Source organism: Cygnus olor, chromosome 13, assembly GCF_009769625.2.
Source record: "Cygnus olor isolate bCygOlo1 chromosome 13, bCygOlo1.pri.v2, whole genome shotgun sequence".
In the NCBI taxonomy this organism is placed as follows: Eukaryota; Metazoa; Chordata; class Aves; order Anseriformes; family Anatidae; genus Cygnus; species Cygnus olor.
In genome coordinates, this window is record NC_049181.1 from 11,833,318 (window position 1) to 11,955,213 (window position 121,896).

The 121,896-nt window shown below is 36.1% G+C and overlaps 1 long non-coding RNA gene across 2 annotated transcripts; it reads left to right on the forward strand.

Moving 5' to 3' along the window:
* Positions 1-49,573: 49,573 nt before the first annotated feature.
* LOC121077503 lies at positions 49,574-121,381 on the forward strand. 2 transcript variants are annotated; one of them, XR_005824094.1, is made up of 4 exons: positions 49,574-49,710; positions 60,688-60,863; positions 118,909-118,972; positions 120,681-121,381. It is a non-coding gene; the product is annotated as an uncharacterized LOC121077503 (long non-coding RNA). The 2 variants fall into 2 exon arrangements; XR_005824093.1 differs by lacking the exons at positions 118,909-118,972; positions 120,681-121,381 and adding an exon at positions 63,363-64,472.
* The last annotated feature ends 515 nt before the right edge of the window (positions 121,382-121,896 follow it).

Here is a 121,896-nt window from a genome sequence, read left to right on the forward strand (position 1 = left end):
AGCTCATGGCCAAATTCCCGAAACGAAGTGTTTTAGCTCCATCTTCAAAAGTGTTAAGTGCCAGAAAAGATTGTGTAGAATATTTATTGCAGGTTCCTGCAAGGTTGGTGCAGGTCTACATTGGTGAAAACAGGATGTTTTACAGCTTCAGCTAGAATAAGGCAACTGAAAGTGGCGTAAAAGCAACACTTAGGGCCATCTAAGACTGTACTTACATATTTTAAGTTCTAAGGCATTTGTTTTGATTTTATTTCAAAAGTAAATAGGAAGTAAAGCAGATGCGCAGTCATGATTGAAGACACAAGTAAGTTGGGGGCGTGGTATAGGAAGAGATCAGAGAATAAAAGGGAAAATAAAACGGAAGAAATCGTAGAAGTCACTTCTCTGCTAAAATTCAAGTGAGATTTCTGTGGAGAGTATGGATGAGGGTAGTGATTTTTTGCAGCTGAAGACTCCTGATGGAGCAAACGAAGAAGAAAAGTTGGTAAGGAGGAGTGGGGTAGGGCAGACAAAAAAAAGGGAAGGAGAATTATAACAATACAAATAACTGTGTGGAGAACCAGAACAGTTTATACAGTTTACAACACAATTCCTGCCCAGAGCTTCTTCCAGCCAGAGATGAAAACCTGTTATTTGAAGGATATGGAATAGGAGAAAGCTGCTCCAGAAATTGTACTGAACTCAAGATTTGGACAGCAATACCTTATGAGATGCAGCAAATTCCCCTCTCCATTCATATCATTATCTTCTAGTAATAGCTTGAAGCTGATTTATTTTCTTTGCATCATATTATCATGCTACACAAAGTTCAATGAGCTATAGATAGCTATAGCATATTATATTAATATGACAAAGTAATCTCATCATCTCTATAGAAAAGAAGAAAATTTTCTGTTGACAGGAAAATATTACACTAAACTGAAGCAGCAGACAGTGTCCTTTCAAGCAGAACAGGTCTGGGGGAAACAGTTTAATAAGCAGTTTATATGTCCTGATGCGTGCTGTGCATAGCGCACACCAAAGATGATTTATAGTTAAGCAAGAAGAGAATGAAGGCTGAAAGCAACAGTGAAAGCCAGCAGGTCTGCTGGTCATCATCATGACAAAACGTTGTGGGTTTATTACAAGAAAGAGATGGAGATTTACATGTAGAAGCACTTGCCATCCTGTCATACTGTTCAGCCTGACCAAGCTTCCTCGAGAAAGCAAGTACAGTGCAGATCAAATAAACTCAGTAAAGAAAAACTATTAGTTTGTGTGACCTTTCTGGAACAAGGAGCTGAAATAATTCATTTTACTGCAGCACTTTTAGCAAAAGGCTGACAAGGGAGTACATAGCTTTCTATTCCAAAGTGACATTACCTATGTGCCTGCATAAACAGAGGTGAGTCAGCCTAGGATAAGTAAGTTAATATTTAACAGGTTGCAAAAAAGGCAGTTCAGCATCACTACGCATGAGAACTCTCATGGGGAGGGGATCTTAGTTCAGTGTTGTAAAGGCATTATTAACAAACTGTGCAGCCAGATCTGTTCTCTCTGATTTACAGATCATTGTGTCGCCTGTTTGTCCAGCAGTCTTCAAAGGCTCAGGTTTAGAAGCATCCTTGCTTCCTTGCTTTTCAGGGATGGATATGAGCACTGAGTGGCAGTGCTGTGTGTATGAACACCTCTGGAAAACAGCCAGTCTGGCAAACACACCTGGAGCCTTCCTAGTTGGGCTTCACTACTAGTAGGTTCCCCTACTCTTCAAGGATGAGGACAGCACACACTTAAGTTACAGTACTTTTTAACCCCTCAATACATATTTGTGTCTGTATTCCCCCCTCCCCCCCCATCTTTTAGCCTTTTAAGGCTTCATCACTCTTTGAGGGAATGTCTGAATACAAGCACATTTATATTGTATATCAGCTCTTTGCCCAGGGCCAAATTCCAGCTCACCGTTTATGCAGGGTCTGCTGGGAACACACTTTAAATACTGCTGTTCAGATATTAATACATCACATAATGGAGTATATGCAAATGTAGCCATGAACATGCATCAAAAATATAAAAAAACAAGATATTGAAATGTGTGTCATGCACAAAGAAAAGCAGATACATTATGTACTCCAGAGACTATTCACTGATGCAAGCCATAGGAAAATTTCTCTGCTGTTAAATTGCAAGTCTTCAGAAATATACTCTTATACTTAATACATCACACTTAAAGTAATCTGTAAGCACTGCCTTCAAAACCAGAGTAGGGCCTCTGCTCAGTCCTTAAGCAGAAAGCTACTTTAAGTTCAGTCTTGAAATAATTGAGCACTGATACAAGTGCTAGAAGTGGGACTCCAGCTTGCTAAACTGGAAACATCCCTATACTATACCATAGTATAAAAGTAAAAAGCAGTTTTACACATGATAAAGTATGTTTCTGTGTGTACATGTTTTTATTAGTAAAATCTGAAGTACATCACCTAAAATATTAGATAACAATTTAACTTCAGAGAGATTTAAAGAAAAAATTAACACTGCACTTCCTTGAAGAACTGTGACCATTGTTTTGCATTACACAGTGCCTTACTTCGTAGCTTAAGTTTCATGAAAGAAGAAAGACTGCTGTAATCTCTTCACTGAAGTTAAATTAGTTCATTTAGTTCATTACAGGTTCTAGGCTATTTACTTCATTACTATACCTCAGCTGCAACGTGGCAGCCCATTCTTCTATATAGACTCTTCAGATCAGGTCTTGGCACATACAAACATAGCTCCTCCCCATCCAAAAGCCAGTCACATCCACAGTCCCAGTTCACAGTTCAGTTTGGGAAACAACTTATGACTGAGCTGCCCTAAGGGTTCAACAGCCAGGACTAGGATGGAGCAGAATAGCTGGATTCCCCTATAGAAATGAGTTCAAGTCCATGTTTAAGAATAAGTTTATTAAATTTTGCATTTTACTTTCCTGAAGAATAACTTTGAGACCAACCTTGTGGGAACAGAGAACCTCTTTCCTCACAAGTACTCACCTCCCATATATGCATCCTCACAGCACTGCCACAACTAATGATAGAAATCATTAGCTTGTAGATGAGATCTCATCCTGAGATCCTTTCTACAAGGGGTTCCAGCCACAGATGGGATTTGCAGCATCCCAAAGTTAAAGTAAGTTTAAGGTTGCCACAAGGGTAACGCAGATAACTTAGGATAATCTCAGGATCTCTTACCTTTTAGTCCCATACAAGGATGCTTTCAACCAATTTTAGCTTTAAATCTTTCCAAAATCAATACAGCTGATAATGAGGCCAACAGTATCACTGTAATCTGTATACACAGGTATACTTCAACATCGTTTCTTTGTTTTAACTTCTGCCAAATCTTACCGTATTTCCAGAGCACACACAACACTAGGCATCCCCAAATAACTACACTTAATTTCCCCACCCCTCAACTCTGAGCTCTCACCAGATAATGTTTTTCCACCTTAAAAACCAGAAGCATTGCTATTCAGTAGAGAACTCAGACACAGTTCAGGTCTGTTTACTATCTCTGCTATAACTCCTTGGATCTACAAGTGTTTAGACTGAAGAGAAATACTGCACCCATTTGTCTTTTCCCAGAAGCACATGCATTTGCTGAAAGGCAACATCCCAGGAGTTTCACACTAAATCTGACTCTGCCTCTCCTCTGCCATTCATTCTAGCTGTAAGCCTCCACTTTGCCCACTAATATGCACTGTGAATAACTATGTCAGCCTAAAAAAGCAACATTACTTTAAAAATAGGCCAAATTATTTCCCATTTAATTGCATAAAGATCACTGGGCTTAAAACACAAACAGGATCCTGAAGTGTTTTGCTAGGCTAGTCTACACAATCCTAAAATATTGCAGAGGGGAAAATAACAGTATAATTGGACATAGGGAGCCATCGTGTTTAGATACTTGATATATGCACCACAAGCAAATCTCATTCTTGTGTTAAGCAAGATAATTTTGTTATCATGTTATTTCTTCCCTCTGTTTACAACAGTAGCTTCCCTCCCCCCCCCCCTTCTTCTTGAAAATTGATCTGGTGCATCCATATCAATGAAAGGAGAAAGGTGTCTTCAGCAGGTACATTAAATAAAGTCTATAGACAGCAATTCAGGGAAGAAGAATAGAACAGAATCAAGTGATCTGATTGCTGTGAGGGAAACAACAGACTGATACTTCAGCTGAGGAAATGTTCCTCTGCTAAGAGAAATGGAAAGCATTTTTAACAAGTGGATGGGTACGATTCAAAAAAGAGGTTGAAGAAAGAAAATCAGCAGTCCTTCAAAACAAGTGATAAAGCTACATTTGCTAAGTTCCTTGGGATGGGCCTTTGTTGCTGAGGTATCAATAACATTTGAAGCAATATTCAAAGCAGTAATATTTCCATTTTCAGTGATAACTTATTCAGGAAAGGCTTTTTTTTTTCCCCCCACACCTAAGATAAAGCAGCTGGCCATTGATCCTAATGTTGTGTTTCCATAGTTTCTGGTCACAATCAAGAGTCAAAGCTAAGCAACATGAAGTCAAGTTGTCCACATATCTGTTTTTTTTTTTTTTGAAGTATAAACTGGTTTAGAACATGACATTAAGTGAAATGTCCTTACCAATGAACATCAACTAGTACAAGACGAGCTGGCTTTGTAACCTTAGTGTAAGCAATTAAGCATAGATAGGATTTTTTTTTTAAACATACTTATTCACATATAAAATCTTGTATACAGTCTGCTTTAAGTATTAACAATAAAATAGAGATATGATACAAAGACTGAATTTGAAGTATTTTCCTGAGTCAAAAAAAATATCTTAAGGACATTTCAATTCTAGAAAGATTATATTAGATTAACTAGTTTATTTGGAAAAGTACAATCAAATCTTGCCTTACTCCTCCTTCAGACAATATAAAACAAAAATTTGAAAGTTAAATGAAAGCTCAGACTAAGTGGGCTGAAATTAATCACATTTTAATCACTTAGACCATTTCTTTTTCACAGCAACTTTTCCTTGTTCCACAAGCAATAAATTACCATTTTCCCATTAGAGAAGGCAGCTACCATGAAATATCTTTCAGCATCAAGGTGGTCCTCCAACTCCCTTGATAGCAATAGCTCCTGCTTTCAGATAGTTCAGCTAGATATATTAACCAGTCAGACCCAGAACAGTGCTCTCCTTTTCATTTTGCTTTCAAGTTTGCAGCTTTTATTTCAAACCTGAAGAGAGCTCGAAGAACCAAGAAACTCAACTGTTTTCTGTCAAGCACTTTGGCTGTTCTACAAAAATGGTATTACTGCTACTGTAAATATACATGTTTAATAAATATTCTGACACCAAAGCTAAAAATGAGTGCTATAGGCTTGATAATACAACCCACCAACATAATGCCAGCATGTTTAAAAAGTAATACCCTTGCAACCAATTTTACAGAGAGACTATTCAGATATTATGGTGATGGGCAAGAACATAAAATATTATAATCATATTGCTTATAGCCACTAAGTTAGCTGTAACCACAAGTAGTGCTGTTCAGTTTTCCTTACATACATCTGTGATACTTTAACATAGAGAGCATTGGAGAATCTGATTCCCAAATTATGTGACAAAAATATTATCTACTATGAATTACCTAATTAACTAAGGAAGGGTCAGTCATATGAACAGTAAGTACATCATCTTCACTTAAAGCTTTCTAATGTCAATAGGTCATTTTAATGTTATAATCTTATGCTTTAAGATTATAAATTAACACCTGCATTTAAGGAGCATTTGCACTGGTCTGCTGAAATTTCACGCCAGTAGTATGTTATTTAATGCTTTGATTTAAGGCTTCAGAAATGAAATTGTTATCAAGGCCAGCACTCAAGTCTTGTGCAAATAATGGTGATAGTATTAGTCAACTTAATGAGGCATGATATAAGCTTTAAATCAATATCCTGACAAATAGAACAATAACCCAAAACAAACCTTTTCACACAGCACTTAAATCTGAAGAACAGACTGAAGTTACTGTCTTAAACACGATCTGCTTTAAAATATATGGGTGTTTGCAGAAAATTATATATTTGCTAGCCACTCTGTAATTTCCCTGTGTTATAATGGGGTCAGTTTGTAAACCCAGTAAAAGTAATAGAACAACACTAACAATTAGCAAGTCAAAACAGGAGGGTGTTTGGGACATTACTATGGATCTTTACATATATCTAAAAATAGAGACTATCATAACTAATAATTATATCAGATTGAGTAACAGCAAATGAAATTGCACCTTATGGAAAAAATAGACACGTGGTGCTACTTCAAATTCTAAGTTTATAAGAGTCTTTTTTTCCTTCCAAATTCAGTAGTAAGCAGATGAGAACTACAGGGCAAAAAGGTTGCTATTACTGATCTAACACTCCAGAGCATTTGTACGAGAACAAGATATTGCAGGCATACTATAAGGCCATATAAAACTGCATTTTTGAAGTAAAAATGGGCTAAAAACCTTTGCTGAGGTCAGCTATTTGTTAGTAAAGTAGAGCACGACACAATCAAATGCCTGGATCAATGTAATTGCACTGAGAGAGATGAAATGAAACCACTTGCATTAAGAATCACACTATAATTTACACAGGTTCCCTTATCTTACTTCCACTGAAGTCAACAGCAAATTTTCATCAACTTCAATGGGATTGCTGATGGGCCATGAATTATCCTTGGATGTGCATCATAGGGTCTCTAATTTTTGTCTTTTATTCTACCTGGTTGATGAGAGGTAACCTTACAAACATGTCATTATAGCTGGCGTACTTACTTTAATAAGGGATTTTGAATGAGGATTTTTTCCTATTGCCAACCTTTTCTGAACAAAATGAATACCACCTCAGAGTTGTTATTGGTGAATTGCTCAGCTCTGCTGAAACTTCATAATATGATGGGATAGATATTGAGTTAATCTTGACAGGTGATAGAGACATTTAATAACATGCACTTAAGTGAATTTAATAGTTTTGAATAGTTTTGAGGAGGGGGATTTATGGAGCTAGACCACTGCTTTTGGAGATATATAAATAAAAGCAGAACAAACATGGAGTGTCTTCAGTAAGAAAGCCACTATAACCTTTGCCAGTTTTACTTCCTAGATGTAAGTAACCATGGATTCGGTCAAATAAGCCTGGCGCATTTACCATAAGCCTGGTAGTCATGAAACAGGAGAAACCACTGCACTCTACGTTAGGCACATTTAATGCAGTTACAGCATCTATTGAACATGAAAGACAGGGTTCAAGTGAGTGAGACTTAACATCAGCCCACGAGACTAGACAAATCTTTCTCTTAAATTCCTCCTCCCCTTATATACTAAGCAAAACATTATTAGACAAGCTTCACTGATGTACATAGCCATTTCCTATGTACTGCAGTGTTAAACATAAAATTCATCATTATTCACATACACACATTTACATACATAGGTAGATAAACATCTGCTAGGAGCACATTTGCTGCTCTGGGCTGCAGCACAGCAAAGATCACAGTGACTGAGATACACTCTCAAGCTTTTCTCTTTCTCCGGCATTTTCAGCTAATGAACCTCCAGGATCAGCAGCTTCATAATTGTATTTGCAATGTATGCAGCTTCACCATTAGCAAGAAAAATTCTGTGACTGAGGCGATTTTTAGATTTAGATATCCTGTGCTACTACGGACACCTGAATAACATCCACCAGGTCATACTGAATTAAGGACCTCACACTCTCAACAAACACAAAAAGATAGATATATGGGGATTAAGACAGTATAAGACTGAACTGAAGGACTGAAGTCAACATTTATTCACAATGAAGTTGATGAACCATTTTTACCTCCTCAAGAACCCCAACAATACAACAAGAAAAGCCACTGTTGACCATGTAATAGTTCAAAAATCCCCTAAGAAATATCCTTCCCGTCCAATTATCACAGTCATTTGCAATCTATACCATACTTATGATAAAAAAGGGACCATAGGATACACTGTAGAACAAGGAAAGAACTTGCAATTAAAAATACATCTTATACCTTGATACAATTAGTACAAAATGCCAGCCTTCTCTCTAAGCAGGGAGTTATCCTGCTGGCAGCTACGGAAGTCATTCACATGAATGAAGAATTTTTTTTGCAAAGCCGATAAAATTTTTCCTCGTCTAATTCAGACAATACCTTTCAGCAATGTCTAGATGCTGTTACTTCTCTGCCTCTTTTTTTTTTTTGGGGGGGGGGGGAAGGGGGTGTGGCTGGTTGCACCTCCACCATGGTAATAACACAATGACAAGATCTTTTTCTTCAACTCCCTGGAATGAAAATAAGGATGCCTGGCTTGGAAGGGTACTATGATAAGATCTCTGAACTAAAAAGCAAGGGTTCATCCCACTTCCATTCTCTAATTATGGTTAAGCACCCAAACACAAGAAAGTGGGGAAAGGAGAGCACAGGAAGAAACAAGCAAACAAACAGTAACTCAGATATAAAGCCTAGAGGCCAAGCCACATGTTGGAAGAAGAAAGGATTTTTTTCCCCAGTTACCAGTGGAAACCCTTGAGTGTAAGTTACCCAGATACAGTATAAATAACTTAATTACTCTTCACACTTGTGAAGTTGAACCCACACAGCATATCCAACACCCAAGGGTTCATATGACAAAACTTAACTTCCTTTCTTCAGTAATTATCTATTCTGGCAGTTAGTCCTCTCCATACACTTTATCAACCTTCATACTTCAATTGTGATTGCTCACTTCAAATAACATTATTTGTAGCAATGGTGAAAAGCCTAATTCCTAGTCTTCCTTTGAAAGTTGGTTTTGAACATCCATTTGAACTTGCTCTCAAGTCACCCTTCAAGTTAAAGAGCAGGTTTTGTCAGTAAGATGTATGCCCTGTTCTCCCTCTCAGGCATTCATGGGTGATTGTCAGTACTCCTGTTTCCTTTAACATTTCTCACTTGACATATCCCAAGCTCATGCCAAATTTTCCACTACTGCATTACATCTGTGGCTCAGACATATCTGTTACACTGGAGCACTTGAGACTTTCATTAGGCACTACAACAAGTGAAGATCAGTTCCCTTGAGTTTCGTTTCTTGATTTTTGGTTGTAATGCACATCCTTTCTGATAAAACACCTAGGAAGTATAAGAACATATTTCTAATAAAGATCAGCTCAACTGGTGAAACATTAGTCTGTGCACAGCTTGCGCTCCATCATTTTGACACATCAGCATAAAAGAGGGAAAGATTGTTACATGTGAACTAGTCCATTCCCTTATCTCTTTTCCACTCTTTTGTGCACACACAATGACTAATCCATTATACCTATCATCCAGCCACCAACAACAGGGCAATACAACAGCAGCTTAGATTTACAGTACAGTTAAAATCCAAACTGCTTAAAGCAGAGTCTACCAGAATGATGTAGCAAGAGCTAACAGAAATTTCACATTTCTCCCAAATGGAAATGATTACTCTAAAAACACACACCCCACTCGTTCCTATAGAGCATTTTCCAAAGTCCAGATATTCTGAAATATTAATTATAAGTAGGAAACATCAGAAGACTGATTTCAATGTTTTGTTTTCTACACTTTATGGAGAAGGGGGGGGAGATAAAAATGGGAAAGAATAAGTAATGAAGGATAAGGAAGGATAAGTAATGAAAGTATTTTTTGAGAGCTTCCAGCAGCAATCATTTAAGCTGATATTGACAGCAATAATAAACACAGCAATGTACATATTCTTTAAGTCTGCTGTTCCTTTTCAAGGAAGCATTTAGTAGGCACATGAATCTGGAACAAGCCTGTAACACCAAACACCTGTTTACACAATAACCTTCAAATGCCTATGCATTCTCTAATCTTTTTAATACTCTGACAGTATTCTATATTCCACAGACATCAATGCCACAGAGTGAGTTACCTAAAACCTATAACTATCTGAACAAGGACTTGGGGGTAGGGAGAAGTTGACTAATTTTTACTGCCCCCTTCCCTCCCCAAGTATACAAAAGCTCCCAATAAGATAAAACTATGATCTACTGAAAACCAAAAGGTAAATTAAGTAAATTTTGGGAGGAAGCTACATTCAGGGCAAAAAAAAAAGAGATTATCATGAAGAATATTTTACAGATTAGAAGCTCAAGCGTACCTTTAAGATCCTAAATTCAGACTCAGCTTGACTATAAACTGTGTGCTGAGAAAAACTTCCACAGCTCTTGCTGCATGCTTGTTTGCACTGCTCCTGTATGGTAAAACCCACAGGCTCCAACAGGCAATGTCTTCTAAGCATTGCTTTTCTACTTAAGCTAATCCTGCGTGTGGCTGAAGGTTACCAATAGCTGGGAACACTTGGTACCTCCTCGGAAATTTTACCTCCAGAGATTGGTGACATACCTTCTGTAACTTTTATCCATCCATAATTATCTGTGGCTCTGAATCCATACTGCCACCCAGTGAATGGAAACAGTTGAGATGTCTCTTTCCAGAACACACTGGCATTAAGAGATTAGATGTTTGGTTGGGGGTGTACCTAAAAGTCCATTTTGGAAATACACAACGTATTTTTCTTTCGCATATCAATTTAAAATCTTTTCACTTTTAAAATACAGAAAGAAAAATCAGGTGTTTTGTTTTTGCTAAATCATTTGTCACTTTTTTGGGGGGGGAAACATTGCTAAAATACCATACATACAAATTATTTCTAAAGCCCATGTCCCTAATGGATTTCATGAGATACTAACAGTTCTCTCACACCAGTAAACAAATCCTGCTCAAAACAGATCATGCTTCCCTTTATCTACTTACATGTCTGGTTAGCTGATTGATGGAGTCCAAAGGAGAGGTGTAATAGTTTCATTGGTGAGCAGATAGTTTTTCAGATTCTTTTGATTTAGTTTAAAAAATGAATATAAATTCAACTGCAAACAGCAGCATTTTAAAGTAAGATTACAATGCAAAAGCATATTTTAAAAAAATATACATGCATGGAGCAATAGCTTCATCTATGGAAGTGTTGAGCCTGACTGTCTGACTAATACAAAGCAAAAGGAAAACACAAGGAAGCTTTAGATTCATAGCACTGTCATCAACAAAGTGTTGTTAGAGTACTTCCCTTTTAATAACGCTGGTAGCTGTGTGGGGTAAGCTGCCTTTCCTCTTTCCCTCAGCTACTCTTGTAAAGGCTAGGAAGTCCGATTAAGAGTAGCTGGTTTGTAGCTCATTCACAGCAAGCTAGAGAAGGAAGACTAGTCCGATATAGCCTGGAAAGGAAATGTGTTAACTCAGGGGAGAACAGGGCCACTTTTTGTTAGGGATTTCTATAGCACTTCCAGCAGCATTATAAATGAGCAGGTGCACATCCTATGAAAGCAATCTTTTGTAAGAAAGCTGTTTTAGCCAACATGTCTCTAAGGATTTTAAAGGGTGCTAATTTACTACATCCAATGCAAATGAGATACAGAATTGAGTGGGCAACAAAGTCAGGTTTGGTAACTTGAAGAAGTGAAGAGTTACTTCTGTGAATTTCTTGACCACAACTACAGTTTGGAAAGCCTGATGGTCCACAGTTACAAAACAAAATTCAAGCAGATTTACAGTGTAGTCTTAGCCTTCACACAACTTCAGCTGAAGTTCAGCAACCAGATTTTGAATCAAGCCTGGGTCATAATTCCAAATCCATACACAAATTTGACCCCAAAACTGCTACTTTATCCCTCCAATCAACCTTTGCCAGTATACTTCAGCTGCCATCATCTTATCTAGGGGAATGCAGCCAATATTGAACCCTAATTTTTGCTTAGTATGATCAACTATGTGTAAGTCTAATTACCCTAAATCCCTTCAAAAACTAGCAGACAAGAACTACAAATTGAAGTAGCTTGCAGAAAATTAACTTAAGCAGCATTTCCTGTTTTTTGAATGTTATCAAAAAGTATTTTTAAAGAGGTCAGAAGGAACTGCAAAGGTGAATTGTAATTGGTGTTTGGGCAATAGGAAAAAATAAAGTTGCAAAAACATTCAGTTCTTCATCCATCCTTTTTTCCCCTCTTCTTTTGGAAGCTTACTGTATATTTGCACTACTTCATAGAACAGGGGAAAAGGTACAACTCTATTGCACTGAAGACAACCATCCAGTCATTAACAAATAACATTCCTGTAGCTATAAGCTGTATTTAACTCTAGCTCTCTGGTAGGGAATAGGGTCACTTTTTGCTTGAAAACAAATCTTACTGGAGAAGTTTACTGGTTCTGGCAAAACTTTCATCCATAATAATTCTTCTGAACCAGATGAAACTTTTCATCATAAGCAGAGAGAACAAAAATCAAATAAATTTAATAGACACTCTGTCCAGAACAATCCATATTTACATAAGCTCAGTACAGCTATCTGCCTACATAAACACTGATTTACAGAAATAATCTGATGAAGTTATTTGGCCTAAATTATTTCACTATCTATGGTCTTCCCAGCCTCTACTTTCCCTCAATATTTTAATGATCTTCCATCACAATGTAAATTTTAATTTGTTCCTAGGACTACTATGTTTACTTATAAGTGAAATATTGTTAGATATAGATAGCTCAAAATAGCATAGATAGCCCAAATAAGCATTCTACAGGAATTCCTAGAATAGCGTATAATAAATACAGCAAGAATGCAAAATATAACTCCATGCCACCAATCTACTTACAGATTTGAGGAAGCTAATTGAACATTTTACAGCTACAAAATAGAGATGATGTCTCTTTCGCAAAGAATTCTCATCTATAACGCATACAAGGTTTGAATATCTTTTAAAAAAAGAAAGCAAACCTTGAAGCAGTAAAGAAGTATTTGTTCACCACAATTTCTCTTAAAAAAAACATGTCACTACTGTAATGTTTCCCTGGAATTACTACTGAATTACTCCAGATAATCAAAAACCCATAGAACACCACTGAGTTTAGAGGCAAGAGTGTGTCAAAGAATGTATTAGAAGTGGTATTCAGACATAACTACTGTTATATATTCAAAGCAGTTACATCTTCAATTAGTAAAGAAAGTAGTTGAAATTGAAGCAAGAGTGGCATAGGAATTTGTTGTGAAATCATCAACAGGTAAGTTTTTCAACACTCTCAGTAGCTACATTCAGCAGAATGAAATTTCCACCACAGAAGCCTTCTCTACTTTCACATAATTATAGCTGTAAACTTACTTAAGCTATGTGAATTTAACTCCAAAGTATTTAAGTTAAATATGCAGCTCAGTGAAAGTTAGACAGAAAAGTTTTATACATAAATGATCAGTATTTGTGTGGGTATATCACCTTCGCAGGTGTATCAGCAAACTCTAATCCCTATTTCCTTCTGAATGCTTAGTTGCATCTTAAATCGATATTCCAATATCTTTTAGATATTTATAAGATGTAAAAACATCACTAATAAAAACCTCAATCCCAAGTGTAGTTGAGGTCTAATAACAGCAAAAATAAGAATACTTTAAGAAACAAACAAATAAAAAACAGTAGTTGATTCCCTCCAGGCAGCTTGCACATATAGAATAGAGTGCTAAAATCAAAGAAATTTTACCTTAGAGAACAATCAGAATTAGCATCCTGCATCACACATATGCAGGAACAGCAATAAACTAGAAGGTACAACTAATTAAGTATTCTTTTAAAAGAAAACTGCTGATAACATTTCGGTTCAGGTGTATGTTTGGTTTTTTGAGAAATAATAAATATTTGAAAGCAGGCACCAGAATACAACTACATAGACTCAGGCCCCTTCTTTTTGTATCATAATATCAGGGAACAACTTCAGTAAAGAAATAAACCTTACAGATTGGGTACTAACCTCAACTGCTCAATATGCCTCAGGAAAACTTCCTTGTAGCCACTTCTGAGACTGATAAAAACTACCTGGGGAATATGTTTCAGCTGGGCCAATCTGGAATATGATGAGGCCCAAGGGGCAGTGAGGGATATCAGGTGAAACAAATAATGTCATCAAGGATGCTGGGCAGGAGTGCTGTTATTCATCAGCTTTGAGCTTGCTTGATGTGGTTTACAGCAGGACAAGACCCAGTCTTTTCTATGCTGTATCTGTCTTGCTTTTGTGGTTGGGGGAATTTGGCATATCTTCCCTGGGGTCTGCTGAAATGCTCTTTCTAGGGTGTGCTGTCTAACTCTTAAGTCCTATGCTAGTCTTGTTTAACAAAGGAACATAACAATACATACGAAATGGTAGACAATAAGTGGGTGGAATATTGTAGCCTTCCCCAGGTGAATTTTCCACAGTAACCCTTACAGCCTTTAACTCCTCAGAAGAACTGGTCCGTTGTATCAGACTGTAATAAAGAACTTTATAGAAATGAATGGCTTTTCCTTTTTACGCTTGCACATTCATGCCAAGTATCTGAAAAGCAATATCCATCCAGTAGTTCAAATTACATGTCTCTAGTAGAATAAGGTATTCATAAAATGTCTCCACAGTTTTGCATCTCTACTATTGAGAAACAAATCATTTTGCCTTACAAGTTTTTATGTCTTCTGTATTTATTATTACTATTAAGTTTTCTCCCGCTGCAACACTATTAATATTGATTTTGTAATTAAGCGAACCAAAACTCAAGCTGTGAGCTTGAGAACAGTGCTCCACCATTTGCAGTGCGCTATAGACAAGGAGGACAAAGAAAAGCAAGTAAGGCTTTATTTTAGCTGAACGTTTCACAAAGATGGCAAAAGGAAACTTCTTATTTCCTGCACGGATTTCTGTCAAGCTGTCACAGTCCAAATACAGATATCCTTCATGCTCTGAAATCTTGACCCCTGTCCACTAGTTTTCATACAAAGTTTAGCATGTCTAAGCTTGAGTTACTGGCGTGCTTTTTTATTTTAAGGGAAAAAAATATATCAGGCACATCAGCGACTATTATGCCCTCTGTATTCAAAGTATGAATTGAAAAGGACAGAGACCAGGTGTGGAAAATGTCATCTCAAAATGGAAGTTATGAGCATGTTGACAAGAGAAGACATAACAAAGTTTTACAGCCTGGATTGTAATGGTTATTACCACAGACAGCTATAATGAACATGAGGCTAACGCTTGACATCACACCTCTGTATGATAGGGTTGCTTGCTTCTAGGCAGACAAACTGATTTGTGAAAAAAGGTTAAAGTTCCACCTGGGAAAAAAAACAAACAAACTCACAAAAAACAACCCCACAACCCCACAGTACACCTGTCTTCATTTTCATTTACCTTTTCTTCAGCTGCTAACTAATTCTGAAGCCCATTTACTTCTTTGAAAGCTGTCTGTCATACAGCTTCCAGGGCAGCTGAGATGATCATACACAAGTGTCTGGCACCTGTGAAATCAGTTAACCTTTAGAGAACTTCAGATTAGTTGGTGAAAGAATTGCTAGCAAAAATTCTGTCTCAGATGTACAGCTCTGAGTCAGGAATAAAGTTGCTGATCATGCTAATTAGTGGTCAAATTGCACATGCTGATGAAGAACACGGTGATAAGAAAAAGCCAATTCTGTTTAAATATCAGAGAGAAATTCCTGACTACTAAGACTTGTATGGAAAGAATTTTCATAGATGTCACTACTTACTATTCCAGTCAATACTAAAAAATACTTGTATAATAATGGTACTTCTTACCTGATACTTTAGCCATGCCACCTCATCTCCCCCCAGAATCACAATCCGCTGAGCTGCATCCTTTAAATTTACTATCTAATCTCAGTGAATAGACACTGTGCATACACAGGGGTACCGACTACATTTGTTCTGATTAAAGCCTAACATTTTTTTCCTGATGATTGAATCCTACATCATGAAGCCTTTACCTACACTTTGGACTAACTGTACTTTCTAGATCACTGCCCTTCCTAAGACCTACATGATAAAGCTAATTCTTTCATATATCACCTTAGCAAAAGTACTAATCAAGCTTAAATCTTCACTACTTCTCTGGTTAACTGATTTCAGCTCCACGGGAGTGTAAAGAGGGAAATGAAAACCAGTTCAAAATAAAAGAACATCTTCAATATATGTTTATTTCTTCCCATGCCTTACTAAAGAAATGTTTCATATGCCTTTCTGTCCTTGATACTCAATTGTGGTATCAACCAAAAGATAAATGTTCCATGGGATAAAGACCATGCCTTCATTCATTAAGGAAATGCGGAGCCTGAGTTCCTTCAAACATTAGGGGAGTCAATGAAGCAATATAGTAATAAACTAGCCAACAGAGAGGTCTGGACTAATGCTAGTCTGTACAAAACTAAAAAGATTGTATATGGGAATGAGTGCTCTTACACAGAAGCAAGAGACAAGAAATAAAGTAAAAGACAAGAGCAGAAGTTTAAAATGTAACTACCAAGGTAAGTAAAAACAAGACAATCTTATCGGTGCCTTATTAGCGGATGAAAATAGAGGGAGAGGCCAAGTAGCTATTATTTTTACTTTTACGGATGCCAGACATACAGGATAGCAGTCTAAGAGATAATAAGCAGACAGAGAAGGAGAATTTTCTACTGGAAAATTTACTGGCATTTGATTGATTGTTGTATAGTTAATTAAATGCTCTTCATTAAATTTGAGCTCAGTGGGTAATGGTTGTGCTTTGCTATATGCTACATATATTTTGTATAAATATGTGCATTTAATATTTTTGAAAGAAAAATAATACAATTTTTTTTAATGAATCTGATTTTTTTTTTAATATAAGTTTTAACATATCAAGTAAAGAAAACCTATTGTATCCATATTTTTGTTAGGCAATTCTGACTAGGAAAGATGCCAAAAACATTTATAATTAAGAGTTCATCAAACAAGGCTTGTTTCACTTGGTTGTAGGTTCATTTGGTCGTAGGTTGTTTCATTTGCTTGTTTTAAAAACAGTGTTTTAAACTTTAATTTTTAACACTGCAAAATAAAATATTTGTCAAAAAAAAAAAAAAAAGATGAAACTCTTATCAAATTCTAACATTTTTTCTAATACTTTTTCTACTCCCACCATTTTAAGGTGTTTTTTTGTGTGTCATACAAAAAGCCTCCAAAGTCAAGAGTAAAACCCATTATGAGAGATGACTGACATCCAAAACTAGTTTAAAAATGATGTGAATTAGACACAGTTATTAACAAAAGGGCAAATCTGTATTGCCAAGCAACACGGTACAGTTAGCCTTACGACTGCCCAAATTTAGTGGTACAATTACATATCTGAGCAATCACTATGATCAATATCCTACAAGCAGGAAGTGAAATAACATCAGTGTTTAGTAAATGTTGTGAAATTCTCTCATTTTTAACACCTAGAGCCAAACCTGAAGAGCATCTTTGGCTGCTAGTCAAGCCAATGCTATAGAGGACAACTTCTCACCAAAGCAGGGAGTGTGCAGTACAAACCACCTTTTTGAGATATTTTATGTTAAGTTCACTTCCTCTAATTTCACTTACCTAATTCATTTATGCTTTCTGCTGCATTTATTTTCTCTTTTTCTAATAGTTAGTCTCTTGGTTACTTTTCAGGTGGAGAAAGGGAAATCATAAACCGGGCTGGAGGGAGGGGGGTAAAAACGGGAAAATCAAGCAAGCAAACAAAAACCAGAGCTCTGAGAAGATTCATCTACACTTCCTAGAAAATAGAGGTATAGAGGCCTGAACATTCTTTTTACCTCTAACCTATAGGCCAAGAACTCAGAGTAACTCTGTCCAATACAGGTAATGCGTTTTTGTCATCTGCAATGACATAGTCCCTGGACTCTGTTCAAGATGCAGTAGAGCACTGCCTCGTTGGCAGTTTTACAGCTATGGATGGCTCCCCTTTGAATCTATTGACCCAAATTTGTTTGTTTGTTTGTTTGTTTATTTATTTATTTATTCAAAGTTCAAGGAAGCAGAAGTGGTTGGCATTAGCAGAATACTTTTTGTATGTGATTAAAATAAAGGATGATATCTGGAAAAGCATCATACATTGCATTTTACTTCATGCATAGCTCTGACAATTACAAGAAAATAATAATTTAGAATCTCCAATGCTCACAAGAAAGGTATTTTAAAAATGTTACTACAGACTTCAGCAGGAAACAATTATGTTAAAGCAAAGAAATAAATTTTTAGATCATGCGAGAAAATGCTACATGTGAAGTAATGACCTTATGCTCCAAATCAGCTCATATCTTCATGCAAGGAAATTTAGGAAGGAAAATAGATAATACGCCTACTAGTAAGTAAATACTACCTCTCCTGACAAAGTAATACATATTAGGTTTAACAAATGCTATTTGCGTTAAAGCTCAATGGAGAGGTTTCACTTACATGTATCACTTACTGGTGTCAGTGATGTCTATCCTTCACATTATCAGCCTTGGATGAAATTTATTCTCCACTTACAGCAGAATTTAGGAGATGGTAAAGATTGAATGTTTTCCTGATTTTCCCCTCATATATCTCTTGCACAAGCTGCATATTTTTAACAACAGATTTAAGAGAATGTATGTGTGCTTAATTTTTAAGGTATTTTTTTCTTCTGATGTATGATAGTCTGTTGGTTGGGACTTGACAGAATGATCACAAATTGTGCACGTGTCACACCTCCAACAGACTGACAGGACCCCTTCTGGAATGCATGGAGCACATGGCAAAGCCCTAAAAACGTGCCAATTTATTTAAATTTTATGAATTACACCTTGACGTAAGTGGTTCCTCTTCTCTTGGCAGCATCTGTCAACTGACCACAAACACTTCAGCAGTTTCTCCTTGTTAAACATTTCAAAATTGAACTGAATTCAAAATTGAACTTAATTGTTCAGTGGCCTGTCTATCCAGCTACATATAACAGCTACAAACGAGCAGAAAAAAAATTGTTTTGTAGTGATGAAAGAAGTAGCCTTCCACTCTGCATTAAATAAGAATTCAGGAGATGATATGCTTACTGGTGCCCCTGTGGTCCCAGTAAGATAGATTATGCATGAGCAGAGTTATTTTACATAAGTATGTCTTTTTTTGTGCAGTATATTTGATCCATTGCAACACCACGTATGATTTATCGCATGTGACTGCTAGGCATTTTATGGACATCTTGCAGTCTAGGCTTCCAAGTACCAAGAAAAGCAACCAAAAGCTATAAAAATATAGCATAAATGATTTCTTTTTTTTTTAATTTTATTATTTACTCAAGAGACAGGATTTAATGGGAAATTTCATAACTGAATGTCTGGATGTATTAGGAATCACTACTGGATCAAACTGCACGTGGGTTCTCTATTCTCATGACTTACAATGGCTGTGTTTCTACCCACGGACTAGGGCGCCTCCATCTCTCCTGCTAGTACACAGTAAGGGAATGTTGAAGCAGTTTAGAAAGGTTTTTACTGCTGCTTGACTTGTTCCTCGGAGACAGACAGGATTTCAGTCTGTGTGGCATCTTTCAGAAAATGTACTGCACTGATTCTCTGTACCTGGCCTTGAAAGTAACTGCATTTTGCTGGAAATACTTCTTAGAATCAGTTAAATGGCTAGCATTCATCTTCTTTAAATCAAAGTAAAATTAAATCAAGCCAAATTGAAACCAGCTTTGCCTGCCAAGGAGTTTCAGAGAGCTGGCATCTCTAGAAGAATCCAATTGGGCTACAGCGATGGCAGAGCTCTGACTGGAACCCAAACAAGTTTTATAGCAATGAGGATGTGTAGATAAGAAAGCCAGAACTGAAGCGTAACCACAGAATGTCACTCTTCAAGTCACAGGCAGCAGTCTTATAGTATGACATGAACTAAAATTACATACTTTTCACAGAGAATCCTCATAGATAGCAGGAAAGGGATTGCACAAAGATCAAGGGAGAAACACAACTCTTACTGCCAACTTTTAGATTGAAAATTGACTTTTCTTAAGCCACATTTATTCCTCCTTTGCTGCATCTTTTTGTGTCATCCTATTACTTTTCCTTAAAAATATCAACATGTAAACAATTAAAATGTAGAGATGTACACCACTACCGGGATTTTACTAGTCTGTCATTATCAGCATAGGCAATGATTTTCCCATTTAGATTCTTCCTCTATCTGATTGCATAGCAAATATATAACGGCTTCATTTTATAGGATTTTCTATTCATACCTTTCATATGTTTATGTTAAAAAGGAGTTTAAGTTATGTCTGAGTAACTATATATGAAGATCATGTGTATTTTGCAATGGTTCTACATTTGGCATACCTCTTCTAAAATACTACAAATATTAATATACAAGTGTAGATTTTTATGGCTATGGATGTTAAAACTGGCTAGTACAGTTATTTCTCTAATGTCACTCTAGGGTACCACTGAAATTGGATTTACAACATTTAATTTCTCCAATAAGTATAGCATCAGCCATAGAACTTATGTAAACAGTACTCAGAGAAATAAGATGATGAAGCAGAGATTCTTCTGACTCCAGTAGCTTCAAATATAACCCTATTATGATATATAGCCATTGCATGCAATAAACAAGCAGAAAGCATGACTAACTTTTCAGCTGGCATAATGCAAGCCATAGCAAGTTGCAGAAAACCATGCTGGCACCTGAGCAGGTCCATTTCCTTTTACAATTGGAACAAGCGATATAATCATATATTATACATTATACATTACATTAACTATGCTCCATGAAAGATACCCCTCATATGAATTCAGTCGTATACTGGCAAATGAAAAAGGATGGGTAAACTCACCCATCTGATGCACATGAAAAACAACCATTATGTTGCTTAATGTATTAATTCACTTTTCCTTATGATTTAGAACATGATTTATATCAGCTGGAGTTTTACTCTAAGGCAATAAAATCAATGTAGTTTTCTCCCATGGAAGCATCTTTATGTCTCAGTTTTGCTACCTTATCTTTCCAAGGCATGCTTTACATAATTAAAAAAAAAAAAAAAAAAAAAAAAAAAGTTCAATAACTCAAATATTCCAGTGTTACAACCAATGTGGCAGACTTCCTTTTTCTACACTGAACCATTCCAAAGCCACAAGCAAACCTCAATCCACTGGAAATAGGATAAAGTTCTTTATAGCACATACTTCTCTTCAGTTTATCCTCTATTACTAAATTAACATTTTTTGACATATATGTATATGTATTATGGTATTTGGAAACTGTAAAAAGGAGCCCTTTCTTTTCTGTGTGTGCCTATTGCTCTACAGGATTCCAGAAACAACTCAGGGATAAGGAAAGATTACCAATGGAAACTAAAATTATATTTTTATTTCTTATGCATACTATAGGTTGCCAATACTAAATATAGTTTGCCGTCTTTTCAAAATCTTAATTTTCTAAAATCAGTAACAGAAAAACTCATTTTTTTCCTCAAACGGGTATAATTAAAAAAATAGTAATTAGTGTCCCAAAGCATTAATTAGATCACCATACATTAACATGTATTTTAAGTCATCAAAAGGAAAGAAAAAGGAAAAAGAAGAGAAAGAAAAAGAAAAATATTTGAATAAAATTGTAACAAAGATTAGAAAGAACCCATGACTATATATATGGCCATGGTGAGAAACATTTCTCATTCAAGGAAAACACTTGAGTAAACACTTCTTAAAAGGAGAGTTTGAATGTCCCTACTTCTGATTCCTATTCTAGCTCACCAAAAAGCTACTGGGACAACTTTGATGTGAAAGCATTATTTGTCACTTACCTGATATATCTTATTCGCTGCTGTCACATAACCCAAATTTCCCATTTATTCCTGTAACAGGCTCTGATTTCATGCAAACACTCAGAGATGTCATTGAGGCTTCTTTGGATGCAAAGGAAGATCTGAACACGTCTGATTCAAATTCCTAGTCATGGGGGAACTACGCAAAATGCCCTCCAGAGCACCCGCCGCCCCCCCACCAACCTGTGTGGCAAGATTGCCACTCTCATTCCTTTGTCATCCTGCCCAGAACCTCCTGCAGTTTTTATCCTGTGCTGGTCAAATGGAAAAAACTACAAGAAACTCCTTTATACTCATGGGTCTCCAACTGTTGCAAATCAACTGTTCCTCTGATTCTTCAAAATTCATTGTGCCCATTTATTATTACATTTTATCTGACCTGGATTTTTTTTTTTTTTTAATCTAACTGATGAATCACTGAAAATTTGGGGAAATAGACATTTTGAATGAATTTTATTTTAGGAAAGTTAGATTTGCCTTATATCACACATATTCAAAGTACTTCAGAATGCCATACACTATGCTGATCAAAACCAAAAAATCTGTTGCTTCAGCTATGCAGTGCTCTTTCTTACACAGTTACATCATTGTGCATTCTGGTGGGGACAGGGAAATTCCTATACATTATCTTGATTCTGACAGTGACCAGCTTAAACTTTGAAACATGAGACTGAAATTCTGCATTTTAAAACACCAGCTTCACAAATATAACATTTCAACTACTGTCAGCCTAAAGTCCATTTGAAGCTGTCCAACTGAGTGTTATGTGGATTTTTTTCTTTCTACCTAAACAATAAAATATTCCTTCCAAAATTTTTTGTGGCTGAATATTTTCTTTGGAAAATAAAATACCGAAAGCAAATTATTACTTTAATTTCACAGGAAACTGGCTTTATGAAGCTGCTTTTCTGAGAGGGCTTGATGTGAGTCATCATATCAAGTTGTGCCCCTTTGCTAATTTTCTTTATTACTGCTATTCTACATGTCTACTGTGACCAGTTAGAACTGATTAGAAATCATGCTTGAGCTATTTAAAATGGCTACTTTATTTTTTTATTCTGTATTTATGAGGTCTCACATTTTATTTTGTTTACTTAATTGCAAGGGTTTCCTTATTTTTTTTCTCTCCAACTTTGATGCCTCAGCTAAAAATAGCTACAGCATATTTTTAATATCCAAAGATCCTGACAGTAATTAAGAGGTACATCATCCTCGTAAGTTACTCTGCATTCATACAGCTATTTAGTCTTAGACTTTCAGAAGCAGCTCCAGTTTATCTGCTTAATTTCCATATTATGTATATACCACGTGGCTTGCAGAGCAGTAGGTTACGGCTTTGCACTTCTCTGAAATGAACTATATCTCATAATAAAGGCAAATTCCTTGTATGAAAACCATGCCCCAATGTTCAAGGGATTCGAAGAGGTAAATCTCGCTGATTTGCACAAATGGCTGCAGTGCCCTAATTATGGCATTTTATGATTGAGGCCCTGAACTATCGAAGTTCTTAAGTACGTACTTAACTTTTAATTCAATAGAAGCATTCACCTGTTTGAAATGCTTAAATACTTTCATGAATTGTGATCCAAATAAAGTGAACAAGCAATGAAAAAAAGAGGCAATAAAATGTACTTATGCAGTAAATACTCTGAAGCTTATTTCAGGAAGCTGCCCCATCCACTAGCTATGCAGCTGCAACCATCACAGGCTGCAAGCATACTCAGATTTGCTCATTCTAGGAGTGAAACTGAAGCACTCAAATCTTTTTCCTCTTCTCCCCTCTCTTCCCTTTCCTGAGGACGTGCATATCTGTCTTTTGCTGTGCAAAGCCATCCATCCTGAGACACCTATGCTCACCTCACCTGTTCGCGTATGAAACTCTTGAGAGAACACATGGCGAAGAATCAAAGGTGAGGTTCTGGCTCCTTTACAATGCTTCAACTAAAATAATCATAATACAGTAGAAAGTTACCATAATGCTCTAACTAGGACATCTGTCCAACTAACCAAAGTTCCCAGGTAGCTTTTCTAAACAAGAAGCCATATACAAAGGAAATCTGTAGACTCACCGGACTAGACTCACTTCTCCTAAGAATAAACCCCCAACTTGCAATTAACACTGCCTTTATTTGTAGTCTTTGGTCTTTTCTTTCATTTTCTACAGCCATTTGAAACCCCTCCATTTATCAAAACATTTTACTGGTGTTCAAATAAATAAGCTTGATCTTACCTCTTTAATCTTGATTTTGGCTTTCATTTTGAGTTACCTACTTTATCCTCATGTGTCACTTTAGATTAATTTGCTATGCTAAGTACTTGCCAAATAAATAATGAGCTTTCAAACAAGTCCATATGTAATAAGGCAAGGATTCAATTATTCCTAACACCATTAACATTTTACTACTGTATCAGGGCCTTAGCTGAAAATATGATAGACACCTTTAGGATTTCCAAGAGCCTCAGTATCTTACTTGCAAACCATTGCTACTGCTAAGACATTAGCATCTAATGATCTGTAATAATGACAAAAAGAGGGCAATTCTTTGCAGTGATCCCTACAACCAGACATTCTCTATGTTCCTTATTTAGTTCCAAACTTAAATTCACAGAAAGTTCCTGCCAACTGCTGGAAGCTATTATTTTGGAGAGGAGAAAGAGAATAAAGAGTCTAAAAATATGTAAAGAGGGACTTTTATTTATTTATTTATTTTTTAAGCAGTAAATGTCTTTGAATTAATTTTGTTTCCTATATAATTGTCCTTAAAACCAATACTTGCATGAGAGCCACAGGTAAAGTTATTAGCTGCAGTTGAGGCCCACCTGTGTAGAAAACTAGATGTAAATTAAAGGTAGTCTCCTGTACATTCTGCAGAAATGACAGACCAAGAAGGAATGAGCAACAGAAGTACAAGTAAATGAGGTGATGCCACAAAACCCGCCAGTGGTATGTGGGGAAGGGGTCCTATTCCCAGCCCCTGAAGATGACACTGTGAATACCAGCATCTGGGCTATGACAGTTTGAGACATATTTGTATTCACTTTTCAAAAGGTAGCCTGTCTCCTGGGCTGAAGCCCTTAAAAAGTCAGATCTTAAAATATTCCAAAATCACTCACAAATTTCTTTGAGAATTCTATCACCAACAAAGAGAAGGAACATTATTTGTTTGAAAAAAAAAATACGCAGTTTCAAGGATTTGAATTTTCCCAGTTCTTTTCTATAGTAATTTGGCTGGTAGAAATTAAACATATGTTTTTTTGAAAATACACGATCAAAGAGCAAAACCAGTCATTTGTTTTTATTTCAGAATTTACTTCCATAATTGCACATTCAGCACTTCTCCCTATTTTATCACTAAGAATGGAGATAAGGAAGCAGCTACTTGATCCATCAAGTCCAGTCCTTTGCAATCCCAGAAAGCAAAAAATAATATAGCAAGATCAACACTTACATGCCCTTACACACTTCTAGGCAGAAAGCATTTTAACACCTTGCAAGAAACTAAAAATCACATATACAAAGTGCACAACTATAAGGTGCCACAGCAGAGTATGAAGGCATAAGGGAATAACCAACCTCACAGGTTTTACCAGCAGGAAGGAATTTATGCAACATTTCAAGGCCACATGGCCACGATTAAGCACTATCAAGTAGGCATTTACTTTTGGAGATCTGGAATCTGAAAAGTGAATAGTGTGTCCTGTACAGCTCCAGTCTTTCTACTATGTGACTGAATCCCTGCACCTGGATAGACCCTAGGGCCTAAAAAAAGTGAAAAGTCTGTCAGAGGCCTGTGTATGAATGCTGACACTGAATACCAATATCTGGCCAAGGGCAGCAGTGAGGCTCAGGGGGCAAAGCCCTGCCTCAAGGCATGTACCCTATTCTCAGCTTTCACAGGATGGCAGAATATTGCCCAGTGGAGCAGTATCACTATTAACTCATCATGTAAAATGGGGATAATGATCCCAGATAGATGACAGCTCTTTAAAGATCTCTGAGTGACCGTGCATTTCAAGTCTTTCATAAAATGTTTTTAAATTCTGGCAAATAAACGAAGAGCCATATAAGAGTACAGAGTTATCACTATCGATCTCGGCACTGTGATGTTGGGTCATAAATCATACCATTGACAAAACCTAGCAGTCAGTGAGTTTTGCAAGACCACCTCAAGTTTAGTTCTTTCTTATTTGTATATAAATGATTTTCCTACCAAAATGTGAAATAAAAGCAAGCCCTTTGCAATTTGTTGACTTTAGACCCTAGATTTTAATATTAGTCAACTCACACATATATGCATAAGATGTTTTTCCCCTTTTCAATCTCCCCGAAAAGTTTTCCTTGGTTGTTTAACTGGATTGTTTTCAGTGGGTTTGAGTGCTGAGAAAATGGAATTATACTTGCAAATTTCCCTTTACTGGTAGTTGCCTGCATGCAGTCCTAGCCAGAATACAGCCCTTGGCACTAACAACCTTATAGCAACGGAATGATATTTCCATTTGCAGTAAAAGAGTTAATGGGAAAAATCCATGTTCAGGGCAGTCATCTGAGGTCAAAGACTGTGAAGTGGTTTGGGGCCCAAATTACATTTCTGTGTAGGAAGCAAACGCTGTTTTTCACATAATTTCAAAATATTATACTTGATATTTTCCAGAAAAGCCTAAGAAGATGCAGTATAAGTAAATTTCAATGCATTCATTAATGAGCAAACTAAATCTTCAAGTTAGTTTGTTAAGTATAATTATGCTTAATTCAGTCATTTCTTTTTATTAGCCATTTTATGTTGCTGTAGTGATTATAGCCAAGTACATTCGCATGTGGGTTGGCAATGGAAGAAGCATCTTTGCACAACGTTTGTCACAGAAAAGGTGGACCAGAGAAACTGGTACTATATGATTGTTACTGAGCGTGTTTGGAAAGGTTACAAAGAATAAACTAGTTATTTGAACTTTCATAGATCTGTGCAAGAAGAAAATAGGTGTGCTGTGAAAGAGGTGAGCAAATAAAATATAACACACAGGAGAAGCCCTGGTAAATAGGAGAGAGATTTTTATTACTTAGTACTAGAGTGGGATACATGAAGGAGACCAGATTCATGTGGATCTGGTATGAGACTGCGTTGAAACTCCATTGGTTACGTGTGAGTGCCTAGCTGTAAGGCAAGAATAGTATTGTTATATCTGGAAAGAAGTACAAGAAAAATATAAACTATATAAACGTAGTGAAAAATCTAAAGAAGAATAGTTATTTCCATCTCAGTAGGGGCCAATTTCTCAAGTTCACATCTCCTCACAGAAACTTAAGTAACACCTGCCTGTGTACACTGAAGACATCTCCAAGACATGAGAGTATTTTTGAGTGCCCGGAGGCTGTTACAAGGTTCAGAAAATGCCTCATAGAGGCAGGAAGGTAGTGCTGCAGCTATTTATGACAGCTGTGAGGTGGCCGTTGCACCTCCTGCCCCACTTTTACTGAGGCACCACAGGTGCTGCCTAGACCCCCAGTGTTGGCCACTGAGGACTGTGAAGATGGACTGGTGGCAGAGGTTAGGTGTATTGTGTGTGTACAGGCTTCTGTGGCCAGAGATTTTAGTCTTGCGTTGTTGTTGTTTCTTTTTTTTTTCTTTTTTTTTTTTTTTTAATGTGTTAGGAAAAGTACATTTGGGGGAGAAAATGGAAATGAGTGGTTCCAGGGAAATAAATTTAAAGGAAAAAAAAAAAAGCTCCATGTGGGAATGTATACTAACTAAAGAAATTTAACAAGAAAGCTGTGCTTTATTTTAAAGGAATTATTTTTACAGCAACACTATCCAAACATATGTCTGCTGATCAATTATCTTTCAAATGAGCATTCGTTCTCTCATATGCTTTTACACAGATATATATTTTTATATCAGGGACATTATGAGTGACTGAAATATAAGTTTTAAAGTTGTCTTGATGACTAGAAGCCCTAGCTGAAAAAAAAGTCATAAAATAAGCTAGAAATGTGGTTTCAGGTAGCCTACATGTAACTATTATATTTCAGTGGGAAAGATGACTTGAACTAAATGAAGAAATATGGAACTTTAATATGTATATAATAAGCCAAGGAGTGGGTTATTCCGGTCAGTGCTTCTGACAAGATACAGCCCAGAAAACATGAGCCTTCCTCTTACCTAACCTAACCTAAGTATGATTAGACTTCTAAAAGTGAGATATTCAGCCAAAACTATCTGTCCCTTTTCTTAGAGCCAAGTGAGACGGGTAAATGCCTCCAGCATAATTACTTATCCCATTGATTTTAAAAGTCACATTTTGCATCATGTCTATGCTAATTTAATAAGAAGGTACCAACCACTCCAGGGGGCATCGCCTTTCACTCTCCACTTGTGTCAAGTTTAAGCTTCCATTGCCTCCTCTCATCTGTCTCTCACATTTGTCTGACAGCATGATAAGCTCATTCAGGAAGCTAAGACATCACAAAACTAATCGTCTACAGAACGTATAAATAATTTTCTTCCTGTTTTAAGATGAATTAAGATTTGCAGTGATCACTCTCTACTTTGACTTATGCAAGTATTTACAATGGCTTTTCTGTACTCTTGAATGTTAGATAGAAGAAATTTTTTTTTTCTTTTTTTTTTTTTAATCTATCCACAGATAGATTTTAACACCAGAACAGTCAAATCACGCAGTATAGTTCAAAGTTGAAAGGTTCATAGTTCAAGAGAAATAACAGAAGGTTAAGGGAGAAGCAGAATTGTGAGCTTTCTGTATACATAAGATATTTTCCTTTTGGGAAGTCAGAATTCTACATTTTGTCACCAATTTGATAGTAGACAAATTGGATAATAGTTGAGGACAAATTTCATAGAAGTCAGGATGTTACTCTTAATTGCCATAGCCTGATCTATTTGCCAAAATAAATTCCCTGTATGTTATAATGAACTAGCTATTTATTTCTTAATGGCTGGGAATCAAAACAAATCTTGGAGGTCACTTACATTTGGAGGTTTTGTTCTGTCATTTTACAGTCATAAAAGTTAATAGTCCTTGCTGCTTGCCTGGATTCAGCATTAAATTCTAAGATGAGTTAAGAGAATGTGTTAATTACTGTACATTACCATAAGAGTTCATGTGAAGCTACTTGGAAATTACAGTCAGCAGAGCTAATAGAGAATATGTCCTTTTTTTTTTTTTTTTTTTTTTGGGGGGGGGAGGTAATAGAGAAGTTTGGAGGGTCAGTGAAAGCTGATCTGTCAAAAGTGAAACTTTTTGATGATATCTGTCATGTTTTATGAAAGTTAATGGAAAAAAAAAATGATTTCTGGATTTCAAATAGGGTTTGATTCCTGTTCTCATTCCAGAGAGCATCAAGTCACTTCTTGAGGTAAAGTAACTCACAGCAGTATGAGAGATTTGGTGCTGAGTATCTCTCTGCTTGATTTGTGGTAGGTGTGGAATCTCTCTCAGTTTTCCTCTTTGCTGAGTGTATATGCAATCACCATCAGGCTTTGGGTTATTTTGTCAAGTGCTACTTTCTCTGAAGTTTTCATTAAAATACTTCAGAAGGATCTGGGTTCCTCCCAGTAAAGACAGATCTTGAAGAGAGAACGTGGATTTTAACAATCTTTTTTTTTTTTTTTTAAGGGATGGTTGTAAACCTGGATGGGAGATAGTTTTCCTATCTCCCAAATTTTCTTGAATTTTTGGGAGAGAAAGAAATGAAAGTAAATGTCTTTCAATAATATTAGTATTTCATTGTTGCACATTCCCAGTCACCGTACATCTCTCTCTCTATGTCTGAATCAGAGGTCACAAACTTTTTCTAACTAGATGCACTACGAAAATAGGAAGTGACACTGATGCTTTGTTTCTTGCACAAATTAATTTAGCCTGCTTAGCCAAGATACAGGAAATAGCTCACCCAAGACATGAGTTATTGTCTGACTCTATCTATGGAGGCTCAAACACCAATCTCCAAATTTCCTACCTAGGACTACAATACTATGAACTGATTTGGGGTGGAGTGAAGGACTGCTTGTATCCACCACCAAAGTTGTTTTAACCCTTTAAGAAATCTGTCAAGATTTATTTACAGAGATGTGTATGTGGTGAGAGAAAGTACGGAACTGGAACCTGTATATTATAAATGAAACAAGCTCTTATAAATTCTTTTCACATTTTACATTAAACAGTTGCTGACTTCCTTATGCAGCCATTTTCTGTACATGATGACTTCTGCTGGCTTTCAGCTGCACAGGTTGGCTGGTAATGAAGATCTCCCGCAGCTGGGAATCAAATCTGATGAACGTATCATGGCACCTCATTCAGGGTTATGAATTTTCATGATGTGCTTAGGTCTTTTTTAGGATCTGGTTTTAAATTCTTTGTGCATGATTTAAGACACAGGAAGAGAGGCAGCATGCCAGGAGGTTCATATCAAATCCATCTAGCAGACTGTGGACAGAGAAATGTCTGTTCTGCCCTTGCAATAAGCAGCATCCTTGAAACTATTACTGTGCTCCTCAGCCTTGTAACAAGCACTGAACTGAAGATGTCCTTTTTGCACTTCAATTCTAGTTATCACCTGTGTTGGAGACAAAACTTTCATTGACTTTATGGTGTTTGACACAGGCTGGCCCATAGTGGAAGTTGGCAACTCAGTAGCTTCTAGAATTCAGACAGTACAAAACAGACAATATCAAGCTATTGTAATATTTTTTATTGTTACTTTTTTGAGTCAATGAGAATTAAAGGGAAATGGGATATTATAAAATCTGTTATATAATTCATATTGAAAGAGGCTTTAATGGAGATGAGAGAGTTAAGGAGGAGAAAGACACACACTACCTATTTTATACCTAATTTATCTATTTATATAAATTTATATATTTATATAAATTTATATATTTACTACCTATTTTATACCTAATTTCTTTTCTTTATTTCCTAAATTAGTTTTCCCATCTGAAAGTATTTATAGATTATCTGGTGAATTAGAAGAGCTGAAAAAATGTTAACTTTTAACTAAGAATTTAAGGAAAAAGAAAGAATAAGCATAATTATGGGCTAACTATTACAAAGATTTTATTGCTAATGTGTAGCAGAGGTCAGACTTCTCATAATTTATAATCAACATCAAGAGAATAGAAGACTGTTAAGAAGGGCTCCTCTTCAGAGAAGAGTTAGAATGCTGCACAGCTAATACCATTTTCTTCATGTGGATGTCTTTGTCAGTGAATACAATAAGCTGATCCATTAGACAGACGTATTCACTGTAAATCCACTTAATATTAATACCTAAAAGGTTTAAAACATTTTAGTGATCATCTTGCACAGAGCTATTGTAAAAAGGCAGAACTAAGTTTGCCCTGTCTCATGCTGAGGCAATGCTCAAGAACCAGGAATGTGAAAAGAATGGACAGATGGTCTTTAACACATAAAGTAGTATGATGGGACAATAGACGTGCTTGACTGTTGTTGACTGTCAAAAAACAATAAGCCTAGTCTTTGCAGAATGCTCAGCAGCCTAAAAAGCTGTTTCACCAACAGGATTTAAAGGTAGCAAGAGGTATTGTTATAAGAAAGCAGTAAATATGAATGAATGGCAAAAGGTTCATACTTGCATTTGAGATAGCCTTTTAGGTCTATGATGTTGGAAACTATAAATGTATAAGAGAGTCCCAAATTATCAGAGCTATGTTTGACTCAAAAAGAAGCCAAGGTTAATTTTCATCCCTTTAAAACCATGTACTTCTCCCAATTAACTGCTGAAATATGTCTCCAAAGCACTACTCTTTATACATGTGCTCTTACACAAACTGAGTCCAATAGATTTGGGACTGATCCACTAAAGCAATTAACATAATGTTTCCCTGACCCCATATTTTCACGTTAGTGCATAAGTAAACATATGGTGAACAATATTCAGTAGCATAAACCTAGGCAAATATAGCTCTGCAGCATTGCTTACCACATATTAAAAGCATCCTTCCTATGGAGCAAATAGAAAAGACCTGGACCAATGAAACTATTTATAATATATACAATAAACTTCATTGGTTCTGCAAAAGTAGAATATATCACCGTGAATTTCAGCACTCTTTAGTGGTATTTTGTCTATTGACTGTGTATGTGAACCTATGGATACATACGTTCAGTAGTGTTCCTTATAGATCAGAAAGGCTATTACAGATAAAGGAAATCCTATGCTGAAAACCTGATGGTCAGGATAGATCTAATTGTCTCAATGTTATCTTGTAATAGAGTTCTGCAACAGCAAATCATCACCGTACTCATTATCTGGTCCTTGGAGGTAACGTTAGGAGTATCATGATAAAATTGGAGAAATCCAAAAGGCTGCTCAACAGTTACAGCATCCTTCAGATGTTGTTGTGGCCTGTTCGACATGTGTACTGGCTGGAGACAGTACAGGGAGATTGAATCCTCTACACATAGAACGATCTTCATGCGTTCCATTTGTACATTCCCATGCAAACCTTAGGAGTTAACAATGTTCGTCTCCTTATGGAATGAGGCAGAGAGAGATACGACATTTGGTAGAGTTTTCTGTTGTTTTGATGCATATTTTGTATCCTTGAAGGAACACCTAAAAGCATTAGCTGTGGTGTGAACCTGTTGTGCCAGGCACTATGAAAACTGCAAACAAAAAGCTATTTGAATATACATCACGGAAATCTTTTCAAATTAATGTTGTGTTTTACTTGTAACTGACAAGTGATTGTTGTTGAATGTATGAATGTTTGCAGGGGCAGCAGACATCCTTCTGAGTGCACAGATATTTTTAAGAAATAAATATACATTATATTTCAATACACTGTATGTACTGTAACACAAGGGAGCAAACATAATAAAAATTGTGTGTGTGATAAATTCTCTGTTAATGATAAAAGACAGTGTCTGTGAGATCTTTAACAGAAAATAGCACCATTTGAATTTTCACATTTTCAGAGCTTTATTTATTTTTTTATTTTTTTTTGCTAGTGGGCAGGTTCTCCTTACCTACATGCAAGAGCTTCCGTGGTAGAAATTGCAAGAGACTGTAAAGTCATTATTTGTGAAAATGTTGGCTGATCATTATTTTTATTATTATTATTATTATTGTCTCTGAAATATTACAAATGTTTTAGGCAACAGAATAATACTTTCCATGAAATAGTACTAAGATGTGGAGAAAATTAAGAAGCAAAGATTCTATTTGAATAATATCGTGATTGCTACTAAAATCAAAATGAATGGGAAAATTGTTAAAGAAATATGTAAAAAAACTTTATAGTTAGTGCACTATATTAACCTTGCATACAAAAGATTATAGGTGATGAATGGATTATTAAAATATAAAATGGGCTTTGGGAAATAGAAGGAGAAATATCAATGTTATGAACAGAAGCCAACCGTAGCTGCAGTGTAAGAACACATTTGTATACAGTTTATTTCATTCCTGGAAGTCCAGGTATCTCAGGTTTTAAAAGCTTCTTGTGAAGAAAACCAAGATACTTTTAAATGTTTCTGTGACAGTAGAAAGACAGCAATACTCTCCACTTGACCAAAGGTTAAGAAAGGTGGAAGTGAGAAAGTATCTGATAGCATGCTCAAGAGGTTGGTGCCCCGTGTCTTAGTGTCACCGAATCGGATTTCTCTCAGTAGTGTCCAGTGACAGGACAAGAGACAAAGGGCAGAACTGAAATACAGAAAGTTCCATTTAAACACAAGAAAAAAACTTTTTCACTTTGAGGGTGATCAAACACTGCAACAGGTTGCCCAGAAAGATTTTGGAGTCTACATCCATGGAGATACTCAAATTCTGATGGGAGAAGGACCTGAGTAGTATACTAGAGCTGACCATGCTTCAAGCAGTGGGGCTGGACTAAACCATCTCCATATGTACTAAGCATCTCCTTCCAAAATTCTGTTAACCAGTAGATGTACTCAAAAATAAGGAGAGAAAATATTGGCATAGCAAAATGTAAGTATGACTTTGAAACTTGGAATGGTACCTCACGATTTTTCACAGAATCAGTGAGGTTTTCAGTAAGCTCAACCTTTGTTTGGTTGTGTTAGACTTCACACACAAAATATTTGCAAGTTATAAAAGGCAAACGGTGCCATGGGGAAGGGTCCTGAAAGAGATAGTACATGAGACTTTTCCTCTCACAGTGGGAAAGACTAGGGTGACAAGAAAACACATTTGTTTGATGACCTTTCAAATTAATGTTATTAAATATGTGACAGAAAAGCAACTGTGACAGAAAAGCAACTGATGCATGACTGTATGATGCATGACTGATGCATGACTGCAACTAGTCCTGGTGTAGTAAATGCTCTCATTTTTTACTAAGTGTCTGTATGTTGGGAACTTTGAACCCTTGTACATTCTCAGCAATCTTCAGTAGATGCACAGGAGAATATATTGTGATTCCCTTTGCAATCTCTTCCCATTAATCCTAATGTGAGCTGAAAATTGGACTGCATGGACAGGGACGATTGGCAGACTTTCATGTGAAACCCCTGAGAGAAGAATAAGCTTATTCTAACTGAAATTTTGTTGTAAACACTTAACAAAAATAAACCATTTTGTCCTTTATCTCTAAGTAAGGTACTTGAGCACAGAGGTTCTGCAGGTAAGCTTACTAAATAGTCCATCTGAGACATAACTAAATGCATGCTAGTGACGCAGACAGACAGCTGTGTGTCTTGGACTACAAAAGGCACATCCTGACCACAGAAAAGGAGACTGGTTTATAATCCTACGCACAGCTCACGAATAACAAGCTGACCAAGTCGACATACCTGAAAAATGTTTCTTAAAGTTACAAAATGCTTCTTTAAGTCATTTATTAAAACACCATTACCTTAAGTAATCTGTGCTTTTTCCGTATTGAATCTAAAGCACCCAGAATTCAGAAGCAGAGAAATATGAATAATACTTCTACACATTCACTTCAGACAATTTTCATCATTTGCATGTGACTGTATCACCACTGGTAAAGTGTTGCTCTTCTCTATCAATAGCTACATCAGTCCAGCTCCACTGAAGGGCAAGTGAAATGCAAATCACACAGAACACTGGAAACAGTAAGAATGGGGAACACTACAGAATGAGTAGATGATGCAGATCTCTTTTTAACAAAAGCATTTTGGAGTTGTGAATCCATGCTCTGATTCTTTCTTAATACTAGGAAGCAATAGTCGAATTGGATTGTATTTGACTCCGGATTGCCTAAACAATTTTGAAGTGCTAGGTCTGAGGCATAACATCAAAGTTCGGTTAAATCCCAAATTTAGTTGTCCTAGCTTACGTCTTCATCTGCAGTACTTCTTTCAATAAATTCCCCACACTCACAACTCCAGCAATGCACGTATTTGTTGGAATTTGTTAAAATTGCAAGTACTGTCTTCTCTGTCTTTGGCAGTAAATAATACATATTTGTATATACTGGCCTTTTTCAGATAATTTGTGCCTAAAGCTGATATTAGACCATATTTTTAAAGCATCTAGCAATCAGGTTCTTTTATTTGTGAGAAGCAAGGGAGATATTTTTTACCAGTTCAGCTTCTTATTACAAAGTCAAGGAAAGAAAGATTCGGACAAAATCTGCTCTGCTCACCAACATTAGTTCAAGTTTAAGGCTGATTAGAAGCTTTCTAACAAGACAAAGCTTTCCCCAAAAATTCCATATAAATGGAATTTAAAATATTTAAAGTATCAAAATATTTATTTTAACGTTTTAATTTTTGCTGCTTCTGAAAGAGTTTCCAAGGTTTCTTGTGTTTCTGACATGCTACATCCCAGAACCAAGGATGCTGAAAACTGTTACATTACTTATATGCTATGGGGAAGATACAGTTGGAACCTTTACAGCAAAGAATATCTAGCCTCTATTACTGCAAGCTGAACTAATTTCTTTAACTTCTCCTATTGCTTGGTTGATTTTTTTAGGACAATCCCAATTTGTCTGCTCCTTAAGGGTTTATATACATCACATTTTAAAAAGTGATGACAAAAAATAAAGACCTTCTAGAGGAGGTTTTATCAGTTCTACGAACTCTCAGTAGTGCTTAGTGACAGGACAAGACACAATGGGAAGAACTGAAATACAGAAAATTCCATTTAAACGCAAGAATCACTTTCTCCTTCCTGCAAGTTATGGACCTTTTTTCTCTCAGAATGTGTATGTTTTGCATTCAACAGCATTGAATGATGACTTACATTCAGTTTTCTATCTGTTGTAACTGCAGGTTTGCTTGGTAGTGCTGCTGCCTGGTTAAAAAAAAAAACAAAAACAACAAAAATAACGTTTGCTTTCATGCCTTTGTTTCCAATCTCTCTTTTCCTCCACGCCCTTAAGTATAATAAACTGCACTTGTTTCTAGTTTTTATCTTATTAGTTTCAGATCTTTTTCTAACCTGTGACCGTACTGAAATCTAGCCCTAGATGCTTGATGATAGTCCTAATTTCCCACTCCATAAAAAAAAAAAAATGTAGAAATGTTCTGAACAAGATTGTTGTATTTTCATTTGTTACATTTTTGTTTCACTTGTTTGTAATGAATGTTTTTAAACAAAGTACCATCTGTTCCTTTTGCATTGTACGTAAAAAAATTGAAAAACTATTTTTTTTCTAAAATGTATCATGAAACTTTAAATCCATGCAAAAATTCTTAGAAAGGGGGTGTATATAGGAATTAAATATGTAGGAGAAAAAAATGACCACAGACCCACAGTGACTCTTATTCCACCTATATAGGGTAAAGATGTCCAGTAGATATGATACTCTGGCAAAGTCTTTTTAGGAAGACTCAGATCTTGTTAATCTTGATGCTATTTCTATATATATTTCTATGAATGAGATTTAAAAAAATAATAATCTTTTTATAGCATGATATTCTTCTCCATTCCGTAGAAATATTTTCACTTACTTCACTGGATTTTTGTTTGGATCTTGGGCTAAGGGAAAATGGGGAATACACTTCCTAAGAAGCAGAGAGAACAATAACTACATAATAGAAATGGCCCCAAAATGGCCAATTTTTCTTTGTTTGTTTGTTTCTGGATATTGCTAGCTTAACTTTATAGCTTTCCTCTGGGAATACTTTTAAAGAAACAGCTTTGGTATTACCTGTGTTAGAACTAGAAAGTTTTTGAGAATCTTATGTTGATTCCTTGATAACACCTTACCAGTGTTTATCTGGCATAGCACACTATTAACATCTTCTAGAACACTAATGTAAAGCCCAACTCATAAAAAAAGAAAGCTCGTTTTTTCCCCAAGACTTCAAGATAGGTACTGCAATGCAGTGCTCTTGACTTCGTGGAATAAATTATGCTTAACTACTCTATTTTTTATCCTCGGTTTGGAGTTGGGCATCTCTCAATTCTACTTAAGAAAGTATTATGCCAGAAAAAGAACAAATATGTTTGTAAAGCTGTCATTTGAGAACAAAACCTGGAGATTCACACATTGCTTATCACACCTTTCATTTCCTTCTATTCCACATGTAAATATATTAAGGTCATCAGCTAATTGAAGGGCACAGAAATATCAAGCTATTAGCACAAACATCAAACATGCCTGAATGTTAAAACCCTTATGTTTTTCCCAATAGCTTTTTTTTTTTTTTTCTCCAATTTGAAAAAGAGGTGTTGGACCTTTAGTGGCAATATAGAAGTAAATAGGCAGTAAGATAATTAGGCAGCATACAGATTCTTTGCCAGAAAATATTGTACATACTTGCAAAATTGCTCTGATTCCTTTCACAATAGGGAAATGCCAAATGGTAGGTACAAGGCAGAAAATCATATATTGCTCCATTAATGAAACCATAACAGAGGCCAAGAACAAAAGCATCCAATCAAATCAAGTATTTTATAGATGGCTTAAAGAAGAAAAATAATTATCCAGGCTCAGATGAAGAGTTTTGCTAGTCATCGGCTCAAAGCCTATTACTTTCTTATAGGGTTGTTTTTAACGAAGTCTGAAAGTCTTGTTTTTTATCTTCAGTATCATCCTTGAAATGATTAATCTACTCACAGACATTATAGTCAGGTAAATCTGTAAAAGGAACAGCTATACCACTACCAATCAATCGCCAGCATTGGGCTCTTCACAATTTCCCTGTCCTGTGTGGAAGATATGAATGATGGGCTTGGGAAAAAGAGACAGACAACTGGTGATTCTGAAGAGTTTTCTATTTCCTTCCCAAAGGAGATTTTATATCTATAAACTCACAATAGCAAGGAAGCCTCTTGAACTGGGGATTCACTACTAGTGCTTTCTGTGACCTTCTCCTAATTTTTTTTTATTTTTATTTTTAATACAATCATATATTCCTTCTGTTTAACCTCATGGGAAAGAAACATAATCATCATATTGCAAATCTTGTAACTATCTAGAAGACATTATCAGTCAGATGCTGACTCTGAGTTCTCCAGTGCATTAAAAGTCAAGTATATATTTCATTTTTAAGACAATTCAAAAACCTGCCCTATTTGCCCCTCAAAGCTTCCTGGTGAGCCTTTGTTCTGACAGTGGTATCATCTTTCATTTCCTGCTATTTCAGTTTTCTCTGGCATATTTGTATTTTCCTCCCATACATAGGAAGGGACTCTCCATCTAAATGCAGAAGTCACCTAAAGATTCGTGTCCCAGTGCATACAAAACCCTTCATGCACTGAGTATACCTGGTTTGTTGTGCTTCCCGTATTGTCTTTTACTGCACTGGTGATGTATATACAGGTGATGTGTATATATTTTGACACTGATCAAAAACTCATTGAAAGCATTCTTGGGACTGCTGGGACTTCGCTGGCATTGAATTGTGTTATGTTCACTACTCTCCAATTAAAGCAGCAAGGAGCTAAATGGTTTTAAAGTTCACCCTACAGGTACTGATGTTGGAGCATTTTGACAGCCGCAGATGCACAATGGCTTTTTTTAAACATTATTAGTAACATTTCTTGAGTACTGCTGCTGTACTAGGATGGACTTTCAGGTAACTAGGGAAAAATACCAAGTTACCCTTACAACCTCATTTACTATGTATATTGATATATATATATATATATGTATTTGTTTATGCATTGAAATCTGGTTTTCTGTGAAATATTTCTGTGCTGCTCTGTTTTTTGTTTTTAATAAATATATTTAGTAGCAGAGTAATAAGCATCATAAAATCAGTGGAAGTAATTCTGAAATCTGAAAATATATAATGAAGTCTACAACTACTGCTTTGGGACTGCATATATTGGTTATTAGTAATAAAGAATAAGATCTATTAGTAAGAAGGGAGAAGAAAGGATTGGAGTATTGGTATGGTATATTGATTATCCATTTAGTACCAATTATTCATGTATTTCAAAGCTTTAACTTAAAAATATCATTCGTAATTTTCCAGTAGGTGAGTTTCTACTGTGAAGAACTTTTACTCTAAAACTGTAGTTCCATAAGAAATGCTCCATAAATTACTGGATTTGTAAATTCTCTGAACCATCAGCTCCACAAAATATGCATGAACTCTCTGGTTTCCTTTTGACCACTTAAAATGCTGTCAGAGAACATGAATTTCCCAATGAGTCTCAGAGTTTCTTGTATGGAGCCAAAAGAATGTCAAGAAATCACATCATCGTGAAAATGGATTGGCCTGTTCTAACTGTAGGTGAAAAGGGCATTCTTGCAAGAAACATTTTTAGACACCCATTTTTTAAATGAAGATTAACTTTTGAGTTCTACTTCAGCTGAATGCAAAACTGATCTGACTTTATATTTAGCCCTGCCCTGAGCAGGAGGCTGGGCCATGCAACCTCCAGTGGTCACTGTTCCTCTGTGATTTTATGATATATGGAAAAGCAATGTCCACTTAAGAATATGTGTGTTATATCCAACTTCTTGTATTCCTTCTGTAAATCTACTGGTCCCTGTACAGTTTTGTAATTGTACATCTGTTTCCTGCATCAGATTTTTTATGAATGACATATTTATCTTTGAAGACCCTTTTTCCATCACCATTGCAACAATTATGCTAATCAAAACTGCAGCTATACAGCTCTCCAAGTGCAGAAAAAGTATTCAGCCTGCTTATGAAGGGTAAGTTGAATGTTACCCTGTGGATGTAATTATCTGAGAGAATAAAGGGCAAACACTTAAATATTTCTGCCTTCACTCTTGTTTCTCAAAATGATCTGGTAATGAGTAAAGCATGTGGAAGTCTGTCTGTCTGTCCTGGATGCTCAATAGATGCTTGCTGCTATATTTTCTGACAAGATTTTTATGAAACTGGGGTACTAAAAGTTTAAGAAATCTAAATCCTTATAGCTTGAGTAGGAGAAATAGGCTATCTAACTCAGATTCCTAATAAGCGTGTGTACAGTAGTATCAGATCCTAAAAAGGTATACACAAATATTTTAAACGTACCATACATTCCACACACAAAGTGACCTCATTAATTCACGATAAACATATTTCCCCTTAGGGGTTTGTGGGCTTGAATGCCTCTCTTTAATTTTAAATGTTGACAGAATTTAGTCCTTTTTTGTTAAGCTAGCAAACAACTGTAGATTTTTTTTTCCATATTAATGAATTTTAAACGGTCAAATGAGATGCTTTATACTGGTATGTAACTAGCTCAGAGGATTTAAATACCTGGAGCTAATACTATTTTTAATGCATATTAACCAGAAATCTTCTTATGCTGACTCCCACTGCACATCATAGTACAAACCTGACTTTTTTTTTTATTATCCCTCAGGAAAAATTTAGACAATGGCCCAGAGTTTCACAGAACTCAGCACCTTTACAAAGATTAAACTTGCTATTTGAAATTTAAGGCAATAGCTTTAAAGCTTCTGATATATTGCGACTTAAAAAAAAAAATCCTTTAAAAAACTTCAGTCAAAAAGTAGCTCAGAGTAAAAACGTCTCTTTAATAGCTTTGTCAGAAGACAAGCATCTAAAACAAGTTCCTCTCAAGCGAATACAAAGGAGCTAATGATAAATCTGATTACTTAAACTTTAAATGGTGAGGCAAAATAGAACTATTTTCACACCCAGAAGTTCTGTTTGGATATTTTCAAGAGAGCTCACCAGTAGGATTTGTGATGTATACAGATTATAGAAAACAGTGTCAGCTGTGCCTTGTTTTATGAGGAATCCTATTAATTAGCCAAGGTCAATTTTAGCTTTGCTAACTCCAGTTTCCACTCGAAGTTACACTTGCTTGCAGTATTTATGAGGCAAAGCATGATCACGGTCCAAAGCATATGGTGGAAGCATCAAAAATTCTATATATGTCAAAATACAGAAGAATGCTGTATAATCATAGTTAATGTCATCAATGTATGCTTATATATATATATATATATTTTCCAGTTGAATGGTCAGTGATGGAATGCGTTAATCTAGATATTTTGATATTTTGAGAGTCATGGGTTGTTGACAGCAATTGCCTCTGCTACTCTGCCTGTGGCATAGGAGAATAGACCTGTCTTTTCTTTTAAAATGTGAGTTGGTATGAAGGTTATACCCAAACTATAGTAGTCGAGGTCGGCGACCTCAGAGCTGTTGCAGCCACAGCACCCGACCACAAGTTATGGGGGGATTTCGGGCCTTTGCTTCATGAGGGGAGGCCCGGGACAGCAGCACGACTAGGCCGCACCCACCAGCTCTCCTGAGAGGCTGACATGGAGTGCGCGTTATCAACAGCCACTGTGCCCAGGCCCTTTGCCTGGAAAAAGCCTGTGGGAGGGCAGCGACCTGTCGCTGCGAGCAGGGAGGGGCCAGCAGTGCATGCGTACCAGTGTGCGGCTGGTGTGGCAGGGCGCAGGAGCTCTGCACCAGCTCTTGGCAGTCTGCGAGATCACAGACCTACCATGGTGTCCACTAGGCAGAGAGCTCACTCCAAAAACACTCTGGTGACCTAGACAGAGGGCCTGCCCAGAACCAGAACCAGAACCATGGCTGTTCAGGCCTCTGGCTGCAGGGAGTGCCTGAGCCTGCCACTGCTGGGGGAGGAGGGCAGCAGGGAGATCACCTGTTCTCAGGTGGAAGATCTGCTCACCACAGTGGCTCAGCTCAGGAAGGAGATGGAGAGACTAAGGAGCATCAGGGTGTGTGAGCAGGAGATTGACTGGTGGAGTAACTCCCTGGTGTGCCAGAGAGAAGGGCACTGGGGGGATGCCCCGCAGAGGGTGGTCGAGCCCCTGTCCTGTCGCTGTCAGACAGAGGGAGGGGACCAAAAAGATGAGGAGGGTTGGAAGTAAGTCCCAGTTCGGCACCGCGAGCAATCCCTCTCCCTACCTACCTCGCTTCCCCAGGTGCCCCTCCATAATAGGTTTGATGTCCTGGATCTTGAAGGAGAGGTAGGCGAGGATGTGGTGGAAGGCCCGCCTACGAGGTCGTACGGGAAGAGGCAGTTGGCACCACGCCTCAAGACTGCCTCCGAAAAGAAAGAAAATGTAATTGTAGTAGGAGATTCCTTTCTGAGAGGAACAGGGGGCCCAATATGCAGAGTTGACCTTCATTAAAGGAAAGTCTGTAGTCTATGTGGAGCCTGGATAAGGGATATTACCAGGACACTCCCCAACCTGGTGCACTCGACAGACTACTACCCGCTACTGATCTTCCAGATACATGGGGAGGAAGCTGCGTCCTGTAGTCTGAGGGGAATAAAGACAGACTTCTTTTTTACAGTGAGGGTGACAGGACACTGAAATGTGCTCCCCAGGGGTGTTGTGGAGTCTCCTTATCTGGAGACATTCAAAACCCACATGGACGTGTTCCTGTGTGACGTGATCTAGGTGTTCCTGCTCCGGCAGGGGGATTGGACTAGACGATCTTTCAAGGTCCCTTCCAAACCCTAACATTCTGTGAGTCTGTGTGATTATCAGAATCCCTGAGAAACAAGAGAAGTGAAATTAGTGTTCAAAAAAGCAACTTTTTATTGCTATTGAACCTGTGCACCAATTATGACGGAGCCTTGCTTTTGATCCAGTGCTAAATTGGATCAAAATACAGTTGATGATCCAATTAGCCTTGCTGTGCTTTTTTGTTACTATTGTTTTTCTGCTTTCCACTGAGATCCCCCACTGCAGTCCTAAAATTTCCTCACTTTTACAAGTTTGGTGGTTTCACCCTGCTGGGCTGCTGAACTCCACAATGACTGGGCTCTTACTCCTCCTGCTCAAAGGTAAAAGTGGAGAAAATAGGATGGAAAAGGGCTCAAGGGTTGAGATAGGGACAGGGAGATCACTCACCCATTAATATCACAGGCAAAACAGACTCAGCATAAGGAGATTAATATAATTTATTGCCTATTATTAGCAGACTAATGCAGTGAGAAACTAAAAGGAAACTAAAAACAACTCCCCCCCATCCAGTCTCTTCTACGTCCTCCCCTTGAGCAGTGTGGAGGAACAGGGAATGGGGGCTGCCACCAGTCCTTGACTGGTGGCAAAAAAAACTTAGATTATGGTCAAAATTGTTTATCAAAATGGACCTTAGTACAGAAACCATGTTTCTTTCCTTTCATTAATATCAGCAGTTATAAGAAAATTAGGATATTTTCTTCCTCCTCCAGTAAAACTGCATTCAGACAACTTTTAGCAAGACAACTTCTGAAAAAAAAAAAAAAAAAAAAAAAAAAAAGAAAAGAAAAGAAAAGAAAAGAAAAAAGAAAAAAGATCTCTTGAGCCTCTGAACTCACAGCTATCATCTACTGAGTCCCTGTAATGCCCCAGCAGGCTAAAATATCAAATGTCCATTTTTCCTACTAATTTACAGTGCCCTGAAAAAAATGGTATGATTTGGGCTGAAGAATAAATGGAAGAATATACTAGTTTCTGTTGTGTGAAGGGAGTTACAAGTTAAAAGAAGGTCAAGGAGCAGATGAGAAGGGACAAAATGTCAAAAAGGAAGAGAAAAGGTCTCATTGGTAAAACAGTGTCTCTGGAGACACCAAAAGAAGTATAATGCTCCCTTATTAGGAATTATCTATCTTCATTGGAGGTATGTATAGGTGAAATGACCAATTTATACTTCTCTGTTGTGATGTATTCTCTCAGCAGAAAATACTTGAAGGGAAAATAACAGATGAACATGGCTTTTTGTCGTTGGTTTTTGTTTGCTTGTTTTCTTTAAGCGATATATGAATTCACACCAACACTGTATGGAGAGGACTTTGCAAGGTTATTTTTATTCCATTTTATTATTTTTTTAAAATAATATTATTTTACAATTCAAGTTATTTTTATATTAAGCTAGCATTTAAATTAAAAAAAATAAAATTCTTTGTTTGCTCACAGACAAGGCAAACCTTCAATTTGTTGTCCTTTGCAAAAAATATTGTGCAGTATTTATTCACTTTAACCTGAATGAACTATTCTTTTTTAAATGATATAGTCTGTCCCTAAAATATTAGAATTTATTAAATTGAGAGTTTATTTCTTCCTTATTCAATATTTTTTCTCCAATACCTTCTTATTTGATTTATCATTCGTATCTTCCATTCTTGGAAGTTTGATTCAAAACCCATGAAATCTACTGGAGTTTTAGTTGTGAGAAATATATGGAAGACTCTATTTTTCTACTCTGTTCCAGCTGTGTATTTCTCATGGTTATTTTCTCTTCAGGTTTGAGTATTTAATAGGATTTCTGTCTATTTGCCATGCTGCTTTTTCTGGCATTTCTTATTTCCTTCTCTGGCTTCTGTTCAGATGCCAAGCCAGCAACCATTCAACACTTTCTCCCCAAATAATTGCATTTACAAGGGTCCAGAACTCCTGCATGCTAAATTTCATTTTATTCAGACTGTCTTTCTGGAAGGTGAGAGGAGGTAAAAAAAAAAAAAAAAAAAAAAAAAAAAAAAAAAAAACACTGTAGTGTCTTTCTTGAAAATCAGAGAAATAAAACACACTGCCAATAGCTATTTTGCACATCCAGAACCATACGTATACTCAATCAGCTATTTGATATAAACATCAGAGTAATTCTTATGTGTATCTACTCTCATTCTGCTATACGTAAAAATACTTTATCGTTTGCCGGTATTTCTTCAGGTACCATAAAGGGGGCTGGATCAGTAGCATTAATTAGCTTCCCAGATACCTGAATCCATAATTCTATTCCTGTGATTCTTTTGTCATTCCTCTTCCCTAACAATAATTTTAGTATTCCTGATGACTGAGTGAAGCCAAAATCTGCTACTGTTATGTCTCCATTCTTTGTTGTCCAAGATAGCTCACTGAGTTAGCATGTGCTTTGGGCACTATTGGTGTCCCTCTTCTGAATTTCATGGCTTCCAGAAAACTACTGGAATGTACTACCAATGGTTCCAAAGGTAGACATTAGAGTTCAGTGCTCAATAGTTTTTTTTGTGTGTGTGTTTTTTTTTTGTGTGTGTTTTTTTGATGGGAGACAGTAAATCTTTGGTCATAAGTAGTTCCTAGAATTTAACTATTGGATAAGATTTCTGTAATGAATTACTTTATCTTAAAGTTTGTTTGTTTGTTTGTTTGTTTGTTTTTCTGATATGCTTACAACTCTATAAAATGATTCTTGAATACATCAGGGCCAAAAGGAATACTCTTAAGACAGTTAATTTAATAGAAATACTTACCTCCAAAATGAGGTGAAAATTATTAGCCCCTACATGAATGATGTAATGTCAAAATCATCAACAATTAAGGTTCTGAAGATTCTTGCCTGAAGATGCAGAAGAGGCCAATAGCAGCATAAAGAAATGAAGTCTGAAGGGAAATCCCTAACCTCTAATCTACCATTTCCCCTAGAGATTAGTTCATGTATCAACAATTGGATCCATGTCTACAAATGATAACTGGGATCATCACCACTGAATACCCCTTGATCTTCAGAATGTCTGCTGATAAGCGTCTATTTATAATGATGCTCACTAGAGACCACACTATATTTTTGACATATTCTTTATAAAAAGTAAACAAGCTCTTGCATCCTCAATAAAACCAGTCCAACAAGGGAAGAGTGATGTGACCTTTTACAGTGCTTTATTGACCATACAAAAACAAGCAACTCTGAGTTTGTCCTTTGCGTAGGTTCACGGGAGAGAAAAAGCATTACTCTGGGACTCGAATCTCTCAGTAATACAGTGCTGTCAGATCAAAAAAGTTAATTCTTAGACCTGCAACCTTTTTGTTACTAACGATGTACAATAAAAGGGTATATCTGAGAAAACATGACTAAAATGTTTAGATGACTTTATACATATTTGCAATGTTACAGCACCTTCCCCCTCTTTTATCATACACCTCTTTATACACTTAATTAAAATAGTCTATCAGTGCTCTATCGTAAATGGTAGCTTGTGATATAACGTTTGCCTTCAAATACATAACATCTCATTTGTCAATCAGTAATAACTAAAGGTATCCTCTACATATTTCATAGCAGAAAATGCAATGAACTGCACATCACTCCTATCTGCAGATTACCCTTTCAATCAAATGCTTTCCAGAAATAAAGTCATAATGACACATCTTCTGTTCCAAATCCTTAATTCTGATAAAGGTTTTATATGTATGACCTTAAGATCAAAGGAAAAAGAAAGCAACAAACAAACAAAAACCTGAACAGTCCTCTGACAAATAAATATGGATCAAAGTCCTGAGTAGCAGAATTTAATAGCAGATGATCTGGCTTCTGATGTTTAATGACAATGGCTTATAACATAGAAGGAAAGGTTCCATCTTTCAGATGTGTTTTGGTGCTTTATTCTGACACTGATTCTCTCTTTTGGTGTAACTATAATCCATGGATATAGCAGGCTGAGCACAAGAAGTTCTCCATGATATGAAATCTGTTTACCAAGGAACCCTTGGTAGTGTTATGAAACCTGCACATTCTTAATGTTTACAGAAGGGCCTTTGGGATTCAGGGATTTTAATCTAATAACCAGATTCTTTAGATCTTATTTACTCCTGTTATATGTTCTGGGATCAATAAAAAGTATGATATCTGAAGATACACTATACCCTGTCAATATTTGGTGCAAATACATAGCTAATATTTTAGGACTAGAGAAAGAGTTTATTCAGTAAGATCTAGATATGTGATTAAGTTATCACCCCCAAATTAGGCTTCTTGCCTGTTATATTTAAGTGTTGAACTAAGGCCCAAAAGTATAAAACAGTTTTGTTTTGTTTCTTTTTTAAATTTATGTGATGCTGATAATTACGTGGAAGCTGTGATGCATCTGTTACTAATTGCTGCTAGAAAGGTAATGCAGCTGATTTTCTTAGTGTGAACCTTTTGGGAGGCTACATGGTAGAAATGTTTGGCAAGACTATGGATTATCCACTCACAAAGTTATGCCACTGAAGCATATTGGACTATATTATGAGTAAACTTTTAGGGAAAAAACAGACGCTGAAAATGTCTTGATATGTTGCATTTTATCATGCAACATCATCCAAGAAGATTTTTAAAAAGTAGAAAGTTCCAGTCTTAAATCCTACAACTACACTGAATTTTTTATTTGCATAGATAAAGTAATTCTGGTTTGGTAATGTCAGGCTGCTTCTACCAAATGCCAAAGCTGAAAGCCTTTAAATAGATTTTATAGACTTTAACAAGCCCTGCAGGCCTCCCAGCTCAGTCAATAAGGATGGGATCTATGATGATATATAGTGAGTTACGGAGCCTAGGCTAGGAGAATTACATTTTGAAATCAGATCTTGCCAGAAGATTTCTACAATTGATTATTGTTTAACTTTGTTATCTTCCTATATATAAAAAAGATACCTTACAGGCTACTCTCATGAGTTAATATTACCTTCAAAAGTACACTTTTAAAGGTAGATTGAGTGTTCTTTGGAAGATGTGGGGTTTTCACTGTCGAAACATTTTTGAAACATTCAGCACTGAAGAGATTCAAAAATTTCGTCTGGTGAAATTCATTGAGTGCTATTTAATGCCCTTGTGTATTACTGTAATCTGCATGGTGTTGGTAGAAGTAATAGAGTAGAATAAGGAGAAATACCATCTGTGTACTGACCAATTTGCAAATGGAAACCAAACAAGGAGTAGATTGGAGCAGCAGTGTTCATCATCTGGCTGCAGGATCTGATGCAACAGTCACAGAGAGCCTGTGCTGCTATTATACCTCTCTGCATAGCAGACTCACATCTGGCAAGTGAATTTCAAGTTGCCAGTGTTTTTATGCTTCATTTGTATGGCCCAAAAATTATCTACCATTTATTTTATATAGACCATAGATAAATTACGATTTTATCTCATAAAAATTAAAAAAAAAAAAAAAAGGATTCAAAGTGTTCCCTGAGATGCAAACAGTTCTTAGGGAAGTTAATAGTTCCTCGGAGAACTGGACTCTAGGTAGGATTATGATGGTTAATGATTCACATGGGAATAGGCAAAGTTGTTATTGTCTAAATAAATTCTAAAGGCAGATATCTGACAGATCTGGTGTCTGAAATAACTGTTTTAGACTTAGCTACATCCATCAGCTTTTTTTTTCTCTCTTCTCTTTTTTTAAAAACTAGTTGTAAGATACTTAAAACTGTGTGGATTATGATGTGCTATTATTTAATCTGGCTGATATGTTGGATTTGCTATTTTACTCAGAAAACAGAAGGAAAAAAAAAAAGCCAGCATAGAAGGCTCTGTACATTAACAATGTCAAAGAATTTCATGCATGTTTACAGATTTGTTTTAATAACAGGGCAATTTGTATATGAAAAAAACAAAATACCTTGGAAGGCTCTTCCTAGTCCTAGCAAAGTAAGGATGAAGTTAGTAAAGAGTAAAGGATGGCTTAAATTAGCACTGCACTTAAATGTCTTTTTCTCTCGGTCTTTTGTTGTGCAAAGAGGAGAGAGCTGCTGCAGTTTAGTTTGGTACTATTTTGTACTCCTCTGCTGATAAGAACAGCTTGACTGGGTGACAAAATATGAGAGGTTGTGCCCAATGAAACTGCTGAAATTCTCCAGAGAGATTACTGCCATTATAGAAGAGGTAAATACAGTGGATATGATGCACTTAAATTTCCAAGAAGCATTTTATGAAGTATTTTAGCTGATATTTCTGGCTTAGTTGGAATGCCATTGAATATGAGAAAAACAAGGTGCTGGAGTTAATCAAAACAAGAAAAACTACCATATTAATCCAGAATTTATTGACCTATTTGAGAATCTAATACTCATAAACATGAGGATTTTCTTGACCCCATTCTGTGCCTTACTATGACTATTCCACCCCACTGCCTTCTAGTCTAAAGGTTATTGATTAACAATATATCTATTAAATTAGACTATATTCTTATCTTTGGTGTTTAACTGTCTTTTCCTGCAACAAGTTATGGCCATACATCTACATACTATATATCACAGCAGTTCAGAAAAAGATATCTTCTTGTCACAACATTCATGTTAGTTCATAGTTTGTAATTTATACCACAAGTAATAGATGGCATTTGTTCATAAATGAATTACACAATTGGGAAGTAATTCCTAATTCCAATATATGGAAATGATGATATACCTCAAAACTCTGTTTGTTTGAGGGAATTATTTCATTCTCATTGAAAAATCAGCTTTGAAAACAAGGTTTGTTTGTTGGTTTTTCGGGGGCCTAGCCTTGGGGCCTGTCACACGAGTTTGAATGGCTGCAGGGCCCGTCACAGGGGTTGGAATAGCTGCAGGGCCTGTCACAGGGGTTGGAACGACTGCTGGGCCTGTCACAGGGGTTGGAACAGCCACAGGGCCTGTCACTCGGATTGGAACGATCACTGGGGTTGAAGTGGCTGCTGGGATTGGAGTGGCCACTGGGCCTGTCATAGGGCTTGGAGTGGCTGCTGGGCTTGGAGTGGGCTCAGGGCCCGTCATAGGGGTTGGACTGGCCACAGGGGTTGGAGTGGCCACTGGGCCTGTCACAGGACTTGGAGTGGCTGCAGGGCATGACTCAGAGGTTAGAGTGGCCAAAGGACGTGGAGTGGCCACAGAGTCGAATGCAGCTCGGTAAGCATAGACCAATCCCCATCACATTGCAGTGATTTGTGTATTTCTGGAATTGTCAGGCTGATGACACACCTTTTTCAAGCATTCTACCAGTTTTTTAGGATTTTGCAGTTAAAATAGTTTCTGAGATATGGTTTCCAAAGTATGGTGTTGACGGCAATGCTGAGTACAAATACCAGATTAGTCTCATGACCAACAATTTTATCATATCATAAGCCAGTGTTACACCGTACAGTAAAATAATAATCTTAAACCAGCCCCCGGAAAGGATAAACAGCATGACTGGGAACACATACAGTAAGTAATGTGCTATATAACTCAATTTGGAAAACAGGCACAGCAGACCTGAGATCAAAAGAATCAACATTGTGGCTAGCAACTATTAAGCAGATCTAATGCTTATAACAATTTTGTTTTAACACGTTCTGGTCAGATCTGTTGTTATCTCGGCCCTTTGAGCCCCATGTTAGATGCCGAAAGGACTGTTGTGGTTAATCTGGCTGGCAGCTAAGCACCACACAGCCATTCACTCACCCTCCCCCCTCCCTCTATGGGATGGGGGAGAGAATCAGAAAAAAAATGAAAGCCTGGGGGTTGAGATAAAGACAGTTTATTAGGACAGAAAATAAAGGAAAATAATAATAATAATGATAATAGTACTACTAATAGTAGCGTGTACAAAACAAGTAATGCACAATGCAATTGCTCACCACCCGCTGACCAATGCCCAGCCTATCCCTGAGCAGCCGCCCCCCCACCCTGGCCAGCCCTCCCATATTAATTCTTCAGCATGACGTCAGATGGTATGGAATACCCCTTTGGCCAGTTTGGGTCAGCTGTCCTGGGTCTGTCCCTTCCCAGCTCCTGCCGTACGCCCAGCCTGCCCACTGTCAGGACAGTGCAAGAAGCTGAAAAGTCCTTGGCTTAGTGTAAGCACTGCTCTGCAACAACTAAAACATCAGTGTGTTATCAACATTATTCCCATCCTAAATCCCAAACACAGCACCCTACCAGCTACTAAGAGGAAAATTAACTCCTACCTGAAACCAGGACAAACAATCATAATTTAATATGAAAACTTATCAAAAGGTATTGGCAGTATCAGTGAAATACTGAAAAAGAGTCTTTGAGGAGTCTGCCATTACTGAGTTATTGTTTGCTTTGTCCACCCTTCCAAGTAGGCTGTTAAAATAAATAACGTGGTTTTGTTCATCTACTGCAGTAGTTCCCCTGCAAAGAGTAGCTCTCCGATCAGTACTGCTAAACTAATTTTCAAACCTCTGCACTATTGCTTAGCACATAATAGCTATTGCACTTACCCACATCTCTCCACTACTACTTTGGGATACTTAGAATATAAATACACTGAATGACACCTGATAGTTTGAGATCCTTCAAAGAAAAGAACTATATGAATGTGAAGCATCATTATTAAGCAATAGCAACTGAGTTGCAGACCATTAACCTAGTCAGTCATTAATTCTGAAGAAATCCTCTGTGCTGAACTTCTTTTTCTTCTTATAAACACAATACAAAGCAAAGAATAAATCCCACAGCTATATTGACTTTTTTAGTGGGTGATAATGCCATTGTTATATTGCATGCTATAATTACCGTGTACATTAACTAGTCCATTCTCGCTGTAACACTAGTAATAGCCAGTAAAGGAGGGAGAGAAATGCCTCCCTAAGTGTTAAATCCAAACACAGCAAATATTTGTATTCCCCATGCTCTAAGCAAAGCTACTTGAAATAAGTTTCTCTCACCAAAGAGCTACTTCATTTGGGTAGCTATTCCCTGTTAGGAACAGTCTCCTGCCTCACTGTTCTCTCTCCTTACAAGCATCAGGAATGCACCTTTCCTGCCTCAGTTTAGAGACAGAGGAGTTAAGTACCTTTAAAGAAATGCTCTGGGCCATATCCTCCCCATCATCAGGTCTTCACAGCTTGAGAAAGGGTGGGTCAAAGTGCCACATACAGTATGTCAGATGTATTGATAGAGAACCAGACCTCTATTTCAGAGTTAGGATTATAAAGCATTAGAAAATGAGGTACGGTTGGCAAGCCCTCATTTTGGATGAGGTTTCAGGCAGAGTTTTTATTAAATGTAGGCCTATGAAGCAGAAAGAAAGGAAAGAGGAGGCAGCTGCAGCATATCTACCTATTGAGGGTCTTTAGTGAACATCTGGCAATCAGAGTGCCACATCTTCACTCTAGTTGCTTTTGGTTCTAGTGGCAGTTGAGCCTGTGCATGCTGCAATCTCGATCTTGCTTGTGTAGACTTTTCCTTGACTATGCATTTCTTTAAATCACTCTTCCTTCTGGTGGGTTATTTTCCTTGTTGTTATTTTTTTTTTCCTGCATTAAATTTTAGTGAAAGTTTGCTTATATCACCTCTCCTTATCAAGAAATATAATCAGAGGAGATTTTGAAACAAGTTAGTGCAATCTTACAACTTTTTTTGTCAATATTTAAAAATGAGGCAGGCAGAACTCTTTACCTGCGAATTCTCAGTTTCATAAAAAGAAGATCAATTTGCAGCCATTCTGTGTGTTACAGTGACAGAAAGAGCTTTTGTATTCATTCAGACTTTTAATAAAGGGTTTGACAGGACCTTTTTTAGAGTCTCTCTCATTGGCAGCAGGGATTTTTTTTTTTCTTCCTGGGAATTTGCTTTACCCAAATATAGTTCAACTGAGAAAAGGCGTATTTTTTTTCAAAGTGAATCCCCTTGTTTGTACATTTTTTTAACTTTAGCACTGACAAAGGCCCAAGGAGGTTTAGTGAAAAGTTCACATGGTGAATCAGTCTCTGGCTAGGGATCACTGATGCTATCACAAATCACTGTACTTGCTGCACAAGTGCACAGGGTAACTTCACATAAAAGACAGAAATAGGAAAGTATTGAAAAGGTAATTCCATCCAGAAACATCTCAGCTTCATTCATTGAGGTATCTCATTATGAAGTCCTTGTTTTTAGCCAAAGAAGCTGAGGATTATTTAGCACTTTGTACCATAATGTAAAAAGATTTCAGTAGAGGTAGTTTTATGAAGAAACTTCATATCCAGGGAAAATCTTGGTGCAACTGTACTGAACAATTTCAAGGATTACTTTTAGCATAACGGTAAATGAACTCGTAAAATGTGCTTTTTTTCTTTAATATTAAACTCATTTATAAAAAAATATATAATTTGATTATGAAATGATCTGTTTTGTGAAACCTTAAGAGTTATCAGTTTCTTTTTGTTTCCTTGATTGCCAAAATATTTTATAGAATTTAAGTGTATAATTTGTGTTAGGTATCAAAGAATAGCCAGATTAATCTCAGTAAACTTTATTACTTTACAAGTATGAATGCCAAATAAAGCATTCGTTATTTAAAATCTACCCAAAATTCAGTGGCATAGATTATAGAATACGATACCTTATTATGAGCTTGTTGACTATAATAATTGCTGCTTTTTCTGCTGAGATTATTGATTTTTCGAGATTGTTCTCAGGAGTCTCATTGACAATATTTCAAGGCCAGTGGTGTCAACAATGATAGGATACAATGAGTTTTAATTCAATGTATTCCTTTTCTTAAGTCCCTTGATACTTTACACTTGAACAGATATGACAGATCTTCTGGCAACATTTATGTGAATATAAGATATATTAAATAATACGTAACATTTCAAACCTCCTTGGAGCAGTTTCCATGGAGATCAAAGGCATCCACTAGAAATTAAAATACAGAGGATCCGAACTTATGGAATGGAAATATTTGATATAAGTTTCTGAAATCTTGTTTCAGGAGGTAGGGATACATCTGCTTGGTTTATTTGGACAATATTTGTTCTGTATGCATGACTTTTTGAAGAATTTAGGAGGTAGAATAAACACTTTTTAAAAAGGAATAAAATATTTTTAAAGCTATGTATTAGAAAGATTAAATTCACCCCTTTACTGAATAATGAGCAAATAATCAAGCTTAATGTAAGAACTTCTGTAAGAAACTGGAAGGGATGAAATCCACTTTCCTTAGGCAGCTCAGATGGTATGAAACACGAGCACCATCCCGTAGCTGCACAGACCCCAGCTGAGGCATGAGTAATGGCACCTTCCCTCTAGTGAGCCCGATCTGCTGGATGTATGTAGACGTGTAAAATCTTTCTTTTGGTCCTTCTTTTGTTCTAGTCACATTATACTTTTTAAAGAGCAATGCCTTCTGTTATGGCAGGACAACACTTACATACGTTGCCAATTTTAGCCGTGATGCCCTGGAAGTCCAGGCATGAACAATTTTGCCCTAAAATGAACCAGCCTTAACAGGATGGGAAAAAAGCATTGCCAGACATAAGTGAAACAATGGTATTAACTACTGAGATGAATATGCTTTTAGGCCCAGAGTACTTTGTTTAGAATTAAAGTATTATGCTTTGACTGCTGGGCAGGGAATTGCCTCAGAAATAACTCCCGAGAAATAACTCCCGAGAGCAGATTTCCGGTTTGTTGGTTAGCTTCTGAAAATTCAAATGCCCAGTCTAACCTCTGATATTAAGTATGTTTTTATATTACTTTAATAGCTGTCAGAAATTGTGTGTCACCAGCAGTGGAGCTGCTTATATCAATTTTTAAATACTTCCAAAGCATTTTGAGTAACAAATACAAGATTGCCCAAAGGACTTGAGGAAAGAACAAGAAAAAGAGAAGGAATAAAACCAAAATGTTTCTTCTGCTATCGATTAAGGGTTCCCTTTGGGGGAAAAAAAAAAAATATGTCTTCTACTTTCTCATCATGATTAATAGTTATAAGAAGTATGATGTATAATGACAAGTCCTACAGCGGAAGTACTGTGTAATCACCAGCATCTGAGACTATGGTCAGGAGATCAAATAAGAGCAAACTGATAACGGTAATTATATTCATTTATTTCATTTTTTGATAGAATCCTGCAAGAAAGAAAGAAAGAAAAAAGCTAATTAAATATAAAAACAGATGGCAAGGAGATCTTTGCAAAGGTCGACATTATAAAAATCTTAGCTCTGAATTATCTAAATGGATCAGACACATGTAATTTATCCAAGAGAATTAAAAATACAAACAAAAAGCAATTGATATTCAGAACAAGATAATGAACTCCGCCACTAAAAGGAAGTGAACGGTACTAATAGCCGGAGATGAGAGATCACTGAGTTTGGCCTCTAATTATTGGTTTGTTTATTCTAGCCTGATTCAGAAAGTGGATATCTGTATAGGAGCTGTTTTATGGCAATATAATATTGACATAATCTGTATTTGGTTAACTAGGAGAGAAAATATATTCAGCTCTTTCACCTTCTGCAAGTTGCTTTGTAGATTATAAAAGCTTGAACTCATTTAAAGAGTTCTAGATCAAAGCAGTTAGAATACTTTTGGTTTCCTCCAGCCGGAGTCCATTTTTTTTGTCTCCTTCACTCTACATAGACCATCATTCTTAAAACAACTTTTAAAACGTATGTGTTTCCTTCTGAATGGAGTTTGAAAAAATCATGAATTTACATGGCTTTTTGCATTATCTACCATGGCTAATGCGTTACATAATTTTAGTTCACTGCAAGAAAAAAAAAAAGCTCCTATTCAATGGCACTAATATTGTGAACTCCTGTAAAAATATATGTATTTTTTAATCATGTAGAAGTAGAAATGTTTAGCAAAATGAAGAATAGTAAAGCATAGTAAAAATTATATCTTCTGAGAGGTATCCAGAAGAAGAAAAATAAATCTTGATTTGTCAGTGTAATCTTGAGATTTTAAAAAAATCTCAAAGCCTTCATCCTACATTTGTATCATATTTTCAAGCTCTTTTCCATTATTATGAAGACTGGAAACTCTTACCTCTTCAACTTGATTTTATTTTAAAGAAATGAGAGCTGAGTTATCTAATCATTTGTCTGCAAATGCCACCAGAGGCTGTGTGGGAAAAGCAGATGAATATTGCAAAAGTTTTGACAAAAATACTGTTGTTATCAATGCTATATAGGTCCTTTTTATGAAATCAAAATGTCTTAGGAGGAACTTCAACAGGCTGCATGCAAGTCTAGCTAGTTGCCGTTTTTCTCTCTTAAGACTTTTCTGTTTGATAGGGTGTAAAAACACAGTCACAGCATCGGATATATACAAGTATGTTTCATTGCAGACAGAATATTAAGCAGCATCTTGTTGCTTTGTAATGGTGAGGAATTCTTGTTTGAGTTTATAAAAGTTATACTTCTCCATGAAGAAATGAGCTTTCTCTTCCAAGAAGGTTCTCTTGTCCATGAAATTATCCCTGAATTTTGAAGAAAGGACAAGCTGTGAAAGTGTTGGACAGATATTTTAAAGATACAAATATCCCAGATGGGCATGATTTTCTCTGATATTCCCAATGTTAAATCAATCTGGAGGGGGCAACCCAAGGAGAATCTCTGATGCTTTTTATAGTTTGAATGGAGTTTCCATTTAAAATCAATATTAATTAGCAGTTAATACCAGAAGAGGGGTTCTCATTTGTCTTACTCAAATCCAACAGGGGGAAGAAATGATCTTAGTATTTTTCACATGGTGCTAACAGGTTTCCAGCATTATTTGAATCAGTCACAAACTGCAAAACAGACATTTATCATGCTTTTAAGGAGGTGTTTTTGAAAGTCAAATAACATCAAGCATCAGCTTCTTTTATCTCAGCATTGGCTTTGGAAAAACAACTCGGTGGCTGAATTTGGTCACCCCTGCATCAGCAGTTGATCTAATTTTGTTTGTTGCAAGTACAAAGTTTTGTGATATGAACAATACATTCTTTCTGATGTATGCTTAAGTAATGTGTAGTTTAAGGTGAGGTGAAGGGTATATTGTTGTTCTCTTTTATGCAGCTGCTAAACTACTAGCTGGAAAAGCAATGGAAGAGGAAATGATATGTTTTTTTGTTGTATTTTTTTCTTAAGTAAGAGAAGTACACAATTTGAGTTTTGTTTTTTTTTTTTTTTTCCCTGGGGGGAAAAAAAAAGCAAAAAAGGAAAGAGAGGAAAAGATCTATACCAGATTTAATTTAGCTGGAAATATTTCTGACCAGGAAAGACTAGTACAATAACAAATCCAGTCACTAAAAGATCACTAAAAGCACTAACCTCACACAGGTTGCAGTGAACTAAGTGTAACCTAACCTTACCAAGAAAAGTCCTGCTCTAACATAACCAATATGGGCAGTCCCATAGATATTCAGGTATCTGAACTGTTCTATAAGGAATGATTTGTAGTTTCAAGTCTTAGACTTCTGTGTTTCTCTTCATATTGAATACAAGGTTTAAAGGTGAATATAAAGATTTACATGGCCAAATACTAATTCTTTTATAGAAAGACATGGTATAACCGTCTAGTATCTAACACGATAGCTGATCTTTAACTGATTTTATTTATAAAGTATGCCTGAAAGAGACTATGACTTACTTCCATATAGCAAATGTATAGGCAGCAGGGAAAGAATTCATCAAATAGCAAAAGGAGAACTTGTTCTAGTCTAGCAAACATGTAGTGAGTTCAACAGAGGCCTGGTCTGCCTTACACAGAAGAACTGTTCTTCCAATGAAAACTGACTGGCTGTAGATGACAATATTTGAGACAGTTTATATTTTCAATGGAATAGTTTTCTGTCAAGAAATGCTTCTCTGTTAGTCTTTGAGGATGCTGCGGGATCATGTTTGTGTAAATGTGATAAGGAAATAAAGTATTTTAATTTAAAATTCATTGAGCTTGAAATACCTTACAGGGTTCAAACCACGCTTCTTAAATCATGTGGTTGGGAAAATTCTATTGCATAACAACAAACAAACAAAAAATAAACAAACAAAAAATCTTTGTCTTTATCTGGGACCAAAACTTATGTTAAAATGTCAGTATTTTCTCTAAATACTCTCCTAGGAAATTGATCTCACTTTCAGTGCTTTATGCATAAGGGTTTGGAGCTCTCTTCCAAGCTTTATACTAATAATGAAGAAGCTGTAGTTATCCTTACTCCTCCCCATCAATTGTGCATGGTATTGTTGGATAGGAATCCATTACGTATGCTTTCCAGAAAGGGGACTGATAGAAGATTCCAACTGTGAGCCAGCAGACCTTCCTATGATGCTATTGTGCCCTCAAAAAGAAATGAAGAGCTGATTCAGACTGCTGAAATTCTTCCATTCTGTAACTGTGCATGTTATTAAGAGAATAACGTATTTTCTTCTGTTTTGAGAGACAGAGGTCTTCCTAGATGTAAAACTAATATGATGAACTTTACAGCAAATATTGTTCTTTCCCCAAACCTGTACAAATGTGTTGGTTTTGATGATGAATATATAATTAATGAACCTTCCTGCTGTGAAAAAGAAAGAAGAATGAATGATACAAACCTGAGGGTACAACACAATAGTGGGTAAAGATGGCAGCAGAATACTCAGATAAAAAACCAGGAGCTTATTTTACTAGAGTTGAGCTCTATATAGAGCAGGACAACCCATGATGTCATTTACCCTGGTCACTTGTGTTTCATTTCTATGTTGTTTTTATGTCTGCATTGGGAAGATAGTAATCTTTAGAAGAGACTGACAAATAATTACGATTTTCTGGATTTCTATTTTGTCAACTCCTAAAAGAGTCGTATGGGAAATTCGGACAGAATTTTGTGTTTGATGGTGTCAAAGAGAAGGCAATAATGGAGAGCCTGAAAGAGGAGGTTGTTTTGTACAAGGGACAAATGAAGCAGCGTATCTTTTCAGAACCCTTTTAAAATGTTCTTGAAAAAGTTGAAAGGCATCAAGACCAGAGAGGAAGATGGGATGAAGGCATAGATAAAAAAAAGGTGTATACCTTTTCTAGATGGTACAAGAAACAAAATTTCTGAGATTTATATGAGTTGGGATGATGTGTTTATATGTCTTAAGGAGGGAGTAGAAGTTGAAAAATTAAATTATAACAACTCATGAAGAATTAAGTCTGACCAACTCTTAGACAATCTAAGGTTCAGTATTCCTAACAAGTAGCAATGCAGCACATACACAGACATCTCTCTATATATCTGTCCTGTGTTTAACATTTGTCTCTTTTGGTTTCATTTCATGTTCTTCCCCTTTGAAATACACCATTTCCATAGTAACCAATGTCATCAGTTCAGGCAACAATAGGCTACCCTGTGACAAGTGTGATAAGAAGTCAGCTTTTTGAATGGATTTTAAATTTATAAAGTGGTTTGTGAACTTAGCATGAAGCTAACATTAGAAGCATTTTAATGATGCATTTCACGTTAATGAAGGATTTTAATATTAAAAGAGCACATTAATGTAAAATGAAATATAATTCTGTGTATTGTATGAAAAGGTTCCGGGAAACTATGATCATCATGCAAGGCTTTAATAAACCAATAATCAAATCAAGACTGTGAGAGTAATTCCTAGTGAAAACAAATTCTGAAGAAAAATTACAAACTTTTGCTGTTTTATGAATATTTCGTCCTTCTTTTAGCAAAATTTTGAAATAGCCCGAGATTTGTGTTTCTAAAAACAGTGGATGACACCCAAATTCTGCTACTTGTTTTAAGACTGTGAATGTTACGAAACTGTGATCTGGGTCATTGTTGAAATATCACCATGGCTGCAAAAGTAACAGAATATTGTTCACCAGTAAAAGACATAAAAAAAAAAAACAAAAAAACTTGTCATTTTTTTACAGGAAAACAGAATGAATTATCTAATTAATTCCAATGATTTTGTAAATTTCCTAAAAGAAAATATTAGGTTTTGCATCTGAAAGCTTTAGTTCAACATGTGCTTGTTCTCTCTTGAGCTTTGAAATTTGTGATAGAAAAGTTCAAAGTCAGAATTTTTGATAGTTTTGTAACTTGAAGTGCACCTTTGGGAAAATAGTGATAGATTAAACAACAACAAAAAAAGTGCATATCTCATCATAGTCTTCTGTTGTAAGATGTGGGGACACTCAGCTTTTGAGATGAGAAAAAAGTATTTTCATTTCAACAGGGTAGAGACATGATATCCTGTATCTAATATATAATTATATGTAACTTTCTGGAAAAAATAATGGCAATCAGATATAAGTTCCAATCAATATACTAACTTAGCTTAGATTCTAATTTTAAGTAATCAATTGGAGCTTCTTACCTTTGTGTGAGTTTTTTCAGTTATGTGTTTTTGTTTGTTTGTTTGCTTGCTTTTATGCGTGTATTGGTTTTTGATCAGCAACTTCACAGAAATATAAGAATAAAGTGATAAAGTGTGTTTTACTATCAATTTTGTGCTTCTTACGCTGTGGAGGAAAAAAAAAAATAAGATTTTTCCACTGTTTCTGGAAGTGAAATTAATGAGGCTTTTATATTACCTTCCTTTCCTTAGAAAATGAAGACCGTATGACTGTTTCCCTGACTTCACTAATCAGTCTCAACTCAGTGTTTGCAACATAGGAGAGAAACAGAGATCTTAAAAATAACTAAGGTCCTAACGAATTTGTGGAAAATAATTTGTGATACAGAAAAATTGGTGTTCCACCCAAAGAGGAGATTTCAGTACAGTGATTCTATAGTGGATGTGAGAAAGGGAATTTAGCATGCTGTGGTGGAACTATACGGGACACCAATTCACACAAAATTTGGCTTCATTACGTTCACAGTTTTCTGACACTCCCCATTTGTTTCTAAAGCAATGAACCAAATGAACCAAGAGATATCCCCAGATAAATGTGATCAGGCTAGAATTAAGGCCAATATTTAACCATCAGACTTGCTAAGATGTTGATAGAAGAAAAAGTAAAAGCACAAAATGTGCTGGATTCAGATAAGAGATTTTTTACAGTTTGTTTTCTTCATAGTAGTAGTGCAATAGAAAATTAATATTCAAGGACCTCATTTTTTCCTGCTTGATTAAAAATGTTACAATGCTGTATTGCTGTTTAAAGTAATTGGCCCTTTTCTCTTATTCTCTTTCATCTAGGAACAGCAGCAACTTCCTTTGGCCTCACCAAAGTGACTTAAGCCTCCAGCAGTAGCCTTTTGGGAGTCCCTGGCTGAAACTAAGACATAACTAATCTCTCCTCCATTTGCATATGAAATGATCTGCACTGCTACATCATTTAGCTTCCTGACTTCCTCTTCATGTCCTACAGAAAGGTAATTTCTTGGTTATTATTCTAAAACTGGCTTTTCCTCTTCTTTTCATACTTTTCTCCACCAGAATGCTCTAACATTATTATTTTTTTTTCCAAAGAAATTTGCTACATTCTGATTTTAGTCTGTGGTTTGCTGTTCTGTGGACTAACATACCTTCTACAAAATTAGGCATTTCTGTCCAAATCATAGGCAGAGGATCAATTACTTTCTGCTTTCTTACTTTCAAATACAGCACAATTTGTCTTCCTTTCTTCCTGCCTTTCTGCTCTTTCCTCTTTGTTCTTTCCTCCTGTGGAAAGTACAAGTTGCAGGCCACATAAAAGACTTAGTTTTGAGTTTGGCACTGGAGACCTTTAAAGTCTTTCAGTTTAGGAGTCCTGAGTTTATCTGGGCCAAAACTTTATCTCCAGGATCCAGAACTGCCCCACAGTCTTTCTTCTCCATTTTTTTTTCCCCCTGAGCTCAAGGTTCCTTCTCTGCCAGTCAAATCCCAGAGCATGGTCTGATGCACAAAGTGACAAATTTAAGACACAAGTGGTTGTGGAAAAAGTGAATAATGAGCATGAGATTATTTTGAAAGATGATCTGAAATTAAATAAACAAAACTAAGTACAACAGTTTCTGGCAGAAAAGACGTGAAGGTTGAAGGGAAGGAGTCCATTATCAAGTGCCTTTGAGAAGCTCTTGTGTGGCAATAGTCATAGATACTGCAGCTAATTAGTTCCCCACAGAAAATGTATTTTCCTCTTATGAGAACCTAAGTATTGAATATGAAAGACTGGTTTCAGTAAGTATAATTCTGCATTGGAAGAAAGCCATTTCTGGAGGACAAAATGCAGGTAGGTGCTTTTATTTTATTTTGTTTTATTTATATATTTTTTTCTGAACACTCAGAAGCCTTTAAAATTGCACAGCCATTTGTAGAAGTGATTGACACCAGAAAGCAACTTGAATTATTTGTATGTATATATATATATGTATGAACTATATATATATGTATATATACATATATTAGTGATAGATTAGGAAAACTCCAAATAATGCATTACTATGAAGTTATGAGCTACACAGGGTTTTAGAAACCTAGCAAATTTTAAAGAAACTTACTTGGATCCTGATGAAAATAAATATTGGAATAATTTTCCATTCCAAAATTATTTTCTGTGATGAAGAAAGTATATATATATATGTGATTTTGCAATGGTTTATAAATTCAAGGAAATTTGTTTATTCCCCAAGGCTAGTTATTTTTATTAGCCATTGCTGTTGATAAATGTCTTACCCCATTCAAAATAACATCCTCCAGCTAACAGAAGATGGAGGGGTTCACATATATGTGTGATTCCCCAGGCTTTGTCTGATAAATTTATCTAGTAATGCAATATTATGAATAGTAAAAAGAAATATAAACATCTAAGTGTCAGAGCAAGATATTTACAATGTTCATCTGATAGCTGTGGGGGTGGGTGTACAAAACTTTTTGCCTTTAGTAGATTCCTTTATGGACAATTGTTGGTCCCCTGCCTGAAGTAATCTTACTATATCTCTATTGAAATGAGTACTTGTCTATAAAATGACCGTAGTAATTAGGCACGTGGGTGCAAGGGGAATGAGATCTTCCACTTGCTATTCCCTTTATAGGCCTCTCTAAACTGCAGTTTTGGGCATGAGCTTTGGGCTTTGGACTGTAGCCCCTACACTTTTTTTTTCTTAAAGCTCTTCTTCAACAAGCACATTTACAGCACCTGACCAGTACAGATATTAGTAAATGCTCATTTATCTCTTTGTGAGATCTCAGAAGAGGTCTCCACTGGGGTGTTGAAATGAGATGGAAAATGGTGGTTACTAACAGCCCTTTTCTGAAGGACGTGACAGCTGTCAGAAGCCATTCTTACTCAGCGGCTGGACTTTTTATTTTTCCTTCTCTGTCCAAGTACTTTCTGAAGTGTTTTGAATTTATGTATCTTGGCATGCTACCTTGGACACAGCCAGCTATGTTGAATCAGAATGCTGATGTGGAAAGGGAACTTGCACTTATGAAAGATGCTCATCAAGGATAAGTAACAGTATAAGGAATAAGCATTACAGAGGTGCATGATGCATAACATCCATGAAATGGACTGCTTGGTTAGTCAAGAAAGCTAAGTCTGACTATCAGCAGTACTTGAAGGACATAATTACAATTTTGCAAACTGTCATAAAGGCTACACAATTACTTGAGAGAGTATCTTTGCCTCCATGATCCTGTCACCGGTTAGTAAAGACTTCATATGCATGAATATAACTGCCAGTGTGAACTGTGAAAACATGATGACAGTGACAGATTTTTTGTTGTAATTCTGGACTATTTCTGATTTCCTAATCAACGAAGTGTACTAAAGCTGACCCAAAATAATGTTAAAAACACAGTTTTCTATATAACTTTACCACAGTCTGCTAGGTAATTTAAACCATTTCATCTGTATTGTAAAAACTTATTTTGTATTTTTTCCTCATCAGATAATCAGGAAAAGAAAAACAACCCAAATCTGCAGGAAGAGGAATATAACTTCTAGTAGAATGAATATAATCAGTTCTTGGTGCCTGCAATAATGCTATCACATCGCCATGTTAACAATATTCCTTTTATCTCAATTGTATCAAATGTTATGTGTAGTCTTTTCTTCATTTGTTTCAACTACAAGATCTTTATGGCCAGGACTCTCTTACTCTGTAGAGTGCCTAACGAAGATATTTAATATAGCTTGGCAGTTGAATGCTATCCATTAGCACAGATAAACTGTAGTGGTTTCTAGCCTTCCAGACAAACTTAATTGCTAACTTTCACTCTTTAACCTCCTTATTACCTCTAAATACCTATTTCACTCCTTGTACTCTTTCTCACTGTTGCCTTAATTTGACTCTTAGCAACGTATAAACTACTATATCTTATTTTGGGTAGTTTTTTTCTCCATGCTGCTATTTGGTTGTATATTTAAAGCACCTCTAAAGTCTTACTAGTGGCTTTTTTGACAGGGAAGCTGGGCTCTAAAAGCTTGTCTGCAGCTTACTTGATGTCATTGCTTAATGCCTCAATCTGCTTAAATGCAAAGTGAGGGCAATGATTTTGCCATTCTTTATGATGAGTCCTGATATTTCTTAACCAAATGTTCTATATGAGTTAAATATTATAATGTGTTACTAGACACTGCGAAGAACATTTGGTTGGATAATGCAATCTATTTATTATTGCTCTGCATCTATTCAAGGACTTTAAAGTAACAGGGAGATATTTCTATATGTGTATAGGAATCCCGAAAGAACAAATTTTAGCATATGATGAATTACAGTGTGGCTGCAGTACACAAAATTCTTTTCTGCCATTCAATTTTCATTCCCTTCATGAAATTAAGAGCATTAATTCATCTAAAGGGCTGAAGGAGCTTCAGTATCTAACATCACATCGATATGCTCTACACTACATGGTGAGAGAGAAGGTTTATCACTGCGTTTCTCTGGTGAACAACCAGCAAAAGGTTCCTGTTATGTACATGATTTTATATTGCTTCTATCCCAACTGTTTTCTCCTTTCCACCCACTCCCATCTGCACCTGAATTAAAAATCCCGTACTTCTGTCTGTTCCAGTGGCTTATATTTCGATATAATCGGCTAAAACAGAAGGTAAAAGCACCTCCATGTTTTCTGTCACCACCACTACTGGTACTAGTGTCAGAGAACAGTTTCTGGAAATACCAAGTGCTTAATAGGGATGCTAAAGGAACTACCAGTTCCTCCTGTCTTACACAAGCATTTGTGTATACTTGCAAAGTTTTTGTAGGTCTTAGAATACCTCTGAGGCATATGGAATAATATCCCAGTCCAGTTTTATGTTTGAAGAAACCAAAGTGCAACCATAGCTAATGATGCTCCAGATCGTTCTGCAACTGAGGGACAGAACCAGGAATAGTTACCGTGAAAGCAGATTGTTTGCTATGAATGTTCTACCATAGCAGTTGCAATAACAAGCCTCTTTGAAGGCTAAAGGCATGTTTTTAAAAAGTGACTCATAAGTCTGTGCTACAATTCATGGCGTGAGTGTTTCAAAATCTCTGATTCATGTACCAATAAAAATGCAGTGACAACTACATAGAGCTCAGTGTGATTTCACATCAGCTACTGGTACACTTGTATGCTGTACGTACGTGGTGATAATAATTACATGCATATGAGTTATAGATTTAAACCCTTGTTGGTATGTCTCTCAAAATGGAAATCGCCCTTTTAGGTGTACAGACTTCCCTTTAGAATCTCTGAACATAAAGGTTCTATTAATTAGGTAAATGAATTTAAATTCTTAGGTCCCATCACCTTTGCCCTTTGACTTCACATCTACTGAACTTTCCAGAAATCAAAATAGTTGCCTGTATCTCTTGCACCACTTAAAATGCAAATTTTAGTCCTCCAAACTCCAAGTCAGTTCCCACCTAGAGTGCCTAAAGTTCATGTCACATGTATTTTTTTCCAGTCTTCTGAAATCGTTCTCTGGGTAGCCTAAATATTTGAGCACATTAAAGACCAGCATTGTGTCTGTCGCTAGTCTTGGCAGAATCAATAATCTAGGTCTTTCTTACCTATGCCTTGCAAGTATTTTAAATCAGTAAGCATACTCTGACTGTGAGTTTTGGACAAGCTTATGCAAAATGCAGGGAGAGAAAGAATCACAGAATCACAGAATGTTAGGGATTGCAAGGGACCTTGAAAGATCATCTAGTCCAATCCCCCTGCTGGAGCAGGAACATCTAGATCAGGTCACACAGGAAAATATTGTCTTGCTTAACACCTTGGGTATTCACCTGCAGATTAGAAGAGCTATATTCTAGTTCTTTCTCAAATTTCTATTTCAGTAAAAAATAAAATAAAATTTGCATAAATGTCTAAATTTGAGAGATCAAACTATAACATAAATCTAAGAAATTGTAGACAATAGAATAGAAGTGGTTATGTGGTGCTTGTGAAGTTTAAACAAATGTATTTACTAGCATTGTAATATTTAATCTTCTCATGGACAGTACCTGGATAAGTCTGATTTGTGCCCTTGGAAGGGTGACATGTCTCTATTTAGAGCAAAGTCTTGACCCTACAGAATCAATAGAGCTCTTTATATCCTTTCAGTTAACCTTAATACAGCCTAGCTACTTCTATTCAAATAGGACATTAGAAGTGTTTGGAAGAGGACATCCAAATTCAGTTATCTTGTGGAATGATTACATTTCCTACAAACTCATTGTGCCTTCTCTTTTATATCTCTTGATTTTATGTTGAGCCACAAGTAAACCAAGATAATGAAGTTATCATATTTGAATTAAATAGAGAAGTTATTTATGTCCAGGTACTATTAATATATTTAGATAAATAAATCAAAGCTGCTTTTGCCAGGCCAATGGTAGCTTTTGTTTCAGGGAGGATTTCTAGTCTAATTGTGTTAGGACCCTATGTTCACTAATAATACTAACACCACAAACATAGAAATTATCTGGAAAGCAATGGACTCTCCTGTAACTGAGTTATCTGCATGTAATAATGAAGAAATTGAATCACTATACAGTCACTGCAGTGCTTCAGAAAATCAAACCTACAAATGAGTATATTTTGTATCCACCTGAAGGATTTTTATACAAATTCCAGTGCTTTAACTTGGAAAGTTATTTTGGGGGGACCAATGCAGGAATGGGAATATTTCATGGTTGAGTCCACAGTTGTTTTCTTGTTTTCAACTACAATTCACACCACAAGTTAAAGTAAATTAATGTTATGCAACACTGGTCTTGCAGTTCATTTATGATGGAAGTTTACTGTATTGTTTAATGCACAACTACGAAATGGTTAGATAATCTGGGAATGAGGGCATGGTACAAATCAATTCAGTACAGCATGATATTAATACTTCAGCACAGTTGTCTTCATTATGGAGTGTGGTTTTGATAGCTAACTCATGATCAGACTTGCTTTCCATCCTTTTGACCATCACTACTGAAACGTTCTCTGTGGCACTACTGTCATTTTTGAACACGTATTTCTACAGCACCTCCTCAGCTAAGGTGCTGACCTATCTTGCTCCAAGGCACTGCTGTATAATCAGCAGTTTGTTCAGTCTGAGTAAAGATCTCTTCAAATGCTCATCCGTAGTTGGCTGTTGAATTTAAGCAGCACTGTGGTGCTTTGAGCTGGCAATCCAAACATCTTCATTTAGAAAGAAAACACCATACGGTATAATCAACTCACCACAGTAATTTTCTCCACTGCAGTATCATTAAAGAAATATTGTAGCATAAAAAAAAAAAAAAAAAAAAAAAAAAAAAACTAAAATATGCTGCTTGGCCAATGAAAAGGCCAACTGCCTTCTGCAGTTGCATCTATTTTTACTTACTTTGCTACTGTAATGTCTGAAATCCTTTCTCTTAACACATCCATGCCTGTCTTTACTTTTTGAAAAGAATCTGAGTTATAGGAATCCAAGTTTGAAGAATCAACCATCTCAGAGAGGTTTAAAATCTTATCACTCAAAACACTGACTAACTTTCTAGCATAAGATGAGTCTCATGAGGAGCTGGAAACTGAACCCAGCAATTTCAGTTAAGTTCAGAAAGCCTGATGATTGTAGTCCCTGCTGTGGGGTGTCATTTTCCTCCATGGCACCATTTTACTTCTGCATGTGCTGAGATTCAGACAGGAACCATTGACAAAGTGTATGTTGTGGTTTAGCCCGGCTGGCAGCCAAACACCACACAGCCGTTCGCTCACCCTCCCTCCTCCCTCTCCGGGATGGGGGAGAGAAACGGGAAAGTGAAGTCTGTGAGTTGAGATAAAGACAGTTTATTAAGACAGGGAAAATAATAACAATAATAATAATAATATATAATAATAATAATAATATATATTATATAATAAATGTGTACGAAATAAGTGATGCACAATGCAATTGCTCACCACCCGTTGACCGATGCCCCCTATCCCTAGCACGGACCCCCCCTCCACCCCGGCTAGCCACCCTATATTGTTTAGCATGACGTCAGATGGTATGGAATACCCCTTTGGCCAGTTTGGGTCAGCTGTCCTGGGTCTGTCCCCTCCCAGCTCTTGCTGCATCCCTAGCCTGCTCGCTAGCAGGACAGAGCGAGAAGCTGAAAAGTCCTTGGCTTGGTGTAAGCACTGCTCTACAACAATTAAAACATCAGCATGTTATCAGTGCTCTTCTCATTCTAATCCAAAACATAGCACCCTACCAGCTACTAGGAGGAAAAATAACTCTGTCCTACCTGAAACCAGGACAGTGTATTACTGAAGCACTTAGAAAACATTGACCAATGAAGAAAATATAAGTCAAATATTTCCGATGTGGGATATGTATGATGAGATATTAAAAAACAAAACAAAACAAAACAAAAATAATTAAGTCTTTGAAATGATAAAACAATGCGCTTTCAGCAAATAGAAAGGGAATTTGCTTTTGCATTTCTATATGATGAAAGAAAAAGATACAGTGATATATTAGGAAAAAATATAGTTCCTATCAGGTATTTTCAAGGATACAATTAGACTGTAGTTGTGAGAATTCACAGGCTTCTCATAATAGCCGTGAAATTAATTTTCATGGGGAAAGAGATTGTGTGATGTTGAACCACTATTACTTTTGTGTTTGAATCTAAGTTGATTATTTTAGTTTCTTTGGCTAGTCCCTGAGAATACACTAGCAGCATGGGAGGGCCAAAGACACTAAGAAAATGAAGTTATCTTTCTGAAACTGCAGTTACACCAAAAAATTGAATGTGTATTATGTTTACTTCTATACAAATACCAAAATATGACCTGTATTTTACGGTAATACATACCCATTCTGAAAACAGTGGGAGGTCTTTGAAACCTATTTGTTCAAAATAAATTTGTAACATGTCAAGGGAGAAAGACAGAGAGGAAAACAGGTGGGGGTAATTTTTCTGCTCCTTCTGTCAGTTTGTTGAACCTCTTCTGCTTTTCTTGCCTGCAAAAATGTTACTCCAAAATGGCTATATTTTCTCCCCTCTTGAAAACATAAACCTCTGATTGCTTTATGGATCTGTCTTACGATTTCGGGTATGTATTTATAATTAATTCATTACATCAAACTGATCCCAAGTAAATCCCACTAATGTATTTCTGAAAATATTTTCCATGAGATTTTCTTCTGATAAAGTAGCATCCCTTTCATTTCATGTGAATTTGTATTGGCACTAAAATTTGGGAAAAATGAATTTCAAAGTTACAAGCCTCCAGTATGGCTAAGCACATTCTTATAATCCACCTGTAAGGAAGCTGACACTACCGTGTGTGCTTAGGCAAGTCAAAGAAAGGAGGAATATGGAAGTTTATGTATCAGCTGACATCCATGTAGAAGAAATTCATTATTTGATTCACGTAGCAAATGATAGAACAAATTCAAGTAATAATGAATATGTTTGAGAAAATATGATCTGCTTACAGAAAGTTTTAAAGTATGCAAATGGACGTAGGGTAACAAAGAAGATGAAGGGTCTAGAGGGCAAGAGAGGCACTGATCTCTCTCTGCTGACCAGCAATAGGACCCAAGAGAACAGCATGAAGCACCAACAGGGGAGTTTCAAATTAGAAATTAGGGCAAGGTTCTTCACTGAGAGGCTGGCCAGGCACTGGAACAGATTCTCCAGGGAAATGGACGTGGCACCAACCCTGTCGGAGTTCAAGACGGACAACACTCTCAGATATATGGTTTGATTTTGGGTGGTCCTGTGTGGAACTAGGAGTTGGACTCGATGATCCTTGTGCATTCCTTCCAATTGGGATATTGTATGGTTCTGTGAAATGTTTATTGTAACTACATACTAAGATATGCTCAGAATGTTAGTATCCAATCTTGATCCACAAAGCTTTATTTCAACTTTGGACTGAAATGAGAAACAGATCAGAAAATTCATATTTTTATGGTGTATTGTAGTAATTGTAATATACAATTATTTCTTCTGGCTGTAGAACAGATATGAAAGATCTGGGAGTCTATTCTTAATGAAAAAAATCTCCCTAAAGGTTGAGGGAGACTTGAAATTAGATATAAAATATAGTTATGAGGCAACACAGCCAAACTATGGTCTCCCCTGTGGAAATCAAGAAAACCAAAGTAAAAGAAAAAGTTGAGACAAATACTTTAAACCACTAAAATATTTTCAAGAGAGTGTCTGTATTGCTTTGTGTCAAAGATGACATCCTTAACTTAAGTAATGCCTAAAAGTGCTTGTTATTTTACATGCAGATTTGTTGAAATGACCAGAAGCCACATTCCAGCTGGGTGTTGTTTGGTACAAATGCAGTCCTACAGTCATTCACATTTAAATTTAAAATATGGCTCATTGTTTTCAGTTTTTCAATTTGGAACTGTACTCAGAGTTCTTTATTTTGATGTCAAAAGGGTTACAGAGTTTCCAAGCTGCACACCCGTAAATCCAAAAAGGTTTTATAGTCCTATCTTTTACAATAGTCAGAGATAAAAATACCATTAGAGAGAATAATCCTGCATAATACCTGGGTAAAAGAGATAGGGCTCATTTTTCTCCTCTAGCTTTTGGAAGAAAGAATGGAGGAACTGAGAGTCTGGAGACTGAAATGATCCTGGATTAAAAGTGATAATAGGGCTCCAGAGTAGCTCTTGTAAACAAAACCAATTAAAAGGTTGACATATTCTGGGAAAGCATGCCAGCAAGAGGCAGCAGCAGGAGATACCTTCTTCATCCATTTTGACAATGACAGCCTACAAAGTTCATAGAATCATAAAATCATCCAGGTTGGAAAAGACCACTAAGATCATCTTTTCCAAGCATTGACCTAGCATTAGGTCTACCACTAAACCATGTCCCTAAGTACCACATCTACACGTCTTCTAAATATCTTCAGGGATGGTGACTCAGCCACTTCTCTGAGCAGCCTGTTCCAATGCTTCCCAACCCTTTCAGTGGCCATTTCCTCATGTCCTATTGCTTGTTGTTTGGGAGAAGAGACCATCCTCACTACAACCTCATTTGTGGTAGTTGTAGAGAGTGTTAAGGTCTCCCCTTTTCTCCAGGCTAAATAAACCCCAGTTCCCTCAGCCACTCCTTGTAAGACTTGTTCTCTAGGCCCTTTACCACCGTCATTGCCCTTCTTTGGACACACTCCAGCATCTCGATGTCTTTTTGTAGCGAGGGACCCAAAACTGAAAAAATATTCAGGATGTGGCCTCACCAGAGCTGAGTACATGGGGAATATGGATAAGATTCGTATGAATCTTAGTATGAAACGAAGCATGGTTATGAGTAAAAACATTCATGCTTGCATGAAGCTCAGCAATTCATTAATGATGCTGAACTAGGCAGCAATAAAAGTGTAGGAGAAGCTTAGGCTGTGCTGGAGAAGAGATATGTACATGCTGAAATAACCATCTTCATATGCAGCTATGTTTTTTTCAAGAAACAAAGTAGATTGATGAAATAGCTGCTCTCAGACACAAGAAGTAAGATCTACCCCCTGTAAAATAAAAGGCTTCACTGAAAAAAAAAAAAAGGCTAGATTATTAAAATATATTTTCCCCTTCTATTGTGGATTTGGACAGATTTTCTTCATTTATATGTGGCTTACTTGAGGACCGTGAAAATATGATGCTATCTCACATTGCAGACATTACTATGCTAGGATAAAAGTGAGGTTATTCCATTTATTACAAATATATCTCACCTCTGCTTGGGCAGATTTTGTTGATGTGAAGAACCTGAATCACACAGATCTGAGATAAGAACTCAGATGCATGTTGAAATTTCTAAATTTTGAGGGCGTGTTGTTCTGGGGATTTTAGTCTATTCCATTAGGATGCATGTCCTAATCCTATAAGCCTTTAAGCAGATGTATTTCTTACTTAAGTGGGCTATATTAATTCCAGTAAATGAAAATAGCTGTAACCCAAGTTTATTCATGTACCTCACAATTTTCTAGTGCTGAAACTATAAGTATACATATTGGCTATATTTGTGTTTTATGCCTTACAAATCTGGGAAGCAGTGAAATTACACTATTACACTGTCCAGTGTTCTCCTTTGGCTTTGTTTGTCTGTTTACAGTGGGAAAAAGAAGAAAGCAGGGTAGGAATAAAGAATGTATCCATGTGCTGCAGGAGCATGGTACTTGCCAACCCATTACTTCTTATAAGAAAAAAAAAAAAAAAAAAAAAAAAAAAAAAAAGACATACTTATCCAGGCTAAAAATTGCTTCTTTTTACCTAATACTCAGAACTTAATTCTCTTTTCAAAATATGGAAAAATGATCTTTGCAGCACAGTTGATGATGAAACTCCAATTCCAGTTTCTAAAACACCGGATGATAAAATACTTACTGAATCAAGGTGCAGCACTGCTTAGGAGTACCAAATCCATAATATCTGAAAACTGTTTCTCACCAGGAGATGTGTTTCATTTTTTCATTTTAAAAAAATTCTCCCTTTCATGCAAATGTCTAAATCAGTGATATGGCAGGGTAAACAAGCAAACAAACAAAAACTGAGTTTAATAAACAGGCATTCTTAAGGACTTCAGATATTTCCTGATTTAGTTCAGTGTTTAAAGAAGCTGAAACATTTATCTTATTTATCCAGTCCCAGGCAATGGTACAGAAACATACTGTGTGTTGAGACATAATGTTATGTATTGACTGTTAGTGGTAAAAGCTCTTTTATTTGTTATTTAGTTAGTGCCTGAGTGGTTAAGTTACAGGTGATCAAGAGTTATGTGGAGCAATGGAATGGATGTTCACTTCTTGATAATTTTAAAGTACAGATCTGCAGGACAGCTAGGAGTAAGTTGGGTGGATAAGAAAGTTGTGGCTTTCTTCATTAATAATGGCCAATATGTTTTTTCTATAATTACATCTGTCCTTCAAAAAGGTGTAAATTAGACAATGTAAGTAATTCTTAGCAAATATAATGGATAACTTTTCCCCCTTAATTGTATATTTTAAATGAATGGGTGATAATTCATCCATGTAAGTAAGTTTGAAACCGAAATAATTCCTGGCCCATTTTCTGCTTGCTAGCCATTCACTGCAAGTGGATATACAAAGGTCTGAGCTCAACCAGATTAAACACTGGTATTCTGCTGCATGAATTGACATATGTAGCTCTTAGAATAGTTTAGCTTTCTGGCACAAATATCAGTCTGTATCAGTGCTGCAGGCTTTTGACAGTAGCTGGAATATGATGTCATGAATAAAGAAGGGGCTAAGAGTGAGAATATCGAAGTGAATGACTTCTCTAACTGATGCTTTGCCATTGTAGATGTACTAGTCAGTGCATTTTATTCAGATGATCCCATCCTGTGTACCCCTAATGAGCTAAAGCTCTTTCTCAGAATTATAGATCTCTAGTTCTGACATCCCACTGGCGGGAGTTAAAGTGAGTAGTTGAAGTTAGAGGAAGGATTTAGGATTTCTTCACTTCTTAAAAAAGCAGTGAGAAAATTTGTGTCTTTTTCCCATAGCCTTGATAAGACAGTTCATCTTAGTTTTCCTCCTGCAATGTGGCTGAAATTAGGATGCTTTCCTTATTGTCTTCACTAGCACAATTATGTATGTATGTTTCCTTTTTTCCTTTACTACTTTGCTATTGCATATCTTCTTGCATCATTTTCTTTCTTCCACTGCTTCCTCTTTAGTTTTATGTTTCTTTCTTTTTATGAGTATATACTGACCTTCCACTTTTGCTTATTGTCCTCCTTTGCTTTTAGAATTAGGTCTTTTTAGTCCTGGAACAAGAAATAGGAAGCTGAATCTGAAGAACTGTTCAGATATGCAGCTGTCCAGTACTTCTGAAAGTATTTTTGTCCAGGATAATGCTGTTCTAATGAAAGAGGTTAGAGCTATAGTTCTAGAAAATAAAATATTCAGCTCCCTCTGAAATACCTTTTGAAAAGGAAATACACATACAGAATGAAAAAAAAAAAAAAAAAGCAGCCTATACTTGATTGAGAGAGAGTTTGCTCTGTTGAGAGTATTGTATACAGGAAGAAGCAAAAACCCAAAACAGAAATGTGCAATTTCTGATAGTGCAGATGTTTTACAGTAGCTCGTAATTGCTTAGTTCTCCATTAACAAATAAATGAGATATTTAAACATGATTAGAATAATTTGCTGTTCCACTTTGTTTCCATTTTGCAAATGTTGCAAAATTATGATGAACAAGTTCAACATAAAAGAAGTATAGAATTCAACACTACCTTTCAAGTGGAAAATTTTTCTGTCCAGTTGTTTGCCATCCAAAGTGCAATTACGATCTTTGTCTTAAGTGCAGCAACTTAAGAAATGACTCAGTTCTATTACTACATGTTTAAATAGCAGCCTATAGGCATGTGCGGCTGCCCTAAAGAGCAAAATATCCTTGTGTCCTTACCTGAAAATTGACAAACCCTTGGTAGTGTATATCTCAGTGAAGTTGCTTTAAATGTCATTAAATGTCAAGAGGTAAAGCTTTCAGCTTTGGCCATGTTACACGGAGAAAATTTGCGCCCATAGGTAACTGTCTAGGTGCCTAAACATACACATCTTCCCCTGCATTTTTTAATACATTTATTGTTTTTTGTGTCTTAAAAGTTTGGGAGAAGTACTCCCACTGAGCAGCTGATGTCACTGCAGGCTGTCTTCCACTCTACTCTAGTTTTTAAAATAATCGTTTTCTCTCAGAATTTTTTGTTGTCTCCTTAAACAAGACTGGCTCTTTAGAATAAGTAAGTGCAGATTCCAACAGTTAATGTCTGTTCTGTAACCTACAAAAATGTCTGTGGATGCGTATCTCCTTAGGGAATACTTCCTAGCTTCTTTTGCACCAGAAATATTTCATATTTACATTTTCAATATAGACCTGATTTGAGAGAAGTCAGATTGCCTCATTAAGGCCTACTTCATCAAGGAATTTTTGAATATCTTTACATCCAACAGCATAGGGATTACACCAATGAACTATTCCAAATCATAAGATCAGCTGCTTGCACTTCCATGTTGTGCTGCAGAAATGCATAAATTGAACAAAATATAATCCATTTCCTACTGAAATCAACAGAAATCAGCTCAGATTTCCAGTGGAACCAAGGGGGAGTCTTCCCATGCACTTCAGTGAGAGTTAGATTAATGACAACAGATGTGGCTGCAAAGCATTATGCTGTTTTATATCTATGATTCTAGCAGTTCAATGAATCACCCTATTAAATTGTATAAATGGTCATGTTGTGATTATTTCTTCATTATTTCTATAGAGGAACCAATCTAGATTGAATTTAGGGTTTTTAAAGGCTATTTTTGGCCTCATTAATAAGCAATGTGTGTCATTTAGGAGTATGACCATATTATTTATGCTAAAAAACATGAAATGCTCTTTACATAAAGAACTTATGTTCCTCAGGCATATCGGCACAACTTTCGGTTATGCAAATGAATGAACAACTTAAAAACAAAATGAGTCACATAAGTCTAAAAAAAGGACGATAGATATATATGATGCATACAGACACAAAGTAAATGTGACTTTGATCTTTAAATACTGGTAGTAACTGCTCTACCCCATTTTGCGTAGACGAAGCACAAATGCCTAGCCATGTACTAATAAAAAAACATAGCATATTTTCGCATATATACATTTTGTAGGTGTGCATTCATACACACACATTATATACATTGTGTGAACGTGCACCTCTGGATCATGTGCATTGCTATATCACACACATAACTTCTTTCTAACTGGAAGAAATATGCTATAAGATTTATTTTTTTTTTAACTGAAAGCTTCAGTCTAATTTTTTAATATAAATAAACAGATTTATATTTTATTTTTCTATATTGGTTGCTTACCTCTCATTGAAAATTATAGAGATCTAAGCATCTAATTTATTTTGAAAACTTGTCTGGGTTCTTATGTTCTTCATTTTCTATTAATTACTGTCTGCCTAAAATGACCTCTTCTGTCTCAGGGTATATGAAGGGGTATATATGCACTTTCAATTGCAAGCTTTAGCTGCAAAGAAGCACAATTTAATGCTTGTATTCCACCAGACATTGTCAGTGTTGTTGAGATAATCCCAGTCTGACTCAAGGTTTTCAGGTATGCTCTCTTACCACACTCCATGCCAGATGCCCATCTGCTTAACACTGCTCACTGGAGAACTTCTTCTCATGACTCCTCTGATATACTAGATCTTAAACTAGACACGAGTATCTTCTAGTATGGAATATGCTATTTTATGCACAGAAACCTTACATACCTGATATACGGTCTATTTTATAAGGGAGTAGTATCCCTTGATCTAATAAGTCATACTGAATTTCAAGCAGGGTAAGGTAAAAGACAAAGCAAAGCTTTCACTTAAAATAACTACCATAAAAAACATGGTTTAAAATACAGTTATAGAAGTTGGGGTGAGGTCATAAAAGAAACCTAAGCCTTTGATGTTACCAAATGGTCACTTCAACTGGGTAGCCTGACCAAATGCAACAGATTAACCAGATTTAGCAGCTAAGCAAAATGATGACAATGAAACAGGGCAGAGAACATGATTTGCTCAGCAGCTCCAAAATTCTTTGAAAAGATAGAAATGTGGAAATTGCAAAATCTAGTATACCATATGATATGTATGGGGAAGGACTATTTAACACCTGATACCTAGCCAAAAGGCTTTAAATTACAAATAATAATAATAAATATAATAATAAAGGGTTTAAAGTACAAGAACTAGACAGGAAAAAAAAAAGTCCAAAAGAAGCTGCTATTCCTCTAGCCTTCTAACAAGCTTATTATCTTGGTAATAACCAGTCACTGAAGTCTCTGGAGACTGTCCTAAATAAATAGGCGCAGTGTCTAGTCATTAATTACCTGCCTAGTTTCAAACCAAACTGAGCACAGTTCTAATGTACATTATAGGTTTCTGTTTTTAATTGAAAGCAAACATGGGTAAACAATGAAACCACATGTTTATCAAATGCCTATTTCCTAGCAATCAAGAACTATGGTAATTGCAGTAGCAAAAGGTGTTTATCAAATGCTTCACTGACAAGTACTTAACTATGTCTCCCCCTAGTCCTTGTTCCCATAAAACACCAGCAGTGCTGGCAACAGTGCGAAAAACGTCCCTCTCGAGGCCAGCGAGACCATGTTTCACAAAGCCTTACTGAATGAAAGGTGACTGGAAAAATGCTGTGGACTAATTGCAACAAAAAGATTTGAGAGACCAAAAAAGAAAAACGGTGGTGGGAATAAATAAGCATGTGACATATGCTAATAGAAACAGACCACATATTCCCTAATAAGCAAAAGGCTAAAGCCCTCTAAGGACTTATGGCTGTATTTTGATACACACTCAGGGGGAAGTACTGATTAGGCCCCTATGGTGGATGTTTCAGGGGAACTTTTATAGTCATATTTTCTAAAGCTTTCCAAAATGCACTTGATAGTGCTTTCACAGGTGGATATCTAGAGTTTAGGAAGAAACAAAAATTCATTTAAAACCTCAGTGTTTCAGTACAGGAGTCAACAGTCTTTCCAAAATCCCTTCCTGAATATGTCACCACTGAATCGCTTGCTAAAAGAAGTCAAATACTTGATTAAGTAACGGGAAAACAAGGTTGATTATAGAGTAATGCACTTTGATTACAGTAGTGAGTTGTCACTGTGCTGAGCTATGGCAGAACTCTCTTGGTTCTTTGACAAGATTCTGTTCCTTTAAGAGTTAAGCCCTGTGTTAATTAGTTAGCATCTCTACCATAGATAGCTATGATGCTCTAAATCTACCCTATGCTGTTATGCTTATCTGTGTGCATGGAAAAGGAAATAACTATGTGGGTATCAAATGTCCTTTCAATGGTTTAATGATGTCAGGAATAATCATTGACCTGACATTGCCTTATAATAAAAAGTTCACTGACCCAGTAAATATCATTTCACCCAAAAAAAATTTCCAATCTAGATTAGACATCAGTCAGTGGTCCCTCTGTCCCCTTGACCCACATATAAACTTAAGAATTTCTAAAATCTCTGTTTCAATTAATTTGCCAATTCTGGAACATCAGTTCCTTTGATTTCTCCTTTGATCTCAGGAAAACCATTTGGTTTGCACCTATCTGGAAAGCTAGAAAATGGATTGACTTTTTAAACTTCTTAACCAATCCTAACTTATTTTTTGTTTTGATTTTGTCAAATAATTATATAGATTGTGTTTAACTGATATAAACCCACATAATTCCGTTCTTCTTCCATGTGCCTTCATTGTTTTATATCCAATGAAGATTTACCCCTGCTGTTCTGGAAGAACAAAAGCCAATCTAACTCTGTTTATAAACATGCTTGAGAACGAGCTGCAGTTCTGATGATATTAGCAGAAACAAGCGCACCTTGAGAATAGCAGTTTTTACTTAATTAATGCTATATGACCATCTGGGGAAACAGTTTGTTTTTAATATACTTCCAGAAGTTCTATGCATGTAAAAATGCTTAGGTATTGCAAAACATACACAGTGCAATAGTAGATTATTAAAATAGAGGAGTAAATATACAAACACCAAAGTGCACATACACAAAAAGGAGAACACAAGCCCACCAGAATAAAAATTATGACACCGAAGCAATGAGGTACCACATATTTTGTATTAAACTAAGAATCTGAGACTGACTTCACAGAATAAAGTGAGATAATCCCCAGGTTTAATGAACAGATAAACAACCAAGTGCCAGTTAGCTATTTTTTCTGCACAAAAGTTGCTTTTGTTAGGATTTCTATAACCTTTGTAAACTATCTTACAAAATACTATTCCTTAATTTTTTTTTTTTTTTTTTTTTTCAAAGATCCACATTTACCAGAAGCATATTTATTTACCCTGAGCTGACCAACTCTACATAGATCATGTTGAGTTCATCCAGACATCTCAGGAATGCTATGTTCAGTGACAATTTTTCAGGACAGCCAAACATCCAGAAACTTGCCAAAAGTATCTTTGCCTAGCAGTAGCTCTTACAAATCTGGGATTGCATATCTGGATGCCTGGATGATCTATAGGTCCCTCAAAAATAGAAATCACCTTTAAATAGAACCATTGTTTTTCTAGTTATTATGGCCGAGCCAAGTGACCTTTAATATGTTACACATACAAGGGACAAATGGATGAACAACTTCTGTTTCAGAGTAATATGAGCTGGGTTACAGTGCTTTTAATGTACAGTGTTTACTATTTACTGCAATAGTCATATATTTTAATAGAGAAAAAACATATTTACAGGTATCTACATTAATTCCTATAGCTTCACAGCATGCATGTTTTATATAACTACCTATTAGCATTACTACTGTCATTATTACTATTACCCTTTTTTTGTTTTTTTTTTTTTTTTGAATGTGGGAGATAAATAAAATTATTGGATTTAAACACAGTCAATAGCTGTTCATTTTTGTGACAAATCTATTTTTCTATTTTTAAACCACAATATCTTTCTCCTACAATCTTCATCAAAACATTTATTTCATATGTATTTTCAATAATATGCTTTAACTTTTGGTTAGCCCTGAAGTGGTCAGGCAGAAAACTTTTCAATATTTCAATAACATATGTGCATAAACAACATTAGCAAGGTGAAACTAGTAATTTCTCACCCACCATCCCACTTTAATGTGTGAACAGAACTGATCAATTAATGCTTTCGCAAGGAAAGTTGCATTTTGTAGTGGTAACAGCTATCACGTTTTGCTACAGCCTTGTAATAGTTACTTGTAGAGAAAATTTATTTCATGATACTGGGAAACTTAGAAACTCTTGAGTGCCAATTCTTCAGTCTTCTCTGTGTAGGCAGGTGCAAGTACAGAATCTTTTTATTTTAAACCTTTTCAGAGAAGAGATTACAGGAGTAGCATTAATGTTGTATACGAATTTTGTGTTCTTATAGAACAAGCTTTGGTAATTCTAGATATTAATGTTCAGAGTTATGCAGAATTGTAGATGTCTTGTTGCCAGTTTCACTGATGGCATTTAAAAATGCATTTTAAGAATGTTATTTCTTTGACAAAACAGAGATTTCAAACAATGTTTCAAAGCAGTGTTAGAAGGATTAATCATAATAAGGTAAGGTAAGATAAAAGTAGCAACAGTTTTTTACTTACTTTTACATTCTGAATTTAGTGTTAAATTATGGACCATGAAAAGTTAATTTTCTGTTCAAGCCAAAACTATTGGGGGGTCTGAGGTACACTGGTCTGTAGTGAGTAATATGTTCCACTTTCATTACTGTCATCAAGAAAACGTTCTCTCTCTTATTTACAATGCAAAATCAAGTTGGGGACAAGTTTCTTTGTTGACTATATGGAAAACCAGAGTTACACTTACGTCAAAATTATTATATAGAGTTGCACACCCTCTGTGCATCTGGGTAAGGTAAGACAGTGACAATGAATAATTAAGAGTTTTTTCTACCATAAAAGTTCAAGAAGTTTAAATTTCTCACTATTCCTTTTCCTGCACACATCAAATTTCATCTTAGGTGATGTAATTTGTCTTATTTTTTATATTATTTTTTAAAGAAAAAACATGAAGAACCAAAAATGCACAATATACTTCTGTTGTTCTGGGTCTATGCTCTTCACAGTATTGGAAGAACAATTTCTTATTATGTTTTGAGTGGAATGATGCCCTTGACCTTTTAAACAAGGCTAAAGATTAATAGAATCAGGTGGTCAGACAAATACGTTTATAGTACTGAGAATACTTATTTTTGCTTAGTTACAGTATGAAACACTAATGATCTTGGCTATTCTTATTACTAAGGCCTATCACAATCTTCATGGGTGCTGTTTTTTTGGTTTTGTTTTTGTTATTTTTTTTTACATCAATCTGTAAATACCTAAGGACTTTGCATGCCTTAGAATTTCCATCCCTGCCACCTCAAAGTATAAGTAAGAAGAAGACATTGTTCTTTGTGAATTTAACAAAGCTGTAAATTTACACTAAATTACTGCTTGAGCTGGCATTCATTTTTTTTTGTTTTGTTTGTTTTGTTTTTCATGTATTCAACAGGGAACATTCTGAGGATGAACTTGTTGGAGAGTAATAGATGTGTTTTTCACATATTGCAGTAGACCCTACTGACTCTTTCTAAGACTTTACATCTCTGTATTTTTGTTATTGCTGAAATCCTATTGCTCTCGATACTTTGAAGCTACAGGAACAGGATCTAATTAAGAGTCTAGATCACTGTGCTCTTTTAAAATAGGCCTCCAGAACTCTTACCTGGCTTTGTTAATATTGAGGCTGGTTATTTTTTTCTGTTTCAGTTACTACTTTTTAAAATAAATATTTCTACTTCTTGCTAGTATTACTGTCATAGATGGTTAAGTCATCAAAATATTATTTTGCTTCTGGAAGAGCTTTCTAACATTTGCAGGTTGGAATGATGAAATGTTTTTGATGCTGAGCATGTTCTGAAAAGCAATCACAAGAAGAGTATTTGCCAAACGGTGTGTTGGAACTACAAATCTTAAAGCACCTTGTGTCTGTGAGAACTTGCCAAAACCTTCCTGATTAATCTAATTTTCTGAAGCATTTTCTTTCTGCTGTCTCAGCAAATATTCACCTTCTTGCAGAACAGAACATCCCTGGTATTCTTGCATGGCTGTCTGGGGTTACTATGAAGCTTTTTTTTTTTTTTTTTTTTTTTTTTTAATGCTGTAGAGTGAGCTGGTATTTAAAGGTTTTATCTGTTTCTGTGAGTATTGTAAGGCTTGTTGGTCAGGTCATACATAAATTGGTTTCAGGTTCAGTTTTGCACTAGGAGAGGAGCTGAATTCCTGATTCAGCATGGTTCCATGCTCACCAAGTGATTGCACCTTGAGAATTGGTAGAGACAGGCCATGTACAATAATACCTTGCAACACGTTATCGTTAGTTTAACTTCACGTCTAAGAAAGCTTGCTTATCTTTTGTTCTCACCTTAAAAAATAATAGCCTGTGTCGTGAAATGAAATCAACTCCCAACAATTAGCTCTTCTATGGAATAAACTAATTAAGCATTGTAATCTCTTGTTGAATTCTTTTAAGCAGTTTAGTACACTGAGGTACACATTCTGCACAGAGGTGGTAGAGGTTACAGTTGGTAAGAGTGGTTAGCATTCTTACTAATGTGTGAATTGTGTTCAATTACCTAGACATCATGTTTCCGTTATATATAAGTGCCCCAACTACTGTGGGAACTTAGTTTCATAGTGGCATTCCTCTAGAATACTTGTAACAGTGCATAAGCCATTGTTTGTTAATATCGTATCATCAGGGAATAAATGGAAAGTAGCATGGCAGCATCTTTCTTACTCTCCTATGACACTTCACACTGACAAGGAATATTGGGAAGTAGATTTTTGTGAACCAGAATAAAAATAACAGGTGGACCAATCTTTTTGTTTTAGGATTTCAACTTGAGATTTGAGGAAAACAGAAATCATATTGTGACATCTAAAGAAAGTAATCACAAGTTTCCTTTAAGAAAAACAAACAACAACAACCAAAAAGATGTTTTTTTTTAACATCAACAAAAATCGTTTTTTTTGTTTGTTTGTTTGTTTGGAGGAAGGGACTAGTTTTCCAACACTGGAGTTTCTTGCTTGACCAGACTCCTTCAGAAGAACTCTTCATTACTGTGTATTTGCTTTATGAACAAAATCTGACCAGTTATGAAAACCTACTCTGAAAAGATATAAAAAAAACTTCCTCAGAATAAACTTCACATACCTCTGACATGAATTTTTCCTTTTAGATCCATAGAACCATGCTATCTTTGAAGATACGTTTAAACTATGCATATATTATAAACTATTATTGCAAATGCAAAAGTGCTGCAATTAGCTTTTCATTAATATTATTGCCAACATTACTTATTGTCTTTTCATGATTGCATGGGAGTTTCTTCGGGCCTATTCTTATCATCTTTATTTGTGTAGCTGTTTTGCTGTGTTAAAGGGTAGCTGTGTGTTTGATCCGTGTGGCGTAGATTCAGGGTGTCTAAAGCCATGGGCATATATAGGCAGCGTTACCAGAGTGAAATTAAAGTTAAAGCCAAGTGGATGCTGTTTGCTTAGTCATTGAAAAAGAGCTTATTTTTTTAATAAATAACTTGTGTCTGTGTGTGCACAAGTGTATGTATGCATACACACAAATTCACATGGCCTAATTAAAATCTTGTTACAAAGAATGGAATTAGGGGATTAGTTTTCCTTGGGACAGTAGCCCAGCATATGAGATGCTGAGGACTCTGATATACTGGTGATAAATCAAACTCTGAAATGAGATTACAGTCAAAAGCATCTTAGTGCTTGATAGTTTACTAGGTTGTTCAGTAGCTTTGCAGAATTAGTAATAAGCCATTGTCTGGTTATGGCAGCAAGTCAAGGGACAGAAGAATCCAGTAATGTTGTTTATTATCTGGTGTTACGGGAGTGCCTAGAGGCTGTGACTGGGAACGGTGTCCTTTGTGTTAGTAGCTGTGCCTATCTACATGAACCTAATCTCTGCTTGAAAGAGCTTACAGCATGTGTTGATGAGTAAATTAAATAGAAAGAAGGTAAGTAGAAATTGAAAGGGTTAGGATCTGGGCAGCAATAAGAATATTCTTCCTATATAGGATCTCTATACGGTTACAGGTTTTTTGGTTTTGTTTTTGTTTTCCCTAAACCTGACATTTACACAAAGCAACATACTATGGGGGAAAAAATAAATAATAATAATGTTTCCGAGCCAGCATGCTTGGAAGAGATAATAAGATTCCTGACTCTGCTACAGTCTCCCTGTTAGACTTTGCATAACAGAGAATTTGAATTAGGATTGGAAGGAAATATAGCTAAATTTCCTGTGAGAAGTAAAAATGACTTTCAGAATGTCATTTTCTTCCAGAACTGGAAAGTAAAGAATTATGGAAACTTTGATGCAGTTGCTTATGAGTGATAAGTCTATTTAATGTTTAAATGGATGAATCAAAACATAAAGTGCATGATGGTATTAGCAAAACTGGATTTGAAAATGGAATGCCATGCACTGTGAGAGGGAAGTTATAGGCAAAAAAAGAAATGAAATATAGCAATGACCAGAAAACTGATAATGCAGCATCAATTAGAAGTGTGGTGACTGCATATTAATTGTATTTAATGTAAATTTTCTGAGTTGGTGCCATTCCTATCAAAAAGGAAGGAAGGAAGGAAGGAAGGAAGAGAGAGAGAGAGAGAAAGAAAGAAGGAAAGAAGGAAAGATGAAAAGAAGGAAAGAAAGAGAAGGAAAGGAAAAGAAAGGAAAAAGAGAAGGAAGAAGGAAAGAAGGAAAAGAAAGAGAAGGAAAGAAGGAAAAGAAGGAAAGAAGGAAAGGAAGAAAAAGAAGAGAAGAAAGAAGGAAAAAAAAAAAAAGAGAAAGAAAGAAAGAAAGAAACAAAGAAAGAAAGAAAGAAAGAAAGAAAGAAAGAAAGAAAGAAAGAAAGAAAGAAAGAAAGAAAGAAAGAAAAAGAAAAAAAGAAAAAAGTTTTGTACCTCCGGTAATAACAATTTCTTCAGATTGGAAGATACTAGAATTCTTCTCAAAATAAAATATATTGTGAGATCAGATGACAGGGTTGAAAGGATATAGAAATCATCTCATGAGACCAAAGGAGGAAGAAAATAGTCATTTACAGAGAAGAGATGATATAATATATAATGAAAATCTGATAAAGTCAGTAGGAACCTTTCATTTCAAGTCATGCATTTATAATTTATTTCCATACAATATAGATAAAATTCACAAATATCATCCAAATTGATAAAAGTAACTGTTGGGAATACTTGTCAAGCAGACAAATGTTTCTGATGAAGAGGCCACAAATATTTCCCAACACTCTCTGCTGGGAGGAATAATGAGATAGTAAAACATGGTATAAAATAGAAAATCATAGCTCCCTATTCATAGAAACTTTATTCTAATTTCAGAGATACCCAAGGAGTTCTAAAGAGAAATAAAACTTTGGAAACCCACAAATAATGTCAGGGGGGAAAAAAGAAGAAAGAAGAAAAAAAGAAAAAAAAAACAAACCACACTTCTTTGTATTCTGTAGAATAGGATTAAACATATGACTCCTAGCATACTTATGCCAGTAGATCTGGGAAGCTGTCATTTCTACCTTTGACTTAACAACACAGGCCCTTTTGGAACAATATAAGTGGTTTGTCCTGTCTCTGAGAGACAGACTGAGACTCCAGATGCCTAAAGTTTAAAATTCCTTACTAATCAGAATAGATACCTAGCTGCATTTTTGAGTAACTATACGATTTTGAAAATCAAACTTATTCAAAATGGCAATTACAGTCCTAAATCACCTAGATGTAATTATTGGAGTGAAGGGATGTATCAAAGTGGACGTGTATGATTTTTAAGTCAGGTATGATGATTTGCAGCTCATATTTCACAACAGACTGGCACTGGGATTTTATCTTTAACTGCAACCTCAAGTCAGAGCTAAAGTTATCGTTGCTTTACTGTTTAGTTTAGCTAATGTGAAGTAAGAACCATGGTGAAATAATCATGAAATAATCATGCCTTGAACATTTTTGTTTTTTTTCCCCCTTTTGTAAATATGAGTATTTTTGTAGATGCTCATGTATTTACGTGCATTTTCCCACTAGCCTTAATGAAGGTATGCTACAGATATTTCACAAAGCCAATCACAGCACTAAGAGGCCATCTCAGAGGGACTCCCTTCCTTGTCCCTTCTTCGCTGCCTAAGACCAGATAACCAGTTATGTAGTAACACTGAATGTCAGTGGGAGTTTGTTACAGATTCCCTCTCAGTGTCCTTCAAAGAGTATCATCAGTTCCCAAGCTACTCCAAAATAAGTACAATTTATAAACTCATTGCTGCAACCTCAAATATTCAGTTTAGCTTGAAGTAGTAAAAATTTGATGAGTTCACCTTAAAATCATCTGTTGACATAACAATACATTAGGAAATGTGTCTTGCTGTAAAGGATTTCTCAGTTGAATTTGCTTAGTGGAGATGTATCATTGGTGATCTATCTGCTTACCTTGAGAGATCAGGAAACATCTGTTAAACTCTGTTGGACTGAGTTTGAGGGGAAGTTTGTTCACAGCAAAATAATGCACTGCATATTCACACAATACTTTGTTGTATGCTATCATCCAAATCCCCAGCAAGTCTTTGGGTGCTATCTTGGACCTAATTCATGAAGTTCAGCGATTTCTCCCACCACTGCCATTTCTCCTCCCACCCCACCTCTCCCACCTCTCCCACCTCTCCCATTTCTCCTCCCTCTCCCACCACTGAATTTCTCCCACCACTGCCATAGGTGACCAACTGGGTTTCTCTTTAATGAAGTCAGCCATTACACTTTTTGCTTTTTGGCACATAGATATCATAGATGATGGAGTTGCTGAATTAATAGCTTTAGCAAGGTTATTGCACTTCAGACCAATGCAGTGTTTACTCTGATCCTGAAATGAATTTCTCTCTTTGAGTGCTCTCTTTGAGCTGAAACACCCTCTGCTCATTTCACCAAATTTCTCTGTCACCATGACAAAGAGCGACGTTCTTATCTTCACATGACTTGTCTCTCCAGTGTGGAGATGGGTTATTTCTCCTCCTCCAGCTAGATTATGTTAATATATTTTCTAAACATAGCCTTACTGTGACCATCTGCACCCTGAAGGCACTTTGACTTGCTGTAGTGGCCTACTGTGAAGAGGCACCAGAAAATCACATTGGAGTGCTTTGGCTAAAGCTGAAAACTAATGCCTGTTTCCTGGTGTATTTATTCTATTTCATTTCAGTGTAAGGATTACTTTGCATTTTCCACTTCCTGCAAGTATACATGCAGATAGTTTGCATTACTTACCCAGTGCATGGTGTAGCAACTTGGTACGTGTCTTAACCACAGCAGCAGCAATTTTTATGGAATGCCATAACTGTTATTCTGCCATAAATATACGGCAGACAACAACCATCATGGTCTGATCTGTGTTCCCTAAATTTCAAATCATGAAACAGTGATTTTTGTGTAGTGGTTCTTTCCATATAGGAATGTTGCAAATGGAAGGGAGAGGTGTGTCAATGTCTCTTGTACTTGCACACTGTTATATGTAGAACAGGCTGAAAACATTTTGTTGAAATTCCTTTGCCCCGGCATTTGAGCAACAAGTGCTCAAGTCTTCTCACATTTCAAAGGGCAAGACATCAATACTCTGTGAGGGTCCTCTGGTTATCAAAAAGTGAAATGAGTCATCAGAAGTGTACACAGAAATGCACTATGCCAGAGCCCAGAGAAATAAAAACATGATGATATGCTTTAGCTACATATGCACTACATAACAAACCATTATCTAAACCACATAATAAAGGGTAAGAAAATTATGACCTTCAACTCCAACCACAGTCTTCATCTCCAGCTAAATGAATAATCACTTGATTTCAAAGCCATTGTATTAGATGTCGAGATTTTCCACTGCACTGAATGAAAATGACTGGCATTTAGACATATCTAGTAACAGGCAGTAGTGCTACTTTAAGTTCTACCAAATAAATTGCAGACTTCCTATATATAATTAATATCATTTATATCTATAACATTTCCCTTTTAGGATATTACATTGATTTATGTACTCTATAACTTAATTCTGGACATCAGAAGTAGGAATGACCCATTAGGTCATCTAAGTCTACCATTCTGCTGGTGTAAGTTTTATATCGGGATCACTTCACACATCACTGAACTGTAGCCACTTACTTTGGATGTCATTAGGCAATTTATCTGCCATACATCTGCCCATCATATCGCTATTATATAAAAGGGCAAATTAAAGTGTGGGAAAATTGGTATGTCCTTGGAAATTAGCTCTAACTTTTACAGTTTGATAGACAGATAACCCACTGAGGGAAGCCACTTTATAATTGCTTTCATACACTCTGTATGAGATGAGAATCTGGCCAAAAGAATTTAGGGGGTTATAGGATAACCAGAAGTCATTTGTACAAGAAGAAAACAAAAGGAAAGTCCTTTCTACAATGTAAGTGTATTTTTGCTTGTTCCCTTTTAAGCTAACTCATTCAATTCTGAATCCAAAAAGGTATTACTAAGAGCTGGATGCAAGCTGTTTAATGAATGAATGTTGAAGTTATTCATCTCTAACGTATCTCAACACATTCACAATATGCAACATCAAAATTTATTTGATCAGTTATATTTGTTGTGAAATAAAATGGGAAATTATGGGATATTCTGCAAATAGTCATTATTATGAAATATTATTATGGGTAGTAAAATTAATGTTTTTCATATGAGCAATTTTCGTTGAGGTGGATTGAAAACTTGCCGAATGGGTGGGCCCGGGGGGTAGTGATCAATGGAACAAAGTCTAGTTAGAGTCCAATAAGTAGCAGCGTACCCCAGGGGTCACTACTGAGTCTAATCCTGTTTAACGTCTTCATTAATGATCTGAATGATGGGGCAGAGTGTACCCTCAGCAGGTTTGCAGATGGCACAAAACTGGGAGAAGAAGCTGATAGACCAGAGGGTGATACTGCCATCCAGAGGGATCTTGACAGGCTACAGAAATGGGCTGACATGAACCTCATGCAGTTCAGCAGCCTACTGAGATGGAAAGAATCTCAGACTGACTGGCAGAATGAGAGAGATCATAGTGGACACCAAGATGAACATGAGCCAGCAGTGTGCCCTTGCTGCAAAAGAGTCTATTGGTTTCCTGGGCTGCATGAAGCTAAGTATTGCCAGCAGGTCAAGGAAAGTGATCCTTCCCCTCTACTCAGCATAGGTGAGGCCACACCTGGAGTGCTGTGTCCAGTTCCAGGCTCCCCAGTACAAGTGAGACACAGTCATGCTGGAGACAGTCCAACAAAGGGCCACAAAGATGATTATGGAAGTGGAGCATCTCTCCTATGAGAAAACGTTGATAGAGCTGGGACTATTCTGTTTAAAAAAGAGAAGGTTCAGGAGTATATCTTATCAATGTGTGTATATACCTGAAGGGATGGTGCAAAGCAGACAGAGCCATACTCTTTTCAGTGGTGTCCACTGACATGACTAGAAGCAATGGGTACTAACTGAAACACAGGAAGCTTCTTCTGAACATCGGGAAGCACATTTTTACTGTGACAGTGATTAAGCACTAGCAGGGGGATTTGACAAGATGACCTGCAGATGTCCTCTCCAACCTCAACCACTCTTTGATTCTGTGAACTCCAAAGGCTTGTTAAAGAGAGCCAAAAAACTTAGCCAGAATCCCATTGCAGAGGGTTGTGAGGAGCATACTGTCTCGGGAGTTACTTGGAAGACTAATTTGCCTACTTTACAAAGTGTCTATGCTCCCTAAATATGGAGCATACACAAATACTTTTGCATGTCAGCAACTCAGGAATTATGTTCTTCTCTGACACAGCATGGCACTAAATCTTATTCAGTCTCTCTCCCCGATCTTTTTTGCTTCCTTCATTAGCTGATATAGGAGGCAAAAGAGGTCCTATCTGCGCTTACCAGAAAGCCTTTCTCTGCACAGAAATAGCAGTGCTGCATCTTCTGCTCCTGCTTAGCTATAGCACACAGATATTCAGCTTGCTAATGCTCTTGTGCAAATTGCAGCACACTATTCTCATATCTGCAGAAGTATGTGAGCATGGTGAAGCTAAACAAACCAAGCCAGAGACAGAAAACTTGTGACTGAATGAGGACTATAAACTTCTGATGTGATTGTCTTTCTTCGACATAGAACTTGCGTCTTTTTAAACCTAATTAAGGAAGTAATAAGAAGAAACCATATCATTATGTCATTGTCATAACAAATGTTTCTCAGAATAAAAAACATACTCTTGTATTTTTATAGGTAACTGTTTTGGCCAAGCCCTTAAAAAATGGGTCCTGAAATGTACTCATTTTTTATCTTTCTGTCTCTAAAAGGCTGTATGTTTGATTTTATTTTTATTATAACAGCAGAATATTAAAATCCACATGCTACTCTTTATGGAAAAAAAAAAAATCCCAATTCTGTATCCCGTGCTATTGATGAAAGCAGTGACTCTGGTATCATGTTAAAAAGAAGTGGCTGGTAGTAGAATGGATATGTTTCATGAAAGATCATCAGAATGCAAGCCATAGTTACAACAGGGTACGTTGCAACTGTAGAAAATCTCAGTGATTTCCTAGTTCTAAAGTATGTCAATGCTTTCTGCCTCTTCATTTTCTATTGCAATCACGTTTCAGAGAGATGTTATGTTGGTTCTGCCAGAGCTACACTTTGCTTTTAAAGATCACATCACCTTTAGGTTAAATGGATTGTATTTCTCCATGCTTCTGACAACATATTCTTTTTGCACTGAGATGTGCAAGCTGGCACAGTTAATCTAGACACGATGTAATCTTTTGATTTCATAAAGTTGGAACATTATTGGAAGAAAGTACGAAGATGATACCTCATGGAATTGTGGTCAAGAGGGGAAATTGAGAAAAACAATTCTCTGTAGCTTGGGTCTTTGACTGATCAAGGCAGACCATGTAAAGTGTATCAGCTGATATAATAGGAAAGTGTACTGTTTGCCTTGACCTTATAGCACTCCTGCTCTTCCATCAAGGCTGAAAACTTGCCTCTTCCCAGGTATGCCATAGTGCTACATGGACCAAGTTGGCTGTGAACAATGGGAAGACATAGGCATGAAATGGGAGGCTTCATGATATGGGAGCTTGTGTCAGGCTAGTAGAGTGGTGAGGGAATAACACTAAAAACCCGTATAGACTATACAACACCAAAAAAGAGTTAATTAATATCTAAAAAAATACTGTATATCCAAAATAACACCTCATGTAACTGCAGTTTTATAAATATGACTGGAGACACTCTCCAAACACACTAACGTAAAAGCAGCTAAAATACAATTGGTCAGAGAAATCTGAGTAGGAAACAAAAATTTAGGCGTTTCCATTTGCTGATTTTTGTGCTTCCAGTCTCTAACCTGTACTCTTTGTCCTTTAGCTGATGTAGAACAGCCTTTCTGATGAGTTAAATACAAGAGTAAGGTTAATGAACAGAGCGTCTATCCTTTAGAATACATTTTTTGCCATGCTTTTAGATGGAAACATAATTTAGATGTTATTTTTGTAGTTGTTATTAAAAAAAACAACAACAAAAAATCCCTCTGGCTTATTATTATTATTTTTTTTTTCCTCATTCACTTGTCTTATTCAATAAGGTCTTTGTGGCCATGTCCATGTTCTGGTATTTCAGTGACTGGAACAGTATAATATGCATATTCATGGAATGGATAGATATGGAAAATAAGGCACTGATAGCATGGTGACAGATTACAGTTATCTGGCTGAGTAGTGGTGGTTTGTCTGTTTGTTTGTTTTACAGTTGCTCTATCATACTCTAATCTCCGACTTTGTGTTTAAGTACAAACGTAATGTCAAGCCTACACAATGTCCTACTGAACTCAGTTTGTTAAAGTCAGGCTCATGAATTGTAGGTGTTACTGAGTTTTTATACGGTTGTTGCTGTTGTTGTGACTTCTGCAGCAAGATAACAGTCCTAGCATGATTCCACAGAACTGGAATCTGCAAGAGAACAGATAGCAGTGTGAATGACTGTTCCCCAGAAGTGTTGATTGCAGATGCCTTCAGTCACATCTGCTTGAATTTTCACAGGAAAAAAACTCATTTATCCTAATATAAATGCTCTTAATTTTATGCTATGATCTCTTTCCTGGGAAGCGTGTTTGGTGATTTCACTACATGCTTCTTTCCCTCTCTATCTGTAATGAATCAATAATCCAACAGGACACCGGTGGCCATTCTCCTGGTCTGGGAGATATCTCCTATGTGACATACAAATTTGGGATTACTTAGAGATTTGTGACATCTTGCAAAAACAAGAAAGGGAGAGCTGAATGTATGGTTTTAGGTAATCATTTTCTGTCTTTCAAAATTTCGTGCTCTTCACTTCTTATGTAAACTTCATGAGGTATTAGTTAAATTTTTATGCTAAACTCTTCTAGTTTTTGTTACATATATGGCAAAACAACTGAAGTACTGTTTTGTGGAGGCTGGTACATTCTGTGGGCAACAGAATGACCCAAGTAGATCTACTAGCAGTCACACAAGAGACTAAACAGGTTTCTTACACTAGGGATTAGGAAACTGCCTGCAGCTAAGAATTATAATCTTTTTAATCTAAATAGGTTAAAAATAACACCTTGTTGTGGTTTAACCCAGCCGGCAGCTAAACACCACACAGCCATTCGCTCACCGTCCCCCCTCCCTCTCTGGGATGGGGGAGAGAAACGGGAAAGTGAAGTCTGTGAGTTGAGATAAAGACAGTTTATTAAGACAGGAAAATAATAATAACAATAATAATAATAATAATAATAATAATAATAGTACTACTAATAATAATGTGTACGAAACAAGTGATGCACAATGCAATTGCTCACCACCTGCTGACCGATGCCCAGCCTATCCCTGAGCAGCCGCCCCCCCCTCCCCCGCCCCCGGCTAGCCACCCCTATATATTGTTTAGCATGACGTCAGATGGTATGGAATACCCCTTTGGCCAGTTTGGGTCAGCTGTCCTGGGTCTGTCCCCTCCCAGCTCTTGCTACACCCCTAGCCTGCCCCCTGGCAGGACAGAGTGAGAAGCTGAAAAGTCCTCGGCTTGGTGTAAGCACTGCTCTACAACAATTAAAATATCAGCATGTTACCAGCACTCTTCTCATCCTAATCCAAAACATGGCATCCTACCAGCTACTAGGAGGAAAATTAACTCTATCCTAACTGAAACTAGGACACACCTTCCACAAAACATGTTCTTCAATAGCAGGTTAAGAAATCCTTGAAGAAAATATGAGAACTTTGAGTAATCACTGAATCCTTTAACAATTTACACAAAATATTTTACAAAGTAAAAATGTAGAACATTCACTTTCCACTTTTGCTGTTTTGACAGTGCTGAAAATCAATAATTTCTAATTTACTCTTAAGAGAGCAATTAAACCTCCCTTGTGATTCTAAACATTTTTCCACATAATGTTACCTTATAGGAGGTTAGAAATGTGTTGTCTTTTTATACAGCCAGCCTGCTGTTTGACTATACACCTATCTAGATGCTTGTGTGAGTCTTACTGCTGAAGTATCCAACTACAGTTGTCAATGAGTTATATTCTCCAGACACCTACTTAGGTCACAGGTTTATCATACAGTGGAAAGGCAAGGTCAACAGAAAGCGTGCTTATCCAAAGTTAAATGGGTCTGCAGCAAATGAAGAAATGAATCAAAATGTCCCTGTGTTCACTCTCAACCTTTAAATACTAGATAGTCTTGCTTTAAATAATTGAGTGCTTTCATTATTGCAAGGTACAATTATATCTATTAAAGAGTTACAGATTCTTCAAAGACCACTCACGTGGTGGTTGGAGAGCAGTAACTCAAAACATGTTAGAACTAGCTTTTAAGGAAGTTAAGCTTGTAATGAACATCTTTCTTATATTTCAATAAACTACAAATACAATTTGCCTTCTGGTGATTTGAGATGATCTTGTTTGTGTGTGCATAATTTAGTGATCCTATCTCATTCAAATTAGAATGTAAGTATGAAGTAAAAAGGATATGGATTCAACATCTATGCAGAGATGTGGATGAATGCTTGGTAGAAAAGCTTACTAGTAAGTGGATACTGAATTTACTGAAGGCCAAAAAAGTATGTTAAAAAAACTGCTGAGGAGCATCCCGGCATCAGAAACCCTACAGATAAATACTGCTTCCCATGTAACACACTGGAATCTGATACTGTATGACACAAAAAGTAGCCTCAAAGGAATACTGCATTCTAAATATATTCCTGACACCAATGCACAACCACTTCAATCTGTAAATTTAGTTAGAAAAATTTAGTTAGAAAAAATCTGTGCTAGAGGACATCATTGTGCTTGAAAAGGAATTGAAGTCACTTCTGATGTTTCAATTCATGTATGCAGCTGATATCTTTCTCACTACTACAGTCTAGTAATAGACTTTTATCTTTTATTATTTATAGTAGCTTCATATTTGCATTTTGTATTGTCACTTGGAACAATCAAAACAAATAAGAAGAAGCTTGCATCTGAATTTCATTTCCTCTTCTCACCTATTAATATTCATGTTTCATGCCATGCACAATCATTAAAGATAAAATCCTCCTGGCTAAGTGCAGTGAGACCTAAAGAAAGAGCAAGGAAGATTCCCTTCATTGGATCATACAGAAGGGCAAAGTTAAGAATACAGCAGCAGAGCATTTTGGCAGGAATTCTGTTCTAAACTATGTCAAATGCTATTGCAATATAAAATGCCTCGATATTACCGTTGCTAATTAAAGACAGGTTGGTTGCTGGCAATTTTGCTGATCAAGGGGAAAAACAGATAGGACTGGAAGGAGCAAAGGAGCTTAGGGAGTTCTCTGCTTAGGAAAATAATGCTGGCTCTTAGGTAATGCAGGAGCCAGTGCCCCAGCAAAGCCTGGAACGAGAGAGGAGGAGAGGGCAGGCCACAGAGGAGATGGAAAGGATGGACAAAGGGACTAGCCAGTGAACTGAAGCTCAGATCTGCAGCTACTGAGTTGGCTGAAACATCTGCGTTGCACAGATGTGTGGGCAGGAGAAGGGTTTTATATAACTTTTTATTTCTATTCTGTCCACTTAAAAAGTGACTTACTCAGGTTTATATTCAAATGAAAACTGGTAGCATTTTTTGTTGTTGTTTTGTTTTGTTTTAATGCAAAACCCTTGGCTCTCTGGGGAGTTAATCTATCTAGACTTACAGGGGAAGGTCTAGGTTGGTCTACCGCAAAGGTCATAGAATCGTAAAATCATAGAATCATTTAGGTTAGAAATGACCCTTAAGATCATCAAGTCCAATCATCAACCTAACACTGTCAAGTCACCAAGCCATGTCCCTAAGCACCACACCCACACATCTCTTAAATACCTCCAGGGATGGTGACTTCCCTGGGCAGCCTGTTCCAATGCCTAACCACCCTTCCTGCGAAGAAGAAATTCTTCCTGATATCCATCTAAACCTCCCCTGGGGCAACTTGAGGCCGTTTCTTTGTGTCCTAAAGGTCTGCCTGCCTCAATGCACTATCGGAGATATTTTAGAGATTTCATGAGTGAGGCAGATGCAATGAACTCTCTTCAGGTATGCTACTGTGGAGGATTCATCCTTGTTTCTGGTCTAAATATGTCAGTGGTTAAGATGACAGTTGTCTCTCAGAACTACTGTAACACATACAGACTAAGTTTCTTAAGGTCTCTGACATGTTATGCTTGAGTGGTAGGATCTTGAACAAAATCTTGAACTGAAACTTAGTTTTCCTGTTCTGCCCTTCCTAAATATGTTTCTTCTCTGCTCCTGTTCACTGTGATGGCTGCTACTTCATTTAAACCCTCTTCACCAAATTCTGCTAGTTTCACCAGGCCTCATGGAGCCAAGATGAAGTGCTAGCATTTCTCTGACATCCTATTTCAAGCAATTTCCTCTTCATTATCCTTTTTTGTCTTATTCACATGACTTCTTTTTCTGAGAAGCACACTCTTGTATAATACTTAGTATAACCAAGAGTTATACACGAGCAGCTGAATATTAGAGCCCATTTTGTTTTGCAAGGTGTGATCGTTTCATATAGAATTTTCTGACAGGGAAATGAAGTGACTATTCCGTTTTTTCTTTATTACCTCCATTATAGGCCTATAGCCTTCCATTGTTTTGTGCATTATGATTCTGTGTGTGTGCATGCATCGTTGTGTTAGTCAATGCAGAAAATGGGGCTCTAGAAGTACAAAAGAGAGTTTTCATATAGGGAAATCTGAATAGTTTGGAATACCAGAAAAACTGTTTAGTCAGTGTTTTTAGATTAATAGCAGGTAATCTCTCATCTTACATACATAAAGATCCACGGTAAAGGGCTATCATTTACACACTGGACTTCTAGTTGACTTGATAAAATCAATCTTTTGCTTGCAGCTTTTCTGATGGTATTTGAGGACAACGTGAGACTAGGCATTTCTTATTACGTATTGCCCCCTACAGATAAATACGAAGATGACAATGAGTACAGAAAATGTGACTGTACTGCAGACCATCAAAAGTCCAATTTTTACTGATTTAAATGGTAGTTTATGAGCCTGAAAAATCACGTTGCCTATGTTAATGAATTTTTAGCTTAATTGTTTATTTTTTAGGTCATATAAAAAGCAGCAAGCAAAACCAAAGAAAAGCAACCAAAATAACACATCAAATTGTACTGATTTTTAGTCTAGCAGTGGCAAGAAATCTCAAATGCTGTCATTTTTCTTCAGGCCTTTTTCTTCACTGCAAATAGAAAATATTAAATCATCTTTTCAACTTCTCATGAAATCTATGCAAACCAATATCCATCAGCATTTTATTCTAACATAAAGGAGAGTTAAAAATAAATAAATATAATTTGCTTGACAGGAAAAAATATTGAGCAGACAGAAATTTATCAGAGAGACACCTTTAAAACTGATGTTCTAAATTCATAATGTATGAATATAGAGGAATAAATTAAGCATGAGAATATGGCACTTGCACATACACAGAAAAGCAAAAGTTTTATCTTGCATTTACGAAGGAAGATTGCACAATTACTGCAAAAGATAATTATCTCAGAATAAGCATACATCATAGCAGTAATTTTAACTTCATTGTTTAGTATGAAATGTCTTACATAGGAGAAAACTTTGGCAAGCAAAGATTAATTGTAACTTGCTTTTTTAAATGGATAGTGTGGCACGTGTTGTTCCACACAATGATTGCAATGTTAGTTAAAATGTGAGTGTTCATTCTATTTCAATTTGTATTAATGGTTCTGCAATTAGGTAACTGGACCTGCAAATACCCTCCATAGGTCACTACTTTTGGGTCACTCATATTATTAGGTGCTAGGGGACGTCTTATGGAACAGGAAGTTTTGTTTGTCTTTCAGAGAACTGTGACAAGACTGTGGACTTGCACTGCACCTGGCGTTTTACAGAAATTCCTCAAAGAGGAGGCAGTTTTAGTCCCATAGGAGATGTGCTAAAATGTGGTGACATTACCTTTGTCAGTCTGCCTGTATGCAGTAGCCAGCTGCAGCTATGATGATATGTCCTTCTGAATCCAGAATCCAGGATGGGATAATTGTCTAATTAGCAAGAAGAGATTTCCTGTGTTGATATTTGGCAAGTTAAATCCAGAATATCTCATAACAGGCTCAGAAGCAGACTGCTGCCAGGAAAGCTCAGGAAGCCACCTCTCTGCTTATTGACTACTGATCACTTCATCATCAGATGATGCTCCTTACTTTATGACTTTACTACAGCAGCAAAGACCTCGTGTTATTGAAGGACTACTAGTGATATTTTGCAGAATAGACACATTTTTTTCTGTATTTGCAGGATATATATTTTCTAATAACAAATTATTATCACAACGAATAAGTTGGTATAGCTGGTTAGGATTTCTTCAGTTATTTTGATTTTGGTAATAAATTTAATTTTCTGAAAGCAGGAAGTTTTGGGGGAAATATACTGGTTTAAACAATGTTTTCACTGAGGATTCTTCGTGGATCAAAGGTATAATACTTTTGTCAAAGAGACAAGGCTCTTGGCTCTCCTGCCAAGGAGTTTTGCTATTCAAGCAACAGTGTAGAACATGAGAGATCCAAATTCAAATCCCTTTCCTGATTTGAGCACCTTTAGTCAACCACCTATGGCCTGATCAAACTACTCGTGGGGAGAAAGAGGTGAAGGCAGTAGAAAATGGGTTGCTTGGGTCCTTCTGTATCCAAGATAAATTTACTCATTAGCTCTTCACCACAGAAATGATATTTTCTGGATTGAGGGAACATGAAAATCAGCCATCCCCATGGGAATACACCAGACAGTTCCACTTAAATCTTCAAAAAGCTTTTATAAATGTTCTTGTGGAAGGAGACCTGCTGTGCAAAGAAAAGCTGTTCTGGTCTGGGCAATATTAATATCCAGACAACATTTCACAAACATTGTTTTAACTTCTCAAAATGCTTCTGACTCAATTAAACCTACTCTTTGGGGGTATTCACCTTTTAGTGTTTCAGTTCCTTGGTTGGACATCTGGTTAGGAAATTGTGCAATTATATCTGTTGCCTTCAAAGAGGGCTTTATCTCAAGGTACTTGCTTTCTCTCTCTGATCCTCATACAAGATTGTTCTTATGAAAAAAAAATAAGTGCTTAAATATATATACTTGTGCCTGTATATGTACATGTACATAGTACATGTGTACACACATACACACATTTCTACATATGAAGTGGGTATATTATATAAAATATATAAAAACTGCATTTATAGAGATATAAAATCTCACTTCCTAACAATGTAAAAAGCCAAATTTGTGGAATTTATCAGTGCATTTCTTATCAGCTGACATTATTACATTTCACTTGTCTACGGTTTTATTTGATGTTCAGAATACCGAAATTTAAGAACTAGATGTTGGATGCTGTTCAATATTTATCTGATTCTCTTAGTTAATATCCTGAAACAGATGGAGGGTGGTGGTGAGAGTTTCATTGGCCCCAAACCCTTTTCATGGTAATCAGAATAATAATAATGAGCTCAAATATATTTACAATTTTTAAAATACTGAGCTAATGGGAACTAGCTATTCCTAAGAAGCCATCAATTTTAGGTAATTGGAGGGGGATAGTTCCTCTTAAAAGGCATTTTTTGTTGTTCCTGATTGGAGTGATTTTTTTTTTCCAATCTTCATTTAAATATAATTTCAAAATTGCCTGGTGTTCATGATATGATTATCATGAAATAATATTAGCTGGCATATTTATGGCAATTTATTGTAATTACCCAGGAGTAGACTTAGTATTTTGAACCAGTATTAAGAAAAATTTGTCTGTTTTCATATTCTCTCTTCTTTTTGCTTTCATCTTTCAAAGTATTCATTCTCAAAAAATACTATTAGTACCTAACAAATGCAATATATCCTTGAAATCACAGCTATGTGTATAAACACTAAAATGCGGTGACAAATCCTCTGTCTCTCTCAGATGGTTTTCTTAACCTTGAGTTAATGTTTTTAGAAAGAGAAGACTTTTAGCTATGACTTTTCTTAACCATTTTAATATTGTTAAAATTTCTAATAATAATAAAAATATATGTAGAAAGTGGAAAACATTCAAGTTATCTACTCTTTCTTTAGAGACAGTATGTTTTATATAGAGAGAGAGGACATTGGCATGACTTTATATGCTAGCTTCACAAGTTATGCTAGTGTAAAGAATCATCACCATAAAAAATATGTTACTCTGTTATTAAGGCCTCTTCCCTGTGGTCCTAACTTTGACTGTATAGGGTAGGCAGAGCTGGTGATAGTGTATGAGTGCCTAAGTTAAACACTCAGCTAAAGATAGAAAACCATCTTGCCACCCTTAGTTTAAGAGGGCTCATACAGAAAGTTATGTAGTTGTGGCAACAGAATGGATAAAATAGCCCACATAAGCATACTTATCTCCAGTGAATGTGCTTAGATTTTCCAACTGTAGTTTTTTTTTCAGCTATTTATATGATAAAACCAGCTCTTCAGAAACAAACAAACAAACAAACAAAACCCTCATAGTTAAAAGCAGAGAAGACCATTGGAACACCTCATAACTAGATTATTCTTTTAAATCATCCCAAATAAGTTATTCATCCTAGCACTGGCTGTAACTGTGCTACAGGTTGTGGCACAATTTATGTTTCTTCAAAATTAAAAGAAATGTTACTCTATCCATATGCAGTGTTCTGTGTAGACCCAAAGAAAGTATCTTGTTTCCTATGAGCTTAAAGTTTGATACAATAACATCAAAGAATTGTTTGTGTCTTTCTTGTTTCTACATAATAATGTAGAAAGAGATTATAACGTATTCATGAGAGCTTCAGATCACAGTGGGGTATAACAACAGCTACTACTTACCTATCTGAATACTCATGACTTATTTCTATCATCTCCATTTTAATCCTAACTAAACTACGAAAACCAACTGTGTGTTTTGCATGCTTATGCCAGTGTTAGTTTCAAATAGATACTTTTAAATCATGGAAACTGCTCTGGTTAAGGGAGAGATCAGTTCCCCTTTAAGAGCACTTGACAGTCTGGAGGATGAAGACCCAGAATAAGTATCTGAAATACCTGCAAATATTAAGTGTTTCTGTCATAGTATAAGGGCTACTCAGATAGAAGAAAATCAATGTCAAGTCCCAGGCGAGACTGTAAAGGATCACTCCAAAAATTTGCTACTTGATTATAAAGGAGGACAGTTAATTACTGTTTTTGAAAATCCCATGCTTGAAGCAATCCAAAATCATAAGAACTCTGTCTACACTCTATTTCTGCAGTTTTCTGTTCATGGAAGTTGCTATATGCACATGATTTCCTGCCCACAACATGTTAGAGAGACCCTATTGTTAACAAAAGATAAATGCAGATGCTGAAATAAGGGGGAGTTTACAGAACATTGAGAGAACACAACAAGCGAACTAATATATCTTTTTCATGTTCCTGACAATCTGTTGCCAGTTTATCAATAATCAATAGGTAAAAATCTGGTACATGAGTGTTAAAAGACCATTTAAAAGACGCATATCTTGTTTAAAATTCATGGGAGGCATTTCATATCACATTAGAAACAGGCAAATTATCTTTAATATATTCAACATATACCCATCAATGAAATATATAAACACAGGAAAGATTATTCAGTGTTTCACTTAGTCTGTACTCTATTACGTAGGTAAGAGGATTATGCTTAATTCCATTGGGATTGGTTTCTCTCTGGAAGAATACACTTCACTACTTCTGTTAACATGAATAAAACTATCTCCCATTACATGCAGAGAGAAGATAAAGGGTATGGGCTGAAACCTTGCAAGTGAGGAGGCAGGAAACACTATCCCTACTTCCCTATAATGGGGGCAACAGTCTTGTGGGGCTCTGTCCTCTTGGATTATCTGTAGTGACTGCTAAAAAAAAAAAAAAAAACAAGAACACTCTGCTCCTATTTACCTTTTTTTGGAACTTCCAGGAGATTTCAGAAATGATAAACTAAATTATAGTGCCATAACTAAAGGGACTTGATGTCAGTGTGGCATCAGGCCTTCTGAATGCAAAAAGACTGAGTCTTCCCTACAGATAACATGGGTCCAAATGAATCCCTATGAAAAAGAGACTATTTTATGTCAGGATATCCAGGCTTCTCAAGGAATCGTTGCTGAAATAGAGGCTCTGTTATTCAGTGCTTTCTGCTCTAGCTGGTCAGTATTAAATGAAAAGTGAACCTCATGCTGGAGTGTTTCAAAGGTGTAGCTCCCCTGGGAGGCCACAGTAAGTGGGCACAAAAGAGTCTCTCTGCCCCTAAGCATATTTCTTTTCCATAACACATTTTTTTCTCTTTCTTTTTCAAGTGTTGTAAATCTAAATGTTGAAGTCTAAATCATTAGACTGGATATAAAGGTTTTGATTTGTATCTGAAGATATTAATTTAGTATTGTGATCATTTGCTAGGGCAAATCTTGTGGTCATGGTGTACTGATAATTTGCATACCTGAACATGCTATTTTCTAGCTCTAGTAAAAAATGACAAATGATCAAAAGAAATACTTCTTTGTTTCTCTTTTGTCACTGTATAATTTATCTCCCCTTTTTTTACTCCATCTTTTCTACTTCTTGTTATTGTCTCAATTACATCTGAAAGATCCTTCTCCAAAACAATAACAGAAAATAACATGATTTGCTTTCTGAAGATCAAGCTTCGCCATCAGCCTCTTGTTTTCATATTGACTCATGAGTAGGAGCTGCCTAAAGCATCACTTTCAGCAGTGAACATTTATGTTATTCATACCTGGTAATATGTGGAGTAAAAGTTGGATATATTTGTGAAAAATTAAACCACAGTAAAATCCAACATAATAATAATCCAACAAAATAATAAATCTATGAGATAAAAGTAAGTTAGGGGAGAAAAACAAACAAACACATTTTAAGATTAGGCTGGCCACCCTTTCACAAAGACCCCTGAGAGGAGATATATAGAAAATCTTATCATCCTAGAGCATGTACCTTGAAGGTCTGCTAGTAATGGAAACACAAATGACTCCTGGGCCCAGGAATGCAATATCAAAATGTGTCCTACCACACACAGGTGAAAATATGACTTAACCAATGTCGTTAGGTACCGTGCCAATGTACTGTTGCATATTAATTTATATTTTTAATAAGTCATTAATATCTGGTTTGAAAATGGTGAGGTTGTGATTATTTGAAACATAAAGTTACACAGGAGAGATTCACAGTTGCAAAAAGCATAAGCGATCAGACCGAATTATATGTGCTAAATATTACAGACAATATTTTGGTGGCAAGAATTAAACTGTTTTTTGTTGGTTTTGTTGTTGTTGTTTTAATGTGGTGGCTTTGAGCATGAGTAAAAAGAATTAGGCTCAGACAAAAAAATGGCATGCTTATCTTTTGAATGAATATTCTGTGTGGATGATGTTAATTATTTCATTTAGTGATTCAGATAGGAAAACTTCATCTGGCATAATTAAAGTAAAATCATGTCTCAGAAGTGATTATTCTTTTTAGTACTGGTTGAAAATGTTTGAGAGGATGAGAGTGAGGGATTATATATCTCTGTGAGAGGGAAAAATCTGTGCCTACTCTGTGATGCAGTTGGGGTAGGAAATAGCTGCACAACCTTTTTTCTTATGACGTAGCATGACATGGAATATCCAAAAGGACTCAAGAAAAAATCTAGTTTAGATCTAAAATCATCTTTGCACAAATTTGAGTGGCTATAACTCTTGTAGTGGAGAACTATGACTGAGGAAACTTCTCTTTTTCAGTGGCTTTTCTTTTCTGATTGAACCCCATCCTCCCCACCTTTTGGTTCTGTCTTCTTTCTCACCCTGCATCTGTCTTCTCTATGCACATGGTAAAAAGCTCCCAAGATTTTGTTTTCCACTTCTAACATAAACGACACAGAGAACAAGAGAACCTCTAGGTGGTACTATACTGTAAAAATTAGAAGCAGCAAGAAAAATCCTGCTAGCTACTTATCCCCAATTCAAGATTTCACTTAGACTCTAAGGATAATATTTACAAAGGAAATCCCTATTCCTTTCAGGTGGAATTCACTCTTTCACATTAACAACTAAACATCTTCAGAGTTACAGCTGTGTCAATCTTCATTGCTGTACATTTCCCACATTTCTAACCTAGCTCTGCAAGATCCTATTTTGTAATTATTTTTGATATCACCGAGTTTATATATTTAGTTCTGTTAGCTCAGAACTTCATTGAAGATTGATCGCGTTTAGATATAGCAAGAAAGTCCATCTGACAATTTTGATAAATTGCTTTCATATTAGCTAGCATATAACCAAGCAATTTACAAGAGAAACAGAGCAGTAACTTTCATGTAAGACTTCTTCTGTAGCATATATATCAGATACAAAATGTGTGCAAGGGGAGATGCAAATACACAGCATAGAAAAAGATGAATGCTTGAGCTGACATGTAATTTGTGGTTAAGACTAAAAGAAACAAGAACTTTTTTTCTCAATTTTACAAGAACTAAGTTCTCTTTCACGAAAGAATTAGAAACTAAAGCAGACAAAACCAACTTTCTTGTTTAGAGGAAAACAGCCCAAGATTTATACTCAAAAGCTATATCTCTTAACTGCCTTTTGGGTGTACACAGGATCAGATTTTACCCTAGGACAATGAAAAAAATGTGAAAAGTCCCTTCAAAAATAAATTCTGCTTGTGAGTGTAATTTCAGATAACTTTGGTCAATGTAAGAGAGATAGTCTGAGCTTGGTTAAAACATAAAGGTCTTAACAATAATTTCTTCTGCCACTCCGTGGAAGAAATATATATACAGGTGCATGAGAATGAATACTGGATGTTACTAAATTTTTTATGCCTAATCTTAGCATTTAAAATATCAGAAATTGTTAAATTCAGCTTAAGCTGCAGGTGGCCCAAGGGAAAGACAGACTCTAAGAAGTTGGGCTGTAACTTACTTGTGTGGTTTTACTCCCACAAGTGCCAGCACTTCAGTCTTGTCTAAAAAATTTTTTTCCTGACTTGGTATCTCAATTTCTGTGGAAGAGAGGCTTATACGTACAAAAGGCAGAGGAAAGTCCATGACATGAGGCTGCAGGACAAGCCAAGCTATAAGCTGTGTCTGTATCACACAGTGAATATCTCTCAGAAGAGAGCCTGAGAGTTCCTGAGATGTGGGGGTAGGTCTGCAGAGGAACAGCAGATGGAGCAATGCCCCGACACTTGCCTTCCCCTAAGCCTCACCATGGGAAATGGGGTAAGAATAGTACCCTCACTAAAGGCAGTTGTGGGCTGTTGAGCCATGCCTAACTGTTTCAGGGAAAAAGTGTTGTTCACTTTTCCTGGGGCTCCTTTCATTTCAGTCAACCTTAAAATGAGACCAAAAACAGAAATTACCAAAAAAGTGCTGTACAAACACATTGCCCTTACCATGGCAAGTATCTCTGTGGGACTGGAACAGTTGGAGGCAGCACAGCAATGACAGGCTTTTGCCGCTTCTGCCAAAAATTTGTCTTCTTGCAACTCCTTCCATTTCTTTTATTCATTTCTCTTTCTTTGCTGTGTATTATCTGTTCTTCTCCCTTTCTTTCTACCCCATTGACACTTTCTGCCTCTCTTGACCTTAACCCCATGCTGTCTTTTGCACCAGAGGCTGCAATGATTGAACTGATGGTAGATGGATTATGGATCCTATCTGAAAAGAGGTTTTTGTCTGAAAACCTGTCAGAAACACTGGCAGATTTGTCAGGGCAGATTAAAGTTATGGGACATACAATGCCGGTAGAGATGTACCAAAGAAATATTGGCTCATTTGGCTTGCGTCTGCTGTGGGATTAAACTTGAAACAGCTATCAGCCTTGTACTGTCCTACCCAGAGCCTGCCATTAACTGCTCACCTCACGCACACAGAGTAAGAAGAGCAGATGGGGACCCATGGGAACTTTTAGCCTGTTCACAAAAAATCTCAAGCAGCAATACTGTAGTAAAGACTTTCTGGTTTTTGGAAATGTGGTTCTCCCATTGTAATTTGACAGAAAAACAAACAAACAAACAACAACATAACAGCCAAAACCCAGACTTTCTTCATAGAGCAGCCTTATTTTCAGTATGATTATTCTCAATATAAAATTTATATTATCTTAGATCATGTATATCCCTGCATAATATATTTGTTTTGGTAAACAATCTGTTCAGACCTATAATTATAATTATACTTATTAATATATCTTCTGCCTGTGCATTTCAGGCTGGACTGATTAGCACGACTGCTGGTGTAGCATGTGCTTCACAGCAGCAGTGTATTATGGTAAAATATGACTTTGGAAGTTGTGAAATGAAAAAAAAAAAAAAAGCATGACTTAGATTATATAATTCATTCTAGCAAGGCCAAAGAAACTATGTAAAACGTCATTTCAAAACAAGCAATTAGCTTAATCCAATCATCCTATTTCATTACTTAATAACTTATCCTCAGTACAACAGGTCACCACATTAACTAAACAGCAAATGAACTACTCAGGAAGTGTAGCTGTTCTGTGACTTGATGAATCCTTGATGACTTTTCGTCTAAATTCTTGGACTCTACTTTATAAAAAATTTAGATTGAATTTCACAAAGACAAGAGATCTACCTTACCTGGAGAGCACACAGTTTATAGAGATCTTGTTAATGAAAATAGCATGTTGACTCTTAAATGTCTTACTTTTTGTAACTTTTATACTTGTATGCCTGTAATTAAAGTAGATGTGCACGCTTTGTCTGATGGATGTTGGTGCTGTAAAGTGACAGCTACACAGTCAAGTATTATTAATAGAACGCTTCTAACTTTAACAAAGAGTAGATCTAAAGATTGAGTGGGCCGCCAGAAAGGAGTTAGCACAAAAAGAGTGTTTTCTTTTTAAAAATAAATTGTACATATATGAACTTCTGACCTTTTTTCTCAATTGGTTGAAAGTTTTCACCAACGCTGGTAAGGTCACAGTTTCAAATTAGGGCACGTTGTTTGTTTTTTATGCCTTCAAACAACTCTGACCTAGTTTGGGGCATGGGGTATTTTTTCCCAATACAGCATGGAAGCTTTAAAAATCTTTGGGAACAGCAGATTAGTATAGATTACAAAAATGTACTTCAGATTTCATTTTTAAACATTGCCACTTTAAAATGTTAATTTCTATTTTCTTTGTAATGTTAAATACGATGATGGCCAGCAGTCATTGATTATTCTGAAATTGCCTAGAAATGCCTCTTTGCAATGAAAAGTAAGTAAAAAGCATGATAAGCCAGTCAAAACCTACTCAAAAATCAATATATTATTTTGAATTTTAAAATAAAATAGAGTATCTGCTATTTTCCATTTTAATAAAGTTCAAAGTTTGAATGAAAATATTCAGGCAATATAACAGAAAAAATAAAGAAGTGTTGCCATGGTTTTTGTTTTGTTCAGATTGGTTGTTTTTAGCAAAAACATTTTTTTTTTCTTAGTATTCCTCGTAGTGTATTAATTAGAATGAAAAAGTAAATAGTAAGGAAACTCAGTTTTTCACAGCAAATCTTTCAGTCTTTCAGGTGTCAAATCGTACATTTCTACTGTACGATTTGCTGGGTCCATGCCATCACCTGCTATGGGCTGGCTAAGCACTATGCTGGCAGTCCCAGAAGAGGGCAGAGTAGTAATACAGAGTGTGCAGCCATCGCAGCCTGTTCCTTATATATACAGCACTGCCACCTCTTGTTATGACTGTTTTGTAAAGAACAGAAACATCTGATTTTTTTTAGAAAATAAATAATGAGACTTGACTGATCAGGAGAATGTTTATTGGAGAATGTCCAGGACTTGTATATCTGGGGCCCCCCTGCTTATATATGGCAGTAGGTGCAGATCTGGACAGGCTGGATCTTGCCTTAAACAGTCTTTTTCTTTCTCAGCCAACCCCCCACCAATGAATAGAGAGAGGCTTTTTTCTTGTAAGCTGTAAAAATGCTATTGCAAGTTAATGAGCCTCTGAGACTTGAATGTATCATTTGGCTAGGCCTTCAGCACTGGAACTTGAATGTACTGGCTGTCAGTTCATCTTGTGCATCTTTTCTACCTCAAGCACTCTAATATCTATTTAGTCAAGATACCTTAGTTCAAATTCCTCTTTCTCTTAATTTTTTTTTTCAATGAGAAAAGTCCTAAAAACTCAATGTATTTGTTCTATATTTACTCCTAGTAGCAAAATAAGTTTTCTCTAGCCTTTGAATTTACTCTCCATAAAGCAGCCAGTATTCATACATGAATAATTGGAGAGAGATATAAAATTATTATTACAATTGAACCTACTGCAAGCTGTGCGTTTTGTTTCATTTATTTAGGCCAATGTGCTGAACTGGAAAAAACACCCTTTAAAAGAAATATAGTCTTTATTGATGAAGCCCATATAGTTTATAATAGTTCATTAGTCATTTGCTTTAATTATTCTCACCCTTGATGATGCTCTATCTTGAGCTCCACCAGCTCCAAGTTCGCTTTTTTTGAGTCTCAACTGTATCTACGCTACCCAGAAAAGTTCATAATAAAATTGACTGAGAGCACTGAATTCAGGTGAGATAGTGTGTGTGCTAGTAGTACAACTTGAGCATTTCTGTGATACTTCATTCAATTGTACTGACATTTAGTCTGTCATTTGTCTCCTATATGAAAGATTATGAGTTAAGAGGTCCCATTGCTGCTTTTATGCCCACCTCAGAACAAAATTTTAAGCCCACTATGCATTTTTGAACATGCTTTTTATCAAGTCTGTCTCCTAGATGCTGAGTACTATTCTCTAGTATACTAAAGAATTTATGCATGGATTAAACTTTGTACAGTGAATAGCCTATTACTTGTTTACCTGGCCTGAGGCCAGTATGCTCATTCTTTTGCAGGATAAAGCCTTACTGATAAATGTCATCTTGGTATATATCTTGGTCTAATTTACAGATATTTGCAGGCCATTTATTTTACCAAGAGAGACATTTTTCTTCTGGATACCAAACAAATGGGTTATAAAAGCAACATTACTGCACTAAATGCTTGGGATTCTTATTTAGTTAGTTAGTTTGTTTGTTTTATGAAGCCTGCAAAGGGTAAATAACATTTAAATATGATCTTATAAATCAGATGACCAGAAATAGCAGTTGGGAATTTTGCATTCAGAAGAAGTTGGCTCATAAAAAGCTTGGAAATACATAATTTTCAAAGTTTATAAAGTAGATTTTTCTTCAGGTGTTATGAATGTAAAAAGTATTTCAAATATATTTGCAAATTCATTTAACTCACTGAAGTATCATAGTAGCATTTAGGCTTGCTTTGTAGCTAAAAAAAATAAATCTAAGTCAAGGTTAACATTTAAAATTGATGTTACATAACACATTCCCACCATTAAATACTAAAAAGCACAATCAAAAAAACAATAACAAGAAAGGTCAATCTCAGTTGATTTGTGGGGCATTCAATGAAGAAAGTCAACTTAGCATGTCAGTGTCCCTATATTACAAATCATTAGGTTTGATCCTGCAATACATGAGATATACAACTACTTATCTCCATAGGAAAGCCTGAGTAACCAAATCTTGTTTATGTCCTATGAGACCTATATTGTAGTGTCCACTTTAATGTGTGATGGGACCTATTTTTTGAAAAGTTCTAGGCTTTGTGCTGTCTGGTAAAGGCTTTCTCTCCGTGCTGTAAGCATGTGAATCTGAATGTAAGCATGTGAATCTGTGTAAGCAAGTGAATCTGAACATTTAACTAGTCATTGATTAGTTTGGGGCATAAATTGGATGTAATTTGCAAGTCAGTGAAGATTCTGATTAGAAAAAAAAGAAGTCTGTAGGATAACCGAACCACACCATTTCTAAGTCAGCAAGTCTTCTTGTAGTTCTTTGGCTTTGCAGAATTACAGATAAAGTGCTCAGGCCCAAAGTATACATTTATATTGATCTCTGTTTATAAAAAAGCCTGAATAATAATACAAAAAAATGTTGGCATTAGGTATGAAAAGGGTATAAAATCTCTATAACTTATACACTTTATCTTTTGTTCAGCTGATGAAGCTAGGCATTTACATTATCAATTCATTCTAGAGTTCAATTTTTTTACTAACTTTTTAGAATTTTTGCTAATATTAATGGAAAGAATGTTGGATATCTCTTACACATCTCCAGATATTTCTGTAAAAATGCACAAGAATAACTGATGACATAAGGACATCTTCAAATCAAAATTTTAAAAATGACCTAATATTCTTTATAAGGTAATGGCAATGCAGGTTAGCTAGATTTTCTTATAAAGATATGGCACAATAATTCTATTTCGTGCTGAAATTTTTACTTGTTTCCTGAGAGGACTAGCCAATTTCTAACCTATCATTGAATGTTAAGAGTTAACTAGTGAGATGTAGACTTTACAATGAAATTGTTAATAGTGCTTTAATGATAAAATTAATCAAAAATGGGGATAGCCCAATATGGGGGGTTAGATGACAAGCTATTAAGGCCAAGCTATAATCAATATGCAGAGAGCTTAAGACTTGCATAGCTGAGCAACTGTAGTTTGAAATCGTATGGATGACAATTTGCAGTACTCTAATGGCTATCTTCAATAAACTTGGAACATAGTCCTGACAAATCCTCGGGGCTAATGTTGTCGGTAGCCCATGCAAGGAGAATCACTGCAGCTTTCATTGACATAGTTCATTTTACTGTGGCTGTGCTGCCGTTGCTGTATAAAAACACCCACTGCATGGTCTTCAGCAACTGTGAAGATGACCTTGACAAGAAATCCTCTTGTCATAAAAGATACTAGGTTATGAAGAACAAGATAGGTATGGTTAGACTATTACTTTCAAATCATGCATCTAATTACTGCTCAGGATGGATGTCTTCACTGAAACTGCAGCTCTGACTGCAAAACTAGAATAACAGACTTGTGGCACAGATGAAATAGTAGCCTTTTGTCAGCATTATTCTGGAAAATAAATAGGTATTTTTTATGGGCCTGTCTCAGGAAAGTCTGTCAGAGCTCAAAATCAAATCAGGTTAAATTTATTTTCATGAAGCATGTGTTTAAACCTTTTGCTCAACTGGTGTGTCAACAACAAAATGTGATTTCTTGGGAGTGCAAACCAAAGAGCAGAATTCCCAGAGAAACACAACCAGAATTCCTACTGACTGTCTACCTGCCTTGGACAAGCCACTTGACCTCTCTATTTTAGATGTACTGGCTCCAAATTGTGTGATATTGTTTTTGGCATTGTGGACATTGCTTTGCTGAGGGGTCAGCCAAATTGCCAAATTACCAACTATTTTGCGTACCTCAGAGCTTTGGAGAACCAGCTGTCTGCTACCATAGCATTGCTAATGGACAAGTAAGTCTGTGTGGGGCCACAGCAGCTGTAATTACCAGGACTATTGAGTGTCTGCAGCAATTACCAGCCACATTTTCAAGGATCTCCCCCTGGTTCTGTTGCAGTTCCCTTGGCTTCCTCTTATGGCTACTAGACTAATTTCTTGGTCTGTCTCCTTTCATCTTTAGAGAAGTAAAATTTTGCCTTGCCCACATACCTAAATTGCCTAGAGGTGAATATGACCTGGCAGCTGTTGCCTGAGTTTTGTAAGACCTGAATGTAAAATGCCCAAGCTAAGTGTTATAAGATGATGAGCATTATCAGTGGAAGTTCTAATAATTGGTGTAAGAATTTTTTAAATTATAACTAGGAATAAAATACTGGATTCAATATTTCAATATTTTATGTAGAACTGCTGAGTTCAACATAATCTGGCTTTCATCCTAATTAGCTGGATTAGACCAACTGCAGTTTACATGTAAAAGATGAAATACTGCTTTCTTAAAACCTATGAGAAGCTTCAATACAATCGGTACTCATGAAAGTCAAATAAGTGGAATTCATCAACATATATATTTTGTTGACTTTCTTTTTATGTACTTTTGATAAGAAGAGAAGTGTAGGAAGGACTACAAATTGTAACTTGATTTTTAGAATCTTTTTATATCTCTAAAGCCTCAACTACACTAAAGTCTCAACTACCCTGATATTTGCCCCTCCTTGTGCGACATGCAGACTGAACAACATGGGCAGAAATACTAATGCACGGCTATTTTAGAGGCTCTTGTTCAAAATAAGTATAAATAGGTAATATAGTCCATGCAGTAGATGAACATGTCCCAGAAGCATTACTGCTAAGACACAGTACAATAAAAAGAAAATAAGAAAATCTGATTAATTTCATTGTTGTTCATGCTGGGCATTTCTCTAGTAAAATGCATATATACTCCCACAGCTATAAGGGCAGGAATAAGAAGGCACTCTGGTAGTCTCTGCATTATATAACCAGAATAGTCAACTGAAAATAAGAAAAGTCCTAATAAAACTCTAAAGGTATTTAAGGGCAGAGTAGTCCAGAAAACAACAGTCAGTGAACTATGCAAAACCACTGGTTTTGTCTGTAGGAAAACTACCATAAGCACAAGACTAAAATGGATTTGTAAAAGATAGGGAAATTGAAGCCAGCTTCTGGCTGTTTTCCTCCTCCTCATCTGCACACTTAATTCAGACTCTGTCAAACACGTCCCAAATTTGGATGTTCCAGTGCTTTCTTCTCCAGGATCTTCATTCCCATTTTCTGTTTCTTGTTCAGTTTTATTTATTCCTAAAAAAGTCTTCATTCAACTTATTTTTTTTCACTCTAAAGGTGTAAGTTTGATTTTTGTCCCTTAAAGACTTGTAAATCAAAGGAACTTCTATTCAGTTTGATATATAAGAAAAAGACCAAGATGCCTGCCAGGCAAGTGGTCATATCAGAAATCTATTAGAGCCCAGCTCTTGATAGCAGGCAGCGTGTTTGAAAGAAAATGTTTCCCCATGGATTTCCCTAGCTCAGCTTCTGTAAGCTAATGTAATATGAGCACAAAAAGAGAACAAGCCATGGGTTCAAATATGTTGTAATATCTGCATGTTTCAATTACAATAACACTATTAATTACATTTTTAACAAACTAGGCAATTTATTATTTATTGAATAATCACATCTTTGCTGATTTCCAAGACTCCATTTCTTAGCATTTATTGCAATTTATTTTGGACTTGCCGAAATTTACATGTAGATCAGTGGAATAATCAGAAATATATTAGGTCCCTAACAATCACACTCCAAAACTTGTTCTTCACTTATATCTCATGTTCATCTGTAGATTTGAATTGCTCATCTTTTGAACTTTCATTGATAATCAGATCAGGAGAGAACTTGAGTGATGAAATCAATGGACTTGCACAATCTAACTTGTATTGTTTGGGATAAAATGACAAAGGGGCTCTTTTTCTCGGTTTATTTGGAGCATCCAAGCCTTTCTCTGAATTTGCAATGAAACTCATTGCAATAGGAAAAAATAGATATGAGCTTGTTTTGCCTATATGAAAGGTGACATCTCATATTGGTGCTTACAAGAGACAGTCTCACAAGGTGCGAGACACCAGAGAGGGCTGGAGTGTTGCCACTGGATCACTTATGCAGCAAAGCACTTGGACTTTTGGTTTGTTTGTTTTGACTATCAAATTATTCATTTTATGCTTATGCTTAAGTTACTGAGTAGATGGGAACCCCTTTCGCTTCCTTTTATTGCCTACTTCAAAAGTCACTCTCTATTTTGAAAGCATTATGAGTTTGACTCACCTCAGAAGCACCACACAATAGCTCAGGGTGGACTGTTGAATGCCTTTTCACCAGAAATTACACACAGAATTTTATAACTGTTTTTGATCTTCAGACTGGTGACTAAACCCAATGCTTGCATCTTACTGAGAAGATGCTTTTTTAGTAAACATTCGAAATCCACTGGTTTTATATAACAGCCAAATACAGAACATCCAACAATGCTGACTCTGAGTGACAGTTACTACAAAAGTCACAAATACATTAACTGCAGACCTGAGTTTTCTCATGTTGGTATCCACAGTCAAAAAAAAAAAAAAAAAGTCTATTCTTACTTAGTACTATCACAAGAAAAGATTACTGTTCTATTTCTTGTCATTTTACTGCTAGAAGCAGTTAATAGAGTTTTTTGTTTGTTGACCCAATAGAGTTTTGTTTGTTGACCGTTCCAAGTCAAAATGATTGAAAAATGTGCACTTTGCATGATGAACTTGGGTTGGATAAAAGTATTATGCTTATCCTACAGTTGTCATTGGATTTAGACTAATGTCAGTGCAATCCAAACTGGATCCCCATTAATCTTGTCAAAGATATTTTATAGCAGGGATGGAGTGGGAGGAGTCAGATGAGTCCTATTGACCTGTTAAAACTGACAGAGATTTTTGATGAAGAAATCTGTGTCACACCCTATACCATACATCATTAGTGGTTCTGAATGTGTTGAGACTAAGAACAACCTCTCTGCATTGGACATTCAGAAGACAAAATTTGTTGAGGCAGTTTTCATGTAGATGAGATAGGATTGAAACTATAGGCCAAAAGAACAAACATTTCATATCATCACCACTCCAGAAATACATTTTTTTCCTGACTATAACTTTAAATATCTATTACACTTGTAACATATAAACCTTTCCTGACCTATGGCCTCTTGTGTTCCTCTACAGAAAATATTTCCTTTCTCATGTGCAGAGTTTTCTCTGTACTAACCTGAAGTTAAGTTCTTAAAAAATTGCTCTTTCCCCAGCCGGCTATTGTGCTACATGAAACATGTTCCAATTGTTTTTAATATAGTAAATCAGGAGTCACAGAAGCCTATTTAAAATAATTTTAGCTAAACATATATTACTGCTTCCACAAGCACAGCCTGAAATTTTCAGAAGTGCTTTTCTCTCTTTTCAGTGCCAGAGGGAATGGAAGGAAAAGCATAGTGCTTTAAAAGTGAGTCTCTTCCATCTGGTCAGTCACCCTTAAACCTACTTGAGTCTGCCGGGAATAGCCTAAGACTGTTTCTATTTTTCATCTGTAGTTAAAACACTAAGAGGCATAATGAGAACAGGAGCCTTTATAAAATTACTGACTGCCAGAATGATGAATTTGCTTTCTTCTATTAAAATGCTGCTGTGTTTTGGGTTTGATGTCATTTTATGCTGTTTGGCTATTACTCTGCTTTTAAAGTGGCTGTTTGATTTATTTTTTTTTTTAATATTATAGGAGCAGTATTCCTGCTGCTACACTTCAGGGTCTCACAGACTTTTCATTATAGTGCTTTATTTTCCAGGCTTTGTGACTTACTGCAGAAAAAAATCTTCAGCCAAAAAATGGATCACAAAGTCTCAGTTTGGGAGTTTTGTCAGGAACTCCTTGTTTAGGTTGATTAAAAATAAAGTGAATTTTGATGAATTTTGTTTCAAGCTTTTTCTTAGAACATATTATTTATACACATGAAAAATAATGAATTTCAGAATTATTCTTTCTGTCTAGATCGTCTATCATTCTATAAGTTCTAGTCAAACATGAAAGATTTTATACTGATCATATGAGTTTACCAGTACAACCCAGAGCTATTAAATCTCTTTGATACTCAAACCCGACATTTTCTAACTCATGCTTTTGAAAGCTGAGGGTTCTTTTTTTTATTTTATTTTAGGTATATTTGAGTGTGTGTGTATGGTTATATATTTCAGTAATATAACCATTTTGTTTCATAACCTGGAACTGTATTTATATTGTACCAAAACACAGAACATCACATCCAGGATTTCACAGCCCAAAAAATCAATAAAATCAAGACAACACAGCAGATTTATGATTGTGACTCCAGAATCCTTCAGTCTTTGGGCTTCTCCATATTCATCCTAATGTTAACAGAAATTCTAGGAGTACATATATCTCCCCTTCCCTTCCCTTCCCTTCCCTTCCCTTCCCTTCCCTTCCCTTCCCTTCCCTTCCCTTCCCTCCCTTCCCTTCCCTTCCCTTCCCTTCCCTTCCCTTCCCTTCCCTTCCCTTCCCTTCCCTTCCCTTCCCTTCCCTTCCCTTCCCTTCCCTTCCCTTCCCTTCCCTTCCCTTCCCTTCCCTTCCCTTCCCTTCCCCTTCCCTTTCCCTTTCCCTTTCCCTTTCCATGTTAGCTCCAGGAATAGTGAAAGCAGGACTTGTTAGAAACTCTCGTAGCTGTAGGAGAGGGATAATGTTTTGCTGTAGAAAAAAAGGATATTCCAGTGTTAACAGGTTAGCCCAGAGTTAACCAGCTAGAAACAGTTTGATTCCTTTTTCCTGCACAGGTTTCCTTCATAACCCCTTCTGGATAATATAAATTTTTCTATGCCTTATTTCCCTATCTTTATATTAGTATCTGCTCGGGGGTGCTCTGTGGTTAAATAAATGCTTTTTTTTTTTTTTTTTTCCCATTGGAACTCTGATAATGCAGCAATATGTACTCATGTAAATACTGGAGAGGCCTTGCATTTTGCTGATCTGATGGCTGCAGCAGTTGACTAACACAAGAAAGGATATAACTTGTTTAAGTTTTCCAGGCCTAATACCTTAAAAACTTCAGTGAGTTTAATGTAAAGATGGAGTTTTCCTTCTAAGCCCTGTGTTCTTTCCCCTTTCACTTTTAGGCTACAACTATGCCTTCTAATGGAATAAAATTGTTGTTTCCTTGGACTGTAAATACTCTTCATACTTATTTTTGTACAGGACACGTTTGGTTTTACGGAGGTCCATCTGAACAGTATGGAGTATTGCTGTTTTAAATGGGTTTACACTCCTATTAAGGTTAACATTTTGGGAGCTTTTTTAAAAGCCATGTCTGCTTGCACATGTGCCTGCGCAGGCCTATGTTTCTATGTTTTAAAACCCCACAGATGACAGTCTGCATATGCAGACTGCGCAGACTTCTGTCAATGGCTCCGTGAAGGTCAATGACGCACAATCTGAGGAATAACCATTAATACCACTCAACGCAATGCCTTTAAGATGGAGCTTCATCACAGTTTATCATCCCTACAGCAAATCTATATATAGGTATTGAAGCCTGAAGTGGTGATTTTCAGGATTCATTTAGGCAAGGAAAACAGGTGCATGTATTTACATATATTCCATGATGAACATATATTCCAGATGAACAATATTCCAGCTGTAATATTGGCAATAGATTAAAATGATAAAATTCTTGTTATGGTCCAGTTTCTACTCTTTCATGCACATCTGCATTTTGGAATTTAATTTGGCTTTCTGATTTTAACTCTTAAACTTCCTCAATAAAAATCATATACCTTCTTAAAGCATCTGGTGGGGTACATTTTATTTCATATGCACACCCATTTCAGGCATGCGCCTCTGAAAACTCAGATGAAGTAACAGAAATTTTGTCAACTCAGATATCCTATTAAGTACTAAACTTAGCAACTGACAAAGTGATAAAGAAGTGTTAACAGCCTTCAACTCCCTTGTTATCTCTAGCAACAGTTGCTACCACATCTTCCTTGCAGAAGATCTTCCTTAAAAGGAGATTACATCAAATGTGCAAATATATCCAAATATTTTAAAATATTAAACCTTTAAGAAAGAAGTTTGCAACATTGTTGCAGAACAGAGCTTCTTTTGGTATGAAACTATTTGCAAGCATTTTCACTCATTTTGTGCTTTGATGCTGGCTTGAACATGGGATGTTGTTTTCAAAGGACTATACTGTCTGTACTGGTCCTAGGTTCCTGGGACTGAAGGCTGATGAAAAGAAGTAGGAGTGGTATCTGCAATTTTAATCTACAGCCTCTGAGAAAATACAGTATTTTATTTTCTTGACTGATTTACATAAACAGTGTTTGGCTTTTGATACTCCCTCCCAGAACCTGAGCATTGGCTGCTCTGTAGGTCCATTATTTTTAGTATCAGTTCTTGAGTGCTGGGAACTCAGGAGCTGCAGAGCTAAAAGAAAATATTCAAGATGATAAGTCAGCTTTTACTTAATGTAATTTTTAGTTTCAGCATACATGAAACTGTCCATGTAAACACAGCAACTAAATACTTTACTTCTTAAAATTGTCCTGGTGATAAACATAAAATAATAAGAGGCTGCCCATTATCTCCTTAGCACTGGAGCTGATGGAGGAATTTAATTCTGTCCCTATTCATGGGCACAGTTTCAGGAAGCCCCTTAATTAGCCAAATATCTTAAATATGTCTTTCTCACAATCCACAGAGTGACATTTTGTTTTAAAGTAATATCTGTGACAATCAAATAGTTCAATAATCGTAATTAATGTAACCATTTAATTCTACTACTATTAACAGAAACCTACCTAAAACAGAATCTTAAACTATTGCCCAGGGAAGTGGTTGAGTTGCCATCCCTGGAGGTCTTTAAAAGACGTTTAGATGTAGTCCTTAGTGATATGGTTTAGTGGAGGTCTTGTTAGTGTTAGGACAGAGGTTGGACTAGATGATCTTGGAGGTCTCTTCCAACCTAGACGATTCTGTGATTCTGTGATTCTATTGCATAGGAAAAAAATGTGACAAAAGCAGAGTTCCTCACTTCCATTTTATTGCAGATGTCAAAGCAAAGCAACTACAACTTTACTTGATGAAAATCTGGCTCTGTAATATCCTCAGCCTTAGTCCAGTGAGACTCAAGACTTCTTGTTATGGTCACATCAACTTTATAACTGGAACCTGTGTTATGAATCATACTATAGTTCTGGGCAACTGAATGGGGCAACTCCAAGCTTATCCGCAGAGCCATATCTACAAAATCAAATTGATATAGCCATCAGTACCTAAGCTCCTGTCATTTGAACTGTGCATCAATCCTATGATTATAATGCTAGAACTGTTTTATCTCAACAGGCAGAGAAAGTGCTTGGATCATAAATGATCTCTGCCTGGATTGACAAGGCAACTTCCTATAATCTCTTCTTCTGTTGCTTTCTCTCAGCCATCCTGTCTTATTATAGCTGTAGTTATTGCCCATCATTTCAAAGATATCCACCAGTTTCATTCTGCCCCATTTATCCACTGGGTTCTCTGAAGTTTTGAGTTTTGTACCTGAATACATGCAACACGGTCAACATATGAAATTTGAATATAGTTTTGTGGCAAGGAAAATTTTAGGAATGTCTTTTTACTTCATATAGAGTGAGCATGAATTTTAGCAAGGAGTTTTTTACTTTTTCTAATATAATATGCAAAATTTACAATCCCTATTTTGCATATTTAACTGATAAGAAAAGCTTAGCTTTTTATATATGTCTAACAGCCTTAGCAGTCTGCTAAGATGGATAATACAGTCAGGGGCAAAATAAATGGAAATGGTTCAAAATTCAGTTAAATTTAAAAGCCTGTTAGTTTTCACTAGAAAAATTCCACTCCTATTTTGAAGGGGGCAGTTAGAGTCATAGAATCATAGAATCGTTTAGGTTGGAAGGGACATCAAAGATTATCTAATTCCAACCCCGCTGCCATGGACGGGGACACCTTCCATTAGACCAGGTTGCTTAAAGCCCCATCCAACCTGGCCTTGAATGGATTGGATGGGGCTTTGAGCAGTAAGAGAGTTATCCTGGACCATTTTTGAGTCACTATGCTTGCAAAATTCCTGTTAAGAAAGAATGATGAGTAATGTGATGTAATAAATAAGGATACCCTCTGTTGGCAACACAAGCTCTGCCTGTACTGATGGAGGGTTCAAGGACCCTAAGCGTGATCAAAGTAATTAAATAAGAAATATGTGGATACATTTCTTGCAGTCATAGCAGCAAATTTAGAATGATTTTTTTGTGGTTTATTTTTATAATTATTATTTTTTTTCTTAACTCATTCTTACTTTCTTGCAGGTTAAAGAAGATAGTAATATGTGTGTATGCTTATGGTCCTCAGTCTCCAGAGTTCTCTTTCCTGGTGAATAAAATATAAATGAATTAGTAGATATTATTTGGTATGTTTTCACATGTCCTGTTTAACTCATCACACAATGATTGATTACTTAGGTAGCACAAGTCATGATTTTTTAAACAATCTTATAGCCTTTTTGAAGTTGTATTACACTACAGATGTTTTCTAACCTAACTTTAGCAGTCTCATAGCATGATGCACAGGAGCTATTTCTTCAGTTAAGTTTAACATGCATGCAGAAATAATCTTCTTGTGAATGCGTGGTTTGTAAAGTCTTAAATGTGTGTCATGAAATATTTCCAGAAAGGGAACATTATTTGTACTTAGATATTATTTCTCACTTTGAAGCTTCTGTTCAGATTGTACAATTATGGTAGAAATCCAGTTCGTGAAAAAAGGACCATAAAATTTAAGAATACAGCTTTTGAGAAACAGCTAATCCATCATGCTTTACATAAATACACAGCATTTATGTGTTCATTATGTTCCTTGAAGATATTTTTGTATGACGAAATTTGATGTAGCTCTTTGTGTGCCGAATTTAGTCTTCATTTTCAATAATTTAGACATAATCAAAGACAAATGGAATACAGAAGCAGTCTACAAAATATTTGTAGATGGTATGCTATGATATTTTGTGAAACTATTTCAAAAAAATGTATCTTCTTTCTCTCATTAAAGAGATTTCTTTTATGTGTCAGTGGGCCCCAAACTATTCTCATTTAAAAATAATTCCATTTTATTCAATTCAAATGTAGAGAAGGTAAGAGAAAGGAATTTATCTGTGGCTGTACCTTGTATCTTAAAAACAAAAACAACTAAAAAACCACCTATACCTTAAATATACTGTTTAGCCTTGTGATAAACATGCAATTTAGGACAGGGTATGAATGCTTATTTTCGTAAAAGAAAAGGAATGAGAATATTTGAAATGTAGGATTTCATAGCTTAGTAGAAATATTTGGAGAATGCTATGAAGCAGACTGAATTACGGAAGCACACAATAGGCAAAAAAAAAAAAATGACACAAGACAATTACTTAAAATGTAGGAAGCAAATACTAGCACAAAAGAGTTATTTCTCCTAATATTTTTTCAATCACAGCTATTGTAATTGCTGCTCTGTAAAGAATGGTTCCTATTAAATGGTGTTCCTAATGTTTCTTGGTTATTAATCATAGAGCATCATTGCTGGAGACAGTCTGGAGATCATTTTCAGAATGTATACTCCTAGAGAATCTGCTTTGGCATTTTTCAAACAATTAATACTATTTAGCTCCCTGAGAGCTATCTGGCCCACTATTCAGATAGCTTTTCTGTCAATACTGCTGAAGTATTTTCCAGATTACACTTTCAATCGTTTGTTCTGTTGCAACTGCTTCTGAATGAAATGCATTTTTGTGTCTGAAGTTGTATGGGTTTAGGAAACTTGCATGATGCCAAGAGAGAGCAAATGCTGAAGAAATTATATTTATAGCTCCTCCTACCAGCCTCTTAAAATTGCTTTCTCTTGATTTTAAGTTGGCACATTTTTGCACATTGATCTAGTTCTGAGGTTGGTTGTTCTTCACTTTCAGTACATGACTTGACAGTTTTTCATGTATGAAATTACTGTTAAGAAACAATATTAATAAAAAGAAGTGTGTTTTTTGTTGTTGCTGGTAGTTTTGCTGTTGTTGTTGTTGTTTCATGGTGTGTTTTTTTTTTTTTTTAAGAACCTGGAACAAATACAGAAAAAAGCATTGTCCCCTTCCACAGAGAAGTGGAAGAACAATCCACATGATTGACTTGCAACTGAATAAGGACTAAGGAGCCTAAGATTAGGAGAACCTTCAGATAACACTTATATAAGGAATATATTCCTTGAGCTTGGAAATGAAGAGGAAGAAGAGGGAAATGGCCACAACTACAACAGGATATTGGAAAAACCTAACAAATTTGTACTGGGAAAGGAAAGAAGCATAAAGACACAGAAATCAGAGCAAAACTACTTACACGCTCTAAGCAGCCTTAGTTGTGTTTTGTTTTCACTACGCACTTTCCGTTGATAAAATTTCAATATCTAAGTCAAATCTCATTTCTGTCAAAAGCAGATAATATAATTGACTCAGAAGAGATCCAGAAGGCAAGTGTTATGTCAGTGTAAAACCTTAATTGTAGGAAATTGATGATTTGGAATTGAATAAAAGTGTTTTTCTTTTCTGTTGATCTTATTCTCTTTCAAATGATCACTACAAATGTTCCTGACTAAAATTATAAATGAATTGTTCTCAGGAACATTTAATGTTCTAATCCTTCTAATGTATTTTGTGAGTAAAAGTATGCCTGTGACTTGCTGGGAACCAAAAGCCTCATTTCCATTATTAAATGAAATTAACTAAACTATTCTGAGTTGTAAAGGTTTTAATGTGTTTATTGTGAAATGGCCACATTTTAAAATATTAAGATATTAATAACTCACATGAACAAAAATAATCAAATTAACCTTTGGTTTACAAATGTCAAAGGGTTTTCCAAGGGTTCAGCTCGTACGAATGGTTCAGAGAGGATTTCAAAACACTGCTTATCTAAATTATGAAAAGAAGTCATTGAACAGAAACTTTAATCAATTTTTGATGAGTTGCATATTGAAATCTAGTATTACTATATCAAAATGAAGCAGGGTGGTGGTGGGGGGGAATACCAGATAAAGTAATCTTTTTAGCTTCATTAAGGTTACTGGAACAATGCTGATTTATGCCAGCTTTGGAAGTGAAAGCATTTTATCTAAATGTCCTGTTGTTAAACTCTCCCCTGACCTTCTATTGGAATGTACCTGTAGGACAAATGGATTTATCAAGTTTATATCCTTACAGAAAATTACATAGTCAAAACACAATATTTATGTAAGGATTCTTGTGGTAATGAGACTCCTGTTTGGGTGGTTGCATT